Here is a 144,179-nt window from a genome sequence, read left to right as displayed (position 1 = left end):
AAGAATTTAGAAGCATAGGTATAGCCTTTGCAATTATCTACCTATAAAACTAACTTTTGATGGAATATTTATATACAGGATACGAATATTCGAATACGGGCTGCAATCCTCCTGAATACGGGAGGATTGCAGCCCGGCCTCCCTGGGGTTGCGTCCTCCAAACAACACTAACATACTGCGTGTAAAGGAAGAAATGTATGTTTATCTCTCAGAATATTCGGTAATATGTTTATTGTTTGTGATGTGTCTATATATGTATGAACACGTTGTACTGATCGGGGTGAGAATAGCTTGAGCTACCTCATCCCTTTGTGTGTATTTTTACCTCAATAAACGTATTTAAATTTCAATTTCCTCCAAACAAAGACCTAAAAGTGATTCCATCCACCCGCCACACCCCCTGTTTATGAATGAAAAACGGTTTACACACGACTCACAACTGATTTCGTACGAACACTTACGGAACAAGTGTTTCACTGACGAATTTTGTTCGAACCACAACGGAAGGAACAATACTTCACCCACGTACTAAAAATACAAATAAACACCGAAGGGGGGTAGAAATAGCCTAAGCTACTCAATCCCTTTGAGATGCTTTTCTTTCGTCTCAATAAACATACTTGAACTTGAACTGGATAATCACCAACAGAACCTAAACACCTAACCTAACCTATGCCTATATATGCACAATATGCTAATATATTATAATATTAATTTATAGTTAAGAAAATTCCCGTTTCAAATGAACAGCATGCAAAAGTTTATGAATGCGTCTGTGGGGTCGACCGCTGGATGTAATGGACTTGAGTCGAGGACGGGTTGATCGGGTGTCAATCCTTAACTGTAGCCTCTGTTCACCCAGCAGTGAATGGGTACCTGTTTGTTTAACGATTTGGCGGGTCAGGGAAAATTAGGATTAAAGACTTGCCAGACACGCTATGCGTGCTAGTGGCTGTACAAGAATGTAAGAACTCTTGTTTATATTAATGAATAATAAAAATATATAATAGTGCACCTTGTATGTATATATTATAATCAATGTATACATATTTTTATATGAATTAACATAGCGATGGATTATATGAATTAGATAGGAATGTCAGCTGAAAATTATATATGCTAGCTTTGATCTAGTTAAATATTTGTAAATAACATGATATATTGATTCATTGGTAGGGTAACTGCTTCAATTTGTTATTAGGAAGGCTCAGTAGTCCCCCAGAAAGTAAAAGAAATCTAAATTGCTCTACTATACATATGCTTAGAATAGCAGCATTTAACTCGTAGGCGCGGTGGTGGGAGTTACCGAGGGAGGCGGGAGAGGAGGGGAGAGAAAAGGGAGGGGGGGAAATGGAGTGGAAGTTGTTAGTGGGGTGAGGTAGAGAGGTGTGAGAGCCGAGGGGGTTTATATGGGTGGGAGGGGGTATGGGAGGGCTGCTGGGGAGGAGAGAGAAGAGGTATGGCGGTGCAAGATGGCGGCCGCTACACCTAGCAAGAGAGCTGCTTCTGACTCTACACCTTTACCGCCAGCGAAGAAGACTCACTGGTCACAGGGACTCCTGACTTCCATGAACGACCCCAATCTCCTCGTAGAATCAGACGATCGGATCGTTATCATCAAAGACAAGTATCCCAAGGTAAAATAAGTCTGGGCAAAAGAGCCCAGTGGTGTAGCGGTGGGTGATGGCCGACTGTGGTCTTTGTTGTGCCCTGTATACGGTCCGATTTGCTGTTGAGTTTAGTAGTGAGGACGGACGGATGTCCCTTGACACCTGCCTGTCCGGCCCACACGCCCTCTCCTCCTCCTCCTCCACACCTGCCTTTACCAAATGTACATGTTGATCTCTCACAATGTTTGGTAATATGTTTATTGTTTGTGATGTGTGTATATTTATGTATTGACACGATGTACTGAACGGGGTGAGAATAGCTTAAGTTACCTCATCCCTTTGTGTGTATTTTACCTCAGTAAACTTATTTCAATTTCAACTACTGTCTCAACTCTTCACTCGTCTGTTATAATATATGCTTTAAAAAAGAGCAGTTACAATGAAATTAACGAAACGTCGTAACTTTTCACATACACGTGAGAGAGAGTTGCAAAGCATGTATATATAGTTGATTTAGTATACAATCTACGTTCAAGTTATATACAGTATACTAAATTATTTGCCTAACATGCAATGATGTAACCATATTTTCATTTGAATACTAATACATAAACCTCAACAGACATTAATTAAATTTGTTTAATCTTATATTATTTGAAAAACATCGTAAGCGCGCCTTGACAAGTAGTAATGACCTACGTAGTGACATGTACACACATGTATATTTATGTACACACATGTATATTTATGTACACACATGTATATTTATGTACACACATGTATATTTATGTACACACATGTATATATATATATATATATATATGTCGTACCTAGTAGCCAGAACTCACTTCTCAGCCTACTATTCAAGGCCCGATTTGCCTAATAAGCCAAGTTTTCCTGAATTAATATATTTACTATAATTTTTTTCTTATGAAATGATAAAGCAACCCTTTTCTCTATGTATGAGGTCAATTTTTTTTTATTGGAGTTAAAATTAACGTAGATATATGACCGAACCTAACCAACCCTACCTAACCTAACCTAACCTATATTTATAGGTAAGGTTAGGTTAGGTAGCCAAAAAAAGCTAGGTTAGGTTAGGTTAGGTAGGTTAGGTAGACGAAAAAACATTAATTCATGAAAACTTGGCTTATTAGGCAAATCGGGCCTTGAATAGTAGGCTGAGAAGTGCGTTCTGGCTATTAGGTACGACATATATATATATATATATATATATATATATATGTCGTACCTAATAGCCAGAACGCACTTCTCAGCCTACTATTCAAGGCCCGATTTGCCTAATAAGCCAAGTTTTCATGAATTAATGTTTTTTCGTGTACCTAACCTACCTAACCTAACCTAACCTAGCTTTTTTTGGCTACCTAACCTAACCTTACCTATAAATATAGGTTAGGTTAGGTTAGGTAGGGTTGGTTAGGTTCGGTCATATATCTACGTTAATTTTAACTCCAATAAAAAAAAATTGACCTCATACATAGAGAAAAGGGTTGCTTTATCATTTCATAAGAAATAAATTATAGTAAATATATTAATTCAGGAAAACTTGGCTTATTAGGCAAATCGGGCCTTGAATAGTAGGCTGAGAAGTGAGTTCTGGCTACTAGGTACGACATATATATATATATATATATATATATATATATATGTCGTACCTAATAGCCAGAACGCACTTCTCAGCCTACTATTCAAGGCCCGATTTGCCTAATAAGCCAAGTTTTCATGAATTAATGTTTTTTCGTCTACCTAACCTACCTAACCTAACCTAACCTAGCTTTTTTGGCTACCTAACCTAACCTTACATATAAATATAGGTTAGGTTAGGTTAGGTAGGGTTGGTTAGGTTCGGTCATATATCTACGTTAATTTTAACTCCAATAATAAAAAATTGACCTCATACATAGTGAAAAGGGTTGCTTTATCATTTCATAAGAAAAAAATTATAGTAAATATATTAATTCAGGAAAACTTGGCTTATTAGGCAAATCGGGCCTTGAATAGTAGGCTGAGAAGTGAGTTCTGGCTACTAGGTACGACATATATATATATATATGTGTACACACATGCATATATATATATATATATGTACACACATGTATATATATATATTCATTCGCATATAGTCCCGTGGGACCATTCAGGCTTGTTCGCATATATATATAGATATATATATATATATATATATATATATATATATATATATATATATATATATATATATATATATATATATGTACACACATGTATATATATATGTACACACATGTGTATGTATATGTACACACATGTGTATGTATATGTACACACATGTGTATGTATATGTACACACATGTGTATGTATATGTACACACATGTGTATGTATATGTACACACATGTGTATGTATATGTACACACATGTGTATGTATATGTACACACATGTGTATGTATATGTACACACATGTGTATGTATATGTACACACATGTGTATGTATATGTACACACATGTGTATGTATATGTACACACATGTGTATGTATATGTACACATGTGTATGTATATGTACACACATGTGTATGTATATGTACACACATGTGTATGCATATGTACACACATGTGTGTGCATATGTACACACATGTGTGTGCATATGTAAACACGTGTGTGTATATGTACACACGTGTGTGTATATGTACACACGTGTGTGTATATGTACACACATGTGTGTATATGTACACACATGTGTATGTATATGTATACATACATATATGTATATGTACACATATATATGTATATGTACACATATATATGTATATGTACTCATGTATATGTACTCATATGTATGTATATGTACACATATGTATATGTACTCACATATGTATATGTACATATACCTTCACACATATGCATGTATATGTATACACATATACAGTACATACAAATGAAAATTGTAACCTATATTAATTCAGTTCATTGTTTTCAAATAAATCATGAAAATGTGCTGGTAAATGGCAGGAGTTACTTCAAAACTCTATGGAAAATACATTCAAGATTTCAGACATTAAAAATCACACAGCAGGCTGGGTTAGAGGTCAATATTTGTTAATATTGGCACTGGAGTTGGTCCCAACTGGTCTATGTCCATGCTGTACCCCAGACCATTCACCCTGCAAAGCTGGGTGAGGTTAGCCCCAAGCATCTGGCCTGAAACTTGGACAGACAAGCTTTTGTACTGTATTGTGCTTACACTACTGTACCGAATTTATTTAGATTGTATTCCCCCCCCCCCCCTCCCTTCCAGTCCACACCTGTCTGCTTAAGCACCTGAACAGCTGGTCACACAGTTGTTCAACTTGTTTAACACTAAAGTTAAGGATTGTCCTCATAATTATAACCCAACATTGGACTGCCTTCTTTTTTTTTTTAATGAAGTGATGGAGAAGACATATCTCAAAGCACCTGTGATTTGTCAAACATGTATGTTTCTATTGTAGATGAATATTATAGATACTCCAGCTCATCTATCAGGCCTACATACATTGCAATTTATGGTGTATGGGGAAGGGTCACAACATGTTCTAAATGCTTGGCAAAATCTATGTAAATTTGCTAATGTGGAATACTATACTAGTACTATCAAAGAGTGATGTCCTTTTTGTGTTTAAGCTCAATTTATAGTTGCCATAATATTTTCAAATCAAATCAAATCAAATGTTTATTCAGGTAAAAGTAGATACATAGAGGATTAGTTACAAACATAATGTTGGATTTATAGATAGAGCTAGTACATACAATACCTAAAGCCACTAGTACGCATAGCGTTTCGGGCAAGGTGAGGTGGGGAAAAACACTTAGACTAAAACTTAATAGTAATTGAGCTTAAAGTATAAATTGCATTGAAATAAAAAAAATAAAAGATTAAAAAGGGGAAAATATGGTAGAAAATATCCAATATATAAGTTGGTCAACAAACAGCATTGTTTAAAAATAGTAAGACATGGGTTGACATTTAGGGGTAAGGTAGGTTACATGGAGTTAATTAGGTTGTACTTAGTTTTCATCTTAAACTGGTTGAGAGAGGTACAGCCTTTGACATGATTGGGAAGGTCATTCCACATTCTGGGACCCTTGATTTGTAGAGCACTTCTAGTTTGATTAAGTCGTACTCTTGGAATATCAAATAGGTATTTGTTTCTGGTGTAGTGCCCATGGGTTCTGTTACAACCTTCTAAGAAGCTTTTAAGGTCAGGATTGACATTACAATTCAGAGTTTTAAATATATAGAGTACACATGAGAGGATGTGCAGTGACTTAATATTCAACATATTCAGATATTTGAGTAAGGGGCCAGAGTTTTTGATTTGAGTGCTGTCTGGAGCCAGAGTTAGATATGGTTCTAATAGAAGCTTTGTGTTGGATAATTAGATGACGTAAATGATTTTGGGTAGTGGAACCCCCAAGCACAAATACCATAGTTGAGATAAGGATAGATGAGAGGTTAATAGAGCATCACTAGGGCAGGGTGATCTAATATCTGATCTTAGAAAGAATGCCAACAGTTTTAGAAACTTATGTTGCTATATTTAGAATGTGTCCCTGGAAATTCAGGGAAATTTTGCCAGATTTTGCCTGGAAATTTTGCCTGATTTCCTCATCTACCACTCACATGTAGGTATCCATGACTAAAATAAGTTAACAAGAATAATAATAAAAGTAATGTATTACTGAATAAGCAATATCTTTGTGCAAATGCATGATGGTAGGTGCATATGGACCATGATCAATATGAAACAAATTCTTATTTTGAGAAAGATGTATTGTGGTAGATAAGAAATTGTCACAATGCCTGTGGTACAGCAGTAGCATGCTCATCCCACATTTCATCAGTGATAGTGTACTGGGTTTGGGCTCTTTAAATGGAGAGATGATTGGTCACTGATCCTTAGCTGTTCATCCAGCAATAATTGGGACTTGGTTGTAAGTTAAAGTTTTGAAAGCGCTTGTCCCAAGAAAGACAGGCAGAGCAAAGCTTGTGATAATCTGTTGGATGCAAAGCTCCAGGCCTGCTAACAGGAAATGGTCATCTCCTCTGCCCACCTGTGTAAAAAAAAATGTCACCAATGCCTGCTGAAGTTTTTCCGATACATTGGCACACCTTTAATTAAAAGACGTGGAAATATGTTTCTGAAGAAATGTCAAAACTTTATTAATTACCATTACCATGTATACAGTATAACCATATTTGCATACAAAAGGATTTGGCCCCAGAGCTGGATCCAGATTTATGAAGAGTCCTGCCAGTTTTGTCTGGGTTTTTTCTAAATTCATTTTATACTACAATAGCTCTGTCAAAAGGAAGTGCTTAATAGAGTTTTATAATAATGTAATAATGTTCTGTACAAGTATAACAGTGCTTCAATTAATGGAAGTGTTCAACCTTTTTCAGGCACGCTACCATTTTTTGGTAATACCCAAGTTAAATATTCCAAACTTAAAATCACTCAAGAGAGAGCAGAGTGAGTTACTGCGATATATGGAGGAACAGTGTCACCTATTAGCAGCAAAGTACCCACAGGTTGAATTTAGGTAAGATTTTTAAAATAATGAATGTTTAGTATGCTGTACAGTACTAATGAATTTGTTTTTAAATAATGATACTATATTTAGCTTTATTACTCAAACTTTTTCAGACCTATTTAAATACTGTATATATTGCACTCGCCTAGTAATTGTACCAATAGCAATATTGCACTGTGCATTTATTCTAGAAATTTCAACCAAAGTATTCCATGTGTTTGTTCTGTACTTGTACAGAATTTATAAAAATAATATTTATAATTACAATGCTATGTATACTTGTTAGGGTATCCTTGGCTAAACCATACCTTATGGTTTCTTTCTGTTATGTATTTAGTTTCTGTGCTATATTTTGATAATGCTTCTTCATACTGTACTGTCTTGAAACTTACCATACTTGCCCGGAGCATACCTAGAGAGGGTTCTGGGAGTTCTTCTACTCCAAGAGCCCGGCCTGTCGAGTTGTGATAACTTGGTCCAACAGGCTGTTGCTTGGAGCGGCCTGCAGGCCCACATATCCACAAATCCCTTATCATTTATTTTATTTATAGCTTAATTTTATTAAGCTGTACAAGCTTAATAAAACATTTAAAAAATATAAATGCACTGTTGTGAATAATATTTACAAATTAAAAAGCAATATTAGCAAAAGTAAGAAAAACAAATACGATTTAATAGAAATTCCTCTGCATTGAGACAATGATTAATATTTTGTTGCTTCCTTCTCTGAATTCCATTTTTGTTTAGAAATCTGAATTCCAGAGAGTAAAGCGGGTGGATTGATTTTGTCCACTGGTTAGAGGGATCTGCTACCGGGAGGTCCAGACTGGGAAGGTGCATTGTTCAGTATATCAGTTTGACTTATGTCATGATGTACAAAACAACAGATCAGTTACGTCTAAAATAAAAGCTTAAAATAGGTGTGAAGTGTGAATGTTGGATATTGAGGGAGGTATTCTTGGCATTTTTTAAAGCTACCTCAAGTCATGACTTTTTCTTATTTTTCCAAAAGATGGCAGCAACTACAGAGTTCAAAGTCCTGTTTTGAAGGCAAGATGTATGATTGAACATTACATGATGTAGAAACTGTCTAAGCATGTGGAATAAATGTTTATCATTATTTGTATGATTCTGACTTGTAGCAAAGTATTAAACTGATGGAAAATAGGACAAAATTACTTCAACGGAAGCTGGAAATGAGTCAAAGAAATGTAAGGAAACACTCTTGCTTTGTATGGGTGGTTAACAAGTGGAATGAATATCATGAGATTGAAAAAAATATCAGTACAAAAAAAACAGCATTGAATGTACCCAATGATGTTTGGAAGTACAGTATGCTGCTCTTGCAGCAGATTTTGCTAACATATCCTGGGCTGATATTTGGGCACAGGGTTTTGGCAGTCTAGCAGGGTTCTGGGGGTCTGGTATTTGGTTATTGTTCATGGGCCTTGTCATACCTGTGTGACCTTTGGTTGTCTCTCTTGGTCTGGAGTCTCATTTTTATTCTGACTGCCTGCAGTCGATTCTCATCCCTGGTGAGCTCCTTTCTTCTCTGCTGGTAGTTAGCTTCAGGAAGCCACACGAAGCTCCCACCAGAAACCTAGCATTGAATGTAATGTTATGCTTCTTTCTAGAGGAGACCTGGTTTCTCATTGAATTTCGCTAGCATTACCTCCCCCCCTCCACTAGTTGTGAAGGGGCCAGAAGCCTCTAGTGCCTATTGGGTTATGAAGCCAGTTCTAGAGCAGATGCGCAAATGAAAAAACTCCAACCGACAACTTGGAAGGAGGAAAAGGAATCGCAGAGCTCACCAAGAAAAGGGAATTTCATTACATTCAATGCTGGGTTTTTGGTGGGAGCACCTTGTGGCTTCCTGAAGCTAACTACCCACAGAGAAGAATGAGAGGAACTCAGTAGGGAGGAGGATAAACCCCAAACAGTCAGAATGAAGATGAGACTCCAGGTTGAGAGAGACAGCCCAAGGTGACACAAGCATGACGAGGTCTGTGAACATTAACCATATACCAGGCTCCAAGGACCCTGTTAAACTGCCAAAGCCCCTGTGCCTGAATATCAGTCCAGGATATGTTAGGAAAACCACTCCGAGAACAGGACACTTCTGAACATCACTGGCATGAAGGAAAGCAGGAGGCTGGGTAGACTTGATGACACTGCAGACAACCTCGGCAACATGAGCCTTAAAAGAAGGAACCAAGGAAACTGGATCACCCCAAAAAAGCATCCACTGAGGCAGAATTGGTGACATGAAGGTAGCGGGGGAGTACCATTACTGGACAAAAAACCAATGTTGAACGTAATGAAATGCCAATTTCTGGGTGAACCCCAGTGGCTCCCTGAAGCTACAATGCTGATACAGTGCCAAACTACTAGGTGCCATTAGTCATGGAGTTCCCTTAGGCCTACTGGGACCATGAGCCAGAACCTGGACCCTTCTAAAGAGGTGCAGAGAGCAGTAACACTATGATCAAATTGCCAGTGAATTGAATCATGTCTGCCATCACCAGGGAAGCGAGCTGGTCGGCCGAGCGGACAGCACGCTGGACTTGTGATCCTGTGGTCCCTGGTTCGATCCCGGGCGCCGGCGAGAAACAATGGGCAAAGTTTCTTTCACCCTATGCCCTTGTTACCTGGGAGTAAAATAGGTACCTGGGTGTTAGTCAGCTGTCACGGGCTGCTTCCTGGGGGTGGAGGCCTGGTCGAGGACCGGGCCGCGGGGACACTAAAGCCCCGAAATCATCTCAAGGTAACCTCAAGAATCTCAAGATAACCCACAAAGTCAGCAAGACAAAACAGACCACTGCTGGTTTAAGGAAATATCTCTACCTCAGACTCATCAAAAGAACTCCCCCAATAATATAAACAAATGATTGAAAAGCTATGAAACTAGTGCAAGCTCATTTGTCCCACCTTTCCCCTCCTTCGTTTGGGGGAATTAGGGAGGCAGATTGGGTTAGCCGGCTACTCCACCCTCAGTTCTATGATGATGGAAAGACCACCCCAGACTCTTTGGGTGAGGGAGGGTGTCAGGGAGCCACTAGAGCTCGCCCAGAAATTGGCATTTTATTATTTTCAGTACTGGTACTAGTTTTCTGGAGGATAGTCCTCCCTTGTGGCTATCCCCCAGAAAAGGAAGAAAACACCACGAGGCTAAAACATACGACCCAAAGCCATCCAAGGCCGACAAGGACCAGGATCATTAATGAGATACCCAGTTGCAGGGGACCTGCATGGCCACCATAACCCTGCAGCTAAAAATCAGCCCAAGACATATTGGCAAATACAGGCAAGAGTGGCAAACAGACGAATGGCATGGGCACGAGAGTAGACTGCAGGCTGGACACTGCAGCTCAAGAACACTGCGGACAACTTGGAAAACACAAGCCGTAGAACAGGGAACCAGGAAAATGGGATCAACTCACAACAAGTCCACTAAAGCAGAAGTGGGGGCATGAAGGTAGTGGCAGTGAGCTGTCGCCAGACAAAGAACGTGACACACTCCTGGTTGAACCGAGCAAGCATCAAATACCATCGGACCCCTATAGAAGCCAACCGACTTATCTTTCTCCATAAAAGAAGGACCCAGCTGCGGACGAACATACCGACCCCCAAGGCCAAAAGAACAAACACCCCAGCACTAAAGGAGAGCAAAGAGTTCTCCCATGTGATGTGCAACGGGTCCAAAGCGGTGCAGCAGCCATGGAAGTCTACCAGAGGCAGGGCCAATGAGGTTGACATCTAGTCTCAAATGAAGCCCGGTCAAGTCAAAACCCGGGCCAGAACCAAAGGGACTTCTGCCAATTCACTAGGAACCGGAGAAGAATCCTGAACCCTGGCCAGCAGACATGCAGACTGGCTGGGAGTCTACATCACCCAGTCATTGACGTAGGCCAGGACGATAACACCAAGAAAATAAAGATGGGCCACTATTATTTGAGCAAAACACGTAAAATGTGAGGAGCCAGAGGCCAAACGGAAGGACCCGAGAAGGGGAACCTGTCATTCCACAATAAAGTTAACCAATCCCCAAATCCCAGAAGTATTGGAGGATCCCAGGATGCGTCCAGAAGGTACAGGGCAATCAAAAAGTGCCCAATTTGAGTTTGATATGGGCCCAGAACAAGAGGGCCACCCAAAAGGAGGGGCAAGGAATGCACCGATTCAACCTGGATAGAGCAAGGAAGAATGTGAGACCTGGAGAAACCCGATTCTGGACTGGAAAAAAGGTGAGAAACCAACTTAATGCAGCTCCAGAGGCTCGAGAAGCAGACGACAGTGCCCAGGTGCAATGAGTGCAAAGGTCTACCGCACCAGTGTAACCGACCACTATGGATCTTCAACATGGAGCTGCATCCCAATGTCCTACAGGAGAGTGGGGCAAACAGACATGAAGAGGTGCAAGAAAATGCCCCTCTTTGACGGAAGAGTCGGATAGACCCTGAAACGAGTACTGTATAAGCAGACCAAGCTTACTGAAGTTTGAGAAGGCCTACCTTGGCATGCAGTGGTTAGATTGTACAAATCCCATTGTGCTCTGCCAACCAAAACTCGCTCCTGATCTGAGGAAAGACAGAAAATAAAAAACAAATGGACTTACGCAGGGCAAGGACCACCATAAGCAAGGAAGCCCTCTAAGGAAATGAACCCTGAACACTTTAGGGAAGAGGACCCTGGCAGTGCAAGAGCAGCTCTAGGGAGCACACAGGGAAGAAAATCCTCTGCACATATAGCTCCAAGCACTCTATACTCATGGATGTTTGCCTGTGATCAAAATACTGTACAGTATTTCTAATTTTGTGGATTTATTATTGTGCAAATAAGAATTGTAAAATAAACTAAGTACTTTTAACATTATATGAACTGTATTTAATACAATGCTTGGGTATGTATCCTGTTTTTCACATAGAATTCTCAATAATATGTATACAGTTGGCAACCACATGGCATTTCCAGGACCTCATTGCCATTTCAACTCAAAACAGTTACTCCTGTCATTACTGTAGTGTCTAGTCAGATTTATTAATATTGTATATGCTGTACTGCACATTAATACTTGCTTATTTCTAACAGGTATGGATACCATGCAATTCCTAGTATGTCTCAGTTGCACCTGCACATGATTAGTCAAGATTTTGACTCTCCATGCTTGAAGACAAAACGTCACTGGAACTCCTTCAACACACGCTACTTTCTGGATAGTGCAGGCTAGTTTTCACTCATTTTATTGGGTATAGTATTATAAATTTATTACAAAAATGTAATGTAACAGTCGAAATGCCTTCACTGTTATTCTAATAATTATCTTGATATGTAACAAAGTGTGCATGGCTATTAATCAGTAACTGGCATACCCCCATTCAGCACTTGGAATGTGTTTCTAGAAACAGAAGTGCAAACTAAATCAGTCATTTCTCCTCCATGTACCTTCCACCTGTCATTTATATATTTATTTATTTATTTACTTACAAGAGGGTACAATAGGTTTGTGAGATTACATAATATTGGTATTTTTACATTCTTGCAAATCCACTAACACGCATAGCGTTTCAGGCAATAAAGGGCAAAGGATTACTTTGGGCTTGGACCCCAAGTATAAGACGTTAGTTATGTATGTGTGTATGTATCTGTCAATCACTGTTTATCCAACCTGTCCTCTTACAAATAAAGTTGCTTTTTGCTCGTATGCACTATGGCCAAAAATTGTCATATTAGAAAACGGTAATTTATTTTCCAAATTAAATTGACCCAAAACAGCACATTTTGGGTCCTTTGGAAGGTTAGGAGAGCAGGAAGTTCTCCTAAGGTTTCAAAACATCATGAAGACTGTTAGTGTCCTCTCCTAACCTAGTAAACTAAGCCAGAGGACCCAAAACAGAAAAACGAGACAGTACGTCACTTTTGCGAGCTACTTCCATTTTCTAGTACTGCAATTTTTAGCCTTAGTTTGCATACGAGCGAAAAGAAATGTTATTTGTAAGAGGACGGGCTGGTTTCTATCTGCTTGTCATGCATCATGTAAGTTATATCGGTCTGTCTGTTACTGCCTCATTTAGCCAGTAACTGGGTTCTTTTCATTCAGACTTTCTATCCATTTTCTAGTACTGCAATTTTTAGCCTTAGTTTGCATACGAGCAAAAAGAAACGTTATTTGTAAGAGGACAGGCTGGTTTCTATCTGCTTGTCATGCACCATGTAAGTTATATCGGTCAGTCTGTTAGCCAGTAACTGGGTTCTTTTCATTCAAACTTTCTATGGGGCCTTAGTGCCTCTTCTTACCAGATCCAACCCTGAGTCACAGGTAAGTTATTAAAAACCGAGTAGTAATAGTCTGTCCAACGGGAATGGGGGTAAACAACACTAAACAAAACACCACATGTACTTCTTAACTATATACACTTATTACATATTTACAACACAACACCGCAGGTGTCACTTTCACGCAGGACACTACAAAAGAACTTCTGCGATCTTTTATCCCAGCGAGTTCACTTCTGTATTTTATCATACAACACTCAAGGTTCCTTTCCTGAATCTTTCTTTTTCAAATTCAAATTCAGATTCAAATGTTTATTTAAGCAAAGTACATACATACAAAGGGTGATACAGATTTTGATGAATTTATAGATAGAGCTAGTACATACAATGCCTAAAGCCACTATTACGCAAAGCGTTTCGGGCAGGAAAAATACTAAAGACTAAAACTTAATACTAATTGAGATTAAAGTATAAAATGTGTTGAGAAAAATAAAAAATAAAAAAGGGGGAACATGGCAGGAAAACAGCAAAAATATAATTTGGTCGACAAACAGCATTGTTTAAAAATAACAGACATGGATTGACATTATAGGGGTAAGGTAGGTTACAGAGAGTTAATTAGGTAGTGCTTAGTTTTTATCTTAAACTGGTTAAGAGAGGTACAGTCTTTAACATGATTGGGAAGGTCATTCCACATTCTGGGTCCCTTGATTTGTAGAGCATTTCTAGTTTGATTAAGTTGTACTCTTGGAATATCAAAAAGGTATTTGTTTCTGGTGTGGTGCTCATGGGTTCTGTTACAACCTTCAATGAAGCTTTTAAAGTCAGGATTGGCATTACAGTTCATCGTTTTATATATATATATATATATAATACACATGAGAGGGGCCTCGTAGCCTGGTGGATAGCGCGCAGGACTCGTAATTCTGTGGCGCGGGTTCGATTCCCGCACGAGGCAGAAACAAATGGGCAAAGTTTCTTTCACCCTGAATGCCCCTGTTACCTAGCAGTAAATAGGTACCTGGGAGTTAGTCAGCTGTCACGGGCTGCTTCCTGGGGGTGGAGGCCTGGTCTAGGACCGGGCCGCGGGGACACTAAAGCCCCGAAATCATCTTAAGATAACTTAAGATGGTATATGCTTTTATGGTACTCATGCTGGCAAGTCCACCTTTCTCAGTCCATCATTGGTCAGCCCTCTACAGTATCATCACAGTGTCTAAACACCACTTTTGACTCCAGCAACATGCTGGCTGGCTGGTTTCCCCTATAAAAAACATGAACTTAGAGAACAAACAGATATTAATTCTATCTAGTAACACAACTGGGTCATCCTGGGATATGTCGGTCCAATCACCAATACTTCACTGGGTATCACAGACAATTCACTGTCTCCACTGACTCGGCCCACTTGTTCCCACTGGAACAAGTCTTGAGTTCAGGACTGCCCTGGGTGAAGTCATTCTTATCGACCAAGATACCACCCACGTCACTTCTGAGGAGTAAAAATTGTATAGTAAGAAAGAAACTACACTGGTGTCGGTAAGATCACAGCCTTCCACCGGGAAACAGAAAATGGGGACAGGGGCGCTCAACAAATGGCGTTGACATTGTCATGGTTTTTTTTTTTTTTTTTTTTTTTTTTTTTTTTTTTTTTTTTTTTCTTCTCTCTCTCTCTCTCATATTCTTGACATAATACTGTACATACAAGCACCCCCATGCTGTTATAACATTTTGCAAGGAATAGTGTGTTTTCTTTATCATCACTTATTTAATCAGAAAGGACAGCTACCAGTTATATAAATCACAGACTTTGACTTATAAGAAATAAATAATAGAAATTATATAATGAAGCAAAGTTTGTTTACTGTAAACACAAATAGATTTATTTTGGTGTATAATATAGTACAGTATTCACCTTTTTTCACAGCGGTCAGTGCAGTTGGCTTACAACTGAAAGGTCCTGGCCTTTATTTCCTGAGAAAAGTCAGTTTTTGGCCTTGAGAGACCTCAATAAGCCAAATAGGCTTTCTTTCTTGAACAGTGGAAATCATATAAATCTTTTATTTTTAAGGAAGCACCAATGAAATGTTAATATAAAAATACTACAAGTTAAAAGTTAGATGCATGCTTTCAATGTAAATCACAGTAGCCTCTCACAAGTGCTTTAGTCATTTCATACACACAGCCACAAGGAGAGATTCCAGTAATATTAAATGGGCATTTCTCCAAGGTACTTTGTTACTAGACACTGCATGAACATTCTGCTCCAGTGCTTTTATAATCCTATTTTATAATCTTTAATGTTTTTGTTTTATTTATTAATTAATATACTGTGATAATACTTTGTCAGTGATATTCATAACACATTAGAAGTATTAAAGGAATTACTTTGATAACATATGCCCAATGATCCTGGATTAGAAACATTACTTTTTCAGGCAGTGTACCTGGCTTGTTTATCCACATAGAAGCACACACTGGTTGTGTGTTTTTGGTAGGCATTTCAAAATCATTGTTGGCTGCACATGAGAGATCACCATCATTTCATACGCATAATTTCAATGCTGGCTGAAGATCCCAAGCCGAGATTATTAGGAGTACTGTATGACCTAATAATGTACAGTAAGTGAATATTTATTCAATAACATATAGTAAAGATAGTGAACTTTTGTTATTGTCAGTATTAAATAAAGCCAAACCCACAACTAGAAAAGCACATTCAACTAATAACCCATGATCTTGTTCAAGCACGGCTTGGGCATTGCCACTCTAGTTTCTTGGCCATTAAAGGTTAGGGACGCATGCTCAATTTGGCTGCTAGTTGTGAATGCTCTTCCAATCAAACTGAGCACCTCATGTCCTTCTTGGAACCGAGTCTAATGGTTTTACGTGATGGCTCTCCTGAACACTAGTCATAACCAAGGAACCACTGTAGGCCTCCCTGTGGTGCTAGAGGGGCAGTACTGTGGCACTCCCCAGACATGTCCACAATGTGCAGTCAATGTGTTGTCAGAAGAGGTCTAATAGGGTCTGGCCATTTTGACAAATTCTCCCTCCAGTACCCTCTTACTTCAATTCTGTGAAATGAGGCTGGCTATTGGTTGTTTCTCTATTCATTTCTATTTCTATTTAGGGCAATGTGTCTGCATGTGATTAGGATATTGATAGTTCTATTTCTGGAAGTGGGAGCTTTAGTCAGATACCAAAGATGACAGGTCAGGCTAATATTAGAAGATGATAGCCTCGGTCATGCAAGCTAGCACAGTAAACATACTGTACCTCTTTACTGTGATGAGTGCAGGTGTAAAAAATTGCTCCTTCATAATTACTTCAACTTGTTGTGGCTACATTTATTTACTTGAACATGGAAAGTGAGCACAAAAATTATCAGAATTTTCCCAGTACAGTAGTTCCAATTAAAATTATCAATAATTAAAACACTTTTTTTTCCAGATGTTATTCGCTGTTTGGAGGAACGTGGGATGGTAGTAACAATGACTCCTATAGCAGGCGAAAAACTCTTGGATCAACCTCTCAAATGTCACAAATGCATATACTCTCCTCAAAATATGCCAAAGCTGAAGCAACATCTCTATAAACATATTAATAATTAAAAAACTTCTGATTACTGTATTACTTATTATATTAAATGACCTATTTTATGCAAACCTCCCACATAAATAATGAGGGTACTAATCCAAGACAGTGAATCTTAAATTATTGCTAGGTAAGAGATGGAAGAAGTAGAGGGCCACTAATGTGTTATTTTGTAAACAAAATAATCATCTAGAAGAATAGATACACAAAGTGGTGGCACCTTTTTTCTTGTTCAAAAGAATGCCGTTTCTCTTACTATAGGATGATGTAGATTAGGTGCTATCTTGTTCTCTATTTATCAGCTTCCAATAGCTGTGAAATGACCATGGATATCAAAATAGATTCCCTTGTATATATTCTGTTTATTGGAATTAATTTTTTTGTTTTGTGTAATGGGAAAACTGATTACATATGTTAAGTTTTCATTCACATAGTGAAAGCAAAATTGTTTTTTTTATTGCTTTTTTGGCCTTCCTGCTATTTTTGGAATACCACATTATAAGTTGACACTACATCTAGACTAGCTCACTCAAAAGTGTGATTGTGGGACCATCATCCTCCCTCCTCCTCCTACCCTAAAACTTTGCTGTGACTGAATTACTTCTCTTAGACCACTTTGCCTGAGATGACATCACCACAATGGGGGTTGGATGTATATCTTGATTTAAAGGGAAACTTCACTCGCACCATATTGTCATGATTCAAGATATTTTCCTGTTTACCCTCTGGGTGGATACTCAATATTTGCTATGCAAATGTGTACTAATAAAGTACTGATGTGCAGTAGTTGTAAGAAATCTGACAAATGCAATGATGATACTTATGTTTGCTATTTACAAACTCTCAAGAAATGTTGGTTGTTATTGAATATGTTCTTGTCCTCTGGTACCAAAAGCCCAAAAGCAGCACTTGAAATATTCATTGAATATTGTTGTAGGGTAACTTTGCTCCCACACAAGTGATCATTATTGATTTGCAATCAAATTTAATAATATACACACAGAGATCATACTAACGTGATGCATCAAATGAACAAATCCACAAGGGCCGTGACGAGGATTCGAATCTGCGTCCGGGAGTCGATTAAGGCAGTGTCTGGGATGCTCCCAGACGCAGGTTCGAATCCTCATCACGGCCCTTGTGGATTTGTTCATTTAATAATATAGTATACAGAGTAGAGAGAATGAATCATATCTTAAGCCCTGGCAATGTTGCAAGAAAGTGTAACAGTTGTGGGACTCGACATAAACTTTGTAAATAATAAATTATATGTCTTGAATTATGTAAATGATTAGCTACTATGAGTAAGAAATCATGTACCATTAAATGCAAGCTGCTTTCATGGCCTTCCTCCAAATCACCAAAATAGGAATTGGAAAATGTCTCTGGTTCAGCGATGTGTTGCCAATACAACATTAACTCTAATAATTAGTATAATGGAAACCTGCAAAAGTGCATTGTTTTGCTTAGCTACTCATTTCTTGGTGAATAGTCTTGATTTCCAGGATTACAAATTTGTATTACCTGTTGTTCCTACACTCAGTAAAATCCTCAGTGATTCGGCTTTTTTTTTTTTTTTTTCTTTTCTCCATGAACCATCTTATGTCTTTCTGCTCTCACTGACACCCTGAGTATATCAAGGAACTCTCAATGTTCTGTACTAATAGACAGCACTTTGTAACTATACTGGCTATGCACTTTTTTTTTGTACAACTTAGGTGTGAAATATTATTTAAATTATACTGTGAAGGGGTCAAGAAACAAAAGATAACTAAGAAAGTGGTGAAGAAGGAGGTTCCTTTGTATTTTCCTGAACATAAATAATTTATTATTGTACTGTATATACTGTATAGTAGTGCTAGAAAGCAAATACTTGCTGACAATTTAGATTTCATGTACGTAATATAATGTTTAGTGAATGCAGTTGAATGTACTAACTGCATACTGTATTTGTATTTATGATTTCCTATAGTACAGTAGTTCAATTTGTGGATAATTTACATTTTCGTAAATAGTGTTTTGCGAGCGCTTTGTCCTGGATTCGTATCCTGGTCAGGAAGGATTTACTGGGCGACAATGCTTAACTGTAGCCTCTGTTTATCCAAGTAAAATGGGTACCTGGTTGTTAAACAATTTGGCGGGGTCATATTCCGGGAACATAGGATTAAGGACTTGCCCGAAATGCTACGTGTGCTAGTGGTTGTACAAGAATGTAAAAACTCTTGTATATATAAATAAAAAATAAGAAAAATTTACTGAATCATTGTGAAACTTATTACTGTATATACTTTTCATATACTGTACAGTATTGATGACAAAATCCTTCACCTATAATTAGAATACAGTATATAAATTTACTAGATCACATTAATAATTCACAGAAGGATATTGTAGTGTATATTTGTGGAGACACACCAGCTCCAGCATGATGACTAGACTTTTTTTTTTTTTTTTTTTTTTAACCCTAGGAACCTTGAGAAGATCGCTGCTTATAAATTTCAGCTTCATGATCAGAACAGGTGAGACACTGAGCAGGATACTGGAGTGAGAGAACCTATTTACATTCTATAGTTAGAACATGCTTTCTGAACATTATGGGATTATGAAATGAGTTGTAGTTATTTTTTGCAACTTGTCACAATAAATATAGCAGTGCTGTCAAGAGTATTCATTCCTTTTTTCTTTTTCTGAAGTTCTTTATTTTTTTGACCAGTCAATCATATCCACAGAAATCACACACTCTTATTTTCATAAACTGTAAATCCATTGGGACATGCAATACTGTACCAACACCTACAGGCACCATATCCACATGATTATGAAAACTCAGGAACCTGCAAAGAAAGTTCAGTAACAATTGATACAACAAATTTAAATAGGCCTACATTTCTTTATGAGTTGGTCCATTTATAGGACGAGTTGCCACCACAGTGAACATAAAAGTGCACAAACAGGTGCAGAAAAATAAGAAAGGCAGAGTCAATAAAGAGCAAATGACTGTAGTCATTGCTGGCATGGCTAATCTGTATGAATAGAATGTCTACCTTCCGTTGGTCTGAATACCTGCTAGTACTCCCATGAGGCACCTAATTGGATAACTCAACTTACCTCATTTGTGTGTTAGGGTATTTCTATTGCAGACTGTACATACCATTTTGTTGGGGATTGTACAGTATAGTATAATGTATGTATATATTTTTTATTGCATATACGTACAGTAATTTGAGTAAAGACGCAATTCATTTTATGAAACTGTATTGTATACTAAATTTTTTTTAACATTAATAAATTCAGTTACTGTACCTGTAGAAAAGACAATATTTAGCTCTACAAGTTTATTTTTTTTTCATATTTATACTGTTTAGCTTTGTCAGATAAGTTTGACAGTCATCAATTTTATGACAATTACTAAAAGAAAAACTTTGATGCATGGTACTGGTATACAATGCTACTTGCCATATATATATGGCAGAGAAATTCAGTACTGACCACATATAGAAGTGCTGGGTATGTGGTAGATCTACCACATAATAGTGCTGGGGATATGCTAAATGAATACAGTACTTACCCAGCACTACTGTATGTGGTAGATGAATACAGTATTTACTACTTAGTAGTGCTGGTTATATTGTAGATGAATAGAGATGAACCACATATTAATATTCGATGGGGTACCCCAGCAGTGACTTGGGCTCTCTCTTTTTCTCTTAAAACATGCAGTATTATGATATAAACCTGGTTGATGGGGTTCTGGGAGTTCTTCTACTCCCCAAGCCTGGCTTGACTTGTTTATTGATAAACTCTGGAAAAAGAAAACCACCATTTCAAATTTCTTGAGTCACTGAGAGTTGCAATAGGAGATGATCCTTCTTCAAGGGTGGGTAATGGGCTGACTCCAACCTGCCTGTGATAGTCAGACACCCTTCCTGTCTCTTCTCACACCCTCTTTATCTCTCCCCTTCATGCATAACCACCTTATCTCCCCCCACACCCCCCATAGGCCCATAGGAAACTAGTGCATAAGCTGTAGATGCAGGCAGGAATAAAAAGAGAAGGTACTCCAATGGATAAGGGAGTACCTAAGCATCAGAAGACAAGAAGTCACTGTGAGAGGTTAGGTCTCAGAGTGGCAAGGCATCACTAATGAAGTCCCACAGGGTTCAGTCCTTGGACCTATCCTGTTTCTGTAACCCATCCTCATGTTTAGATAGTACCTATTGTGATAATTATTAATGGTCACGAATTCGTACCTACTTAGCTTTTAGCTAGTAGTATGCTGACTAGCAAGAAATTCTTCAAAAAATATAAAAGCTAAAAAAACACTTAAATATTTCTAAGCCTAGTATACCACAGAAATGTACTGTACTATATTATGCCTCAGATATCATGTATTAGATCTAGGAAGGTTAGGTTACTTTAGTTTGTCTATGCAACACAAGTAAAAATTAGGTATGTCCAACTCAATAGTGGCAATTTCTAATTTCATTGTACGTCGGTATATACTGTATACAGTACTATTGTCCTCATCATTACTATAAATAAGTACTTCCAAAACAGAAGGATGGGCTGGTTTCTGATATAGGTAAATGATCTGCCAGAGGAAATATTTAGTTCCTCTCAATATTTACTGACAATGCAAAAATTATGAGAATGATTAAAACTGAGGATGGTAGCAAAAGGCAACAAGATGACCTAGACAAACAAAAAATGGTCCAATAAATAGCTACTACAATTCAACTGGAATAAATGTAAAGTAATGAAGCTAGGTGGAGGGAACAGGAGCCAAGAACAAGGTACGAAAAGGACAGAAGTATCTAAGAGATATCACACTGAACTTGTCTCTTGAAGCCTACATCAAAAGGATATCATCAGTGGCATATGTGAGACTGATTACCATCAGAACTGCTTTTAGTAATTTGTGGAAGAAATCATTTAGAACCTTGTAATCACATATTTAAGACCAATCCTGGAGTATGCAGCTTCAGCACGGCGTCCATACATTGTCAAGCATAAGACGAAGCTGGAGAAGGTTCAAAGGTATACCACTAAATTAGTTCCAGAACTAAGAGGTATAAGTTTTGAGGAAAGGCTACGTGAATTGCAACTCATATCACTGGAAGACAGAAGAGTTTGGGGAGACATGATTACCACATACCAAATTCTCAAGAGGAAGTGATAGGGTAGATAAAGACTGATTATTTAACACAGGTGGAAGTAAGTAATTATCAAAAGAACGCACCAAACCAGAAAGGCTATGTATCACCATCAAATGTGCGGGATAATCAGAGGGCGCTAAATATCACCAAGGATGCCAATACGAGAACTGAAACGCATAAGGCAAACAATATCAAAAGTATCTGAGTCACCAAGAATACTATAGAGGGACGGTCGGAAAACAAGACATAAGCTCCTCCCGGAAGTCAGGACATTCAACAAGGATATGCACGACTCTAAGAGGGACAATGCAATTTGGACATAACACAGGTGGAAATTGAGTACCCAAATGATCTAGAGACATTAGAAAGAACTTCTAATTACTAATCTATCGCCATCTGTGAAAAAAGAGATCGGCTAAGCCTCACAAAGTACCGATTACAAATGTGTGTGTGTATACAAACACACCTAATTAAGGATAATTATCAAGCAGTATTTTCACTTCTTTAAATGCTGGCATTCTAAACAGTAATTATTTAGAGACTGTATGCATAATTGAACCATCTTGTAGTTATCTGGTCGGTATTTTCTGTGTTTAAATTATATTCATTCCTCTGCCCTGAATGGCTTCTAGCCTGTGCTTTGTTGCAATTGGAAATAAACAAAGTAGAATACTGTATGTATAAGCAAATAAATGATGGGAATGATTATCTAACAATTTGATCAAGCTTGCAAAAATATTTAAACAGGAATAAGGAGAGCAAAAACACATTAAGTGCAGATAGTAAGGTAAGCAAAGTTAAATCTCAAGAGAGTTCTTCCAGATATATCAAATAAGAAATTGAAGCATTGTAAATAGGTACTGTATTTGCTGGCATATTAGCTGCATCCCAATTTTACTAGCCTTATTATTTCTTTGTAACACATAACAACAATCATATGTGATCAGTTGTGCTAAAATGATACAGTATACAGTTCTGTACAAGAATCGCTACACAAACAAATAATTTCATCCTCATTTAAAAGTTACACAGCCAGCTGTTCACAGACCTTTCCCACAGCAAAAACCTACCTCCTAGCCACCTTTTCCTTCTCACACCACTAACAATGTTTCATTTTCCATACACATTTTTTTGTATTCTCACATACAGTATGTATATGTATTTCTTTAGTGCAGCAGCTCCTCTTTATTCAGCCCGTCCTCAGGCCAGGCTCGTTATAGCAGCAGCCCTTTCCCCCCCCCCCCCCCCCCCCCAAGAAGCATTCATAATTTTAACATATTGTGTATTAAAAATAGGTTTGCTTTCATACATAAGTAAATATTATTAAATATATATTAAATTTCTGTGTAAGGTTATGTGTTTAGGTTCTGTTGCTGATTATTTGTATTTGAAATACATGGGTGAAGCATTTACAGCATTGCAATTTAAGTGGAAGTTGTCAGTGAAGCACTATTTGAAAACTTTGAATGTCATCGGTTGTGCGTAAATTTTTTTTCATTCATAAATGGGGTTTTTCATTAATAAACAAGGATTAATGAACATTTGGTCTTTGTTTATAAGGACAGGCTGCTTTATTAATGCTTGGAATTGTTTAACAGCTTTGATAGGTTTATCTGGTGCAAATAGTTTTTGTATACACAAGTGTACAGTGTGATTTTTGATTATTCAAATTAATTGATACCTATAGATGTCCAGATAACTGAAAAAATTCATATAGTAATTGAATAATTGATAGACTAATTTTTTCATTTATTTTGGGACAATATTTAATAGATGTGCTAAAAATATCTATACAGTAATGTATGTTAATATTAATGTACCAATGTATATGTAGGAAACAAATGGAATTTGTGCTATTTATACTGAGTAGGTCATCTGCCACCAAGTCATGCAGACTTGCAGTAACCATAAAAATGGGGCTAATTCCCCCATTAACTGGACATGCTCAGGTTAATTAATGAAGGCTGAGAATTATCTGTCTGGATAATCAAGAATATGGATAAAGGGGGTTCTTCTGTATTGTATGCAGGATTATATTTTAAGGCAATTTTTGTTTAATAAATATGTCTTATAAAATGATAAATACAGTATAGTATTTGATCTTGGTTGTTTTTAGAGATAAACTTCTTAGTTCTAGCAATTCATTAAATTGCTAGAATTTATTAAATTTAATGAATTTATTGAGGAAGTTAGAACAACAAACAATAATTACCAAGAAAAAATCAGAATACAAATTAAAACTACTGTAATGGCAAACAGGTTCACAAGCCTCTACTAAATATTTTCCAGAGTCTAAACATAAACAGGGTAGATAACCCGTTTTAAACATTCAATTCATCACTGGATATGGCCACTGTTCAACAATTGTGCTGGTTTCCAAAAGTATGTAGGTCCAATTTTTAAGAAAGGAAATAGATGACTGACATTTACATAAACTATTATCTAATCAGTTTAACATAAATTGTGGGATATTTCAGTACTATACTTTCAAGAATTATTTAAAATTCAAAAGAGTGATAATTCAGTAACTTTTACAGTAGTTTTCTGAAAGGATGATCACGTTTGGCAAATTTACGCTCGTTCTTTCCAAGCATATTTGAAGCAGTTATCATTGGGAAAGATTATGATATACAGTAACAGACCTAGCAAGGCTTTTGATAAACCTATCCCCCCCCTTCCACATGCATTTACCTCCAGTACAAGTACACATCTCCCACTCTCCCTTTGAATGACACTCGGTAATAGTTTGACACTGATGAACTTGTACCACTTATCTTGCTAATAAACTAATGTATCTTGCCAGAAAATGTACTGTATTTTTTTATGCAAAGAATTTGAGTACACTTACAATATACACAGTATTTACAATTTTTTTTTATCGTATGTATTATGTTCGCAGTGAACCTTTAAATATGTTAGCCTAGGCAATAATTTACAATGTCAGAAACATAGCTCCATAGAGACAAACATAATGACTCCTTATAGTGCATACAATGACTCAATAACATGGCTGAATATGACCAAACCATGTATCAGAAAATGGAGAAACAAAGATGTTTCGTTGTATCCTGGACGAAAGCGTTGTCAATTCTCCATTTTCCGATGTGTGGTTTAGTCATCCTCCTTATAGTGCTGAATCAGCTAATGCTCCCATTTCTAGGAATGCATCCCCAGCATTAAATAGTATGCTGTGTATAGCTATGTAGCGTATATTGTATATTAAACTTAAAGCTTATTAATTCATTCTTATTATCTATTTATTTTTCTTGATGAGGAAAATTATAATTCAATGAATACAAATTTCATTTAATGTATCAATTACAAACCACTATCAAAGTCCTTTAGGTATTTATGGTACATGGATAGTAAACCTACTTTTTCACATTGTAGACTTTTAAAACCAATACTTTTTCTCAAGATTCATCAATACTATTTTAGAAAAAGTTTAAAATAATTCATATACAATTTAGTGACTAAGGCACATTAACCTCTTTGCTATGTCATACCATACCTGTGGAGTTCTTTAAAGTTATAACTTTAAATTTTTGGGGTCATATTTGATAAATAAAGATGCTTTTATTATTAAACATGCATGTTCAAAAACTATCTGTTATATGTTGTATATAGGTAATTTACAGTAGTTTCATACCTGTGAGAACATATGCAGGAATCCAGTAAATAAGGTGAAAGTGTTGACACCCCCCAGAAAAAGGAGGAAAATCCTGGTTGCTGAGGATTCTTGGGTACCTGGATGAGGATCTGAGAGATCTTTTACTCCCCAAGCCTGACTCAGTCAGGCTTGACTTGTGAGTGTGGTCCAACAGGCTGTTGCTTGTAATGACTCGCAGGCCCACATATCCACCACAGCCCGGTTGGTCCGGCACTTCCTGAAGAAAACTATCTAGTTTTCTCTTGAAGATGTCCATGCTTGTTCCAGCAATATTTCTTATACCTGCTGGTAGGATGTTGAAGAACCATGGACCTCTGATGTTTATACAAGGGGTGACATATGTAGACAGTCTTTTGTTTTAGGGATGTATATAATAGGATGTTTTCCTGCTGGGGCTGGTATAAGGACATAATGAACAGGCTGGACATTTTATTTGGCAAAGCAAAGAAGAATCCCCATACAACAAAATTACAGTACTAAACATGAGGAAGGAACTGAATACTCCATGTATAAGTAGAGTATTTATATGCATTGATTATTGAATTCAATGCTTTAATTGGTATCAAGGTGCTTAGGCAAACCCTACCCAACCACTGCACTGAAGCTCTCCAAGCCTTCTTTCTTGAAGGTCAGCATTCCTTCAAATGTATTACAAAAACTGCAACTGTACTCAGAATTTATAATGTTCATATGTCTACCAAGAGAGAAACCAATGGCACTTTCCTATCACATGGAAGATCACCCCTTTCCAAATTACTATGCCCAATTTCCCACCCAAGAAGCAGATTAAAAACAGCCCATGCTTTGCCAGGAAACACAGTACAATGTCTTAAGCCAAATTGATGTTTTTTTCAAGGAGCGTTCACTCTCCCAAATTATTTACATTGATGGCTGCATCAGTCCTATGTGCAGCCAGAAGTGCAGATGTTGTGACAGTAAGAGATGGTTCCAACTCCTGTGTTGGGGAGCTCATATAAATAACTAGGTCTCCACTTTTCAAACAGAAATGTTTGCCATAATCTTTGCCAAGTCGACATGTTAATTATAGGTGACTTCTTTTCATCCTTGACTGCACATCTCCCCAAGGCATAACTGTGACATGCTTGTATCTGAAGCTAGACACAGATAATGTACAATGAAATAACAATGGACTCAGGGTTTGTCTCCTGAGTATTCCTTCTCATATTGGTCTCTGAATAAAACTGATGAGTTAGCCAAAACATTGGCTATTAAAGCTGGAATTGATTACCATCTTAAATTATCTTTGGGCAGTCTGAGGGCAGTGCAGAGACCCCCCTTTTCTTCTCACACCACAGCTTAGACATCCACATCCATCCAGACAGGATTGCCCATATGGGTGACTCCTCCAGCAGGCAGTCAACAACCCAAACAGGTAAGTAAATAACCATCAAAGAAACTGTCAAGCCAGGTAGATCACGTAACACTAAGTCGTAAGGAATACAAAAGGAGCTCAATATCTTTCAAGATGCCAAAACGAGAACAGGAGGTGAACAATAACAAAGGTATTGGAATCACCACGGATGCAAATGAGACAACCGACCTCTATGGTCATCAGGAAAGCAAGACACTAGCATTTTGAAAATCTGTGCAATTGATAATGCAATCAATAGACTAAGTGGGGCAACATTAAACAAAATGGGGGCAGGATGCTGTTCCATTAAGTGACCACGAGTCAGGTGGGTGTGACCGATATGCACTACACCCTCTCCCAACGCCTATTACGGTGGCAGGAGGAAGGCAAAGGGAAAGGTCACACTTAAGAGCACTCAGTTTATTACCTGTAATGCCAGCCCAACGACACAGTTACGGATAGCGGCATGAATGACTGGATAGAAATCTGAATAGGGAACCCCTTTCTGGAAAATGATGCAAGTACAAATGACCTTCATAGCAGCAGTGTCAGCGAGTTCATTTGAGGGAATCCCAATATGGCTGGGAACCCAACAAAATTCAATTGTCTTATACTGTAACTCATAAAAATAAGAAACAGCCAGTACTGCATTTTGGTTACCACAGGATGCAAAGGGTTAACAAGACTCCACAGCCATGAGGGCACTCTTGAGTGTCAACTACAATGACAAAAGAGCAGTGACAGAATACAACTGATAAAGAGCATGTAAAATGGCATAAAGTTCTGCCGTAACACTGTCAGCAGACTTACACTCATCAGTGAACAAAAGAACAGAATCTGAGTGAGAAGAAAAATGTTCATAGAAAAAGCTTCTCAAAATTGCAGGTGCGTGGGGGACATTAAAAGCCTTTACCATGTGGGTTAAGGTCATACAAAATTTCACCAGTGGAACATTCCATGGAGAAAAGGAAAGAACAGGAGGGGGTGGGGCCCCCCCTGTGTTATTGCCAACTGAGACAATTATGTAAACATGCCACCCTCAGTAAAAAGGTGGTGAGGGGAAAGCATTGCCCTTGTGATAAATGGCATAAGCAAGAGAAGGGATGTTGGAAGGACCATGCAAGGTAAAGGAGGCAGTAGTAATCATGATGATTCTGTAGACAAGATGCCAATGTCAACAAACAAACTCCAGAAAGGGGATGAATGAAAGGCACCAGAGCTATGGGTGTGCATGGTGCAGATCAAGACAATGAATAGTTGAGGAAGAGGCAGAGGAATAAGCAAGCAGCTATAATTGAGTTTAAACAGAACATAAGAGGAGTGCAAACAAAGAAGTGTGAGCATAGCAGCCTACTAGGATGTATGGGACAAACCCTTAAGCAAGGTAAGGGCTTTAGAGCAGGCAACTCGGAGTGAGCAGCATGGAGCAACCAAGACAAATGGGTGTCAAAGATCAAACCTAAGAGTTCTGCAATTACCCGATAGGCAAAGAAACAACCATAGAGTGATAACTGGGGATGATAGAAGACATGCCTCCAGGTAAAAGTCATAGTACAAGTCTTGAATGCAGAAAACTATAAGCCATGATTGTTGGTCCAGGATGCTACATTATCAATCGCAAGTTGGAGCAGACGCTGGAGGGAAGAAGGGGTCATCTCCACAACAGCAGAGGGTGAGATTGACAACTTAAAGGGCTGAGAAAATGCCAGGGGGAAGTGAGGATGAAAGACCATTCAGGCCAACCAGAAATAAAGTAGTTCTCAGAACACTACCATGGGAGACACCTTTAAACAGTTGAAAAGAAAAGAGAAAAGAGTAAGCAGCACCAACCTTCACCTGGAATGAGCAATGAGAGAGAAAGCTTTAAAGGAAAAGTGGGAGATTGCCATAAAGGCCAGAGGAATGTAGCTGGGAAAGAATATTGTACCTCCAGGTGGTGTAATAAGCTTTTTCAAAGTTGAAAAAACTGCTACAACAGAGGAATTCACAGCAAAGGCAGTACAGATGCAGACCTCTACCAAAATATCCATCGTGCTGTGACATTTCAAAAACCCAAATTGAGAAGGAAAAAAGGCAGCCACGATGTTCCAGGAACCACATGAGACCAACAGTCATGCGCTGAAAGAGTTCACAAATGGAACTTATTAAGGCAATGAGATATAAATCTTTAGGGAAGGTCCTCCAATACCAGACTTCTTAATAGGAAGAACAACAGCATCAAGCCAGTCATCGGGGACAGAAGAAGAAGAAACTCAAACAGGTGCCCCCAAATCATCAGGTGTGTTTGCTTGTAAGACAGCACAGTAAACAGGTGAGGGAGCAGAAGCCACCCTCAACTGACTGAAAACAGTGCACAAGAGCCGTGGTGTCATTACCCATAATCGGAATAAAATAAAGTTCATCTTACCAGGATGTAAGACACCAGCATTCACAATGAGTGTCATCATGAATGATGGTGTCTTACATTTAGGAATTTGACTTCTCATTAAAAAAATATTACTGTTCATATTGATGGATCATTAACAAGAGCTTTAGACATATAATAAATGTAACTACCATAACCTGTCATGCTAGAAATGACAGACTGAGCATGGTTCAGTGATGAAATATATACCTTGAGGGAAAAAGGTAGTGGATGAGGGACTGGAGTTGGAGAACTTTTTATTTTTAAATTACTGTAGTAATTGTAATAATGTTCTAAACATTAAAGTAACCTTCAATAAATGCCTAAGCTAAAAGCTTAAACAAAAAAGTATTGTTATACCATAGGTATGGTACAGTGAAATAGCAAGAGGTTAAATAAATCAGTCAAATAAATTTAGTCCTTGAAAATAATTTGTTAAAGAATACATATGTATACAATATTTAATATATGTATAACTTGTTTTTGATGAAAAGTAATTAATTTTGTTTAACCTAAGACATAAAAAGCTCAAATTCATGAAATATTTATAAATGAAAATCCTTAATTTAAAAAGAGCATCCACATCATGGGACTCATAAGTATATCTTGAATAAAAAAATCTCTTATGAGATATATTTATAAAAAATAAACCTTAAAGCTTAGTTCATAACAAAAAGGGTGGTGAAACAACATAGAGTGACTAGTACTAGGACTTATGCTAGGTTTTCTTCTGTCTGACGAGAGATTCTAAGTCAGGGGTACAAACAAGCCGATGTCCGATGTGACCAAGAACAGTCATAGAACCAGTTTTATTTTCTTCATCAACTTCCACATTAACTACATCCTGAAAATATATATTAAAAACCCTTAAGTTGTACTGTACATTATATGTATTATGTAACATTCTTTAAGATATAAAGTAATTACTGTAGTAATTGTAATTACTGTTTCACTTAAATTAGTGTATCAGTGACATGTGTCATACAAGTGCACAAGTCTCTCTTCAACTTGTCCATAAATTACAAGAAATCTCATGTTTAATCCTAATTCCATACAAGTGCTTATAAACACTGAACCTTCTTGCTAACCTGAGCATACAAGAGGACTGAGTATAATTCCCTGTTACAGTACAGTACAGTACAGTATATCTATGATTTCATGTTAGGAAGAAATATTTTATAAGCAATATTTCCTTAAACTGATCTTCTCATAACAAATGCCCTTGAGAGAGGAAGTTTCCATTTAGAAATTAAAGAAATCCCACCAAGAGAGTTTGGCGGTAAAAGTAGTATTGTCAGATCTGAGTGGTTTAGTTGTAACCACTCAGTGGGAGAAATCTCAAATATGTCCAACCTCACTTGGTTTAACACTACCCCACTAGGTCGAGCACTCTCCCTGGAATGTTGGGATCTGCTACTGATGTGCGAGGTAGCATGATATGTCAGTAGGTTTTGATATTAATATTACTGATTTTGGTGATTGAGAACCAGCACCTCGGCCTCTGTGGCACAAGTTCATGGTCCCCGTCACTTGCTTCACAAAATAAACTTTTCTAGTGTTTTTCCACTTCTTATTCTGTAACAAAGATTCTAGTTCTGCTTAAAAAGGATGATCATAATTCAAACAAATCCTTTATATTTAAAGATAAATGACGTATTCTTTTTGCAAGAAACAGTTTCAGTATACAAAAGAAAGTATTTATTCAAAATGTTTCTATTTATTTTATTATTTTAACATGCAATGATAGTATACAATATTTGCAAATTATACAATAATAGCAAATTAGTATCTAGTATGAATGGATATTTACTTAAGGACTAAATAAAGTAACAAACACAATCATCCACTTACTTGTAAAAATCCTACTTGGGTCCCTTTATTTACAGTGAGCTTATGTTCACCAAGCCATAGTTCTACTTTCCCAGACTTGTAAACCTTTAAAGTTCCAATCTGCCCTTCAGGTAATGTTTTTAGTGTACAATATTGGTGATTGGATTTCTGGTCACCATCCTCATCTAGGTCCTATGGATATACAGAAATAGCAATTATGCTTCTGGAGATACAATTTTTTCTTTTATTAATTTATTATTACCAATAGATACTTATTATACCAGTATATAGTGACTTTATAAGTCAATATATACATTCAAGACAAACTTGTGTAAGTACTGTACTCATTATCACAAGACCTCCAAAAATTTAGTTGAATGTTAGTTTATAAAGATTTGTTGGATTATTCAGCAAGTATTTATATCTCTGACCAGCAAATTTCTCTGAAACATACTCTTGAGATGCTGGTCATGGTGGATAATCATTTCAGCCATCCTGCTTAAAAATGCTTAGTAATATACTAAACTCATTTTTGCTCTCTCCACACCTGAAAAAACCATGTGCTCCTATATACAGTACCTGCCTTCTCTAACTCCAATCCCTTATACTGTACCAAAATACATTATATTATCTTTGCAATTCAATTATCCATCACCTCCATATTTCTGAACAACATTGAAGTATTTTTCTTAATTCTCTCTGTGACTGTACACAATATCTGCCTTGGGTATTGCCCATCAATTACAGTTTACTTGAAATTTAATATTACACACAACTCTAATTCATCTCAAATGCTTGGATATACTTGCTCCATTCCATTCTTGATTTGATTCAGTGGTCCCTTTGCATTTCCTTAAATTCACAATTATGATTTTACCATACCTAAGAATTTAGGTAGCTATTTAGATTTAAGGCACTTGTCTTCAAAAGTTTACATTTTACTTGTTTCTCTTATAACATAATGTTTACAAAATAATGATCCCAAGTTCTTCATTTAAATTCCCAACCTTGTTCAAGACCTCATTACCATTAAGAAATTAAGCATTGAATGTAATGAAACACTCTTCTGTTGGGCCCCTCAGTAACTTCTAAGCTTATCTCTAGTACTATCAAGCCTTGGCCCAATACGCCAAGCCTCCGAGACCCATCTGTTGCCTACTGGGAGCCAGAACCATTGTTGGACTTACACCACAGGGTGAGGGGAGCAGGGGATAACAAAATAAACCATAAAAATTAGAGAATATGTACCAGAAAGTATAGGTGCAACAAAATAGGAACTGTTCAGTAGTAGCTATCTACTGAACACTACTAATACTACTACTAATAGCTATCTTGCCTGTGATAAGTTTTGCACCTTTTTAGTCTTAGAAGCATCAAGTAGTTGAGTCAGGAGCACTGAAGACGTTAAAGTGAGCAAGGGAGATAAGAACAAACTGCTTGCAATCATATTTTTCACTAGACTAATAACTGATACACAATCTGTATGCCACTGCATTTTATATATAAAACTATAAGATAAGTCAATTCAACAATAATACTTACTATATTAAAGAACAAATCCACAGAAGCCTTGATGAGAGTTCAAACCTATGCACTGAGTGTTCCCAGATGCGCTCTAGTCAACTGTATCATGACATAGTCAAAAGAATTGCAACCTGGAGTGCTACTGCACCCTTGAGGGTCCCGAGGCTTCCTCTGAAGCCTAACCAGGGTTTCACACAATTTCCCCGATGCACTCGGGCTCTGTCAACCAGTAGTACTACCTCTGATGCTCCTACTTCAATACACTCAGAAATCACATTAATGTGATATATCAAATCATGTTAACTTACTATGTAACTATACAACTTACTATATTCTTAGAAACTGTTTCCTTCTGCTGTTTAGCTTGAGTTTGTAATTGGGTACCAGTGGGTTCTTGTTTGACTTCTGGTGGATGACTTGGAAGAGAGTTTGGCAGCTAGAAAAAATAAACAAACATTATTCAGAACTGTAGTTTTAAATTAACATTAACACTGATGCTCCAGCCCATAAGTGTGTACCTGATCGTAAAAGGTCCAAGTATCTCGAGGTCCTGCAAGGTCTACAAGGTCCAAGGTCAACAACACCTAAACTGTTCATGCAATTTTTACATTTTCTGAGTTTTTGGTTTGTAACTGAAAATATTGTCAAAATGTTGTCAAAATTGTCAAAAACTAAAAAAAAATTTCAAAACGAATGTGCTTAAGTACTGATGTAAAATAAAATACATGTTTATAATAAATTGTGAATGATAGTACTAAATATACAAATGTTTATGAAAATTAACATTCCTTATTTATTTTTCAAAATAAATAACAATAAAAAAGGTGGAAATGTGCTAACATTGGTCTATATCACTGTAAAAAAAATACAACTAATACTTTTCTAGCAAGAAATTTGCAAGGCAGCAAAAATGTTTACAAGCAGAACAATTATCCCCATGAGTGATGGGTGGCTGGCCGAGATGATATCTGGATAGTCCCCTCAATACTAGGGAGACTATCCAGTTGGTTTCCTGATAAGCAATTCCCCAACTATGCCCCCCCCTACCCCCCCCCCAAAAAAATCAATTTTTGGACATTTTTAGATGAATGATGTGTTTCAGTGCAAATGGAACTCTAAATTGCTAAATTAAATAAGCAAAACCAAGAGAAGATACATACAAAATTATCACTTCAACTGAATTAAAGTACAATGCGTTAAAGCTGATATGCTTGAGATCAATGGTATTTTTGAGTCAATTTTTACAGGCCATGGAATACCTCCAAGCTTCCCCCATCTAAATAAAGCCTTCTCCTGTAGCTTATAAATGATTCAGTATTTATGCATCTTTAATACTGTATACTGAATGGGACAATGGGGCAGAAGGACAGAATCACACCAACAAAATATGCAGTTAATGAAAGGAATAACAGCCAAATGAGATAAATAGAGTACAGTATACAAATTAAATTAAAACTAAACATACTTTGATCATAGGTAATGAGGGAGGTGTCCTTGGTCCCCATGCCAAGCCTATCTCAATACAAACAATACAGTATTATGAAGAGCCTTAAAAAATATAAATGTCACCACCTCCCCCCCGTTGTACTTAACGCTTTCGCCCGGGCATGACGCAGCATTGCGTCATCCGTTTACTGGCGGTAATACCGGGGATGATGCAGCATTGCGTCATCCACTTTAAATAATCGCAAAAAATCAGTTTTTTTTTCGATTTTTTGGGGACTGGTTTTAAAATGTGCGCCGATGTCTTCCCATTTTCTTTGTTGAGCCTCGTGGCCCTCAGGCGGCTTGGCACACGCCGTGGGCCCATTGTCTTTGCTCCACTGTTGTGACCAATGTCGCCTCCCCTCGCATCTCAAACGTATGAACATTTCGGCTATTTTCCGTGGCTATATTTCTTACTGCGGCTTTAGAAACTATCTACGCTTACTCCACGATGGATAGTAATCATGAACAAGGCCCTTCCAGGAAGAAAATTGCGAAAGAAAGGCTTGAAAAGGGCGGGAATTGGGAGTGTAGCAGGAAGGCGTCTGAGCGCTCACTCACGGCTAACGCGTGGCCCGTCTTCAACTCGTCGGCGGTTGGAGCGTGACCAGGTTTTTTATTTTATATGCTAATGTTCCTCTAGAGAATTTTATTACAAACCCATTGAGACCAAAATGAAAGACTTAGGACAAAAATTGAGGTGACCAGAGTGAAAATAGTGAAAACATTTTATCCCGTTTGTGCGCTCCCGGGTAACTCGTTCGCACTTTCTCTGTTTGCTGCGGGTAATTAGCCGGGCTTTTGGAGTTTATATGCATTTAGTGCTGTAGAGAATTTTATTGCGAACACAATGACACCAAATTTAATCTCGTAGAAGGAGAATTGAGGTGACAAAGTTGAAGAGAGTATACACTTTTCAGAATTAACGCACGCTCCTGTGACACGCTGGGGCCCATATCGCACAGTTGAGGGGTGGCGCGCGGGGTGAGCGAAAGTGTTAATCTATTGCAGTAAAGTAAAAACATTTACTGCAATCAACACTCTTGTCAAAAGAACTATCACCATAGCAGGAACTTTCACTACACCAAGTAGTAATTGTGAAAAATGTTTGTAGTTGAAACATCTTTAAAGTTAATTAGTAATATCCTCTTATGCCTCTTGTCTATTATAGCCTCATACTATTCTCAAAATTGCTTGAAGGTAATGAAAAAAAAGGCTACAGTGGCAAAGGAAATGATAGCCAAGATTCTAATATTTGGGAACGTTAACACGGGAAAATAAACTGGGTAACAAAGAATGTCACACTTCATTGCATTTCATAACAGAAGCTATGAAATGTTGAGCAAAACTCTGGAAAAGAAGACAAACACTTCTTAAAGCAACATATTACAGAACCAACAAGAGGTAGTGAGGCTCACCAGCAACACTGCCTGGCATTTACCCAAAAGATAAAATATAAAATTCCTCATCCTCACAAAAAGTGGTGGATCAGGAACTGACCAAAAGCATCCAGAAGATATACAAAATAGAACCAGAGTAGAAAGAGAGGGGATGACAAGACAAAAATAATGCTGGGACAGCATTGTAGTCACTGAGGAGGATGAATGTTTTAAAAGGCAACATAAATTTATAAGAGAAAGTTCTATTTGACACACTAGATGGAGTACTATAATAAATCCACCATGATACAACAAGAGAAAGCTGGGGAGACAGCATCTTCCATGACTGTCAAAAAGCCTTTTATATGGTTCATTACAAAGAACTTACTTACCTATCAATGGTTATGGGGGGAGTGAGATCTAGCTCTTTATGCACACTTTATTTATACAGTAGAACCTCGAGTGACGACCACCTCAAATGGCGAGCAATTTGGGTAACGAGCGCCCTGATTGCCGACAATTCGTCTCATTAGGCGAGAGCTCATTTGAATAATGTCAACACCACATGGTGGGGTCGCACTGCTTCTCGCACATTCTCGGACACCTCCGACGATGCAAATAAATTATTTTTCTTTGATTAAAGATGCTATTGATACTGGGATGTTGCAAAGCATTGACTTCTTTTGTAGAAAAACAAAATGAAATTAAAAAAAGAACAAATGTCAAAAAGGTTCGTTTGGCATTTGTCCGGTAGGCTGCTCCATGTTTCTTCAAAAAAAAAAAAAAAAAAAAAAAAAAAACAGTTGAAACAATTTGAAAGACGTTTTAATGCCATATAGGCTCATTCAGTGTTTGTCGGGTAGGCTGCTTCATTATTGAGAAATAAATGAAAAATACAAAACAAATGGAACACATTTGAAACACAAAGATTGTCATAATGGAGCAGTCTACCCGACAAACACTGAATGAACCTATATGGCATTTGTTCGTTTTTCAAATTGTTTCAACTGTTTTTTTATTTTTATTTAAGAAACATGGAGCAGCCTACCTGACAAACACAGAACCAACCTTTTGCTGCTAAAAAAAAAAAAAAAAAAAAAAAAAAAAAAAAAAAATTGAAGAAAGAAAAATGTCATAAAGGTTCGTTCAGTGTATGTAAGGTAAGCTGCTCCATTATTTAAAACATTGAATATCACAATAATGTTTTTTGGTGGTCGAATGGATGAATTCGATTTACATTATTTTAAATGGGAAAATTGGTTTTGAATAACGTCAGTTTCACATGACGCGCACGGTGCCGGAACGGATTAAATTCATTATTCGAGGTTCCACTGTATTTATAAATATAAGCTATTTATACCCTGCATTTTCTGCATACAGTACCCTAATCTATCATTTTCAATCCCAGACATGACAACCAAGTGAGACCTGAGAGAAAATAATCATATGATCAGTGGTGACATTGCAACTGAATATGCTTATGTTTGTGATCAAGTCACTAATACCTCATCTTTGGACCAGACCCCCAAGGAACTGCAAAGCAGGTGACAAACTCAGGAGGACTGGTTAATGTAACTCAATCTAACAACTTTAGAGGAGAGAAGGACCAACACAGATATGATGACTATCTACAAAATCTTGAGGAGGAATAAATGAGATGGTCTGAGAGACAACAAATTTAAAGAATCCAGATCAAGAGGACACAGGTAAATGGAAATGCTACCTCCAGCTATAGCATCAAAAGCAAAAATGACAAAAAATAAAATACAATATCATTTTACCAGGTAAAAATACAGTAGGTAAGAGGCCCGGGGTCAAGAGTTAGATCTTGTTCTCCATAGACATGTATATGAGCAGTGGAGTTTGAGGCTCATGAAATACTGGAGAATAACATTTAATAAAGTATTTTGGAGCATATGAGATTGGTACTTAAAGAACTATAGCAGATATATGAAGGCTTTAAATCATGCATACAATGGAATATATCAGTCAAATTACTCATATGAGAGATTTGGAGTTTAATGAAAATATGATGGTTAAAAGAACAATAAACTACAATTTAAATTACTGTGGGTGATTAATTGACATAACAGAAAAAACACTACCCATCATAAATTATATAAAAAAAAACAGTATGAAGGAAATAGACCAGGGAAGGTACCATTGGAATGAAAGTACTTGTACCAGGGTAGGTTTGACATATAAATGAGTTTGGGTGGATATAAACAGGAGCTGCTTTAATGAGCCAATAGGGCTTCTGCAGTTTCCTTTATTCTGATTGCAATAGTCAACAAAGCATAGCACCACATGTCCTATGCCTTACCTGAAAGAACATGAAATCTTCATGTTTTCCTGCTAAAAGTTGAGCGACACTAGGTTCTGGAGCTTTTTCTCTAGCTGGTAAGCCACCCTTCACAGGCACTTTCTTATCTTCTACCTGCAATACAGAAAATGCTTAATGATAATAAAATCAGTCTTCAAGTAAGCATGAAAAATATATCAACTGTATTTGAAAAATGCTTGGTTGATAGCAGAAGATAAAGCTGAAGAAAGAAGATAGAAGCTGCCTTCCCAGGCAGCTTCTGGGAAGGACAAAGTGTGTTTCCTAGCTGTACAGGTTTCCGGTGCCGGGAACTTCACAGGTCGTATGGGACTACATGGTGCGTCTACATTAGCTGATACCTATCTACCTCATAGAACACCTGAGGGAGGCGGGGCGGTCACCTCCAGGGAGACCCAGAAAACTAACAAGTACAGGGACCTAAAACGTTGTTACAGGTTTGTGCTGATAGGCTCTGAGACCCTGGGAGCCTGGGGTAAATGTGCACTTAAGTTCCTAAAGGAGGTGGGTGAGGAACTCATTAGGAAAACTATAGACTCAACAGTGGCCAGTTTCCTGTTCCAGCATCTTATATATAATCTTATATACAGTGGAACCTCGATTAACGAATTTAATCAGTTCAGGCAACGAGCTCGTCATGTGAAATGCTCGTCTTTCAAAACGAATTTCCTCATTTTAAATAGTGGAAATAAAAATAATCTGTTCCACCACCGAAAAACATCAATATGATATTCAATTTTTTAAATAATGGAGCAGCCTACTCGACATACACTGAACAAACCTTTATGGCATTTGTCCTTTTTTTACATTTTATGATAGGCTTAAAACAACCCTGGTTGTGGTGTGCAGTGCAGGGGTTACAACTGCTACAGGCTACAACTGCATAACAAGGAAGATGCTCTGTAGAAAATAATTAGCAAGATGGGGTGATATTGTAATGTTACTGGTTATGCAGTTGGTGGTTACAGTTTTTTGATTCAGAAGGATAGGTTGAATTAGAAGTTAATGCATCTTCTCTTGGTAACCGGCGTGTTCAGTTAAACTATGGTTAGCGTGATCTCAAAGGATTGCCATAGGAGTATTTTATGAAAAGAATGAGGTACTATTCTCAGGGTGAAGCAAGACTGGAGTTCTTATAGTAACCAGATTTCATGTACTGTATTTATTTAGTACTGAATATGAAATAAGAGATTTCTTAGGTATTTATGGTATATATGCCTCTTAGAGGAGAAAGTGTGTTATAATGTGCATTACATACAAGGAAGGAAGGGGGGGAGACAGATTGTGTACGGTGTCTTTTGCGTGATGATTTATTAATGAATAATGCATCATTGTGAGTTCTCTATTATGAGATGACTAATTTATGGCAGTGATAAAAATGTACAAGTTTAATATTTTAAAATATACCTTAAATTAGGGTACAAAACATTATTACAACAATTCTAAATTTTTTCTTTATAATCAGGTTTTAGGTGTACAATATTCTAGTAGAAATAACATTTTAATTAACATATGGTAAAAACCATTAAACAAACATTTTGGGAACAATGGAACCTACCTTTGGAATTTTTTTGTCTAAAGACTCGAAAGCTTCATTGGATTCAACTGGCTCACTTTTAACTATAAAGAAAAGAAAATACACCCAAATTATTGTTCTGGTAACATCGAAAATTTAAACTACTAAACATTATGTATATGATTCATGTACTCATTAGTATCAATAGGACAAAGTGCATAAAATTATAAATATAAGATGTTAAACTAATTGGTTTCAATAGCACTCAATCCAGGTAAGTACATGTGGTCATAATACTGTATTAGGAAAATCATAAAATACAAATAATATTATGAATATTCTTAGACACAATGTTTAACTCTCTGTATATATATTTTGTAAAATATAAGGCAGGTTGGTGGGAGAAGTGGACAGGATGAAGGGGGGAGGGGGTTAGGTGGTTGGGGAAGAGGGGATGAAGATAGTGGGAGGGTTAGGGACAGGATGATGGGAAAGGGTTGCAAAAGGGAATGGGTGAAGGGAGGAGGAGGAGGTTATCTTGAGATGATTTCAGGGCTTTTAGTGTCCCCGCGGCCCAGTCCTCGCCCAGGCCTCCACCCCCAGGAAGCAGCCTGTGACAGCTGACTAACACCCAGGTACCTATTTTACTGCTAGGTAACAAGGGTATAGGGTGAAATAAACTCTGCCCATTGTTTCTCGCTGGCACCTGGGATCGACCCCGGGACCACAGGATCACAAGTCCAGCGTACTGTCCACTCGGCCGACTGGCTCCAGGAGGAATGTGATGTTTAACAGGTTGCATGTTTAGTACCTGATAGTTTCACTAACAACAAATTATGGCTTCACCCATACCACTTAATGAATAAGGCATCAAGTAGATGAATCTAACCTTCCCGAGCTAGGTACTCGGACACTCCCTTACACTATACAGTATACCCAGGCACATTTCAAACTCCAGCCTGGTCTCCTGTGCGACTTTCCATCCATCGATACAATGGGGATTTGCAACAGTATGAAAGGGCATATGCAGAAAAGTATAATAAGCATTTTAATACTCCTCTGTAATTGGACAATTCTGAATTACTGCACACAAGTTTGTAGTACTAGTAGTGCACAGGAATTTAAAGACGTAACATATCATCTTAAAACTGTCATTTTGCAAGAGTAAACAAAATGTTTACCTAACTTTGTACTGAGAATTAAACTTTGAAGATGAATTGAAAGAGGATCCTGATATACCTCTCAACCACAGGATCGTACCCGAGTTTTAGCTCATTGACCTTGAAAGTGAGGTTGCTTCATGTGTCTGCTGGTTGACCTGGAATGTGATAGGCCTTCTGGCCACATCCTGCCCATTGGCAGGTGTCTTTTGCTCCTTTTGATTTTAGTCAGAAAATATTTTATGAGAAGTTAAAGCTGCATAGAAACCCTCCAAGCTCCTTACTCTCCCCCAGTACAGGACATCTCCAAGATAATATCATCATAGCTGAGACACTGCCTTAAGTCAGCTTGCATCGGTATGCCACCTTCATCCACATACTCCATCTGAGTATTTCCTCCTGTCATAACACTATGTTCAGAGTCATCGTCATCTTCGTGTAAACCATTCGCTATATTTCCTCTATTTACCTCATCGGCATCTCTGAACACACTATCAATGCGGTTGTCAAACTCTTCAAAATCAAATCCAAACATTGTCACAATCACCACTAGTATACTGATTTACCTTCTATGCTCTCTCTCTCCACTGCTGTTGTTATCCATGCTTTGTCCAACTTGTAAATAACAACTATAATTATGTGTGGCACCTTGACTTACGATAATTTTGAGTTACGATATAAATTTGATAGAAAAATGCGACTCTATACGCTTATAAGAAATTTAATTTTTGTGGTGATTTTTTGCTTTTTGAACATAAAACTGATTATTATATATATATCATGCCATGGGTCCCAAGAAAGTCAGTGGTAAGGTTCAATGTATCAAAACACATGTAAGAATGACCATAGAGGAAAAACAAGAAATCCTTCGTAAACATGAAAATGGTACTCGTGTTGTTGAACTAGCTAGACAGTACAACAAATCTTCAGGGAAGGAGGAGGAGGTGGCAGCAGAGGATGTCTCTTCCTCATTAAATTAGAAAATGTGTGCAGTATGGGTAGAACTGCAAAGTTTTGCTGAAAAGAATCGCTCAGATAAAGCGGTAGCAGGCTATTGCATTGATCTCATTAATGACAATGTGATGCCTCACTACAGACAAGTGATGCAAAGAAGGGAAAAACAATCTTCAATGGAATAATTTCTAGTGAGAAAATCAAACAGTGAGCCAGAAGCAGGTCCTAGTGGTAAGCAGGTAAAACATGCCAGTGTGTGTACCCCAGAGAAATCCTCACTGCCTGATGTTATAATGGCAGGGGACTTCCCTTCCAAACAGTAACACCTCTCCTCCTCACCATCTTCCATACACCATCAAGAGTCCTCCATAAAGGTAAGATAAACATATGTACTGTATTGTAGTTAGAGAAAAAAATTGTATTCATTATAAAATGTATTTTTAAGTTAATATTTTTGAGGGTGTGGAATAGATTAATTCAATTCCCTTTATTTCTTATTGGAAAAAGCGTTTTGACTTATGATACGCCTCTGGGAACGGATTACCATCGTAAATCGAGGCCCCACTGTATAGGCATCTTCAAATATTTTCACATTTTTTGCTTTATTGTCTTTTTCTCCATTTACATCAACAACCAATACCTGCCCAGGCTGCTTCCTGCCTTGATTGCACCTGAATCGAATCATACTGTACTCAAACCACTTGTACTTATATCAACTATGTCACGAAACTGGAAAAAAGATTCTTAATACAATAGCACTGAAACCATCCAAGATGAAATCTGTTTAGTAACAAGGCAGTACATTGTCAATGAACCAAAATCAAATTTTGTTTTAAATTATTTAGTGCAAATACATTAAAGAAAAATTAATAATGCTATACTGTACTTCAATGCCCATTATTGATGTGAAATCATATTTATTGACAATAGTGTACAAGAATGCAGTAGTTATAATATTTATTAATAATTTTGAGCAAACTATGGTCATGAGGCAGCAAGACCAAGCAAGGACAGTGTGACGGGGGAGTGCATGACTGAGCAAGGACAGTGTGACGGGGGAGTGCATGACTGAGCAAGGACAGTGTGATGAGTGCATTGATTCGAATAACTTTCCCACAATAGACGTTAAGCTAATTGACCAATAGTTTGACAAGTGATCTATCTCCTTTCTTGAAAATTAGTAACACTAAAATTCTCTTAGTTTCCCTGTTCATGTTTTTATTAAATTGCCAAAAAACTCATAACACAGTTTTTCTATTATGTTGCTGCATAACATAGTAGAAGTAAGAGTCCTTGATTGTTTCAAACGTAGGTTAGACATATACTGCATATATACAGTATATGAATGAGATTGGGTGGATATAAATAGGAGCTGCTTTATTGGGCCAATAGGCCTTCTGCAGTTAACTTCATTCTTATGTTCATATGCTAGAATAATCTGCATAAATTTGTTAAGTTTTGTGGTGAATACAATTTCCACAAAATGGGAGTGAGGAAATGAAGGAGAAAGCCAGGACAGCTTGTCAAGTGACTGACATCATTTAAAAGGGGCTGAGATCTTGCTCTTGATTCCAAGTGGTATTTCCAAGGCAATACAGGTATAGACATTTAGAGCTGGAGCCACAACCACAACAAGCCTAATAAGCTGCTGGCTGGCACACAACTGCTCTTAAAGCACATATCACAATCATCAACCAACAGATTGCCATTCACACCTAGTGAGTAGGTTCACACCTAGTGAACCTACTACCCTAGTTGAGCCTACAGGAATCAAGATCCAGTTCTACACCCTAGTTGAGCCTACAGGAATCAAGATCCAGTTCTACACCCTAGTTGAGCCTACAGGAATCAAGATCCAGTTCTACACCCCTGAATCACAGTTTCTACCTGGTGCATTCACACCTCTCAACACTTCAATACTCTCATATTTCCTCTTAAAAAGCTGTGAATGTTGGTTGTTTCCACCATCTCAGGCTCAAGTTCATTCTACTTATATGTAGTGAGTAGTGAGTGATAAACAAGCGAGTCCTTGCATTTTTTGACTCGTCTGTACTGTATTTCGATCTTCAGGATGTGATTCCTTATTGTCATCCTTCACTTTGATAAAACTCTCTATCCATTTTATCTATGCCATTTAGTATCTTGTATATTGTGATCATATCACCTGTCATCCTTCTTTTAAATGTATTTAGATTATCTTAGCCAGTCCTCCTAAATCATTTCATTTATCTCAGGTGCGAATTTCCATGCTATAGCTGGCTGCTTAGCTATATGTATTATGTTATGTATATATATACTGTATATATATACTGTATATACATATATATAACATAACATACACTGGGAATAGTATTCTAAAGGATTCTTTGATTATGTTCCTGGAAGTCATTTTTATGTTTGCTAGCTAGCACATGATGCTCATGTTATGGTTAATGTGTCGTTAGTGTTAAAGCTCACATTACACACACTCATAGACACCTTTCCACTTATCATTCCAGCATAAACTGTCATGTCCAACTGATTTCTTTTCCCTTCCAACTCTTACTATACAGTAGTTCATTATTTTACATTTTTCCAGCGGTCATTCTTGGTCAAGGCATAGTATCATGCAGTCTTTTTTTTTTAATCTTTTTTGCTTTCTCTTAAGTTTAACATTGTCATGTATGATCCTACCTGCTCTGGAAGGTCATTTACATAAATCAGGAACAGAAGTGGTCCAAGTACCAAATCGAACCTTGTGGAATCACGCTTCCTGCTTCTCTCCATCCTGATTCTTCCTTTCTCACTACAACTCTGTTTCCTATTTGTTAGATACTCTCTAATCCAGTCCAGTATCTTCCCAGTTAGCCCAGACAGCTTTTCCAACCTGTGAATCAGATTTTTGTGGAGGACAGTGTCAAAGGCAATGCAAGAAGATGTAGTCAACAAAGCAGAAAGTTTTAAAACGTATTCAAAACAACCAACACCATCTTTACCCTGATTCCCACTTTCATGGGGTGGGGAAAGCATTTGGCCAAAAAAAGATAAATATATTCAAAGTAACGGGCCAAAATCACTCATGCATACACTTCACCAATTTTTGAGAGAAAAAAAGGACAAGAGGACACAAATGGAAGTTGAAAAACAAATTATTTGAAGAAATGAAAGGAAATATGAAATCCTGTACGAGTGGTCAACAAGTGGAATGCATAAATGGAAAAAGTTGTGGAAGCCACCTCATCCACAACTTTAAGGCAAGATTCAACAAAGAATTCAAATGTCAAAATAATTAAACTATAACACAATAAGTACAACAGGGCTAGTAGGCGAGGCATAAAGAGCTAGACCTCGCTTCCCCAAAGTCACTGATAAGCAAGTGCTATCATCACCTACATGCTCAACATAACTGCTCCATCACAGCAACACTCACCCTCACCCCCTTATGAATTGCTGTACTGACTTTTGCACTCAACATATTTCATCTTTGTAAAGTGAGCATTTATGCAGAGAGTAAGTCACAATCACATGCCTAAAAGTCAGACACCCAACCCACGCACATGAAAAGAAAATGATAAAACACCATAACTTTTCTTTGCGAGCCTTTATAAACCTGCTCTTTAATATTCAACATCATGCGTGAATTGACTACTTGGTCCGTTTGAACTTGTAATTTAGGATACTAATATTTACACAAAGGTAGCAAGTGAGGAAAATATTCTTTCCTAGCAAAATGATTAACGGACATAAAACATGGTCAAAAACACACACACACATTATACGTATATTATCACTACCCTTTTCTCGGGTTGGGAAAGCACCAGACCAGAGAGGGAAGGGAGGGAATTATCAGGAGAAAGTGCCAAGCGATTACGACTATATAGTACTTGAAAGGGGGTCAGGATAAGGATTTGGGATGGGGGGAACAGGAATAGTGTCCCACCACTTGGACGGTCAGGTATTGAATACCGACCTGCATGAAGCAAGACCATTACTCTATAACACCATGAATAGAATTATTTAACATTCACTGATACAAGTAGAGTCAGTTCACACAGGATATTGGCAGTGCCAGGCTGTTGGCCCTTAGCATTTCAAAAGTTACATCTTCAGTGTGTGTTAATGTTCACATGTCTAGCAGAGGCCAGGTTGGGTCAAGTGACCTTGTCTCTCTGCTAAGCTGATAACTGCAGACTGGTGGCTGTGTTCTTTCCATCAAACAAGCCACTGTCTAGGTGTGGTAGGAAGATAGCCAGAGGCTATCTCCTGGTAGGGGGAGTTTAGCTCCTGGTTTCCCCTTAAATACCTGAATTATTGTATATTTGAAGGAGACAGAGAGGAGTCCTGCTACACTAGAAGTGTTCTAGCAGTAGCAGGCCTGGTCGAGGACCGGGCCACGGGGACTCAAAGCACTGAAATCATCGCAAGATAGGCCAGGTCTACACAGGCCTGTCCTCAGCCCGGTGGTGGGACTGACTGTCAGCCATATCACTCCACTCCTCTCTAACCATCTTATACTCTGGGACTCTGGTGAGTTGAATTGAAAGGTTGCTGTATTTGGTGTTTCACGAAGTTGTGTGATGTGAGATTTTCAGGGGAAGTCATATGTGGTTGCTCTTAATCTCTTGTGTGATGACTCAAAATCTGAATTAATGTTTATATTTGAAAATCAAATGAAATGGTTAAATTATGATATACATATGATTGAATCTTAATGAATATATAATAATAAATTAATAATCACTTAACTTACTTTTAAATTGTCTTTAATTCTGATCCCTAGATCTTGGATTCATGTCTATGATAATGGAAGCTAGAATAGATGGTGGGCAGCCCTTCCTTTCTTCTATCTACCCCTTTCTATCCACTTCTGTTTCTATCTACATCTTATCTACTTTACCTACTCTAACCCATTTTCCTCATTCTAAACCTTCCCTTTCTCCTGATGACTCTTCCTTCCTTTCCACCTTCCCCCTCTCACTCATCCCTTCCATCTCACTACAGCATTTTATTTTATTATTTTTCTTTCTCTATTTCTGATACATTACAGCTCTACTATCCAGCCCAGAGATAAATGCAAATAATTTAGCAATGAAGAGATATAAAACATATCACTTATCCATTTATTATATAATCCATAACATATAGTACAGTACTGAGTCAGTCAAGCAGACACTTTCACATTCCAGCTGTCTTCTATAGCTTTGTAACACCAGATACATATGCACCCTACTTTTAATTTCCTCTTTGCTACTTACCATTTTCACATGCTGTCATTAACACTCATTTATCCATCAATAATGGTAAAACGTTAATACCAAATTTAATATAGCTATATACAAGACCACACTTGGAACGCAAAACATCAGTTATAATACTGGCAATAATGCACTGCCTTGCCATCTGTGAAAAAGTAAGTGACCTTGACATAGCAGTTCATTAATATTTAAGAGAAGCACAAGTGGGGTAACAATAAAATAAACTCTTTTAAATCATCAAACATACCTTCGAAAGTAAGGATAAGATGATCATTCGGGCATTACAATTCCTTGTTTGCCCCCACACCTTGCCTGCTGTACTCTAGCATGCAGACACCACCTACAGGGAGACATTACATCACTGGCAAAAGTTCAGAGCACTGTGACAACAATCATCCCAGAACAAAGCAACCTTCAATACCAAGACAGGTTGAAAGCCACAGAAGTGGAAACTCTTCAAACAAAACTTTGATAGGATGGATTTAAGACATATTTCAAATGTTAAGTTTGATAATTCAAACCCTAAGCCCTTTTTCAATATGACTTGTGTGACACACAAACCAGTGAAAAACAGACAAGAAATGTTTTTCCCTTAAGATTTTATTTCATAAAATAATGGGACCTTTCACAAGCCATACACTTCCTGTCTCCATTAGATTCAGGAGCCATGAGGTACTGTACTAGTATTTTGAGTTCAAAGAGCAAGTCGGTTTTGTATTTAATGTGTGGACTGTAATTCAGTATTCTTCCTTGATTGCCCCTCCTAGTAACACTCCACATACAGTTTCCTTTTGCAAACACAGTGGTAAATGGGTGGAACAAGTTAAGTGAGAAGGTGGAGGAGGCCAAAACCGTCAGTAGTTACAAAGCGTTATACGATAAAGAGTACTGGGAAGATGGGACACCACGAGCATAGCTCTCATCCTGTAACTACACTTAGATAATTACACACACACACACCAATGTTATATAATGGAACTGAACCCTTTTGAAGGTTTTTAACATTTTTACTAGTATACATGCACCAATATTCGAGGGAAAATTTAAACCGTGAGCCATTTCCATAGAAAAGAGCATGGACCACATTGAGTGTAGAAGAATGTAACACACTACTCTAAGCAACATTTCCAAAGCTTCCCTAAGCTTTGGTACCAGACCCATCCAAGACCCTGATAGCTTGCTAGACCCCAAGATATTTTGAACACCAGAAGGAAAAGCATGATGGAGATTTCAGCATGACTAAATCAGAACCCAAACAAGAGGTTTTTGACCTGTGATCTTGAACTCTGACCATTTGAACTGTTATAGATAATATACTCCTTTCATTAGGTCAAATTATTAGAGTAAAATTTTGTCAGGCCTTTTTCTTTTAGAGTTCATAAGCTAAAGACAAACATGTGATCCTGAGCAATCACTGGATCAAATCTGGAGGTAAGGATAAGTTAAATTATCCTCAAGATGACACTGCTCCCTCACCTTAACCTCTAGCTGTTTAAGTTCAAGCTGTAAGCATCATTGTGACATCTGAAAACAGTTTTTCAGTGTAGCACACTGTACTGTACAATACTTCCTACAATGGGTAGGAACATGAAAATCAAGAACTGCTTACAATATTTTTTTTTTTACATAAAGTAAGATGAATTCTTTTAAATATTTTATGAAAAGATCACAATTAAGAGATATTTAAAAATAAATACAAACCTGTAATGCCATCAACTATTAAATCGGCAGAGGCATCATGTTTAAATTCTTTTACATCTTTTCCCTCATCTTCTTCCTTAAACACTCTTCCCGTGTCTACCATTGGTAGTTGTACGGGAAAAAGATCACCATTACCATCTCGTCCAATAACATCATCTGGGTCATCAATAAAGTCATCTCGCAATATTTCTTTCAATTTTTGGTCTTCATGTTCCTGTAATATGAAAGCTCAATTAATGCCCGAGACAATGTATGCAATTTTGTTCTCTCACCATGAACATTATGCAATTAAAATTTTAGAAGAAGCTTCACATGATAAAGGCCTCAAAGGAAAGTGTCATCAATCACAACTGTGAGAATATTATTTAATGACTGGATACCAGTTTTCTGGAGGGACTGAACAGTGGCTCCCTGTAGCCAGTTGAATTGAGATAGCTTTACACTTGTAAGTCTCATCAGCACTTGCTTTGCTTGCTTCACTGAGCATGTGGCTTTTCATGATCATTGAAAATCAAACTTTATTACCAATATGTCAAATTCTTCAATAAGCACAAGGCTTTTTGCTAGTCATTTACCTGCCAATCTGATATGCAATATCAAGCTGTCTTGTTTCCACTATCGTCTGTGTTATCTCAGCCATAAATGTGACCTGCAGTCACCTTCTCCAGAAAGATACTACTGAAAATTGGTAATTAATAACCATCGTAGCAGATGGTATTTTTTCTTTTCCATAAATAGAGTACAGTTACCAGCATAGGCCTCTGGTACACCTCAGAAATGAGGTGTACCAGATCATTGAAGTTGATGTGCCACAACAAAGATGTTCCACATATACTTTCCCTGAGTTATGCTGGCACCAAATGAGTGGCTCTGAAATTCAGCCACAATGAAGATTACTCTTACAATTCATTCTAAAAGGAAGTCCTTTATAAGTTGTACAGTGGAGAACATCTATTGTTTGAATCTTTGCTAGTAATCCAGAGTGCCATACCTGATCAAAGGCACCTGCAATGTCTAGTGCAACAACACAGCTGATCTTGAACTCATCCAGTGATTGATGCCACTTAGTGAAGAGATTTAACAAGGGATCAGCAACAAAACAACTTTCTAAAACCATACTGTTGACCAAATGGTAGCCAATGATGGTAAATGTTATTTACCAAGAGAATAATGTATCAAGAACTTTATCAATAATCAAAAGCAGTGACACTGGTCTCTAGTTACTAACCCCTGAAAGACTTCTTTTTGTGTACTGGAACTACATCTGCCTTCTTACATAGGAAGAGAATAATTCCTTGAGATAAGAGAAGTTAGTAGAGGCTTGTGAGAAGTGGAACCACACAACTATGTAGAAGTCAAGGGCTGACCTGATTCGGCCTCACTGCCTTGCCTATGTCAAGTATTTTAAGGAGATGGTGATCGTCAAACTCTTGAATGAACACTTCAGACAATTCTGTTCCAGATACTGAACAAAGATCTGGAGGATCAGGGACTTACATCTTGGCAGCAAAATGATTTTCCTGATTGCTGGTAGCACCAGACTCGCCTTCCCCTCTCTCATCCTCCCTCTCTATGTAAACCCCTATTGTGTCTGGAAGGGAACTCCCTGCTTCCTACACCCCAGCCATGGTGAGTGGAGCGGGCTGGAGGTTGGGGTGGGCCACATGTTGAATTGTTAACTCACCAAATCTCTCACACCCTCCACCAGCCAACACACAACTGTTACAGCTAATTACAGCCAAAGTATTACAGAATTATTAGTGTGTGTAATTTTTACAATATTATATATACAGTGGAACCCCCGGGTTACGAGCGACCCTGTTTATGAGGTTTTTGGGTTACGAGCCCGATTTGTTCGGAAAATTTGCATCGGGATACGAGCATTGCATCAGGCAACGAGTTTGTCAATACGCATATGGGCCGACCTAGCACGTGGTGGCATGGCAATCGCCCCTCAGTTTACTAGTGCCTCGCGCCCAGTGACTATCCCGCCTGAATTCTTCACATGGATCTTCTTGAGGTTATCTTGAGATGATTTCGGGGCTTTAGTGTCCCCACGGCCCGGTCCTCGACCAGGCCTCCACCCCTAGGAAGCAGCCCGTGATAGCTGACTAACACCCAGGTACCTATTTTACTGCTAGGTAACAGGGGCATAGGGTGAAAGAAACTCTGCCCATTGTTTCTCGCCGGCGCCTGGGATCGAACCCAGGACCACAGGATCACAAGTCCAGCGTGCTGTCCGCTCGGCCGACCGGCTCCCTATTTACAGTTTTGTATTTACAGTGTTTTGTATTTACAGTGTTTTGTCGGATATTTGGCCATTTGAGCATAAAAGTTGTTATATATCTCACAATGGGTCCCAAGAAAACCAGTGGTAAGGTTCAAGGCAAGATATCGCATGTGAGGATGACAATAGAGGAAAAACAAGAGATCATTCGGAAGCATGAAAATGGTACTCATGTTGTTGAACTTTGTAGGCAGTACAATAAATCCACGTCAATGATATGCACTATACTTGCCAAGAAAAAGGACATTATAAGGGCTAAAGTGGCAAAAGGCGTATCAACAATCACGAAACAAAGACCACAAATACTTGAGGATTTGGAAAAGTTGTTATTACTGTAATTTGGATACACAACAAGGAGTTAGTGGGTGATAGTGTTTCAGAAGCCATAATTTGTGTGAAAGCCAGGGTAGTGCCCGAAGACCTTATAATGAAAAGCCCTGGAATGAGTGCAGATGCAATAGCAGGCAAGCAGGGGGATGGTTTGACAAATTTAAAAAAATGGAGTGGTATTCATAGTGTTGTGAGGCATGGGGAGGCTGCCAGCTCAAGACAAACCTGCGGCTGAAAGATTTATTGAAGAATTTAAAGAGTTTGTAGAGGCTGAGGGATACCTACCACAACAAGTGTTTAATTGTGATGCAGGTGATGAGTCACAATAACGTGGCTGAAGTATGTTGACCAGGCCACACATTAGAAGGTGAAGGGACGGCGACGTTTCAGTCCGTCCTGGACCATTCTCAAGTCAATTGTGATGAGGGAAGGAGATGAAGGCAATAAATAGGCAAGAGAGAGGTGAGGAGCAAGGCAAAAGGTATGAAAGGTAAGGTGTAGTAGAGGGGATAGTAGTAGGAATAAGAACTGCAGAAGGCCCACTGGCCCATACGAGGCAGCTCCTATTTATAACCACCGAATGAGAAGGGGATAGTAGTAGGAATAAGAAGAGGATAGCAAGGAAATGTAAGAGAAAACAATGGACAGAAAAAATAGAAAAAAGTTAAGATAAATGGAAGGGTAAGCTTATGTTAGGTCACGTTTGTTAGAAAAATTGTCCTGTCTCCTTAATTGTGATGAGAGAGGACTGTTCTGGAAAAGATTGCCTAAGAGGACATACATTACCAAGGAGGAAAAAATCATTGCCCGGACACAAGCCTATGAAAGATAGGTTTACGCTTTTGCTGTGGAAATGCAAGTGGCGATTTGAAAATTAAACCCTTGCTTGTGTATCATTCAGAAAATCCAAGGGTTTTCAAAAAGTATGGTGTGCAGAAAAAACAAATGTGTGTGATGTGAAGGGCTAATAATTAGGCATGGGTGACTAGGATTTTATTTACGGAGTGGGTGAATGATGTGGTGTGACCTGCCATACAAAAATATCTGCAGGGGAAAAATTTGCTACTCAAGGCCCTGCTTCTCCTCGACAATGCTCCTGCTCATCCTCCAGACTTGCAAGATGGATTGTTAAACAGATACAGCAATTTTCTCACAATAAAGTTCCTTCCTCCTAACACCACTCCTCTAATTCAGCCTATGGACCAGAAAATCATAGCGAATTTTAAGAAACTTTATGAAAGGGCACTTTTCTGAAAATGTTTTGTAGTAACTGAAGCCACAAACCTCACCCTCAAAGAGTTCTGGAAACACAATTTTAACATTTGTAGTGCTTTAAAACTCATTGACAAAGCATGGCAAGAAGTGACTCAAAGAACCCTGATCTCAGACTGGAGAAAATTGTGGCCTGAATGTGTGCCAAAACTAGACTTTGAGGGATTTGAGCCTGTAAATGATGTACCTATTGTTGAGGAAATTGTTACTCTGGGCCGGAACATGGGCTTGGAATTGGATGGTGCTGATGTGGAGGAGTTGGTGGAAGAACACAACGAAGAACTGACCACCGAAAAACTCAAAGCCCTTCAAAAGGAGCAGCAAGAAGAGGCAGCTGAGGATATTTCTCCAGTGGAGGAGGATGAGGCAGAAGAGGATGACCCTTCTGCAACCATTAGGAAGTGGTGTCAGATGTGGGAAGAAATGCAAACTTATATTGAAACAACTCACCCAGAGAAAGCTGTAATAGGCCGTTGCATTAGTTTTTTCAATGACAATGTGATGCCTCACTACAGACAAATGTTGCGAAGAAGGGAAAAAAATCTTCAATGGATCGTTTTGTTGTGAGAAATTCAAGCAGTAAGCCACAACCAGGACCAAGTGGTATGCAGGCAAAATGTGCCAGTGTGTGCACACCAGAAAAATCTTTACTGCCTGATGTTATAATGGAAGGGGGACTCCCCTTCCAAACAGTAAACCTCTCCTCACCATCTTCCATACGCCAAAAGCAGTCATCAGCAAGGGGTAAGTAACAGCATGAACATACTTTTGCAGTGTAGATTTGGATGAATTAGGTATAAAATTTAGTTAGAAGTGAGGTTTTTGGGTAGTCAGGAATGGATTAATTCCTTTCCTATTATTTCTTATAGGAAAATTAGCTTTGGTTTACAAGTTTTCGGGTTACGAGCCATCTCCAGGAACGGATTATACACACATATATGTATGTTGTTAAATCGTTAAATATAACTGAAAAGGTAAGATAAATAATTCTAACATAAATTTTCTCAATATTTCTTATGTTTCTTTTCACTGTCGATGGTAATTCAAAAATCAATTCTCCAAAATTTATTTTTATTTCTAGTCTGACACGACGCCTGAACACGTTTCGTAATAACTTATTACATTTTCAAAGACTTTAGTTTACACACACAACTGTAACCTGTAAACACACATCCATACTTCCATGGTTGTTCAACATACTCCCAGTGAGTATAAGAAATATTGCTGGAACAACCGTGGACATTTTCAAGAGAAAACTACATAGTTTTCTTCAAGAATTGCCAGACCAACCGGGCTGTGGTGGATATGTAGGCCTGCCGGCCACTCCAAGCAACAGCCTGTTGGACCAAGTTCTCAAGTCAAGCCTGGCCTCAGGCCAAGCTTAGTGAGAAGAGGAGCTCCCAGAACCCATCAAGCAGGTACCACCTTGGGACTCTCTGGTCTTTCTGTCTATTTTGTGTGGTAGTATTTATTAAAGAGTTTCTGGAACTACTGTATGGTAAAGATTTCAATTCATATACTGAACTGTAAATGTTTTCTTGTTCATTCATATACTCAATACAACATTACAGTACACAAAACATGAGTAAATCCTGATTAAATGTCATCCTAAATCCTTATGGACTACCGTATTAAAATATATATTACATTACCGTGTCAATATTGTTGACTGTGTCCAGATTAAGAACAGGTTTATGTATGAAGCCAGGTTCTCCAGCTTTTCCAGTACCACCACCACCACCTGCACCACCTCCTCCAACACCATATCCTCCCACTGCTCCTCGCTTTTGGGGAGCAGCAGCAATCCCTGAAATAAGGTGTTATATCAACCTTTAATTTTTTTTTATATAAATAAGTATATGTAAGTACTGTACCAGTAAATAAATAAATATATATACAGTATTTTTTATATGCCAATCAAAATGCTGTCTTAAAACACATTTGCTGCCAAAGGCAAGACAAAATTTTGGAAAGGACAAGAATTTAAGAATCTGGTTAAAGACCACAACAGCTCAGGAGTAGCACGAGAAGAAAAAACACCCGAGCTAACTTATTAATTTAATAACTGACAATTAATTTGTTTGTATAAAGAAGGGAGATGGGCTTAGCAAAAGCTAAATGGTAGGAGAACAGTATATGGCATGAGACAGTGATGGTAGAACTAAGTCGAGAGATATGACAACAGGAATTGAAACCCAAGAAACCTAACGAAGGGCAAAAAAATGACTGATTGCCTCTAAGTCACCTGTTACTACAGATGAGATGAATGTTGCAAATGAGACACTGTCATATCTTCCACCTGCCTCTTTTACAAAAGACTACAGCTAATTTAAAAAAAAGGCCTAAATTTCAACATTAAAACAGTTTGATATATGCTATACCTTCACCAAATAGAGAGCCTGTAGTTTGAATATACTCTCTTCCACGCCCTCGTCCTCTACCCCCTTCTTTTTTATCCCGTTCACGATTACGTTTTGGTGCCTTATCCGAGCGAGAATCTCTGAAATAGATTTTTCCAGAATACTGTACTGTACTGTATAAATTAAAACATCTAAACCCTAAATACATTAGCATCATGATATACAGTACAGTATTGTTAATAAAGTTAAATTTCATTACAGACATGTTCACTTGTTAGTTGTCTATCATATTATAGGTTGAAATTAAAATTTCGCTAAGTGAAATTAACCAAAGTGGGCATGGGAAATGCGTCCTGGAGACATCTCTGGTTGCAACCAAACGCTTACTGCAATGAATTGGGGTTGGGCCCAATTCGTTGAATCAATGTTGAGCTAGGCTTTGGGCTGAGATCTAAGGAGATAATAACTGAAGGAATATCATGAAGAAATATTTAATTTTAGGAACTGGCACTTTTTGATCTTGCAACCTTAAACAGAATGTATAAAGCTACCTTTGGTAAGGTTAATGAAAAAAACAATTTGGATGAAAAGTGTTAAAATAAGTAATAAAAATTACCTGATTCAAGTTTTGTTGTTGGGCTTAATTGAACAAATGTACATGAGCTGAAACTTGTTATCAATTGATTTTCTTGAGAATGGATCAATTTTGATGCTTCATACCCACAATATCTGATTTACTATTATAAACCATGAGAAATCATAAGGTAACTAAACAACCCTGCAATAACATCCCCGGCCCGGAGGGCACAAGGGCGTAAGCAGGGTCAAAAAGAGCCCAAGCGTGCCATGTGGACTCCCTCCCCCCCAACAAAGACCCCAGGGTGGAGCCCTAATCCCGCCCTCTACCCCTGAAGAAAAGGCGGAGTCCAAGGGAAAGGCCTCGAAGAAGGAAGTCTGCTGGATTGACACACAAGCCTTGGCAGGAAAATTGGGCTCAACCACCTTTGTGCCCGCATTGGAGGCAGCAGCCCCCGAAGCCACCTGAACCTCATCCCGTGCTAAATGCCCCCCCCCCCCCCCCGACTCTGAAACCCTCAGACGTTTGGGAGCCAAAAGCAAGGAGAGGGGAGCAGGGCGAACCATGCCCACCTGGGAAGGAAGAGGGGAGCAGGGCGATCCATGCCCACCTGGGAAGGAAGAGGGGAGCACGGACAGAACCAAGGTCGAAGTGATCATTGCCCCAAAATGTGAGTCCCTAAATCCTAAGCAGGACAGCTCCAGGGCCTCCAACTGAGCAACCAACCTGGCTTATTACAAGAGTGAGAATCGAGCATGCAACACAACCATCACCTGATACCCGAGATCATCAGATAAAGGATGAAAAAATTTAAATATGAGCAGGGAACAAGTCCCGCAAGACTCTGGGTTGTGGGTGTCACTGACCCAACAAGGCAGCATGGTGGAGGCAATATGAATAATCATCACCCAGAGGGTCAATGAATGAAGCAACGAACAACCTGAAACAAATGCTAGTTTGCTTTCTTTCTTGGGGGAGTTTCTTTGCTCTTTTTGGACGTAGGTAGCAATTTTCACCAGACTATCGCTTGTTTTTTTCCGCCTATCTTTCTGAGTGTTTTATGCCCTGGTCAATGGCATAACATGACATACAGTATTTTAAATGTATATTGCTCATAGGTAATTGCTCCCTGCGCCTCTCTGAGGGGACTAGGTTCTGGTTTGTGGTTTCCGGTAGGCAAAGGACTCCTGTGACTGATGACCCCCAAACTAATAAATCACTATCAGTTTGGATAGCTTTGGAGAGCCGACGGGACTTCCCACAGAAAAATTTAAGAATTCTGAAATCCATGAGACACAGTGGGATAATCACAAACATTGCATTTTCTTTTAAAGAAAAATACAATCTCAATCAAATTTACTCACATGATTTCAGTTTTCCCTCTCCTAACAGGAATATTTGGAGAAAATGTTTTCCGAGTTCTGGACATGAGGGATGGCTTCACAGGAGTTGCAGAGGATGAAGCTGACAGTGTCAAGTCACGTGGTCCTCGAAAAGAAGGTAGGCGAGCAGATATGTTACTGCTTGAGCCAGATGCTGTGCTAGAACCAATAACATTCATCCCACTACCTTTGGTCATACCTTGACCTTTTAAAAAAGGATTTCTCACATCCCCATTCTGCTCTGCCATCTGCCAAGAAAACAAGGAATATTAACTAATGTCTGGATACAAACCAAGGCATTTTAATAAGTGAATGGAATGGCATAATTCATAGTTGACAATTCCTAACATAGAATGATAAAATGGATTGCCTATTGCTGGAGAAATAAGGAAAAGATGAGATGGGGAGGGGTGGGAGGGAAAGAAAACAATATATTTCTGTTCATTTGCAAAAGATGAAATCTGTATTGTGAAATATGACATTAAAAGGCTCTTACCTAACTTGACAATGAACATCATGGAATTGGCATGAGGGCATGGAGAGATCACCCAGTAAGGCCATACCTAAATTCATTTGCTTGTAAATGCAGTATAATAAGATCATATTTGAGGTCATATTTGATTCTGTATGATACAATTATGTAATACAAGCATACCTCATTTAGATACTGTACCCCATACAGTGCTGATTTGTTATACAATGTCAGTACTGTATTGCAATAATGTTTGATTTCAAATTCTTTTCTGGGAGTAAGGGAATAAAATCATTACGATACGGGGGGGGGGGGGGGGCTCCGAGTTATAAACCTCTGGACTTTCCTCAATATATAGTGTAACCTTCGATTAATGATGTTTTGATTTACATTCAATAGACATTATGACCATATTTTGTTTTAAAAAACTTTACCCTCAAAGTGCAGTTATTGTCATGTTGATTCATGGGAGTAACGCAGTTAACATATGTTGATTCAAACTACAGTATAGATATAATACCTCTATATAGATGTAGTGTTTATCTTGGCGCATGAAAATAATGCTGCAGTCACTTCATGACTGCTTACTATTCAAATGTGGTTATCAGCAAAAATGTTACTATGCCCATGTGGTACCCATCATGGTATAAAATTTCATTACAATTATATGGAAAATATATACAAGATTTCTTACATGCTTGTAAAGCCACTAACATGTGCAGCATTTTGGGCAGGTCCTTAATCTTTATTTTTCCAGGCATACAAGCTACCAAATCATTTAACAACCAGATATCTTTGCCAGATAACGCTTTGCGTAATATGCCCGAAACGCTTTGCGTAATAGTGGCTTTAGGCATTGTATGTACTAGCTCTACCTATAAGTCAACCAATCTTGGTAAAAATTTCTTGTATGTATGTACCTTACCTAAATAAACATTTATTTATTTATTTATTTATTTATATCCATTCACTGCTGGGTGCACAGAGGCATACAGTTAAGGATTAGTGCCTAGTCAATCCTCCCTGGCCAGGATATGAACCCAGGTCAAACTGCTGGTGAAGCGCATGGCAAGTGTGTTTTATATATGGCCTTCTACATGAGGCCAACAGTAATGGAAACCCACACAAAGGACTACCATGATGGTGACTTATGGATCTCAAAGTATACAATCTTTTCAGAAGTGACAGGAAACAGGCTACGATCGTGGGATCGGATGCGCACCGGGAGCCAGTCGGCCGAGCGGAATGCACACTGGACTTGTGATCCTGTGGTCCCGGGTTCAATCCCGGGCGCCAGCGAGAAACAATGGGCAGAGTTTCTTTCACCCTATGCCCCTGTTACCTAGCAGTAAAATAGGTACCTGGGTGTTAGTCAACCGTCACGGGCTGCATCCTGTGGGTGGAGGCCTGGTCGAGGACCGGGCCGCAGGGACACTAAAGCCACGAAATTACCTCAAGATAACCTCAAGGCTGCCCGATACCGGGAAATAGCATAGGGATGGAGTTATCTTGAGATGATTTCAGGGCTTTTTAGTGTCCCTGCGGCCCAGTCCTCGACCAGGCCTCCAACCCCAGGAAGCGGCCCGTGACAGCTGACTAACACCAAAGTACCTATTTTACTGCTAGGTAACAGGAGCATAGGGTGAAAGAAACTCTGCCCATTGTTTCTCGCTGGCGCCTGGGATCGAACCTAGGACCACAGGTTCACAAGTCCAGCGTGCTGTCCGCTCGGCCGACTGGGTCCCTAAACCGGGTCCCTACAGTCTTTTCAGGCCACAGACCTACAATCTCCTCAGGCAACATACTTTACAGTCTCTTCTGGCCACGGACATGACGGGTGAAGTGGAATATATGGCGAAGGATGTTTGGCCTGAGAGGGTTGACCAAGTGCCAATCCTTAACTGAAGTCTCTGTTCACCCAGCAGTGAATGGGTACCCGTTTGTTAAACTATTTGGTGGGTCATATTCTGGGGGAAATATTAGGATTAAGGACCTGGCCAAAACGCTATGTGTGCTAGTGGTTTTACAAGAATGTATGAACTCTTGTATATATATATAAAATATAAAAACATATAACAAGGCTAGTACGTAAGTAGCACTGTGCTACAGGACAGACCTTGTGTAGCGAGTTGGGGTCAACAGGGGGACAATAGGGGCCAGTAGTCAGCCGGGGCCAGCAGTTAACCGGAACCAGCAAGGTCAGCTGTAGGGGGTAGAGCCAGCAGGAGCCAGCAGGGGCCGGCGAGGGCCAGCAGGTGGAGCAGGGACCCCGGTCGACCAGGCGAGTGTTTATGTCTCAGACCCTGTTGGAATATAACCAGTCTGTCAATCGGGTCAACCCAAGTGTTGCGTTTCCAAAAGGGTTGCCCATGTTGGAATCGGTGAACGCCCTAGTAATATTGTTGAAAACATCTTAATAACTTATTAAACCAAAGGTCTTTTTATGTCAGAAGAACGGCAGAAATTGGATCTATATATGAAAACTCTTTCAGGACAAAATTTAAAGTAAAACTAAAGATATTTGTAGTTGTATAAAAGTTGCATTTTTCATCGGTCGTAGAGCTGGAAATCCGCAATATTCATCTCAGAACAATGCTTATTTCACGCAGAATCGTTAATAAACGTAAGAGTTTTATACGTCTCAAGAAAAATAGAAACATAATCTTCATTTTAAATGCCTTACCATGGGCATATTTGTATTTAAATAACGTGTATTTTTATAATCGGCGAGCTCCGATCCCGCACAGATCGAGCAACGGAGTAACTCTCTCTCAGAACAATGCTTATTTCACGTAAATTCGTTAATAAACACAAATGTTTTACATGTCTGATGCAAGATAGAAATATAAGTTTCATTTTAACTACTTTACCATAGAAATATATAAAGTTCTAATGAAGATACATGTGTTTTAATAATCGCCGAGTTCCGACCCCGCACAAACGGGTCCGTCTAATTACCACAAGCTACCACAAGCTACACAAGCTTCAGAAAGCTTCCTGGCAATACGTTAGTAATGAATAAATATGATATGTTAAGTTCTGCACTCCATGACCGACAAGCTACTGAATGCCACTATAAAAACGTATGTATCTTCACTTGAGCTTTATTTATGTCTATGGTAAAGTATTTAAAATGAAGCTTATATTTCTATCTTTCTTAAGACATAAAACATATGTGTTTATTAACGAATTTATGTGAAATAAGCATTGTTCTGAGAGAGTTTCTCTGTCGATCAGTTTGTGCGGGGTCGGAACTCGGCGATTATTAAAACACATGTATCTTCATTAGAACTTTATATATTTCTATGGTAAAGTAGTTAAAATGAAGCTTATATTTCTATCTTGCATCAGACATGTAAAACATTTGTGTTTATTAACGAATTTACGTGAAATAAGCATTGTTCTGAGAGAGAGTTACTCCGTTGCTCGATCTGTGCGGGATCGGAGCTCGCCGATTATAAAAATACACGTATCTTCGCTTTAAATACAAATATGCCCATGGTAAGGCATTTAAAATGAAGATTATGTTTCTATCTTTCTTGAGACGTATAAAACTCTTACGTTTATTAACGATTCTGCGTGAAATAAGCATTGTTCTGAGATGAATATTGCGGATTTCCAGCTCTACGACCGATGAAAAATGCAACTTTTATACAACTACAAATATCTTTAGTTTTACTTTAAATTTTGTCCTGAAAGAGTTTTCATATATAAATCCAGTTTCTGCCGTTCTTCTGACATAAAAAGACCTTTGGTTTAATAAGTTATTTAGATGTTTTCAACAATATTACTAGGGCGTTCACCGATTCTAACATGGGCAACCCTTTTGGAAACGCAACACATGGGTTGACCTGATTGATATATGGGTCAGATTCGGAACATTTACATCCTCGCCACACACCTCTAAACTAGCGACATCTCGAAAATATTCATAAAAATCACTTTATGCAACTATTTAAAACATTTAACGCTTTATAAAAAAAGGAGTATTTAATATTTCGATCTGAGTTATATATTATATCATTTTTACTTATTTATTTATATACTAATAACTTTTATTCGACTAATAAACCATATTGAGCATAGATATCATTCAATTTTATTTATAAGAAAATCATATAGAAAATATATTTTATTAGAAGTAGTAGAGGAGGTTTATGCGAGCCGTGGGTGGAGAGGGAGCCAGGAGAGCCGGCTGATGCCTAGTAAGATGATGGCTGCAACAACCCGGGTCGCTCTCCTGGTTAGTGCCTTCTGTTACCATATATGTCTTCCTATATGTATATTCCTCCACTATTTTTGACCTTAGATTACCATTGTGTATACAAGGATCTCTGGGTATAATTTAGCCTGCTGTACTGTGAATGTTGGTGACATGTTCCGTGCATCTCAGTCGACTCCTATACTTAATATTCAGTTCACAAAAAGATGGTCCATTATGCGCCAAATAACCTGTCATCCCTACCATAATATAGCCTACGTAGGTGCCCGACTTGGTGCCCTCTTGATAATAACTAGTCTTAAATGTAACATAGTTTAGTTCATTTATTATGCACCCCATACCCATCCTGTGGGCGGTAGTGGAAAGGGTTACAGAGGCACATAATGGGCTCAGGGACTGAACCCTATAATTCGTTTAGCTAAGCAAGTTATAGTCTTGATGAGCTGGTTACAAAATTCAATACACATCGTCATTAACATTGGGTTCGAGATCGCTCACAAGTACTGTATAGTTTCTAAATTAGACATATGTGGAGAGCTAGTGTCACAATTTATATGTTTGTCCTGCACACCGCCCCCCATCCAGTGGGCAGCGGTGGATAGGTTACAATCACTTAGTTACTACCAACAGTTAGCAAACTGGGGATATTTGGCTAAAATTTCTGGTAGCAGATAATTTTGAATGAAATATTTACACATCTTTAGAACATTCATTATAGAATTGTCTCTGAATTCACGTATTTTTTTGCACTGCATCACATAGTGACGGAGGGTGTGTGAATAATTTTGACAGTTTACATTTGGTCAGGTCTACATCAGGAGATAATGAGAATTCCCAGAGATACTTGTAACCGAGTCTAAGCCGAGCAGTCATAACACCTAGAAGTCTGCCAATTTTATTGGATGATGCATAAGTATGCGACTTTTCTTGCATGATAGTATGATGATAGATGGAATTACTAGTTTAAATTTCACTTTGCCTCAGAAGTTCTTGGTGTATTTCAACAAAACCTTGTAGATCTGAGGCAAAGTGAAATCCACACTAGTAATTCCATCTATCATAATAGTATCGTGCAAGAACAACTACGCATGGGATCAAATTTTTTTTATTTTATTAAGCTGCTACCTTATTCTATATGAAAGATTATAGTGCAGATCATAAGCTGGCTATAACTTCATTTAATATCCCCATCTCACGGGATGGTTAGTAATACATGGAATTAGGAGAGAACATGAAATACCAGGCTAATCTGTTAGCCTCCACTAGCAAAATCTGGAAAAAGCACAAGAATATCTTCCAGTGTTCATGAGTGTATGAAGGACTTTACAGTAGTTTGAGAGTTCAAAGTATACCTCATACCATTTGGTCTGAAATCATTGATTACAGGGCAATCACAGCTACAGTATAGTGTTGGAGAGTATGTCCAAGCTCTTGTTCACATACAGTACTTTATAGTTGGAATGTTCACCATTAGGGGGATTCATTACCTGCAGCCACCTGCCATAGATATCGATATCCCAGTTCAATTCTGTCAATTACAATGTCACACTGTCTAGTAGAAGTTTTGTGCTGCCTGTACATATTGTTCTCGGTTCTAAATGCAGTATGTCATAACTCTTTATACTTGTGCTTTCTATTGATAAAGAAGAATTCTTGAAACCTGAAAATTAAAAAAAAGAGGTTATAGATTTAAGCTAAATAAATAAAGCAGCTGAAAAAATTAGAAAAATCACTTTTATAAATAGTGGTAGATAGCTGGAACAATTTAAGTGAGGTGGTGGTGGAGACCAAAACTGTCAGTAGTTTCAAAGGATCATGTGACAGAATATACTGTATACTGGGAAGTTGGGACACCACGAGCATAACTCTTATCCAGTAGAAACACTTGGGTAATTACATACACCATACCCTAACAGTGGGCTCCCATAATTTGCCCAGCTTTTGAAGCTACATATGATTAGGTTTGTCTGGATTAGGTTGTACATTTTTAATTTAATTTTAGTTAGCTCAAAATAGGTTTTAATTACTTTTTTCTTCGCTGGCAAACCTGGTTTACAAACAAAATAACTTATCTTCCACAGTATCCCTTACCCTAGCATTAAAATTGATATAATACCGCCACACATTCACTCCCTACATAAAGATCAGGATTGGCTTATATGTAGCATTTTGCCTTTTTTTCTTTATAGATAAGTATTTTGTGCTTATTTTGGGCCATTTTATATAAACGTTAAATTGTTGTGATATCTAAGTTTAGTTTATCTGAGAGCCACGATGAGCCATGGCCTCAATGAGGACAGGAAGCCGGTGGCTTGTCGATGGTCCCCCATTTGCCTTGATGATCTTTTTTGGCTGTACTATAAATGTTAACAGAGTTTTGGCAGTTACAGCTTCAGCGGGTAGACAGTTCCATGGGTTTATAACCCTTTGGGTGAAGAAGCATCTCCTGTTCTCAGTCCTACATTGTGGCTTGAGTTTGAAACTGTTGCTCCTTGTTTTGTGTTACATCTGCCCTTTTGACAAAATTTTACAGATCAACATCCTCCAAATTGTTCAGTATTTTAAGTTTCAATAAGATCTGCCCCGTCATGTCTGGTTTGCAGTGTTAGCCCTGTGGCCCTCAACCATTCCTCATATGTGAGTTGACTTGGCTCTGGAATGATTTTTGATGCCCCGTGCTGCACTTTTTCCAGAGCAGCTATATATTCACCAAGTTGTGCTTGCGGGGGTTGAGCTCTGCTCTTTTGGCCCGCCTCTCAACTGTCAATCAACTGTTACTAACTACAGTACTATTTTTTTTCTCTCTCGCCACACCACACACAAAACCCCCTCCCCCCCCCCCCCCCCCAGGAAGCAGCCTGTTACAGCTGGCCAATTCCCAGGTACCTATTTACTGCTAGGTAACAGGGGCATCAGGGTGAAAGAAACTCTGCCCATTGTTTCTCGCCGGCGCCGGGAATCGAACCCAGAACCACAGGATCACGCGTCCAACCGGCTGACTGGACAGCATGCTGGACAGCCAGTCAGCCGCCACCGGCTGACTGGCTGTCCTTCAGCTGTCCTTCTGAAGATGAGGTCTCCATGCTTGGATACAGTAGTCCAAATTGGGACACACCAGAGATTTATGTAATTGACTCACTACCTTCATTCCTTATACGGATGCCAAATATTTTAGCAAGTACTGTACTGTATTAGTGAAACTCTTATTTCACGTTGAGAAAAATGGCAGTGGCTAGTCAACCAGCTGCCCAGTACAATCAAATCATGTACAGGCATTTTGAACTTGGCTTATTTCCTAATTGTTAAAACTACAGTACAATGGAGCCTCGACTTACGATGCTAATCCGTTCCCAGAGATGGATTGTAAGTCGAAGCGATTTTTCCCATAAGAAATAAAGGGAATTGAATTAATCCATTCCCCACCCTCCAAAATATTAACATATAAATACATTTTATACTGAATACAATGTTTTTTTCTAACTACAATACAGTACCAAAGTTTCTCTTACCTTTATGGAGGGCTCTTGATGCGTATGGAAGATGGTGATGAGGGGGGAGGAGGAGAGTTGTTACTGTTTGGAACAACTCTGGGGTACTCTCTCTCCTACGTTTTGCCTGGATACCACTAGGACCTGGGTGTGGTTCAGTGCTTGTCTCGCTACAAATTTGTCAAGAGACATTTGTTTTTCCCTTCGTTTTAACATTTGTCTGTAATGATGCATCACAGTGTCATTGAATAGGTTAAGGCAACAACCTACTGCAGCTTGATTTGGGTGGGTCGTTTCAGCAAAGGTTTGCAATTCTTCCCATGCGGCACACATTTTCTTAATTACAGTATTGAGGAAGAGACATTCTGTACTCTGTTTTTGCTCTATGGTCATCCTTACATGGGTTTTCATATGTTGAGCCTTACCACTGACTTTCCCGAGACTCGTGGCGTGATATATAATAATTACTTTAATGTTCAAAATGCAAAAAACCACCACAGAAGCGGAATTTCTTATAGGCGCGATCGTCACTAAGCGGGCAGCTGTAGTAAACTGAGGCAGGTCGGCTGCGTGACCGGGAACCATGCGCTCGATCGACCCGAACGTGTACCAACAAATATCGGAAGTCGACGACACCATCGGATGTCGAGTCGCATTTTTCGATGAAATTTACATCGTAACTCGAAATTATTGTAAGTAGGGGCAATCGTATGTCGAGGTGCCACTGTACATTATATGGTTTTTAAATTGTCTGGGAGATAGGAAATCTGTTAAGTGTATTGAGAATTCCCAAGGCCACCTTCCGAGCGTCCCCAGAATGTAACCTACAACAGTTGTATAACACCCAGGTGCCTATTTACTGTTAGATATAAGGTATATTGCTCTGTTAGATGAACAGAAGCACGAGCTGAAAGAAAACTTGCCCAAATGTCTGCCCTCTGCTGCTAGAATTTAACCTGGGACCTTGTGGTTGTGAACTGACTACACTACAGGCTGGATTAGACTCTACTGTACTAGGTTAGGTTGGGTTGGATTATGTAGGTTTTAATACAACAAAAAAAGGAATTTGTTCAAGGCACACTATGCAGGACTACTGCTAACCAATTCTACACATGTCCCAGAAGTGAAATGAAAAGGCATTTGTTATATGGCACTGTAAACAAATTTTGAAAGTACAACGTATTGGTTTGTGGCAACTACTGTAGTAAGTACTGTACAGAAAGTTTATATAATATTATTTAATGCAGCTTTAAAAATGGTCCTGCTTGGAATATTTTGATTATTAGTTAATATGCCCTAACTTAACCAAACTTAACCAAAGAATTATGAATATGTTGACACAGATCTAGGCTGTGATGAACTACTGTACTTGGATTAAGGTTAAAATGAATATCACTTCCCTGTCTTAAATCCTGTTATGTGATCAGAGTTACATCATCTTGTATTCAAATACTACAGTGCCATGCTCAATGGTAATGTATCTAAATTTTTAATAAAATGTATATGCAAGCTTGTGTAACCAATATTATAAAACACAATCTAATATTGGAACTTCTTCACAGGCAAGGTCCTTCTCCACCTCGGGGGCAACCAAGCAGTTGGTGCAGGTTAGTGTTTTGGTTTACTCCCTCCTTTCTTTCCCTCAACCTTGCTTTTCCCCCCCCCCCCCCCACATCACTGTCTTTCCCCCCCCCCCTTCCACTCTGCTTTTCCAATAAGACTTGCTTTCTCTGCCCCACTCTGCATTTTACCCTGGTGTCCTGCTTCCTCTCCATAGTGACCCAGCTGCTACCCTGCATTTTGTCCCCCTCAACCCTGCTTTTTGCCCCTTCCATCCTGCTTTCCAATTCTCTTGTACAATTTTTCTTAATGCTGGTCAATGATTGTATTCTGAACCACAAAATATAATTACTTTTTTTTCCAGCCCCCAATACAGGTGTTTGGCTTAGAGGGTCGTTATGCCACTGCTCTCTACTCGGCAGCCTCAAAAAAGAAGGCACTAGATGCTGTTGATAAGGATATGAAAACATTTTCTGTAAGTTGAAAATAATAGAGCTCTTTATTTTTTAGTCTTGGTAAATTTGCCTTTAACTGAGGAATAAATTACAGTATCACTGTGTCTGTGTCCTTGTACACAATTTCCCAGAATTTCTCGCTATGATTTCTCTCTCTCTCTAACCTTGCCAGTGCATTATGTTTATTGACATTTGAATATATCATCCAGAATTTACATTGTAACCTTGAATAATACTCTGTTTTTTGGGAGATCTGCTTCCTTTTATTACTATTGCTCTGCAGGAACTTTTGAAGGTAGATTCCCAGCTTAAGGAGTTCCTTATAAATCCCCTTCTCAGCAAGGAGCTCAAGAAGAGTGCCATTGATTCAGTGTTGGCTAAGAAGAGTGCCAATCCACTTACAGTAAACCTGTTTGGTAAGTCAAATTCTGGTTTGTTAATTTGTAGAGAGTGAACAGTTTTGAATTGTGTTCTAGCATGAGGAATGAGAGTGAAGCACAGGAGAAGCAAAATGAAAAAATGTTTTGTTAATTATGGTATGGTGTATCTATTTCCAAAAGTGACAAAAGACTTTATGAGAATTCAAGTTGATGTTAGTGATTTTGAATCATCTTTGTGGCATATGATGTGATAGTGAATTATTCAGTGAGTTTAGGTTTTACATATGTGAGGTAAAAGACTGGTTTGTGATTGATGTTCCATTTAACTTTCATTGCAGCCTCTCAGATGCTGCCTTATTTCCTTCCCATCTTGGGTCATTATGCTGCTAAAATAAAAAATTGATTTGCATGTTTTATTAAATTTCTTGTATGAGAATTACCTATTTCCAGGTATGCCATACACAAAAAAAAGTAATTTTCTAATAGAAAGAAAATATGGTCCAAGTAACTAAAGATATATTATCATTATAAATGCAGCCAATAAGCATAATTGGTAAAGAAATATTTGTCAATTTTATTACAGTACAGTACTGTTCATGTATAAAAAGAAAAAGAGGCCTTTATATATGCAATAAAATTAAAAAAAATTGATATTACAAATGCATAATAGCATATATATATAAAAAAATAAATTAGAATAGGTATTTGATTAGTAGTTACAAGGGGTGTTGAATGTAATACAGTATACAGTATTGCTCACACTTTTATAGCAAGTTGGCCCCCCTCTGTGGTGGCTTCAGTTTACTACTGTCTCCCTTCCCCAAATTTTCGTGACTCGCCCATTTGCACAGATCTTCGTTATGGGTGGAGGAGGGGGTAATGTAATTATTAGGAGAAAGTGCTAAGCCACTATGACTATAGAGATGAGTGATGAAGGCCAACTAAAGCCTTGTGAGGTACAGGAATCCTGCATGAACCTTAATGGCTCTGGCTCATAGAGCATCTGCTCAGCCTGAAGATGCTAAGGGAGATCATAAAAGGGCTGTTTGTACCTGGCCATTTACTGTTTTTATGCTCGGTTGAGTGCACCATTAACTAGCTGTGGTGATTGTGGGTTTCAATAAGTGTGGAGAACTTTAGGAACTTCCAGATTGTTAAAGCCATAAAGTAGAGTACACTTTATAGGTAATCCTGCTGAGTGAGGGGTTTTCTTCCTGTTAAGTGGAATATTTCATTTAGTCAAGGAGGCTGGCTACAGCTTTAGTGTTAGTGATTTTCTAATTATATTTTTCTTATTTATAATTTTGCCTGTTAGTATTCAAGTAATTTTGTTAGTACTATTTTGAACTTTTTTTTTCCCCCAAATTTGTGTTCTTGTAATTTATTTTATATAGTCGACAATGCTTTTGTATGTATTTTATTGTATGTTGTACCAGTGGTACTAAAGGTGTTTTATTAAATCACTTATTGTCTATTTTCTTTACATTTGCCTTGTATTTAATCTTTCTTATTTTAACAGGTGTGCTTGCAGAAAATGGGCGTATGTCCAATATAGAAGCCGTCATTAATGCATTTGCAATCATCATGGCTGCAGTTCGAGGTGAAATAGTGTGTGAAGTCACTACTGCTAAGGTTAGTCTGAATGATGCTTTGTTATGAGTATAAGTGTTGTAAGATAATCAGCATCTGGAAGCTGTACTTATCTCTACCTAATCCCTAAGGTACTTCATATTTTTTAATAAATTTTAAGACACTTCATGATGCTTATGGTTGCTTGTTGTTATATCCATCTACTGCTGATGATTTTGTAACGGGGGGTGGTGGAAATGGCTCTATCTTGTCCATTATTCCACCCCCCAGTTAACTAACGAGGCCGGGGGAAACAGCTCTCTCTAGTCCGTTATCCCGTCCCCAGTTAGCTAACTATTCTAGAGCACTCCCAGAGTTCCTAAGGCAGCCTCTCTCGTTCAACACCTTGTAACCTAGGTATTCGACTACCTAGGTGCTAAGACTACAAGGCGCCGTCACTTGATCAGCTACCCGAAACTCTAGAGAGAACTCTAGAATACAGAATCATTGCCACAAACGTAAAAGAGAAAACGAAAGGAAAGAAATGAATAGTGAAGTAATTAGTGAGGGTTTGGGGTGAGAGGGAGAGAGGTGGGAGGGGCGAGGAGGGTCATTAGTTGAAAGTGAGAGTTTAGAGAGGGGTGGAGGGAGAGGAATAGATAGGTAGTAGTAGAAGAGTAGATAGTAGAAGACGAAATGCTGCCACCATCCATTCATGATCATTACATACAAGACAAGGAATGGAACTTGCCTGTATCACAAAATTCACCAAAGATGTTATCATGAGTTCATTATTAGTAGTTCCCATCTTTATCATGTACTCATTCTAAACCATGAAACCAGTAACTACAGAGGCTTTCTCACCTCAACTCAAAATCTCTAGGGAACAAAGTTAAACACAATTTAAATAATAAATTCATAATTATATTTCACATGAAGTATCATAATTTAGCAATTCAATTAAAATGTTCCAGTTTAATATGCAAAGTGAGTCATCATCCAAGAATTCGAGAACCCTACAACTTGACTGCCCCTGATCATCACACAACATATGTAAACACGACCAAGTCACCTTACTGCTCAACTCACCAAGTGTCTCTGCCTATAGCTGGATAGAGAGGGGGGGGGGGTCTGTAGTTGACAGAGACTCCCGCCCTGCCGGCCGACAGCCTCCCTGCTCTGCTCGTCTGCTGTTCTCTTGATTAATGCTCCTTTCTGGATAGCTCTCCGAGTTTATATTGGGGAACCTAGTAGCTAACTCCGCCCACAAGTAGATAGCCTCCGGCACTACCAAGCCACTCCTTAAACGTCGGCTTGTTTGAAGGCTACCAGCCTACAATTAAGAGCTTAGCGGAAGCAAGGTGAAATTCTCATGATCTGACCTCAGGTCACTTGAGGTCATTAACGCTTTGAGGTGTGAGATCTCAGGCAGACAACTGGCGCCTTTCCAAATCCCTGTCTGTGACTCATATTCTATATATATTTTAAATAAACTAACCCAAACACTTTTACAGTGTTACATCTCCCCTTCTCCCCGAAATAAAGTTTTTGCAACACTGCTAAAGCAAGCTAGCTGTGTGCAACAACTTTATTAACGAAAAAAAAAATACATCCTAGCTAAACAAATATACATCATCCTACTCTAAAAAATGAAATATGTAGACAGACGTCCATTGTCTCTGGCTGGGCGACGTCACTGCTTGGTCTTGTAGATAATCCTGTACCACATTTCTTCAACACAACTGCCTCCGTCGCTTCTCCGTCGTTAACGCACAACAACACTTGGTCAACCCGAAAGCCGTTACTACTTGAACTGAGCACAGGACCGTGGAATTCGGTTGTCCCAGCTGATCTGTAATTGGCCCTACGTCAGTCACCATGAGAGACGTATATTGGGGTTCTTCACAGCTATAGGGACTACAAGTTTCGAGACCTTCATATAGTTGCCAACAGTAGAAATCCCATCCTACTCTTCTTCCTCCCTGTTGCTCCAGCACGCCTCCTTCAGAGAGCTACTTCTGACAGCCACATCAAGTCCGCATGACACAGGAAGAATCACTCAACAGAGCAACATGCTTGTAGGAGGGGCGGCCAGTCAAGGCAAACGATCCTGTCTTGCAATTACGCTCCATGCAATAATGCTGACACCAGCAAGGGACACTAGGTATCGTGTCTCAGCTTGGCTTATCTTCTTCTTTCTTCTCTCTTCTTTCTTCTCTCTTCTTTCTTCTCTCTTCTTTCTTCTTTCTTCTCTCTTCCTCCTCCCATGGGTCTTTGACAAGCGACCTGGGGTCCATTGGGGTCCGTCCGTCCTGGGGTCCATCCTGGGTAGACCGATGTTGGTGGGACAGACTGGAGTCGTTGTTGCTCCTCTTCCATCATTACTGGGTCGTCTGGGGTCGTCTGCAGAACGACCTGGGGTCCACTGGGTAGACCAATGTTGACCGACCGAGAGGGCTGCGTCTTGGGGTCCCCTGGGGTGGTGGTGGTGGTGGAGCCATGACCTCCAGGTAGTGGGCTGGTCGTGGTGGTGGTGATAAACGCCCCTGAGTGTGGTACACAGCAGCCGTCTCCCTCTTCTGTATATGCGTCGCGCCTCTCCTCTGGCTCCCACCTGTGAATTGAACATAAAGGCGACAATACCCGTGTTCCATGCTGTTGTGTGACCCTGTAGTTTGTATAGGGTTACACAGTTATATCATAACGCTCTCCTCCTGGCAACAACTACACTTCAATTTTTTTTTTTTTAATAATCCAATTAACTCTGAATGATACTGACTTGGTGGAACATAAGACAGTAACAGAGGAAAGTTAGAGAAGAGAGAATAAGGTCATCACTACCTTTAACTTGTCACAAAAAAAAAATCAACACTAATAGACAAAACACTAGCCTAAACTTAACTGTACCGTTCCTAATCTTAAGTACATAATTAACCATTACTCCCACCCTTAACCTACAGCCACCTACGTGACCCAGAGTGTCTCCCTAGCATCTCCGCCGTTCAACAACTCCAAACTGTTGCCACCCCTGTGACCAGACTATCTAACGTCGAGCGTCCCCAACGTGAAGTCTACTGACATACTAAGGCTCCCCCTAGCATGCTGTACAAGACCAGTACACCTCGGGTTATTGCGTTCAAATGGAGTAAAACAGTCGATCGCAATAATCTGAGCAGAACCACTAAAAACTACTTAAAATCTATTTAAGAACTACACCTGCCACTCCCCACTGACCTGGAGACCAGCGGTGGCTGGGTGTCCCCGTGGGACATGCGAGGTCACCTGTCACACTCAGCTGACCTGCACTACCAACACCGCTAAGTTCCCAAATCGCCAAATATTATTACTAACATAAATCACTACACACGCAAGTTCTGGTGAACATTCCCTGAACACCACAAAACTCACAAAATCACTAAACCACAACACTAGAGAATCACTATCTCCTAGCCTGAAAAAAAGTTCGCTAACTCGCGAATAATAAACACCTGTCAAGATCTCCCTGATAGCGCCTGAGCGGCAAAAAGACACGTGGGACTGAACAATGTTAAAAGAACACCAACTACCTACAACATTGTTCAACACCGCTGCCAACATTGTAACGGGGGGTGGTGGAAATGGCTCTATCTTGTCCATTATTCCACCCCCCAGTTAACTAACGAGGCCGGGGGAAACAGCTCTCTCTAGTCCGTTATCCCGTCCCCAGTTAGCTAACTATTCTAGAGCACTCCCAGAGTTCCTAAGGCAGCCTCTCTCGTTCAACACCTTGTAACCTAGGTATTCGACTACCTAGGTGCTAAGACTACAAGGCGCCGTCACTTGATCAGCTACCCGAAACTCTAGAGAGAACTCTAGAATACAGAATCATTGCCACAAACGTAAAAGAGAAAACGAAAGGAAAGAAATGAATAGTGAAGTAATTAGTGAGGGTTTGGGGTGAGAGGGAGAGAGGTGGGAGGGGCGAGGAGGGTCATTAGTTGAAAGTGAGAGTTTAGAGAGGGGTGGAGGGAGAGGAATAGATAGGTAGTAGTAGAAGAGTAGATAGTAGAAGACGAAATGCTGCCACCATCCATTCATGATCATTACATACAAGACAAGGAATGGAACTTGCCTGTATCACAAAATTCACCAAAGATGTTATCATGAGTTCATTATTAGTAGTTCCCATCTTTATCATGTACTCATTCTAAACCATGAAACCAGTAACTACAGAGGCTTTCTCACCTCAACTCAAAATCTCTAGGGAACAAAGTTAAACACAATTTAAATAATAAATTCATAATTATATTTCACATGAAGTATCATAATTTAGCAATTCAATTAAAATGTTCCAGTTTAATATGCAAAGTGAGTCATCATCCAAGAATTCGAGAACCCTACAACTTGACTGCCCCTGATCATCACACAACATATGTAAACACGACCAAGTCACCTTACTGCTCAACTCACCAAGTGTCTCTGCCTATAGCTGGATAGAGAGGGGGGGGGGGTCTGTAGTTGACAGAGACTCCCGCCCTGCCGGCCGACAGCCTCCCTGCTCTGCTCGTCTGCTGTTCTCTTGATTAATGCTCCTTTCTGGATAGCTCTCCGAGTTTATATTGGGGAACCTAGTAGCTAACTCCGCCCACAAGTAGATAGCCTCCGGCACTACCAAGCCACTCCTTAAACGTCGGCTTGTTTGAAGGCTACCAGCCTACAATTAAGAGCTTAGCGGAAGCAAGATGAAATTCTCATGATCTGACCTCAGGTCACTTGAGGTCATTAACGCTTTGAGGTGTGAGATCTCAGGCAGACAACTGGCGCCTTTCCAAATCCCTGTCTGTGACTCATATTCTATATATATTTTAAATAAACTAACCCAAACACTTTTACAGTGTTACAATTTGTACCCCATTCAAGTAAAGCCTTTCATGTTGGTCTATCTTTACCTTTTAGCCTGTTCATTATCCCTTATAGACTTATACATTTTTTACATTATTATTTTTATTATTTTTTAAATTTTACAACCACCACTGCTGCCACCACTAGAACTACTACAATCACCATAACTACTATACCAACCATTATGATCACCATAACTGCTATACCAATCACTGCAATCACCATAACTGCTATACCAATCACTGCAATTACCATAACTGCTGTAATGCTATACCAACCACTGCAATCATCATATCTGCTATAGCGCTATATTAAGTGTGATCACCATAACTGCTATACTAACTACTGTAATCACCGTAACTGCTATACTATAACTGCTATACTATAACTATACTACACTGCAATCACTATAACTGTGCGAGGAGCATATGTGACACTTTCCAACTTCAGACTTGCTTTTAATTAATTACATGGATGGTGAAATACTAAAGAAACTGTTTATGACATTTATGAGACCAAAATTGGAATATGCAGCAGTTGTATGGTGCCCATATCTCAAGACGTACATCAATAAACCGGAAAAGGTGCAAAGGCATGCTACAAAATGGCTTCTGGAACTGAAAAATAAGAGTTACCAGGAGAGGCTAGTGGCATTAAATATGCCAAAGTTAGAAGATACAAGAAATTGAGGTGGTATGATCACCACTTACAAAATAATAACAGTAGTCAACCAAATTGACAAAGAGGAATTCCTGAAACCAGCAACTTCAAGAACAAGAGGACACAGATTCAAGCTAAGGAAACAAAAGGGGCCAAAAAAAATATCAAAATTTTCTTTTACAAACAGAGTAGTGAGGTGGTGGTGGAGGCCAAAACTATCAGTAGTTGCAAAGCGTTATTTGACGGAGTACAGTATTGGGAAGACTGGACACTACAAGCATAGCTCCTATCCTGTAATTATGCTTCACCAACCACTTCACTCGCCATAATTTACAAACCTCAAGGTATAATTGTTAATAAAATAGTCTTAATCTGAAAAATTTTGTGTCAGTACCATCTTCCTTGGAGACTTCACTCTACCCAGTTTATGATGCAGGATAACAAACAATAATATTGTATCAGGGAATCTAGCTGGAATTAGCTAAACTCGGGTCATAGATAATTTTTGACTTGGTTACAAATTTATGTTCACTCAACAGATAAGAGGCAACTGGAAATAATAATACTCTTGATTTGAGCTTCAGAAATAATGAAGAAATAATTTGGGATATTGTTATAACAGATGCTACATACTCAATGGCAAACTTATATAAGTTCAACCTAACATTAATACATAATACGATCAAGTACAATAAACAACAAGATAGGCTGGTAAATTATATCCAACCAATGAAGGTCAAGGAGGCCTGGTCAAGGACCGTGCCGCATGAACGCTAAGCCCCAAAATCATCTCTCAAGGTAAGGTATTGACTTAGAAAAGCTTAACAGACATACATCCCACACAGTCTGTTAATAATTCAGTTATTCAGTTAATAAAATAAGTAAATTATTCTGTGTGGATTTTCTGTAGCTTTGGTAAAATTAAGACAAAATATGGTGGTTGTATTACATTTCATGAATTGTTACCCAAAATTTACAGGTGTTAAATCATAACATGCTAAATGCATGCCCATCATATGTTCCAATTCCTTATCAGAAGTCCAGTCTTCAATGTGGATTCCCAAATTCCTGGTTTCATGCCTATAATTTCTATACTTTTGAAGAAATAAAGCTTCAAAAGTATTCTAATCTAAAGGTGCAACACATTCAATATATACAGTACAGTATATACAAATGTTAATCACCATCATCTACATATACTGTCATATGAATTAACCAAGTTGAAAACTTCAAGAATTATTTAAATACTGTATTATATACATTTTAATTTTCAGCCCTTGGATGCTGCTGCCAAGAAAGAACTAGAGTCATCACTTAAAGCATTCCTGCAGCCAGGACAGAGCCTTCAGCTGAATTTGAAGGTTGATCCATCAATCATTGGTGGCATGTTGGTTTCAATTGGTGATAAGTACATAGACATGTCGATGGCTTCCAAGATCAACAAGTTTACTTCACTTCTCAGTCAAGCTGTCTAGACTTGTATTTATAAAAGATGTATAGTTATCCTCAAGCCTGTAAAAGTTGTGGTATGTGTGGTTATAATGGAGAGAGATCATTCATTATTAAACTTCTGTGAATGTTCCCACTAAATTAGTGGTTTTCATTATTAAACATAGTTTATATAAAGTGAACTGAGGAATGTATATGTAAATTAAAATATTAATGTAATGAAGTCTTTACTTAACATTTTACAACAATATTCTTGTATTTATGAATAAAAACTTTGATAATATAGCAAATGCATTATATTGAATTTCTTCTTGCCATATTTATTTTTCATAAACATTTTAATTTTGAATATTGTATGAAACGAGTGGTGCTAAAAAGTACCAAGCTTGGCACTTTCTTTTGATACTTAACCATATTATGAATAGTGATTAGCATACCTTGGATTTCAAGGTTTTGAGTCTTAGTCAATGCCATTGTAGGGAGAGACCACATTTCATTCTATTGAGTTCCTAGGTCATTGTAGTAATAGTGCCACCTACCTTGTGGTTATCTTGTTATTGTTCTGAGGGTTACAGCACTCGTAGCCCCGTCTGACCAGACCACCTAGTTGGTGTGATCAGCCAGACTTGTGGTGCTTGCAGGTTGGGCCAATAGACCTTCTGCAGTTACCTTTGTTCTTATGTTCATCCTGCTACTAACCTTCAGAAGCAGCAACCTTCTGCCAAACTGAACTGGAATTTTTTACTTCCCTTGACTACTACTGAAGCTCAGAGGCGTTAGTGATCCACGCCCACGTCATATAATTGTCATCCACACTTCCGTGGAAATAAACATTCCATTTACCTCTGGAAGACTCGATCCTGGGCATGGATAACTAATTCCTCAGCTCCAGTAGTAGTCAGTGGAAGTCGAAAATTAGTTTGGCAGCAGGATGCTGCTTCTGGAATCTTTCCTTATTAATAAGAGTACTCAATAGCTGCTAATTCGATTGATTGATTGATGAAGATTAGATAGAGATAGCACAGGCATGAGCAAGTGGTAGATTTTTTCTTTTTAGTAAATGGGATCTTGGGTCGTAAAAGGATATACAGTACTGCGTGCTGTGCTCACATTTAAATCGTTTGTCCTTACTGATTATTTGATTCAGGCGATGAGTCACAATAACGTGGCTGAAGTATGTTGACCAGACCACACACTAGAAGTTGAAGGGACGACGACGTTTCGGTCCGTCCTAGACCATTCTCAAGTCGATTGTGAAGAGGAGGTATGTTGTTGTTGTTATAGATTCAGCTACTCTGAACAAGTTCCAAGTAGCACGGGCTATGGTGAGCCCGTAACTTACCTGGCACAGGAGCGGGGCAAGTAGCACGGGCTATGGTGAGCCCGTAACTTACCTGGCACAGGAGCGGGGCAAGTAGCATGGGCTATGGTGAGCCCGTAGTGGACTTACCTGGCACAGGAGCGGTGATGAGAGAGGAGGTAGAGACAGGTAATAAATAGGCAAGAGAGAGCTGAGGAGAAAAGTAAGGTGTAGGGGATAGTAGTAATAATGAGAACTGCAGAGGGCTTATTGGCCCATACGAGGCAGCTCCTATTATAAGCCCCGAATGAGGAGATAGTAATAGGAATAAGAGGAGGATAGCAAGGGAGCGTAGGAGAAGACAATGAACAGAAAAAGGGGAGAAGATGAAAAGGAAAGAGAAAGAAGGATAAATGGAAGGGGTAAGCTTATGTTGTCACGTTTGTTGGAAAGATTAGAGCATTTGAGTATATACTGTGAAAGAGAAGTCCACAGCAACAAAGCCAGGACTCAAGTTCATGTTGGGTACATTGTGTATCAGAACCGATTCTACAAGACGGCGTCTGTGAAGAGTAGAGGCAGGAAAGATTATTTTGGAGGAAGATCAATCAATGGGAGGATTAGAATCCCTCACATGGCAGAAGAGAGCATTGTTAGTGTCTGCAGACTTAACACTTCTCTTGTGTTCTTTAAGTCTGTCGTCTGTCATTCAGTGTACGGCCAGTTTCGCCTAAGTATTGGAGAGGACAAGATGAACAAGAAATAGAGTAGACACCAGCAGCATTGTAAGCAGGAGGAGCAGTGTGAACTAGATTGCTACGAAGTGTGCTAGTTTGTCGAAAGGTGAGTTTAATGTCAAAAGGACGAAAGGTATTGGTAAAAGTTTTGAGTTCAGATATGAAGGGAAGGCATAGTACAGTGCTACTAGTGTTGGAAGGAGGTTTAGGATGAAAGAAATTTCGTTTAGCTTGAGAGTAAGCACAGTTAATGAAATGCAAAGGATAACCAAGGCGAGAGAATGATTTGTAGATAAAGGACAAATTCTGGGATTTGTAGATAATCTGTAGGTGTCTGTTTACTTTGCTCCTCAGCTCTCTCTTGCCTATTTATTGCCTGTCTCTACCTCCTCTTCACAGGAAGGGATGCGGCGCGCCTTGCACCCAAATGCTTAGACTGCATAAGTAAAGAGGCAAAACAGATTGGGGTCAAACTCAACCCCTCAAAGTCAAAGGCCATGCCCATAAAAATAGCGAAGCCCAACATCCAACTCACAGTACAGGGTCAACCAATTGAATGGGTCGACACCTATCAGTATCATCCTGGACACACACATGAATTTTAATACTGAGGTCACTTACTTGAGAGAGCGAATTGCGGCCCGGACGGCAATCCTCAGGTCGCTAACCTCCCTTTCTGGAGTAGCCAATCTGCAAGTCCTTCGCACATACTATGTACAGGCAGTCAGATCAGTGATCGATTATGCCGCACCTGCACTCACAAATCTATCACACCAACAGTAGAAAAAGCTTGAAGTTGCCCAAAACAATGCTATGAGAGCCGCACTGGGAGCCCCCATGTAGACCAGGCTTGAAACTTAAACTGGAGACGGGTTTGCCCTCTCTACAAGAAAGAATATCACAAGGGACAGCTACAATTGTCAGTAAGATAATTATTTCTTCTGATCCAATCCCAGTACGGCAGGCCTTGGTGGTTGGACTAGGCCAAAACAATGGAAACTCTTGGGCTGCAAGAGCAGGAAAAGTCATAAACAGACTACATTTAAAAAGCATGATTCGTGATAGAGAGGGTGATCATCCACACCCAAATTACACTCCTTCCGCACCGTGGGAAGAGCCTACTTTCAAAATAGTAATAGAAAGTCTCCCAATGAAAAAGGCGGCCTATGATCCAACAATCCTAATTAGGTGCATAATAGAAGAGCAAATGTATAGCATAGCAGCAGCAGGAGCCACCCACATCTTCACAGACGGATCGGTGGACACAGAATATGAGTGCTGGCGCTGCTCTTTGCTGGGCCAGCGTACAGGCATATTGGAGACTGGGAGGACTAGTATCATCAACTCAAACTGAGCTGTTTGCCATACAACAGGCATTCGCATATGTGATTGCACAAAACACTCAAAATGCAATCATACACACAGACTCAAAAGCTGCACTTCAAATACTAGGACAAAAACAGTGGAAAGATAATGTGGAAATAATTACCACCATTTTGTATCTTGGAGCAGTCGCTAAAGGCAAAGGACTCAACATAACCTTAAACTGGATCCCATCCCATATTGGAATCCCATTAAATGAAAAAGCTGGTGAAATTGCTAAATTGGCAACTCGTCATCCAGTGATACATAAAACAATTCAACCCAGCCTAGAGAACATAAAAAACATCATCACCAAAAAACTCACATCTCAACGAAGCCTACCTACACCAGAGAATAGCTGAAGGTTCGCCATTTGCAACATGGTATCTTCAGGCAACCAAATTAGAAAGGTTAAATATCCCAAAATGAATCCACAGGGAAATAGCAGTTAAGTTATATAGACTACGTCTAGGTTACAGATGCAACTGGGAGATTGGTGAACCCCGACAGAGAGAGTGCATCTTCTGCCAAACTGTCACAGAAAAGCCATTACTTCACTATCTTCTGGAATGTGAAGCAACCAATGACCTTAGAAGAGCTTTTAGAGTTCCTGAATCATGCAGTGGCCACCCTGAAGCCATCAACACAGCCACTCTCCTGGTCAACAAAGGTCTCCAGCAGCTGGACACCCTCATAAAGACTGTGAAGCAGTATATCCTCCCCCGCGATAACAGCTTGATGGTTAAATGTAACCTCAAAAAACTGAGAAAAAAAAATTGTACCAGTTACGGGCTATTCATGCCCGTGCCACCTCTTGGGTGGCTTAATCTTCATCAATCAATCAATCTCCTCTTCACAATCGACTTGAGAATGGTCTAGGACGGACCGAAACGTCGTCGTCCTTTCAACTTCTAGTGTGTGGTCTGGTCAACATTTGATTGATTAATTGATGAAGATTAAGCTACCCAAGTGGTAGCACGGGCATGAATAGCCCGAAAGTGGTAGATTTTTTGTTTAGTAAATGTATACTGTGTGCTGAGGTCATATTTAATCGTGAGGCTGCTATCGTGGGGAAGGATACTGCTTGACAGTTTATGAGGGTGTCCAGCTGCTGGATACCTTTTTTGACCAGAAGACTGAGAAGAGTGGCAGTGTTGATGGCTTCCGGGTGGTTACCGCAAAATTCAGGGTCTCCTAAAGTTCTTCTTAAGGTCGTTGAACATAAGAATAAAGGTAACCGCAGAAGGCCTATTGGCCCATACGAGGCAGCTCCTATCTATAACCACCCAATCCCACTCATTTTTTTTTTTTTTTTTTTTTAGATATATACAAGAGTTATTACATTCTTGTCCGCTAAATTTTGGTATGTTTTAAGTTAAAAAAAACGAAGCCTGGCTAAATGAAATATTGTAGTGTGAGGAAAGAAAACGGAGATGGCGGTCGGAGGAGAAGCGAGGCGGCGCGGCCCCGTGGGTGCCAGATTGGGCTACAAGTAGCGAATTGGGCTACTTTTGAGAGCCCTACGCTCCCAAATTTTTAATTTCGCTACTTGCTACTTTTTGGGCTAATTTAAAAGCAAGTTGGGCTATTAATGTTAAGCAACTCAATGATGATTATTTATGGTCAGATGCAACACAAACAAGCACCCCGCGATAGCAGCCATAGACTGACAATTTAAATTCGAGCACAGCACGCAGTATATTATTTTTACGACCAAAGATCACATTCACTCCAAAAAAATCTTCCACTTACGGGCTATTCATGTCCTTGCCACCTCTTGGGTAGCTTAATCTTCATCAATCTCAAACAAGGAACAACGATTTAAAGTTCAACAAGCCACTACTTAGGACAGAAAACAGGAGAATTTTTTTTTTCACCCACGTGGGGCATAACAATGCACAACTATCAAATCATCAACATTATCTGGGAGTCAGAATCCACCAATCACTGATAGTTGTACAACAAGTGGAAGCTGCAGTTATAAAAGCAAACCAAATCCTTTGGAATAGTCAAACGAAATTTTGACGAAGGAAAAGGTAGTTATATATACAACTCTGGTGTACTTCCACTTGATAAATCCACGCATTGAGAACTCATCTTCAGAAAGACATATCTGTTTTGGAGAAAGTTCAACACCGGGTGACTAAAATAATTTCCAAACTAAGTCGACTTTCATACCAGGGACGGTTGAGGGTCACAGGGACCAGACATGACAGGGCTGCTCTCAGCAAAACTTTTAAATTACTGAACAATTTGGAAGATATTGACCCAGAACACTTCTTCAAAAGGCTAGATGTAAGACGAACAAGGAGCAACGGGTTCGAGCTCAACAAGCCACACTGAAGGATGGAAAATATTTGTTTTCTCCTATAGAATTATACAGTTGTGGAAACGCATACCCGCCGAAGCCGTAAATGCTAAAACATTGGCATTTGTTTGGCCCCAAAACATATGGGAGGGGCCTTCGACAAGCCAGACAACCTTCCTGTCCTCGTCGAGACCACTAGAGAGAGTACCTGAATTTGCCCGAGGGGCCACCCTCGACTAAATTCAGCAAAACCATGGAACCACCTTCCCGACGAAACCGTAAATGATAAAACATTGTTCGATAAAATCACCAGGGCAAATAGGGGACATTTGACAAGCCGCCGGCTTCCTATCCTCACTGAGAGATAGTGACCCTCTGATAAATTCTGGTAAATCTTACCTAATTAAATAATCCTGAAAAGTTTGCATATTGAAGGCAGTGCTGTGTTAGCAGCATTATACCCTGAGCAAAGCAATGCACTGTTGCCCTCCAACCCAGATGGTGCATGGGCACTATGGGACCCATGTCTGTGGATCTATACTTACAACCACATTCTCGTCTGTGGACCCTCCCTACTTTGGTAGGGCTCTCAGTGTGCTTGGCAGAGTTAGGAGGGTGTTTGTCTGGTTAGGTGAGGTGTTTGTTGACCAAACCACACACTAGAAAGTGAAGGGACGACGACGTTTCGTTCTGGACCATTCTCAAGTCGATTGTGAGAATGCACAATTGTCCCTTCACTTTCTAGTGTGTGGTTTGGTTAACGTATTTCAGCCACGTTATTGAGACTCCTCGTCTGCAGGTGTTTGTTTGCTAGGTCTGTAGGTACACAACTGGTCGGGTTCTGGTTACACTCGGACACGAGACGATTCGGCTAAACTCATTTTCTGTTTTAAATCCAGATGTATTGTTATGCTAGGTTGTATTAGGTTATGTTATTAAGGTTAGGCTGCATTGGGCTCGGTTGGATTAGATTGGTTTGATTTGGGTTACGTTAGGTTGGGTTCAGCTAGGTTAGTCATGTTTCAAAATTCCACAACGCCACGGAGCAGTCTCTGTGGCGCAGTGCTAAAGCACGCTCCCGGCTCTTCGCCAGCCCTTTGACCTGGGTTCGTGTCCTGGCCGGGTTTAAGTTCAAGTATGTTTATTGAGATAAGAAAGAAATACATCTCAAAGGGATAGAGTAGCTTAGGCTATTTCTACCCCCCTTTCCTGGCCGGGAAGGAGTGACCGGGCGCCAATCCTTAACTGTTCACCAAGCAGAGAATAGGTTGTTAAACGATTTGGCGGGTCATACCCCAGGGAAAAAAATTAGGATTAAGGACCTGCCCGTCGAAACGCTATGCGTGCTAGTGGTTTTACAAGAATTTAAAATCTTTTTTATATATAAATAAAAAAAAAAATAAAAAACAATCCGCCGACGAATCTTCTTGTGTGCGATGAGACTTGTATCTGGCATAATTAAAATCTTAACTTAAATAATTCGTTTGTTAGACAATATATGATATTCAGATCTATAAATTACTTTAGAAAGGCCTATAATGCATATAAATAATAATTTATACATTCCTGACACCACATTATATGGGTAGGATATTATGTAGAATTCACTTCCCCATTTTTAAACTACCCCGTCGTCAGGCTAGGCTCGTTAACGCGGCGGTCGTCTCCCCCCCACATCCCAAGACGCATTTATTATCGGCTTTCATGTACTGTATATTAAAAATAGTTTTTATCGAGTATAAATTAATTTTATATTCTATAATTAATCAGGCGTATAGTAGGTTCGGTATTTAGGTTCTGTTGGCAATTATTTTCACTTGCAGTATGTGGAGGGAGAAGCATTTACAGTTGCCTGTCCTCAGGCCAGGCTTGCCTACGTGGCCGCCCAACCCAAAGCCGCATTCATTAATTTTATCGCTGTGTATTCAGAATTATTCTCGCGTATAAGGTAATATTATTTCATCAAGTTAATAGTTAACAACTAAGTTTAGTGACAAGCGACAGTCCAATATACAAATACTGCAATAGTTTAGTTTAGTTCATTTATTATGCACCCCATACCCATCTTGTGGATGGTAGTGGAAAGGGTTACAGAGGCACATAATGGGCTGAGGGACTGAACCCCACAATTCATTTAGCTAAGCAAGTTACAATCTTGATACACAGTTTACATTTGGTCAGGTCTACATCAGCAGATAATGAGAATTCCCAGAGATACTTGTAACCGAGTCTAAGCCGAGCAGTAGTAACATCTAGAAGTCTGCTGATATTATTGGATGAACCATAGATGTGTGGCTTCTCTTGCATGATAGTATGATACTGCAATAGATGAACAACTTCCCAACAGGAAGGAGCAGGGACACCCCTCCTGGAACTGAATTTACCTGAGGGCCACTAACACTAGTGGCCTCGATGAGGGCAGTAAGCCGGCGGCTTGTCAAAGGTTCCCCCATTTGTTCTAATGATCTTTTACAGCTGAATTTTAAAACCCAGCAGAGTTTTGGCGTTTATGGCTTCGGCGGGTAGGCGGTTCCACGGGTTTACAACCCCTATGGGTGAAAAAGCATCTCCTGTTTCCTATCCAACATTCTGGCTTGTTGAGTTTGAACCCGTTGCTCCTTGTTCGTGTAACATCTGACCTTTTGAAGACATTGGCCTGATCGACATCCTCTAAATTGTTTAGTATTTTAAAGGGTTCTATGAAGTCCGCCCTGTCATGCCTGGTTTGTGATGTTGTTAACCCTGTGGCACTCAACCGTTCCTGATACGAGAGATGACTAAGCTCTGGTATGACTTTTGTCGTAACACATAGCTCCATAGCTCTGGTAAGACATGGCTCCAGAGCAGCTATGTACGTATTTCTGAAGATAAGGTCTCCATGCCTGGATGCAATAATTTACGTGGGGGCGCACCAGCTACAGTCTAAGTAGACCTAGGCGTGCGGTTACACAACTGGTTGGGCTCCGGTTACACAACTGGTCGGGGTCCGGTTACACAACTGGTTGGGCTCCGGTTACACAACTGGTCGGGGTCCGGTTACACAACTGGCCGGGGTCTGGTTACACAACTGGTCGGGGTCCGGTTACACAACTTGCTGGGCTCCGGTTACACAACTGGTCGGGCTCCAGTTACACAACTGGTCGGGCTCTGGTTACGCAACTGGTCGGGCTCTGGTTACGCAACTGGTCGGGCTCTGGTTACACAACTGGTCGGGCTCCGGTTACACAACTGGTCGGGCTCCGGTTACACAACTGGTCGGTCTCCGGTTACACAACTTGTCGGGTCCGGTTACATAACTCCGGGGGTGTGATTTGTTGAGCTTTGGGTTGTGCATGGTTGTGCTCCGGTTCGTACATGGTTGTGCTCTAGCGGTTGTTTGTGTACTAGTGCTCCAGCTGGTTTGTTTGCTAAGGCTCTGTTTATATGTTTGCTAGAACTCCGGGTTTCTTTTTTTGTATATAGTTCAATTGTTTGCTATGGCTCAAGAGTTGGTGCCAAGGGCAAGTGGAAGGTTTTAGGTAGGGCTAAGGAGATTTTTGTTTGGTCGAGCTAGGAATGAAGTTTGGTTGTGCTCTGGCTGGGACTGTTTAGCTTTGTGGGGGTTGGATGAGATGTATACTTGCTAGGCTTACGGTTACACAACTGGTCGGGGTCCAGTTACACAACTGGTCAGGCTCCGGTTACACAACTGGTCGAGCTCCGGTTACACAACTATAATAATAATAATAATAATAATAATAATTTTATTTAGGTAAGGTACATACATACAATAAATTTTTACAAAGATTGGTTGACTTATAGGTAGAGCTAGTACATACAATGCCTAAAGCCACTATTACGCAAAGCGTTTCGGGCATGATAAACTTAAATGACAAGCTTAATACTAATTGAGCATAATGAGTAGAATGAAAACAAGAAATGAAAACATAGATGAAAAAGCAGCACAAATACAATTATGTTGACAAACAGCGCTCTTTAAAGAAAAACAGACATTGGTTGACAATAGAAGGGTAAGGTAGGTTACAGGGAATTTATTAGGTATAGCTTCGTTTTTAACTTAAACTGGTTGAGAGAGGTACAGTCTTTAACATGGTTGGGAAGGTCATTCCACATTCTGGGCCCCTTGATTTGCAGAGCATTTCTAGTTTGATTAAGTCGTACTCTAGGAATATCAAAACTGTTTTTATTTCTGGTGTGGTGCTCATGGGTTCTGTTACAACCTTCTATGAAGCTTTTGAGTTCAGGATTGGCATTATAGTTTAGCGTTTTATATATGTATAATACACATGAGAGAATGTGCAGTGACTTAATGTCTAACATATTCAGAGATTTGAGTAGGGGTACCGAGTGATGTCTGGGGCCAGAATTGGATATTGTCCTAATAGCAGCTTTGTGTTGAGTAATTAGAGGACGTAAGTGATTTTGGGTAGTAGAGCCCCAAGCACAAATACCATAGTTGAGATATGGATAGATAAGGGAGTAATAGAGAGTCACCAGGGCAGGGCGTGGTACATAATATCTGATCTTAGAAAGAATGCCCACAGTTTTTGAAACTTTTTTTGATATGTTTAGTATGTGTCCCTGGAAATTCAGCTTGTGGTCAATGAGAATGCCAAGGAATTTGCCATCTAATTTGTTACAAATTTGGGTATTGTTTATTTTGAGATTTATTTGATTAGAGGATTTATTGCCAAACAGAATATAGAAAGTTTTGTCAATGTTAAGGGTGAGTTTGTTGGCAGTTAGCCACAGATGGACTTTATTTAGCTCAGTATATACTGTGGCATTTAGAGCAAGGGGGTCAGGGCTGGAGTAAATGAAGGTTGTGTCGTCAGCAAATAGAATTGGTTTGAGGTGTTGGGAGGCATTTGGAAGGTCATTAATGTAGATGAGAAAGAGGAGAGGGCCAAGTATGCTGCCCTGGGGAACACCAATGTTGATGGGTAGGGTGGGAGAAATTGTATTAATCACATATACAAATTGGAGCCTGTCAGTAAGGTAGGATTTGAGGTATTGTAGGGAGTGTCCTCTGACTCCATAATGATGTAATTTAAGAAGAAGGTTTTGGTGGTTGACAGTATCAAAAGCTTTACGCAGGTCCACAAATAACCCAACAGGGAACTCATTTTTATCAAGAGCTGTATGAATCGAGTTAAGCATACTAATAAGTGCATCGTTAGTGCTTTTTTTGGGCCTGAAGCCATATTGGCAAGGGCTAAGTATATTAGTTTGGCTAGATATGAGTAAAGCTGCTTATAGATTAGTTTTTCAAAAAATTTTGACAAGTTTGGCAGGATTGATATAGGTCTGTAGTTGTTAACATCTGTGAGATCACCACATTTGTGGACAGGCGTTACTCTCGCTTTTTTTAGAATATCTGGAAAGGTTTGGAGTTCAAGTGACTTGTTGAAGAGCAAAGCAATAGCAGGGGCTAAAGAGCTGGAGGCTTTTTTGTAAATTAAAGTGGGTATCTCCTCAAGGGCACCAGACTTGGTTTTAAGGGAAAGGATTATCTCATTGACGTCAGTGGAATTAATAGGCTTTAGGTACAGAGACTGTGGATAGTTACCTGTAAGATAGTCCTTAATGTCAGTACTGGAAGATGGAATATCATTTGCAAGGGATGAACCAATGGAAGAGAAGAACCTATTGAACTCAATAGCAGAATCAGAGGCTGAAAGCTGACCATCGTTATTAGACAGGAGAGTCGGTTTGTTATTTAAAGACTTCTTTGATCCCAATATTTGTGAAATTGTTCTCCAAGTTTGTTTAATGTTGCTCTTTATTTGGGTAAATTTATCTTCGTAGTATTTAGTTTTGGCTCGTCTAATTATCTTAGATAGCAATAATGAGTAATTCTTTGAGAATTCTTTGGAGACAATTCCTAACCTATACTTCTTCTCAAGGTCATGTTTTTTATTAATAGATTTAAGTATTCCCTTTGTAAGCCAGGGATTGTTAAGCCTTTTGGTTGTGACTTGTTTTGTAAGCGTAAGCATGTAACTGGTTGCAAACACTCAAACGACAAGGCCGACGGGTACTTATCAACTGGGTGCCAAGTCATGTGGGAATAATAGGAAATGACATTGCAGACGAAGCTGCAAAACTTGCAACTAAGAGAAGAAATGTAGACATTTACATACCACAGAGTCTATCACAGATTAAGAAAGTAATTAGAAACAGAGCAATGCAAAAGATGTACAGTGACCACAACACAGCAGTTGCAACATCAGGATCTGCGGGTTGGTACAAGAATTCAACCAACTACGAACCACTTAGTTTGATGAAAGGGAACAGTAAAGCAACAGAAGTACACTTACATCGCATCAGGCTTGGATACCCATGTGCATGGGAAATAGGCTTATAGGTTCCGGAAGATGAGAGGAAATGTCAACACTGTAGAGAAATACCCGACAGACCACTGGAAAATTATCTAACACAGTGCACAGTTACAAACCCATTAAGATTTCAACTTAGATTCAACAGAGCAGAAGTTGTTAAACACATATGGCAAAATCTTACTGAAGCGACCATACAAGTAATAAATACTCATACTCCGCCCAAGTAAAACAGAAACAAGCAACACTTAGTGAGCCAGCCAGAGGCTTAGGGCCCGTGCAGGAATATCCCTGAAAAAAAATCTGGTAGGGCTCTGGGGGTGTCACTTGGGCTTCAGGTTGTGCATTACCCTCTTTGTGTAATGAAATTTTAAAATAAAGTTAGATATATATACACACATACTAAAAGAATAGGGGTGGTAGGAGAAGAAAACATCAGTGTTCAGTGAGATCCACAAGGTCTGGGTACTCTTTATTTTCTTCTCCGAGGCTATGGGTCCCTACACTTGCACCAGAGGTGGTACCCCTTCTAGGCATTAAAAAAAAAATGTGTGTGTGTGTGTTTGCAGAAATAATTTTAATAAAACAATTAACATCGTGTAGTGTACTCCATGTATCAAAATATATTACTTTGAAACCCGTATCAGTCACTAAACAAAAAATTGGGCTACTCTTATTACAATTTCGCTAGTTTTAGACCGTCAGCTCGCTAGTTTCAGCAATTTGGATGTAGCAGCCCTGCGGCCGGACCACAACCGCTGCCGCCCGCCAGTCTCCCACGCACTCCCACCCATCACCTTCAGGAGAGAATTAAACATGTTTTCTCACTTCAGAATTGTTCCGAACGTTTGTTATGGTTTGAGAAATGTATTTAAGTCGAAAACAAAGAGAGGAACGACAACAGTTATGAGATTGTTGGGTAAGTTACCTGGACACACTAGTAACAAAAGTAGTTGCTCATAAATGGTTTATATGAATTTTAACCTTTTAAGATTCCCTATAAAATTCAGACAGTGAGAGGAAAGTTTTGGTAATTAGACCGGGTTGAGGTGCAGGAAAGGATATTATGGGTGTAGACCATATGCCCAATTTTCTTTTTCCGGACTAATTACGTTGTTGCTAAGTGTAAACAATTGGGTGTAAATCATGGTGCTACATAGCCTTTCCGGTTTGGTGCCTTGTTTTGATAATTACTTACTAGATGTAAATCAGACTTGTTCTACTTAGATGCAGCTTACATTGTACATGACCAACTAAATATCAGGCTATGCTCATCTAGGCTAATCTAACTTCTAACCTCAAAAACATTTGGGTTCGTTCTCGACTCAAAATCGGTAATATCGGGTTCGAATCTCAGGCAGAACAAATGGGTGGGTACATTTTCTATCATCTAATGTTCCTGTTCACCTAGCAGTAAATAGGTACCCCAGGAGTTAGGTTAGCTTGTAGGGTTGCATCCTGGGGAGGGTCAATAATACGACCTGGAGGGGCGGGGGTACCTCGATATAAGCCTAACATGTACTGTGTATAAACTGGCTGCCTGTCCCCTGACACGATGAATTATCATCATCTCATTGAGACGTTGAAAATACCGAACAATTTGTAGGATGGTGCTCTGGACAATTTCTCCAAAATGTCAGATGTAACCCATGGAACCACCTACCTGCCGAAGTTGTAAATTCCAAAATTGTGTTTAACTTTAAAATCCAGCATGAAAAAATCATGATAAATAGGAATGGGGGGAATGTTTGACAAGTTGCTAGCATCCTGTTCTCATTGTGGCCACTTGTGTGTTAGTGGTCCCTCAAGTAAATTCAGGTAAATATCCAATGACTGGCTGCCCCCCCCCCCAATACAATGAATTACAGTACAGTTCTACTATTATTTAAAATGAAGTGTAACCAAAAACTATGTTTTCTAGAATTTAAATTAGTATTATTAATATATATTATAAGTGTGTATAGTTAGGTGTAAGATAGGTTAGTTTAGGTGTTTTTGTTCTGTTTGCAATTACAGTACAGTGCTGTACTTGTAATTATAGGACAAGTTTTCTTATTCAAGATCATCTTTGATCCTAATATTTGGGAAATAGTGCTCCATGTTGCCCTTAATTTGATGGAATTTATTTTCATAGTATTTTATATTGGCTTTTCAAATTATTCGCATATATTATTATATTTTCAAATTATTATTTTCAAATTCACGCAGCTCTTGATAAAAAGGAGTTCCCTGTTGGGTTATTTGTGGACCTGCATAAAGCTTTTGACACTCAGCCACCAAAACCTTCTTCTTAAATTACATCATTATGGAGTCAGAGGACACTCCCTGCAATACCTCAAATCTTATCTTACTGACAGGCTCCAGTATGTTTCTGTGAATAATACAATTTCTCCCACCCTACCCATCAACATTGGTGTTCCTCAGGGCAGCATACTTGGCCCTCTCCTCTTTCTCATCTACATTAATGACCTTCCAAATGCCTCCCAACACCTCAAACCAATTCTATTTGCTGACGACACAACCTTCATTTACTCCAGTCCTGACCCCCTTGCTCTAAATGCCACAGTAAATACTGAGCTAGAGAAAGTCCATCTTTGGCTAACTGCCAACAAACTCACCCTTTACATTGACAAAACGTTTTATATTCTGTTTGGCAAAAAATCCTCTAATCAAATAAATCTCAAAATAAACAACACCCAAATTTGTAACAAATTAGATGGCAAATTCCTTGGCGTTCTCATCGACCACAAGCTGAATTTCCAGGGACACATTCTAAATATATCAAAAAAAGTTTCAAAAACTGTTGGCATTCTTTCTAAGATCAGATATTATGTACCTCGCCCTGCCCTGGTTACTCTCTATTACTCCCTCATCTATCCATACCTCAACTATGGTATTTGTGCTTGGGGTTCTACTTCCCAAAATCATTTACGTCCTCTAATTACTCAACACAAAGCTGCTTTTAGGACAATATCCAACTCTGGCCCCAGACATCACTCGGTGCCCTTACTCAAATCTCTGAATATGTTAGATATTAAGTCACTGCACATTCTCTCTTGTGTATTATACATATATAAAACGCTGAACTGTAATGCCAATCCTAACCTCAAAAGCTTCATTGAAGGTTGTAACAGAACCCATGAGCACCGCACCAGAAATAAATACAGTTTTGATATTCCTAGAGTACGACTTAATCAAACTAGAAATGCTCTACAAATCAAGGGACCCAGAATGTGGAATGACCTTCCCAACCATGTAAAAGACTGTACCTCTCTCAACCAGTTTAAGATAAAAACTAAACACTACCTAATAAATTCCCTGTAACCTATCTCACTCCTCTATTGTCAACCCATGTCTGTTATTTTATTTTTTAATCAACACTGTTTGTCAACCTATTGTATTTGTGCTGCTTTTTCAGTCATGTTCCCCCCTTTTTTTTATCTTTATTTGTATTTGTTCTCAACACTTTTTATTGTTTATGCTCAATTAGTATTAAGTTCTAGATATTAATGTTTTTCTTGCCCGAAACGCATTGCGTAATAGTGGCTTTAGGCATTGTATGTACTAGCTCTATCTTTATATCGATCCATTAATGTAACATCACTTGTATGTATGTACCTTACCTGAATAAACATATTTATTTATTTATTTATTTATTTATATATTTATTTTGGACAGCATTCATGAATATCTCCTTGAAACTTCTTTGGAGATGACCCCTAACCTATACTACTTCTCATGGTCATGTTTTTTATTAATAGATTTAAGTACTGTATACCCTTGAACAAATCCACAAGGGCCGTGATGAGGGTTCGAACCTTCGTCCGAGAGGATCCCAGACGCTGCCTTAATCGACTGAGCTACGACATAGTAAAAGAATTGCAACTGGAAAATCGTCCTGATTTACCAATGGATATGCCTATTGACATATCTCGGGTGCATGGGGGAATTGCGTAAAACCCTGGTTTGTGTCTCGGAGAGATTGCAGGATCCGTTGGTAAATCGAGATGATTTCCCCGTTGCAATTCTTTTACCATGTTGTAGCTCAGTTGATTAAGGCAGCGTTTGGGATCCTCTCGGACGTAGGTTCAAACCCTTGTCACGGCCCTTATGGATTTGTTCATTTGATGCATCACGCTAGTGTGATTTCTGTGTGTAAAGTATACCCTTAGTAAGCCATGGATTGTTTAACCTTTTAGTTGTGACTTGTTTAGTTAGCATTGGACAGTGGGTATTATAGAGGCTAAAGAGTTTTGTGAAGAAATGTTTGCACTGCTAGGTTGATGTTCACTGTTACCTATTTCAATCTCCCAGTTGATATTAGCAGCAGCAGCAATAAAGTGGATCATAGAAGTTTCATTGTGCAGCCTAAAGCTTATCATCATTGTATCTAGAGGTGGTTTATTAATGTTGGTTAGAAGAAATCTGGGGTAATGATATGTGGTCCTATCAGTGATTATCCCTGAAGTAAGTGGAGAGGTTATGTTAGTCCAGATGTGGTCAAGAGTAGAGAATTTCAGTACAGTACTTCTAGTAGGTTTAGAAATTAAGGGTATTAGCAAGCAGGAATTCATACAGTTGAGGAAACTAGCAACTTGAGGGTTATCAGCCTTGCAGAGGTCAATATTAAAATCCCCTGATATTATTGTTGGGATTTGTTAAGTTTGTTTGTTAGTATTAGATTTCTAAGCAACATCAGTGTTAGGAATTCTGTAAACTGCTCCCACAGTCAAATCAGCTTTGGCACCCTTGACTCTGAAATGGGCAAAGATATACTCGCCACAGGTGTGTGTCTAGTTTACACCGCAAACTACACATGTTGGTTGATATTAAAACTTAAAATATGGAACAAATTTGTGGATTCCTGAGGGTGAAGCTGTTGCCCCTTCTGTGTTTCATTTGACCTTTTAAAGAGGTGGTCTGAATTAATATCCTCTGATTTGTTCAATATTTTAGAGGTTTCCTCGTTTATAGTGTTGTTAGCTATCAATTGTTCCTGGTATAAGAGTTGATTTAGTTCTGGGAAGAATTTTGTGGCTGTGTTGAACTTTCACTAAGGCAGATATACAGTACAGTATTGTATCCTTTTGAAGGAGAGGTCTTCATGCTTGGATACAGCAGTCCAGGTGGAGAGCACACCAGAGATTTGTATTGTTGAATAACCATTTTCATTTCCTTGAAGCCAAAGGTTCTTTTGACTACTGTATTCCTAATGTCTGTCCGAATATTCCTGTATTTTCCCAAAATGTTCCTGTATTATGCATGTTAGTGGCTTTGCAAGAATTTAAAAATATTGTACCAATATTATGTAATCTCACAAACCCATTGTACCTTCTTATAAATAAATTATTATTATTATTATTATTATTATTATTATTATTATTATTATTATTATTATTATTATAATAAGGTTTGCTTAACTTTTTTTTTCTTTTTACTGCAACTCCCACTTGTGCAACTTTCAATTACTGGTGTATCCTAACTTCGAGGTTTTTTCTTCATCAATCTGGTGCATGGTAGTATTGTTGATATGATACTTGCAAATTGCATTGCTATGTCCTTCAAGCAAAGTCTTTTATTTATCAAGAGTATGGAAAAGCATTTGCCAGTCTTCTGACCATTTGTGGAGTATATGTAGCTCTCATTGTAGGGCCTCAATATTATTTCTACTTCTTACTTTACCATAGATCTTGATGTTCTCTACAAACTTGAGGATGTGGCTTGTAATATTCTCACCTGTCATTGATGTATAAGACAAAAATTATTGGCCTCAATACAGAACTTTGCGGCACTCCACTCGCCACATTTTTGCAGCCAGATTTATTTCTATTTAAGATGACATTCTGCTTCCTTTGCTTTAACCATTATTTTATCGATTCTAATAGTTTACATGTTATTCTATGAGCTTATAATTTCCTTGTTTACTTTAATACTTTCATATACAGTATATCTATAATTTATACACATGTATTTTAGGTTCGTCTTCTGTCCAAAATGCAGCAGCCGAGCCACAAGATAACACTCCAAATTCTTGGCCGCTGTATCTCGATGCCCAGGCTACCACCCCATTAGATCCACGGGTGCTTGATGCTATGCTTCCATACCTCATCCATCAATATGGCAACCCTCATTCACGAACACATGCCTATGGATGGGAAAGTGAGAAGGCCATGGAGAAAGCTAGACAGGTGAGAAAAGATATTTTACACCATGAATGTACTGTAATTTTATGAGCTAGAGTTTAATGTTGTTTAAATATTTTGCTGGCACTGTATTTGCTATTATTAATTAGACCAGAAAGCATGATAGAATATGCAAATTAGCCTTACTGAAAAGTAGTGGCATCTAACAGCTTGGTTGACCAGTTCATTAACCAGGAAGCTGTAGGGACATTGATCTTGAAAATCACATAAAGGTAGGGTACACAGTAAGGATACCTTATGTTTTCATAGGATTATCATCACAGTATTGATACTTTAATTTCCATTAATATTTGAACAAAATATTCATGTGTTGGTTTGAAACTTTCAACTCGTGCATTATAGTCCATGAGATTCTTTGCATATTGTGAACAAGAGCCCTTGTAATTTCCCCTTGACCCCTCTGTGAAAGGAATTGCATGTGAAATTGTGATTAACCCAATAATATACTGAAGCAAACTGCTGTAAATGTGATTAAAAGAGGCCCACAACACACCCAAACTTCACTGAAAAATGTTTTGGAAGACTGCATTATCAAAACAAAGCTGACAATTACTGTACTGTACTAAAGTTATCTCCACACCACCAGGTGGCAGTCAAGCCACTGACAGTCCAGGTGACTTGCCCACCCTTGCACTCTGCCACTGATTTAACAATGTATCGGTGTCCACAGTGACAAGAGTACCATACTGTTAAAACTAAGTGGTCAGATTTCCCTGGAACATTGGATCCTCTGTAGATTATATATGCTATTAATATTTAATGAGGATGTACAGTACTGTATATGGTTCACATTTCATGTTTCCTGTTACCACTAACTGCCTCGGCTTGGTTTTTTTGGACCTTACCTGGTGCTGTCTACAAAGACTGTTGTATTTATACTCAGATAACAAAGAAATTAGTAAAATCCTGAGAGAACAGTATGAAATTCTGTTTAACACCCAGATAAACAACATCAAGGCTGAAGATTCAGACAGCTTCTTCATGGACGATATGCATAATTAAGATAATTTAATAGATAGACACAAATTATTAACACAAACACAACAGATGGAAAAAACTGACAACATGCAAATGGATTAGACTCCAAATCCTAACTCCTGGAACTTATTTTACCTCGCATCTTTTCTCGTTGGGTTGCGATGGATCCCCCCTGCTTAGTTCTGATCCTAATTGTGTGTTCATCTTCTTAGTGTGTTTCATTATGGTCTTTGCTACTAGCAGATGCCTTTGTTACATACCCCACTCCACTTGCTGCAATCAGTATACTGTAATAAGTACAGTACTTCCAGCCCTGGAGGCTTTTAATTATACATCCTGTTTTATTAATATGACCACTGTAAGATGATCCTAAATTCTGTCATAATATTACTGTTTTATTATTATTATTATTATTATTATTATTATAGGCATAGCCATCAAATTGATATATAGATTTATACATATGTAAACTACATATCAATATGTGTGGCTGCACTTGAGCTGATGAGGTAACCAAGAATGTCTCAATCCACTTGGGCTCCTTGAGATATTCCATCCCATTTGGCAATTTAATTTTGTAGATTAGTACAGGAGCTTTGGTGTCCTAACAGCAATTTTGGAAGGCTGCAGTTTTGTCCAACAGACTGAGGGTGATTTGTCCCTGGTCACATCTCAGGATGCTGCATCAGTGAGTGTGAAATTTGATAGTAGCACTTTGGCTGAGCTGGTTCTGGCCCAGCATGCTACCTCAAGGTCACCTTAGCATGCGTGCACCACCCAGCAAAGGTTGAAGTTGACCGGGCATTTCCCGTGAACACTCCGTCACACTTCAATGTTTAAACTCTTTCCAGTTTTTTTATCTTATTTTTTGTGCTAAGTTGTTCATTTTAGTATCATATTGTTGGCAATAGAAGAGCATGCATTGTAAAGCAATTCCCATAACAATAGGATTATAAAAGGATTTTTGAAAAAAAAAATTATTTCGATAATGGCGGTAACATGATCCGCCAGCACCGCCACACTCAAATGTTTATACTTTACAGTTTTCTGACCTTCTATTTTGTGCTATGTTGTTCATTTTAGTATCAAGTTGTTGGCAATATAATAGCACACATTTTAAAACAAGTAAATCCCATAATAATGGGACTATAAATGGAATTTTTACAAATATATTAAATTTAGACGACATTAACATCTTGCCGCAAACCACGTGTATTGATTTAAGGACTGCGATAATGTCCTCACAAAGCTGAAGTGGTAGTGTTTGCCAATAGAGAAATTTATACTAAATACCAGCTTGTGCTGTGGAGTGAAGTTACATTCATGGCGAGTGGAACGTTCCCTGTCCTCAAAGTTTCCTTCTGCATTTTTAGTATTATTTGTTTTAATCACATTAAGTAATTATTCTTAAAATGTTTTAGTTAATTTTATTAGAACTGCGGGCAATACCAGTATTAACATAAACAGTATTTCCCAACCTGACTTGAAGTTAAAAAAAAGGAGTGTTTTTATAATGCACCATATGGTGCTAGTAATCTTGCCATTATGTATTTATTTTCTTTTTAATTGTTTTGGTCATAGATTGAGATATTTTAAAATATTTTCTTAATTTTAGTGTAATATTATATTATGAGTATTTGTACTTTGCTGTATAATGCTGTACTGTATTTATTCAGCAATAATGGCCTTGTTGGTACTGTGACATATATTTAATAAATTTATTAATAAATTAATGCTGCAGATAATCAAAATTTGTACAAGATTTGTATAAATCTTAACAGTACAGTATGTTTCAAACTTATTTATGAATAAAAATACCCATTTTTCTTTTAAAATAGCAAGTTGCAGACCTCATTGGTGCAGACAAAAAGGAGATTATTTTTACATCGGGTGCCACAGAGAGTAACAACATTAGTGTGAAAGGAGTTGCACGATTCTACAAATCAAAGAAACGGCATATAATTACAACTCAAACGGTATGTAAAGAAGAATGTGTAATGATATACATATAAGGTAGTAAATATGCAATTAGTTTTTAATTAATTTACATTTAATAAGGGAGCTGCCTGTTTTGGTATATAAATTAGTTTCTGTATGTACTTTGCTGTTCCTGCAGTGACTCATCCAGTGCTAGCAAGAGCTAGTGATGCCTAATCTGACTTATAGAGACATAATCATAACTGTGCAACATTATTGGACAACTACTTCAGCCCTTAAGTGTGTGTTCCATGTTAGCACTTTCGCGTGCGACGCGGGTGCACTGCAGACTTTGACGTCATGCTCCCGGCAGTGTGGGCAAGCGTGCGGCGACACCGAAATGTGTGTATCTGTTTCAGTTTTCTCAACCTTAACCTTGTGTGGCGCTGGGCAGCATTTGTCACCCACATGTGCATACCAAAAAAAAAAAAAAAATGATTTTTTCTTCTAAACCTGTTAATTTGTGTTCTCTGATCAGGGAAAAAAATAATAACAAAAATCGTAAGTGGCATATATTGCCCTCTATAGGGTGGGGAATTCTGGCAAAAAACAGGCGCTAACTCAGCCTGCGTCCCAGACGGTCTATTGCTCGCCAGCTGTCAGGCCAGAGTTGCCACAAAGAGATAATTACCTAATTATTTCAATGTCTGATTGATTTGAAGTAGTTTTTTCGCTGTAATATTATTCAATAGTGTGTGGTATGATATATTTATATAATAAAATGAGTGAATCATCGCTGTACTCAAAAATATGGTGTGCATATTGTTGATTCAATTATGTTCATCAAGCAGTGAACAAATACTTTGTCGGCTATTACACTATATACACAGGTTATATATAAGTATCTGCATGTTTTGTTCACCATAACGAACCACTAAGTTGGTATTATGAGTCAAAAAGCAACGAGGAGTGACCACTACACACCAGCCAGCCACTCGCTGCCACTCACTCCCTCAACACCTCACTCGCCCACATTCTCCTCCCACCATACTGTTTTTGCTTTTATTCACAATATACAGACGTTATATATAAGTATCTACAGTACATTCGTGTTCACCATAACGAACCACTAAGTTGGCATGCTCACTGGCAGTGGCAGCCAGTGGCAGCCCGCCACTGGCTGCCACTTCCTCCCTCCCTCACCTCACCTGACTCACCCACATTCTCCTCCCACCATACTGTTTTTGCTTTTATTCACTATATACAGACGTTACATATAAGTATCTGCATGTTTTGTTCACAACTGTACAACTAAGTTGATATAGTTAGTTCAGGGACTAAGAGACGTCGCTACACACAGTCAGTTGGCGGCTGCCTCCCTCACACATTCAAGGTTCAGACCCACTAAAATTTCACCCCCAACAATACTGTTTGTGGTGTTATTACCCTATATACAGATGTTATATATAAGTATCTACATGTTTTGTTCACCATAACTGTTCAACTAAACCGGTATAATGCCCAAAGAGCATAGTGGCCACCCCTACCAACATGACAAATCATGCAGATGTTGCCATACCTATCACCAAAATGGCTTCTCCCCCACACTCCTTTTGCTGTTATTACACTGTATATACACGTTATATATAAGTATCTACATTCGTGTTCACCATAACGAACCACTAAGTTGGTATGCTGAGTGGCAGTGGCAGCCCGCTACTGGCTGCCACTCCCTCCCTCACCTCACCTGACTCGCCACCATTCTCCTCCCACCATACTGTTTTTGCTTTTATATACAGAAGTTATATATAAGTATCTGCATGTTTTGTTTACCATAGCGAACAACTAAGCTGGTATAGTGAGTCCAGACAGTAAAAGGTGGTCACACAGAGTCAACAGACAATGCTACCTCCTTCCCCACCAAGATTACTTCTCCCACTACAGCACTAATTATCACAACAATCCTACTATTATCAGAATCCTGGTCATTTTTATCACAGTCAGGGGTCTTCTGTAATAATATCATTGCTAAATAATAGTATCCAAATGTATATTATGGCATTCTTAGGCGATGCTGTGGTCACAAGCTGAACAGCAGTGCTGTTGAGCTCCTGCTGCGTGCGTCAGGCTTGATAGCTCACTCAATACTGAGGCCCCTCACACCCGGGAATTTGGCCCACGATTTAAAAAAAAAATGGCGTCTGTTTACAAGAGCCCTGATGAAGGTGTGGTGAACCCCTCGTATTTGCGGTCCGTTTAAATCTTGCGTAGTACTCCAATACATCATATGATGTGGAGCGCAAGTTACTGCAAGTCACTGAAAACATCATATGATGTGTTGCACACTTAAGGGTTAATTCTCGTGCTATGTCGCTCGTTTTGGTATCATTGTGTTCACAATTCCCTACAGGGGTATATGCATATAAGGTCCAAAAGCCCAGCTTGACACCCCACAGCAAAGCTTAAATCATCAAAAGTTACTCCGTGGGTGCACAAAACCAGTAAAATGTGTTTACTCGTTTCAGTTTTCTCACCTTAATTCTTGTGCTACGTTGTTCGTTTTGGTATCAATGTGCTCGCAATTAAATTCCCTATAGGGGTATATGCATATAAGGTCCAAAAGCCCAGCGTGGCAACTTGCAGCAAAGCCTAAATTCAGCCAACCGTTACCCATGAACGAGCACCAACTGGCACACCCGCAACCTAATGTGTATACTCGTTCAGTTTAAAACACAAATTTTCATGTTACATCTTTCATTTTGGTATCAAATTATTCGCAATATAAAGGCACACATTTTAAAACTAGTCCCATAATAATAGCACAATAAATGGAATTTTAACAAATATTTTTAAATTTGGACCACAAAAGTATTTATAATCTTTCAAGTGTTCTGGCCTCAATTGTCAGGCTACATTGTCATTATTGTATCAAAAGAGAGAGAGAGAGAGATAGAGATAGATAGATAGATAATTAGCTAAATGCTAGTTGATTTACGGATCTGGTGAAATGGGAATAAATGAAAGAAAAGCTATAGTGGCAAAGACAAAGATATTCCTTGTAAAAATGTAAATGGTGAAGAGCTAGAAATTGTTAAGACTAGAGACATAACAGTAGCCCACACTTGGCATGTTATTCAAAAATTTGAGACTAGGATCTGGAGACCTTCAAGGGACTGAAGCATGAAAAGAATCCAGTGGAAATCTCCAAAGAGGCCCCCGGAGCATGCAATAGGCAATCCCGGTAGAAACTGTTCGTCCATTCCTGCCATTTGTGGCCCAGAGGATACACCATTCATGTGAAAGTCTTTTTCAAGACTCAGTTTTTTTCCAAGACACACTCCTGGCATTGGAGGGGGTATTCCTCCATGAACAAGGTGATGATGTGAACCTTGCTGGAAATGGTTCTAGAGAAGGGATAGGAAAGTAGCCCCTGGTATCTCAAACCATTCCCAACCAAAGAAGGCATTGTGAAGGGATGTGGCTAACCATACACCCTTCCATACCTTTCCCCGTTCTCACCCTCATGCTGTATGAATGTCCATATTATATAATACTGTATATGTTCAGAGAGATGGTTGGAGGTAGTGAAGGGGGATTTCTTATTATAGGATATTACATCATAATGTTGGGATCAAAGATGGCCGATTTGTGTTTTTCAAGAATTTATAAATTTTAATATGTATTGAGATATGCTCTGAATAGATGCATGGGGATACTATTCTTGATAAAACAGCATTACAAACAAATTTAATTATGCACATATTTATACAGGGGTGCCTGGTGGCTGAGTGGACAGCACTCAGGACTTGTAATCCTGGGGAGCGGGGTTCGATCCCTAGTGATGGCAGAGACAAATGGGCAGAGTTTGTTTCACCCTGATGCCCCTGTTACTTAGCAATAAATAGGTACTTGGGAGTTAGACAGCTGTTACGGACCGCTTCGTGGGGGGGGGGGGATGATTGTTGATTAATTGACAGTTGAGAGGCGGGCTGAAAGAGCAGAGCTCAACCCCTGCAAGCACAACTAGGTGAATACATAATTTTTATCATCAACATCCAATTTCAGGAGCACAAGTGTGTCCTCGATTCGTGTCGTGCCTTGGAAAATGAGGGTTGGGAGGTGACATATTTACCAGTCCAGACATCTGGCATCCTCTCATTGGCAGCTTTGGAGGCAGCCATACGTCCAGACACTGCACTGGTGTCAGTAATGATGATCAACAATGAAATTGGAGTTATTCAGCCAATCAAGTGAGTCTTGTAAGAAAGGTCAGATTTGTTATCAATCACTGCAATATTTTCCAGATACTGTACAGTATACACTGCATTATGCAGCCCATCCTCCTGTTTTGGTAGTACTTATAGTAATGATAAGGGTCATAGTACATATACAGATGTACAACGAAATTAGAAAGTAGAAATTAGCATTATTCAGTTGGACAAACCAGGAAAACTATTTTTTACTTGTGTTGCAAAGACAAACTAAACTAACCCAGTCTTCCTAGGCCTAATAGACAAATATCTGAGGCCTAATATAGTACATATGTGTGCTATACTAGGAATATTTAACTTTTTTTTTAAGAACTCCTTACTAGTCAGTATACTACTATCTAAAAGCTAAGTACAGTATATATGAATTTGTGACTATTGATGATCATTACAATAGGTACTATCTAAAGAGGAGGATGGGTTGGCATCATGATATACAGTATCAATCCTTAGTTAGAACCAGTCAAGCAGCCCTTGATTTTTTGTGGTGCAGTATTGAAGAGTGCTGGCTCCATGTTATGTGGGTAAGCACTTAAATACCAAGTTTTGAGGTGAATCTTGATATTGTCAGTTTAGCACATTAACATGATTGATGGATGATTCCAGCACCACTCATTCTCTGGCCATGTATCAGATTCCCATACACAAGATAAACTTGTGTTTTATAAACTTTCTGGGGGGAGCCCCTTCGGCTCCCCGGAGCTTACTAGGCTGATATGCTAATGTCAGAATTTGGCATCAGTCTTGTGTATGGAGTTCTGTGGGCCTACCGGGGACCACGAGCCAAAACCTCGCCCCCTCAGAGAGGCATGGGGAGCAATGGCCTATAGAAACCCCCGTGTGGTTGGAAGCATTCTATGTCTGCTATCGACCGGGTCAGGCACCCAGAAAGGTAAGCATCCCAAAACAAACCCCTATTCTGGTAAAAGTATTGCTACCCGTCAGTTCTAAGGCTGATGCTAAAGGCTGAGGTCATGTGCTCTGACTCCGGTGGTTGTTTCAGCACTGTACCTTGGTGGTTGTTGTGGTGTGGTGATTGTCTTCTTGGTGGTGCGTGAGCTGGGAGTGATTCTCCAGTACTTGGGCTGCATGCGCCTAGGGTTTCCTTCCCTAGGTGCCCTGTAAGTACTGCCCTTGGGGCTTGGGGTTGCCTTCCACAAGTTCCTTGGCCCCTGCCATGCAGTTTACTGCTTGGTTTTTGGCTGCCCTTTGTGTGCTTGGGTGTTCTGTCTCCCTTCTTCGCCTTGGGGTAGGGGACAGTTTGCACTGGTAGGGGAGCAGGGTACTGTGCAACTTGTTTTCACCAATCTCAGTGGCCGACTCTGTTCCGCCTGGGTACGTTGTCCTCTTGCGGGGTTTTCTTTTTCTTTTTGTTAGTCTGCCTGGTGGGGGAGTCTGCCTTAGTTCTTTCCCCGTGTCTGGGTACTCTTCCTTCTTTCGGTGGTTCCCCCTGCTAGGTCCCTGTGAGTGTACATGTCCCGGGGGTTCAGTTCTTAGAATGTTGTTTGGTATTTGTGGGCGTCGGAAAGCAGTACCCTGCCTGGGATTACCTGGGCATGAGTCCCTGTAGGTAAATGCTCAGGACCCTGGAAAACCCCTAGGGGGCGTGTGGATCCGATGGATGTGGCCCCGGAGTCCCCCCCTTGCTTTGAGCGAGTTCGAGGGTTGCTCTGTCCCCTTGTCTCGGGGTGACTCTCATTGTTTTGCCTCTGTCTGCTGCCTGTGGGGTCGGTGGCACCTTCGGCCCGGAGACCTGCGGGTTTTGTTGCTTGTTTGTGGCTCGATTACACAGTCTTATGCTGAGTATGGGGGTGCAGGCAGCACGGGCGTTGCAAGTTTCGATGGTGCAACGCGCTAGGTCATTTGCTCCCCGGGAGCCCTGGGGCTGCCCTGTTTTGGTTGGTATGATGTGGCTTGGGGGTGTTGGATGCTTCGGTTTTGTTCCTTCCGTGCCCCCTTGTCTTCCCCCTTCCAAAGTAGCGACGGGGGCATTCGAGCCTGTTCCTCCAGGCGTGTTGTATGAGTTTGCCAGTGGGCTCCCTTCCTTAGTATTCGTCCGGTTGCCCTAGCTTTTTCTTGTAAGGCTGGGGCTTTAGGGAAACAGCTCGGCCCCGGGTCCTGCTTTGTGGGTTCCCGAGGCTAGTAAGAGGCTGACGTCTGGACCCCTCCTGGGATTTTCTACCGTACATATTTTTGGGAGTTTTACGGGAAGGTTTTGTTTCTTCCCGTATTCTTGGAACGTCTGTCGTCTTCCGGTACTTTCTGGGGCTTGCTGGTCCTTCTCCAAGCTTTTCGTTTTTCGGTCCTGTTTCGTTCTTTCGTGTCTGTCTCTCTCCGTGCAGTGCTTGCACTGTCTTGTGCTGCACAGGGTTGCCAGATTGCGCTCCTTGTACTCCAGTTTTGCTCTTTGTAGCCCAATTGGGAAGCTTTGCTATGTTTCTTTTTGCTCCTTCCTGCTCTTTTCGACTACGGATGGCGGCTGCCCTTTGTACTCTCATATGGGATTCAGTCATTACCAACACTGTTTTGTCTCTTTTCTAGTCACATTCGTGGTTTCTTTCTTCAGCTCGCGACTTCTGGCGACCCATGTCTGGCATCCCTGCTGCGCATGCGCTGCTGTTGTTCATTTTGATACGGGCGGTGTGCACATGTGCTGGTGTTTTGCGTCCCTTTTCTCTCGGGTGCTTCACCTCTCGCTCTTCTCCATTCTCCAGTCTACGCCCGGTTGCTCCCGGGAGTGTTCTGGATTGCTGCTATGGGGCGGACGCGGGATTTTCCCTGCGTTTGTGTGTGGGGCTCCTCCGTCTCCTTTACCCTCTTCTGCATATGAGGCTCTGCCTTCTTCCACTGGCAGTGCTCCCGGAATCTTCTTGGCTATGTTGTGTCGTGACACGTTCAAGAAGCACGCAGGTGTCCCACCTGCGTGCTTCTTCTTGGCGGCAGTGTGGGGTTTTTGGCGGTCCTTCCTTTTCCTTCTGTCCATTCTTCGGTAGCTGCGTTTGTTGGCGTGGCCTTGTCCTTTTCTTGTGGAGGTTTACTGTTGCCTCGTATTGTGCAGCAATGGCCGAACCTCTTCGGCTTGCTTTCGGTTTTGATGTTAATTCTGCGCCGTTTCACAAGCTGTCTCGTGCATTGTTTTACCTCTGGCCTGCTCTTGCGCCGCCTGAGCCATTCTGGTAATTGGACAGAGTGCTCTTTTCTTTCTTCTTGGTTTGTTGTGGCCCCTTTGGTTTAGGTTTGTTCTCCAAGGCTCCTTTTCTGTTGGCATTGGCCTCTTGGGGTCGGGTTGGGGGAGTTTCATGCTCTCTTCCCACGCAGGGGTTTCTGCTCTTTTAGTCTTCTTGATAGTTTTGTTCGTCTGCAGCCGTCTCCTCCTTTTCTGGCAAAGATTGAGACTGCTGCTTTCCGGAGGGGTCCCTGGGTTGTTGATGGTTGGTTGGGCCGGGGATGCATCATGTTCTGTTAGGTGGCGGCTCTTCGCCGTTACTTGCGCACCTCGGCCTCTGTGTCCCGGGGACGTGCTTTGGGTTGATCCGGTTTCCATTTCTTCCCTGTTCACGGGTGCGGGTCTCCCAGGGTGTCCGCAGAGTTCTTACGACTAGCCAGCCTGCGTTCTATCACTGTGCCAATGACGTTCATGTGTTCACTGCATTTGCTGCTGTCTTTGGCACCATGTCCTGGGCAAACATTCGGGCACGGGGCTTTTTGGCGGTCGTACTGGGTCGTGGCTGCTCGTTACCTCGTGCATGTCCCTAGGCTTAGTCGGGCCTGTGTCGTTTTGGGTCGGCGGTTGCAGCCGGTTGTCTCGACTTTTGAGTTGTGGAGTGCCTCCGGGTAAGTCCCTATGTTCTTCCTCTGAGGGTAGTTAGCTCCGGAGAGCCAAAGAGGCTTCCCCCAGAAAACAACACCATTTTCTGGGTGAGACCCGGAGGCTACCCGGCATCCCTCCCTCTCCCTGGTCGGCGTTTTTTTTTTTTTTTTTTTTTTTTTTTTGCGTGTTTTGACATCCAGCCTCAGAACTGACCGGTGGATAGCCGGCGTGAGGGGTCTGGGGCTTCCCCCTTGTCCCCGCTGCACAGACAGCGGCGCGGCGACGTGTGACGTCATGATCATTTGCTCGTTTCTTTAGGGGAGTTCTATCCACTTGTTCGGTTTTTGGTAGCAATAATTTCACCAGAATAGGGGTTTGTTTTGGGATTTGGCACCTTTCTGGGTGCCTGATTCGGTCGATGGCAGACATAGAATGCTTCCAACGAAAAGGGGGGTTTCTATAGGCCATTGTTCCCCATGCCTTTCTGAGGGGACCAGGTTCTGGCTCGTGGTCCCCGGTAGGCCCACAGAACTCCATACACATGACTGATGCCAAAGTCTGATATTAGCACATCAGCCTAGTAATCTCCGGGGAGCCTCCGGGTCTCACCCAGAAAATGGCGATTCATTACATTCAACGCTGTTTTTTTTGACTTGCCAGGATCATTTAGAGCATGCTTGACATTTACAAAGTTCACTGTGGCACTGGTGCTCATGTGTCATCTTGCCCAACTGTGTATGATCCTGTCCAAGGACACAGTAGGATCTCTCCTTAGGGAGCAGCAAAATGATCTATTCAGAAAGCTGCTTATTCACTGTCTTTTTTTTTATATATAAATGTTTTTGTTTCAGAGAAATTGGAGCACTTTGTCATGCTCGAAAGGTATTTTTGCATACTGATGCTGCCCAAGCTGTTGGTAAAATTCCCATCAATGTTCAAGATCTAAATGTTGACCTCATGTCCATCAGGTAAGAAGTGTGTGTTAAAATAAATTTAATCACTATGTATTGCCATACTGTACTATATTTAATTGGCCCTGTGTAAATGCTGTTTTGTGACCTCTGCTGTAAATAATTTACTGTACTTTGCTTTGTAGATGCATAAAATTGAGTCTGTTTCTGTACTCATGATTGGCCTGAGTGAGCCTGAGTATTAGGGAGCCGGTTGGCCGAGCAGACAGCACACTGGACTTGTGATACCGGGTTCGATCCTGGGCGCTGGCGAGAAACAATGGGCAGAGTTTCTTTCACCCTATGCCCCTGTTACCTAGCAGTAAAATAGGTACCTGGGTGTTAGTCAGCTGTCACGGGCTGCTCCTGGGGGTGGAGGCCTGGTCGAGGACCGGGCGGCGGGGACACTAAAGCCCCGAAATAATCTCAAGATAACCTCAAGATCTCAAGAGAGTGTGTTTGCTATGAGTTCATTAATTTTACATGCAGTTTGTCAACAGTAGAAAGGATATCACTTTTACTTTGAAAAGTTCCTCCTAGGTGTTACATTTATATTACCAATTTTTATGTTGTTAACTCTAGCAAGTTAGCTGTGCAGTTCTTGTTCCCAGGTACTGTAATATTATTTTTTTATGTTTGCCATAACATCAAGTTTAGGAATTTTGATTGAGACCATAATTATGAATTTATTTTAGCCAAGCTTTTTTTGTGTACATACGGTATTTAATTTTAAATGATATAATCAATACTTATACAATTAGGGGAGAATGGGCTATCATATTTGCCTATACATATGAATGAGTCTTTATTCAATTTTTGTATATAGCCAACTGTACTCAGTAGTGGTTTGCCCAATGAGTATTGTCATTCTTTCACAGTCCGCTTTTAAAATTAGTGCATAAGTAATTGGTGGCAAGTGTTTTATGCACTTGCATAAAGTATGCTTTGTCATTGTATGTGTGTGTTTGTGAGAGCTGTGAGGTTGGCCACCAGGTCACAACCTGGCTCAGTTTCAGGGGTTCTCTCACTGTTTGTTGCTAGGAACAAGACAATTAGGTAAGGGGAAAAGCCGATAGCTTTTACCTCGGTATCTGGAACTTTGCTTCTAAATTTAGATGGGCTGCAAATCTGGTGACCTATTATTGGCCTGCGTGTGAATTTGTACGGTTTCAAGTGTTAGAGAGTATGGCACTACACTTTGGGAATCCACAACTTGATGTTAATGGATCATGGAGAGCCATCTAGAATGGTATGATCCTGATGGCCATCCTTTTTGTGCCCTACAATTTCACTTTTGGATTTTAAACTGTTTGTTGGACCCTTATACTTGACTGACTGATTACACAATGGGAACCAAGTATATACTTACTAGTGACTGTGGCGATGTGAGATCTAGCTTTTTATGCTCTCCTGCCTACTGCCTAGCCTTTTGTACCTGGCATGTTTTATTTAAACCTATTGATGTTCAAATTGTTACACCTATTGTTGAAGTTGTGGGCAGAAGTGGCTTTCACAACCTCTTCTTTCAATGCATTTTGCTTGCAGACGACCTGAACAGGGCACAAGAATTCTTTGCATTTCCACAACCTGGATGCATTCCAGTATCCATTAATGACTTTGTATATTAGTATTTTTTTTCTAAAGAGGCTGGCTTTGTCCATCTTGTCAATTCCTCTCATTATCTTGTATGTTGAGTTATGGTATCAGGTTTCTGCTTCTAGCTATGGTATCTGGTTTTTGCTCCTTCTAGCTGTGCTATCTAGTCTTTGCTTCCTTCTAGGTCTGGCATCAGATCTTTACTCCTCCAAGCTGTGGTATCAAGTCTTCTTCCTGGTTGTGGTACAGGTATTGCATCCCATCCTCCTGTTTTGGTAGTACTTATAGTAAGGATGAAGACCATAGTATATATTCCAATGAACAGTGAAATTAGAAAGTAGAAATCTGAACTATTGAGTTGGACAAACTGGAAAACTATTTTTTACTTGTTGCTTTGACAAACTAAACTAACCTAACCTCCCTGGGCCTAATACACGATATTTGAGGCCTAATATAGTACAGTACATATGTGTGCATGTTGGCTTTATCCTGGCTGTGGTATCATGGCTGTGGTACAGTATCACATCTTTGCTTTATCCTGGCTGTGGTATCATGGCTGTGGTACAGTATCACATCTTTGCTTTATCCTGGCTTTGGTATCACATCTTTGCTTTATCATGGCTGTGGTATCATATCTTTGCTTTATCATGGCTGTGGTATCACATTTTTGCTTTATCCTGGCTGTGGTATCTGGTACTTAAAGTACTTCCTTCTCGATTTTCTTTGAGAAAGGGCAGTTGATTTGTTAGTCTCCATTTATCAAGTGGAAGGAAATTGTCTGTCTTCAGTCTGCCCTTGGCAGGGAAACATTTCAACTTTTTCAATCTAGCCTTCTGTGAGCCTGTATTGTTTCAAGCGATGGTCTACCATCAACAGCCTGTCCAGGCTCCTCTTTTTACTGAAGCATTAATTTGCTGAGATTTTTAACAATGAACGAACTGTCCCTAGGGCAGTTCGTTGTTGCCTTCAACCTCGTTCTGACAGTTCCTGCGATGGCGCTGGAACAATCATATTGGCATTTGCCTTTCCTTTTGTGATTTTCGGCACCATGGCTTTGCGCCCTGGAGAGGTGTCTCCGGACCGACAACCAGAGCGCAACTCCATAGTCTCCCGAGACTGATGGATGCCCACTACTACTAATTTGCTGAGATTTTTAAAGTTTGCTCTTGGCTTGTCAGTATTCTCAAACTTTTGGTATGCTGAAAGATCTTGGAGGGAGTTAGCTGGAATGGTTGGGTGGAGTGAGATTTTTTCTTTCACTTCAGCAATTATCAAGGCTATGAGTCACAAAAACGTGGCTAAAGTATTTTGACCAGACCACACACTAGAAGGTGAAGGGACGACGACGTTTCGGTCCGTCCTGGACCATTCTCAAGTCGATTGTCTCTGCGCGAGGTTTCTGTCCACGCTGAGCTGGCCTTAGGACACCTGCATTATCATTTGACAAATGTACCGCCCCAGTCAAACTCCCCACCTGATAATGTCCTCAGAGCGGATCGACAATCGACTTGAGAATGGTCCAGGACGGACCGAAACGTCGTCGTCCCTTCACCTTCTAGTGTGTGGTCTGGTCAACAATTATCAAGGCTTTGACAGAGCCGTTTGCACGGGTTTTGTGTGACTTGTTGACCGATTTCTCCACACATTTGGCCTGCACGTGTGCAGTGTTGAGCTAGTTACAAGTTTGGGTGGATAGTGGAGCTGCTTTTATCCATACTTCTAAACTCTCCTCACCTATAATGAGATATTAAGGTGTAAGACAAGGGCTCACCAAGCTCATCTTTACATTTTGTAATGACCATGATAAAACCTAAGGCATAGCAAAGGTTGAATATATTTATCTACACACATTCATCCATATATTCAGTAACATAAGTAAATGTTATATTTAATACTTTTTAAAACATTTTGAAAAAAATGATCTATATTTGTAAAAGAAAATATAGGTAGATTTCATTTTGAAAATAGTATTAGTCACTGCATTATTGATTTGCTTTTATAGTGGTCACAAGCTTTATGGTCCAAAAGGGGTTGGCTGCCTGTATATCCGCCGTCGACCTAGAGTACGTGTGGAAGCCTTGATGAGTGGAGGAGGACAAGAAAGAGGAATAAGGTAGGTCATCTTGAATATTATGCTTTTTGTTTTTAAATCAGTAGGGGCCATGAGGAGGATTCGGACCCATTCATTAGGTACAGTGGTACCTCGGAATGCGATTGTCCCTGTATGCGAGGTTTTCGGAAGGCGAGGTGTATTTACTCCAAAAATTTGTCTCGGAAGGCGATGGTTACTTCGGGAGGCGAGTTTGGACGCGAGTTTGTTGATACGCGTACAGCCGACCTAGCGCGTGGTGGTTCGGCGATCGTCGCCCCTCCGCCCCGCCGCCCCTCCGCCCCGCCGCCCCTCAGTTTATTATTGTCTCGCGCTCAGTGACTACCCCCACATCAATTCTTCTCGCGGATTTTCAGTGTTTTGTTGGATTTTTGGTGATTTGTCTATACAATTTGTTATTATATATCTCACCATGGGTCCCAAGAAAGCCAGTGGTAAGGATAAAGGCCAGAAAGCTCATGTGAGGATGACAATAGAGGAGAAACAAGAGATCATTCGGAAGCATGAGAACGGTACACGTGTTGTTGAACTTTGTAGGCAGTACAACAAAGCCACATCAACAATATGCACTATACTTAAGAAGAAAAATAAGATTATGGGTGCTAAAGTGGCAAAAGGAGTAAGAACATTAACGGCACAAAGACCACAAATACTTGAAGAAGTGGAAAAGTTGTTATTAATTTGGATACACGACAAGGAGTTGAGGGGTGATAGTGTTTCGGAGGCCATTATTTGTGAGAAAGCCAGGGTGTTGCACGAAGACCTTCTAAAGAATACCCCTGCAACGAGTGATGCAGATAAGAAAGAGTTTAAGGCAAGCAGGGGCTGGTTTGAAAAATTTAGAAAGAGAAGTGGTATCCATAGTGTTACAAGGCATGGGGTTATGTGATGTGATTATGGAAGGGGACTCCCCTTCCAAACAGTAACTCCTCTCCTCCTCCCCCCTCCTCACCATCTTCCATACGCCTACAGCACTCGACAGCAAGGTAAGTAATAACTGGAACACAGTTTTGTAGGTTTATTTAGATGAATTAGGTAAATTAGGTATAAAAATTTAGTTTGATGTGGGGTTTTTGGGGTAGTCAGGAACGGATTAATTCATTTCCCTTTATTTCTTATGGGGAAATTAACTTCGGAATGCGAGTTTTCGGAAGGCGAGGCGTCTCCAGGAACGGATTAAACTCTTATTCTGAGGTATGCCTGTACTCCCAAGCTAATGCCCTGGACCACTACACCATGAATGGTCAAAAGCAATGCAACATGGGATTCCACTGAATCCTCAAGGGGTTCTGAGGTTTCCAGTTGAAGTTTAATCAGAGTTTCACGCATTGCCACCATGCACTCTGGCTTTATCGTTTAGATACTTTTGACCATAGCATGGTGTTGTGTTCTAGGGCATTAGCTTGGGAGCACCAAGTGAGTGGGTTCGAATCCTCCTCGTGGCTCCTAATGATTTTCTCGTTGATACATCACGTTAATGGGATTTGTTTTTTGCATTGTGTTTTGTGCATTTTTTTTTTTTGCACCCATGTTAATATGACCATGTCATGCTAGGTGACTCCTGCATCGCTAAGAAACTAGGCAAGGGCAGTTGGCAGAACTGAGAGAAGGAAAATCAAATTTTGTAGTTCGAGAAACAAAAAAGAAATTTGAGACAGTTTGCAGCTTGATTAGTACTAGAATTGAGAGGGCTCAGTCATGAGGACAGATTCAGGGAACTCACCCTCACAACCTTTAAGGAGAGAAGAAACAAGATGGAATATGATCTCTACGTAAGATACTGAGGAGTAGACAATATGGACAAAGACTTTAAATTAAAAGGAGGCAGAACAATGGGACATTTGTGGAAGCTGGACACAATTAAGTTATAGAGATTGAAGAAAGAGTATTAAAGAGTATCAATCTGATTCTCACTCCCCACAGACACTGATTGATAGGTACTTGAGCACAGTGGCTACAGAAAAGGCAAAGAGGCACTGAAAGAGCTTTATATAACAGACTGTACAATCAGGTATAATTTGACCATAAACACTTGAGGGAGGGACTGGAGTCTGTATATGACACTTATCCATTGAAGATCTATGATTCATTACTGGTAAGAAGGTGAAAACTCAGGCATGTTTAAAATGGACAGTTGACCCAATATTCAGAATGGAGAAATGGTTGGAAATTATATATAAGCTCTAAACTACACTCCAGTATCATTACAAATCAACAGAATGTTAATTGATTGCACTCTCAAAAATATTCATCATGTTGGCTTTATAAATTAACTATGGCGAGATTGTGACAATTCCAACTCGGTAAATTCCTGTTACATTTTTAGAGGCTCCTACAGTGTTTGTCAGAAGACATTTTGGTGGAAAGCTTAAATTGCCTTAAAACATGACCAATTTGAAATTTTTGAACCAATCCGTGAGATAATTAGTTTTTCCTGTGTGGAATGCCTTGACCTTATCCTTTATCATTTGCAAGATGATTAGAAAACTATTTCTCTTGGGATGACTTGGGATGACTAAGTGAATCCATCAATTCACTTAGGCTATGGAATGTTATTTTACATTTAAAAAAACTTTTTACAATTATTTAGCAATTAGTTTTTTATCAACTTGGATTTACTGTTCATACTTACTATTCTGTTTCCAGAGCAACATTCTTGAGTCAGTTCATTAACACACTCATCCTTTGAGCTCTTCCACTGCACACTTTATATGCCAGTCCACCCTCCATTGCAGAATTGTTAAAATAAAAAGTTCTTATAAATTTATGGACAGTTAATGTGGCAAGTTCAAGAAAAATTAGCAAAACAATTGAAGGTATTAATACTTTGTGATAAGTCGATGAAGGGATATTTAATCTAGAGTACTCAGACAAAATGTTTTTAATGTTTATAATTAAATTATGTTCCTAGATATTAAAAAAGAGGGGGGATTATGATAAAGTGAAACAATTATTTGTCATAGTTTGGGTGTGGAAGCTGAAAAATGGGGTTGGGGGGTCTACCCCCCCTGGAACTCACGTATAGTTAACACACCAATTATAAATCATACAAAGTACAGTGACACCTCGATTAACGAGCGGCTCTATCTACAAGCATTTCGAGTAATGAGTACTTCGCAGCAAATTTGTCTATTGATGAGCTTCACCTCTATTAACGAGCAAAACCACATGGTGCTTCTTAGCATCTCTCTGGTTCTCGCAAATTCTCGGACGCCTCCGATGCCAGTGTTGTTGTTGTATCGCGTACGACAAACATCCCTCTGCATTTATTTGCACTTTTTTTTTTTTTTGTGGTTTTGTGACGCACGATGTCGCCAAAGAAGCTACTTGTGTTGTCAAGAGGACAATGCAACGCATTCTTGATAGTGTTGTTAAGAGGAAGAAAGAGACAATTACTGTGGATTTAAAGAAGGAAATTATAGCAAAGCATGAGCGTGGTGTCCATGTGACTGATCTCACAAGGGAGTATGGCAGGGCCTCATCAACAATTTGTACCATTAGTAAGGGGATGAGGAGGTAAGGGAGGATGCTGCCTCTTCCAGTGAGATCAGGGAAGTGTTGAATGTTTGAAAAGGTGACTGCATTCTTGGAAAAGCATCACCCTGATAAAGTAGTGACAACTCGGTGTGTGAACATGTTTAATGACAATTTGCTGTCTCATTTTAGGGACATCCTAAAACAAAAAAAAAGCAATTGTCAATAGACTCGTTCTTTGCAAAAGTAAAGACCAGCAAGTGATAGTGAACCACAACCCAGGTCCCAGTAGGGTGAAATTCCCAAGAAGAGAGAGGCCGCCTGATTCAGAGGTGGATTCTCCTTCCACACTATAACCCTTCTCCTCTTTTCCACCTCCCCATCGTCTCCCTCAAGCCAGCAATGACTCTTCATAAGGTAAAGTAAACATGAAAACAGTACAACAAAACATTAAAATTACATGTGCAGTATTATATTTACATTACAAAATGTCATACACGTATGGATGTTTTTGGGAGTGAAACGGATTAAATTTATTTCCTTTATTTTAACTGGGGAAATTTGTTTCTTAAGACGAGTTTTCCACATAACGAGCTCGGTGCCAGAATGGATTAAACTCGTTAATCGAGGTGCCACTGTACATGACTTACAGCTAATGACAATTGAGCTTTTCTCAAAAATAGTTTTTCATTTTAAATGTTGAAAATGCACTTCTAATAATTCATTTCTGACATCTATGTTAAATATGAAACTAATCGGGCGTTATCTGCCATGACAATCGGGGAAATGACAGCTGCATACAATTGATTTGGGCCATTTGTTTTCATGATGGGCTGCAAACAGAACTGCTGCTAATCACTGCTCAGTGATTCTAAAATATAATAAAACGTAATATGTGTTGACCAAATTTTGAACTGCCACATTAGTTTCCATTTTTCGAGGCTTGACTATCGGCTTAACTACTTCATATATTTTGGCTATTAATTGCATATTAAAATCTTTCAGGTCAGGAACTGTACCCACTCCTTTGGTGGTGGGCCTGGGTGCAGCCTGTGACATTGCCAAGCGTGAAATGCAATATGATCATGACTGGATAACCAAGTTGTCAAACATGTTAGTAGAATCCCTCACATCAAGATTGACAAATATTGTTAGGAATGGTGACCCTGAACACAGTTACCCTGGATGTGTTAACCTCTCCTTTGCTTTTGTTGAAGGTGAGCATTCATTTTTTGAATGTCTTTTTATTGTAATTCCTTTTAAAAAACCCATTGAGATTATTGCTACAGCATTCTTTAAAACTATTTTTATTGCAACAGGTGAAAGTTTGTTGATGGCCTTGAAGGATGTGGCTTTGTCATCAGGCTCTGCATGTACTAGTGCCTCACTTGAACCTTCCTATGTGTTGCGTGCCATAGGTGCAGAGGAAGATTTGGCTCATTCCTCCATCCGTTTTGGCATTGGTAGATTTACTACAGAGGAAGAAGTCAAGTACACAGCTAATAAATGTGTGGAGCATGTTAATCGCTTGAGAGAAATGAGGTAAGGTAAAATTATCAGTTGTTTCATACATTGTTTGACTGAATGTATTGACCTTTGTTAAAAACACATTTTTCTTGGTAGAAACTTATTACTATAAGTCATTGTACTGGGATGACTGCCTTACATTGTTCAATTAGTATCACTTTCTGCTTGTCATTACCTAAGTGTAGTTACAGGATGAGAGCTATGCTTGTGGTGTCCCATCTTTCCAGCACTCTTGTCATATAATGCTTTTAAATTACTGACGGTTTTGCCCTTCATCACCTTCTCACCTAACTTGTTCCAACCGTCTACCACTCTGTTTACAAAACTGATTTTTTTTTTAATTCTCTGGCAGCTTTGTTTCATTAGTTTAAATCTATGACCTCTTGTTCTTGAGGTTCCAGGTCTCGGGAATTCTTCCCTATCAATTTTATCGATTCCTGTTACTATTTTGTACGTAGTGATCATACTGCCTCTTTTACTTCTATCTTCTAGTTTTTGCATATTTAATGCCTCTAACCTCTCCTCGTAGCTCTGTGTGACCACCTTTTACTGTCTGGACTCACTATACCAGCTTAGTTGTTCGCTATGGTAAACAAAACATGCAGATACTTATATATAACTTCTGTATATAAAAGCAAAAACAGTATGGTGGGAGGAGAATGGTGGCGAGTCAGGTGAGGTGAGGGAGGGAGTGGCAGCCAGTAGCGGGCTGCCACTGCCACTCAGCATACCAACTTAGTGGTTCGTTATGGTGAACACGAATGTAGATACTTATATATAACGTGTATATACAGTGTAATAACAGCAAAAGGAGTGTGGGGGAGAAGCCATTTTGGTGATGGGTATGGCAACATCTGCATGATTTGTCATGTTGGTAGGGGTGGCCACTATGCTCTTTGGGCATTATACCGGTTTAGTTGAACAGTTATGGTGAACAAAACATGTAGATACTTATATATAACATCTGTATATAGGGTAATAACACCACAAACAGTATTGTTGGGGGTGAAATTTTAGTGGGTCTGAACCTTGAATGTGTGAGGGAGGCAGCCGCCAACTGACTGTGTGTAGCGACGTCTCTTAGTCCCTGAACTAACTATATCAACTTAGTTGTACAGTTGTGAACAAAACATGCAGATACTTATATGTAACGTCTGTATATAGTGAATAAAAGCAAAAACAGTATGGTGGGAGGAGAATGTGGGTGAGTCAGGTGAGGTGAGGGAGGGAGGAAGTGGCAGCCAGTGGCGGGCTGCCACTGGCTGCCACTGCCAGTGAGCATGCCAACTTAGTGATTCGTTATGGTGAACACGAATGTAGATACTTATATATAACGTCTGTATATTGTGAATATAAGCAAAAACAGTATGGTGGGAGGAGAATGTGGGCGAGTGAGGTGTTGAGGGAGTGAGTGGCAGCGAGTGGCTGGCTGGTGTGTAGTGGTCACTCCTCGTTGCTTTTTGACTCGTAATACCAACTTGCTGGTTTGTTATGGTGAACAAAACATGCAGATACTTATATATATAACCTGTGTATATAGTGTAATAACCGACAAATAATTTGTTCACTGCTTGATGAACATCATGATTGAATCAACAATATGCACACCATATTTTTGAGTACAGCGATGATTCACTCATTTTATTATATAAATATATCACACTACACACTATTGAATAATATTACAGCAAAAAAACTATTTAAAATCAATCAGAGACATTGAAATAATTAGGTAATTATCTCTTTGTGGCAACTCCGGTCTGACAGCTTGCGAGCAACAGACCGTCTGGGACGCACGCTGAGTCATCGCCTGTTTTTTGCCAGAATTCCCCACCCTATAGCGGGCAATATATGCCACTTACGATTTTTTTATTATTTTCCCGTGATCAGAGAACACAAATTAACAGGTTTAGAAGAAAATAATTTTTTTTTTTTTTGGTATGCGCCTGTGGGTGACAAATGCCCGGCGCCACACAAGGGTTAAAATATTTGTAAAAAATTCAATTTTTATCCAATCAACTTTTGGGTGGTTTCAAAATGAGCGCCTTTGGATTGCGCACAATTTGATACCAAAATGAAAGATGTAACACGAAAATGGATGTCAGAAAAATGGAAAGATATAAATAATTTTGTGGTGACGAGCGACAGTGTCCAAAAGTTAAAATATATGTTAAAATTCCATATATTTTTCTATTATTATGGGACTAGTTTTAAAATACCCACCTCTATATTGCGAACAATTTGATATCAAAATGAAGGACGTGAAGCAAAAATTGATATCAGAAAGATAAATACTTTTGTGGTTCAAATTTTAAAATATTTGCTAAATTCCATTTATTGTTCTATTACTATGGGACTAGTTTTAAAATACGTGCCTTTATTTTGCGAACAATTTAATACCAAGATGAAACGCGTAACACAATTTTTTTTTTTATCAAACTGAACGAGTATATACATTAGTCTGTAGGTGTGCCAGTTGGTGCTTGTTCACGGGTAACTTGGCCAACTTTAGGCTTTGCTGTGGGAAGTCACGGCGGGCTCTTGGCTTTTGGACCTTATATGCATATACCCCTGTAGGGAATTCTATTGCCAAAGATACCAAAATGAACAATGTAGCAAGAGAATTAAAGTGAATTAAACGAGAATTAATACTGAAACGAGTATACACTTTTTGGTGTCGCCGCATGCTTGCCCGCACCCAACGGCACATGACGTCGTTTCTGCAGTGCGCACGAACTTTTTTTTTTTTTTATCTAGAACCACCCCTTGATCAGAGTTCTTTAAAGATTTACAACATACACACTCAACAATGTGTAGCTACCACCAACACTTTCCTGCCATTATTATAGGAACAATATTATATATGTATAGTTAACATTGTACCATATGAGAATGCACTCCTAGAACATTTTTTAATCAGACATCTTTGACTAGTACTGTATTTACATTACTTTATTAGTACATTACTGTACTTGTATTTAATGTCTCCCTCATCCACCAGACAAATGCTAAGGCATGTCACTAGTTATAATATGAATACAAATATTTTACATATGTACATAACCAAAAACAGGATGCGAGGGGACGACAATCTCATTGCGTGTTTGGTGGGCGAGACCAGACTACTGTACTTGGTCTCCGTGAGGCCTCGAGCAGTTTTTCTTTGATACCCATTGTGTTGAAAGGGGGGGAGGGTTACTGAAATCACTACATATACCTTACCATTACACATTTTCTCACTTTTCATGGGATGTTGAAGCATCAACCTGGAAAAGAAACAATGAATAATATAGGAAAAGAAATTTATAGGTATTAAATAATATAATGCAGTATTACTGTACAAATATCACGCCCATTTGTTATATGCATCCTCAATATGTAGCATAAAACTAGTATCTAAACACACTAGCAATTATAACCTTATGGGTAAAAATATATTAATTCTGTGACTAAGAATGTCACGTGGAAAAAATAGCTTATTTTAGGAATATTTAATAATATAGATGTTATATGATATCCTGGCATGGAAGATTGGTAATAAGTTCTCAATGACCCTCATCTCATTAAACCATACTGATTACTGTATTTATAAATTACAATACTGTATGTAGCTTTTTTGTTTTTCAGCCCTCTGTGGGAAATGGTGCAAGAAGGAATAGATCTGAAAAGTATCCAGTGGTCACAGCATTAAAACTTACCTAAAAATTATTTCTGTAGGATTGTAATAATACAGCTTTATTGATCCTGAAATATTTTTCAATTCGTGATTTGTTGTTTTAATTTTAACTTGAAAGTCTATTATATATTTTGGGGGGGGAGGGAGGGAGGGATGGGGGGGGGAGAGAGAGAGGGGGGGAAGAGAGAGAGAGAGAGAGCGGGGGGGAAGAGAGAGAGAGAGAGAGAGAGAGAGGGAGGGGGGGGAAGAGAACGAAAGAGGGGGGGAAAGAAAAAGAGAGGGGGGGGGGGGAAGAGAGAGAGAGAGATCGAGATCATTGTAATTACCATATTTATTTAAGTATAAGTTGTAAATAATTTGTCACTATTTAAAAACATTACTTCTGTGGACAAATACAATCAGTATTGTAGTTGGCCTGAGCATTGGAAGTTTTAAGTATGTTAAATTTTTTAATACATTTGGATCTTGCTCAAATTGATTGTGTTTGACTGGAACTGATTGGTGGGCTGCACTGAACTGGCCAATGGTCAAAATCTTGATGAACCAAAATATGGTATCCACTTTACCCAGCAGTGTTGGTAGACTGGCCCAACTCATCTGCCCAAATACCAATCATACAGTTGTTTACTATATTTCATATTTGTCAATGTATTCACTATTCTCAGGATTATTTTAGTAGTACATTAAATACTAATAAAAATATTTAATTTTTACAAAGTGTTTCTTTATTTGATTCTTTACTAATTTTTTTGTAATAGTGTGTGACTTTGTGGTGATTGTAACCCTATTGTAACCTGAATTTTCCCTGGACATGCTTTTTGTCCTGTGATCGTGTGGCAGAACCTTTCGGTATTCAGTGGTTTCTTACCTATATTTCTTTATTTTTTCATTATTTGTGAGTTTAAAAGATATCTGTCAGCAGGAGTAGTGAGGCTAAACTAGGATTGGGAAGAGGAGGTATCTTAATATAAAAGAAAAGGCTAAATAATTTCAGAAAAGTGATCTTTGAGTGGCAGTGGTTTATAGTGAAAGATGCTGTAGAAGTCAAAAGTATAAGGCATTAGGTAAGATTACTTACAAATGGTTCCTGCATCAACAGCATAATGTGGTGTTTTGTCCATCAATCACTAAAAGTTGCACAAGTGGGAGTAGTTGTAAAAAAAAAACTAATCATCCCCTAGGAATAATCAAGTATACCTTTGTCTTTTAAGGTCAATTTATTTTATTATTAAATTATAAATCTCTGGCGCACCCCCACTTGGATTATTTTATCCAAGCATAGAGGCCTCATCTTCAGAAAGACACAGCTTCATTGGAGAAAGCTTAACACTGGGCAACAAAAATCATTCCAGAACTAAGTCACCTTTTATACCAGAAACAGTTGAGAGCAACGGGCTAACAAGAATGCAAACAATGCAGGACAGCAAATCATTGCAACTTTAAATATGTACTGAACAAGTTGGAGGATATTGATCTGGACAATTTCTCTGAAAGATCAGATGTAACAAACAAGGAACAATGGTTTTAAGCTCAACAAGCCACAAATGTAGGGCTGAAAAAAGGAGATGCAATTACACCCACAGGGTAATATGGAACTGCCACCTGCAAAAGCTGTAAATGGCAAAAAACTGTTGAATTTTAAAATCCTTCCAGAAAAAATTTATCTGGACAAATGTGGAACCATTGACAAGTTGCCGGTTTCCTGTCCTTGTCATGGCTCTCGGTTAAGTTCGGGTTAATAACCTACCTACCTACCTATCTTGGCAAATCATTGTGCTCAAAATCTTCCACACTATCAGAGAGCAGGACAGACTATTTAACATAGATGGTACTGTACTACTTATGAACATGTGAATACTACTGAACACAGGTGCAAACTGAATACGGAAGCAATGAGCCAAGGAGAGATTAGAAAGGTCGCTTCAGTATTATAATAAATAAATGTATAGTGTCCATCCTCAGACCATTGAGGATGGGCACTATACCATGAGAAACCACACTTTCCCCCCTCAAATCACCTGGAGAGTTATATAGATATTTGTGATAGTCTGAAAGCATATTATGGTTCCAGTAATAGTCTACATGCAAACTGGGAAATGAACCTTTGTCATAAACAGATTATTCTCAAGTTATAACTTTGTTGTATTATAAATTGTTGGTTCAAAATATAAAGCGTGCATGCTGAGAACATTTTCTTTTAAGAATTTGGTTTTATGAAAACAGAATTCTCAGGTACACTGAAACATTCTTAAATTTCATATTACACATTATTGTCAATAATACACCATATTAACGTAACCAAACCTAACCTATCCATGGATTGAGAGTAAATAATGGCACTAATTATGTAAGTGTTCTCAATCCATTTCCTTGAGCATGTTTCCTCCCTGAGGACATTGTAACACCATAAAGGTGTTTTGTATTTAATATGTATATACAACATGAGTTAGCTAGACAAGAGTTTGAGAGGTGACAGTCTGTCAGCCTGTAACCATTAAAAGTGTCACACCTCCAGAGTCTTAATGACAACGACCTGACCATGGGGACAAACTGACCCATGGTCAGGTCGTGTGATTTGACCTGGAATCTGCTAAGCTGATAATCGTAGCCAGGTAGCAGGGTGTATCCTTCAAACAAGCCGCTGTTTAAGGTGTGGTAGTAGATGTCCGGGGGCTATCTACTTGTGGGCGGAGTTTAGCTCCTAGGTTCACAATAAATACCCGGGGAACTGGACAAGAGAGAGCTATTTCCCCCATCCCCCGTTACAACATGCTGATAAGCATTAAGGTGGTGGAGGCAGACTTTACACACATGAGCACCCCAAACTGTTCAAAGATATTAAAACATGAATAATGAACCTATCCTAAAGCCATATTCAGCCCGTCCTGTAAACCAAAGGCCAAAAGTGATTCCATGCACCTAATAAACCCCCTGTTTATAAATGAAAGATGGTTTACACGACTCACAACTGATGAAGTTTGAACACTTCTGCAAATACACGCAGCCCCGCTCTTGTGCCAGGTAAGTCCACTACGGGTTCACCATAGCTCGTGCTACTCGGAACGTTTTGTTCTCAGTAGCTGAATCTTAAACAACTACTACAAATAATTGCCAACAGAACCTAAACACCTAACCTAACCAATGCCTAAATATGCACAATATGGTAATACTGTATATAATAATATTAATTTGAGAAAATTTCTGTTTTGAATGGACAGGAATATTAAAATTGATGACTGTGTCTAGGGTCGACCGCTGGATGGAATGGACTTGGTCTGAGGACGGGTTGGCCATATTACTATCACCATTGCTATGTAGCGACAGTTGGTATTGGCGTCGACAGTGCGTCGTAAGCGCCCAACTGAGCCAGAGCCGTTGGCTAAAATTATTTGAACGCCATATTGAAATTTCCAGCATAAAGCTCTAGGTGTGTGTAAATTTATATTTACATGCATTACAGGGTTTTAAAAGGTACTTTAGGATTACGAATATTAACAATTGTCTAAGAAAGGAATTATTTATTATTTTGATCATACATATTAAATGGTCTTTTTTTTTTTAGTTTAGTTAATTTATTATGCACCCCATACCCATCTTATGGGCGGTAGTGGAAAAGGACTAAACCCCACAATTCATTTAGCTAAGCAAGTTACAATCTTGATGAGCTAGTTACAAAATTCAGTGGGCCAGCCAGAGGCTTAAGGCCCGCGCAGGAATATCCCTGCAAAAAAAAAAAAAAGTAGAAGTCGTCACATCAACAATGGGTTCGAAATCGAGCTCCAGTACAGTTTCTAAATTAAGCAAGTGACATAAGTGGAGAGCTAATGGCACAATCCTTTACACCACCTCCCACGGGATGGGTATGGGGTGCATAATAAAGAAAAATTGAATTAGTGTCACAATTGATATGTTTGTCCTGCACACCGCCCCCCGATAGGTTACAACCACTTAGTTACTACCTACAGTTAGCTAACTGGGGATATTTGGCTAAAATTTCTCGTAGCAGATCATTTTGAATGAAATATTTCATTCAAAATGAATGAAATATTAGTTGTTTTTTTACCCAGAAGGGAATTCGATTTTAGCTAATAATTTTTAATTATGATAAATTTCAGATGGAAATAGTGTGAATTTCATTTTATAATACATATTTGCTAAGAAGACTTTCTTTCATAAAAAATGCTGCTACATAAGTTCATCTAATATTCCCATCTCACAGGATGGTTAGTCATACTAACTCGGGGGAGAAAATACCTGCCTCAATACAAAAACAAATCAATTAAGAAGATTTTAGCAGTTAATAGCATTATATTGGGGTTTTAATATTGACCAATAATTTGTTTACGGAACATACAAGTTCTGTTTTGGGGGGGGGGGGGGGGATGGTACAAATATAAGTGTACGATGCGCAGCGTGTACGAGGTGACGCGTGTGTGCCAGCCGAGGGTAACCATGACAACGGGTGTGTGTTTAGTAAACACGGCCAGCCGGGCCTGGCCTGGTCACAGTTGACAGTGTACCACAACTGTGTCAGGTGTGTACTGGCTCCCACTTACTTTCTTTCTGCCCCTTGTGTCTTTGCATATATTACATACAATAATGTATATTATTCCAGTTTGTCTGCTGTATGTCAAACGCTTCTTAAAATAATATTGTGACTCATTCATCGGGAGAAATGTGGGGACCTTTGACAAGTCGCCAGCTTCCTGTCCTCGTTAAGGCCACTAGTGTTAGTGGCCCTCGGGTAAATTTTCGGGTGTTTCTCACCCCCACCCGTGGAACTGTAGGATGGGGTGCAGGGGAGTGTCATAGACAAATACAAACAAACTAAATATAGTAGTTCAATCCAAATTTTTTGGATTAAAGAACACTGGGGTACAGTTTTAGCTAAACCCATTTTGCGACAACTTTCTGCCACATCCACAGGATATTTACCTAATTGTACCGGAGGGTCATTAATGCACTGTGGCAGTGATGTGGTGGAGGCTGACTCCATACACAGTTTGATATGTAAATATGATGGAGCCCAGTAGGCTCGGGAATCTGTACACCAGTTGATTGACGGTTGATGGGCGGGACCAAAGAGCCAGAGCTCAACCCATGCAAGCACAACTAGTCAACTAGGTGAGAATACTAGTAGCCTTGACGAGCACAGGAATCCGGTGGCTTGTCAAAGATCCCCCATTTGCCCTGATAATTTTTTCCAGTTGGATTTTAAAATTTAACAGTTTTGGCATTTTCAGCTTCGGCAGGTAGGCGGTTCCATGGGTTTATAACCCTGTGGGTGAAAAAGCATCACCTTTTCTCAGTCCTACATTGTGGCTTGTTGGGCTTGAAACCATTGCTCCTTGTTTGTGTTACATCTGACCTTTTGAAGAAATTATCTAGATAAACATCCTCCATACTGTTCAGTATTTTAAAGGTTTTGATGAGATCAGCCCTGTCATGCTTGGCTTAGTGTTGTTAGCCCTGAGGCCTCGATCATTTTTGGTATGAAAGGTGACAGTTCTGGAATGATTTTTGTTGCCTGGTGTTGAACTATCTCTAAAGAAGTTATGTCTTTCTGAAGATAAGGTCTCCATGCTTGGATACAATAATCTAAGTGAGGATGGCACCAGAGATTTATGCAGCTGAATTACTACCTTCTTTTGCTTAAAGTCAGAGGTATGCCTGATTACTTTTAGGGTTTGGTTATCTTCTTTTTGCTTCAGCTACCTGCTGTACAATTTTCAGTGAATGGTGGATTTTGACTGCAAGGTACTTTTTATTCATATCACTGCTGCAAGGTAATGTTATCGCCTGCCCAAAAAGCTGTGCAAGCTAGTGACTTTACAAGAATGCAAGTACTCTTGTATATAGTATATAAATAAAATAAAAACTAAAATAAAAATTAATTTTGTAGTTGTGATGCATTTGTATGTATTAAAAAGCATTTGCCAGTCTTCTGAACATTTGTGGCGTTCAAGTGGATCTCTTTGTAAGGCTTCAATATTATTTTAATTTTACACTTTACGGTAAAGCTGGTAAAGATGTGTACAGTGGAACCTCGATTAACGAATTTAATCCGTTCTGGCACCGAGCTCGTCATGTGAAATGCTCGTCTTTCAAAACGAATTCCCCCATTTAAAATACAGTATTGGAAATAAAAATAATTTGTTCCACCACTGAAACACATAAATATGATATTCGATTTTTTAAATAATGGAGCAGCCTACCTGACATATGTGGGGTTTTCTATTTTGCTTTCCTGACTGCAATGCGTACGTCACCAATGTACATGTGACAGACGCTTCATGAAGCTGTCAGAATCAGCAGAGAAAATATGAGAGCAACCGTACAGGGACTGGGAGCAAGGTCGAGTTAGAGTCCTTGAGGGTCTCTTCTCAGACTAGTCTCACTTGGGCCTGGTCCACGTTGATTGTTGGAATCTCCTCAATGCTTGAAACACTTTAAGGGACTTCTAGGGTCCTCATCACATTTATAGATTTGTGAATAATAGGCAACTCGGTGTTGAAGACACCTTGAGCTGAAGGCTTGAGTAAATAGTTGGCAGTATTCAGAAGTGGTTCAACGGAAACACCGCATAAAGCTTAACAGTAGTTTATTTACTAACTTAACCACTAATACAAAGGGTGCTTGATTTACTTTAAATTGGCATCAGAAAGGCTATGGTTGCATTAGCGAGACTCTTGACGTCTGGCTAATCGATTCAGATTCACTCGTGGAGAAACACCTAACTTAACACAGTTGACAGCCAATCATTAACACGGCAAACCTAACTAGCCAGTGTGCAAAGGGATTACAAGAGTTCCAACCGGATACTCGGGTAATGATGATATGCAATAGGTGAGGCAGGGTGGGTGGTGGCTTGAGGCTCTAGCTACATGCTCTGGACCGAGTGGCGGCTGATTATATGATACCATGCAGGTACACTGTGGTAAAAGTCACACACAGATTACTTAGGCAGCGGCACTCTTTAGTTCCCTCTAGGTCACTCACAACGATCTCCAGTTGTCACCAGGGGTTACCTGATATCAGTCTGTTTCGCTCTGGTGACTTGTCACTAGGCTTCTAAACAATATAGTCACGATCGCGATTCTGGGCGAGCGTTGGTATATCAAAAAGACGCTGAGTTTAACTTGATGGTGAGGAATAGACGGTGTTCTTCTGTCTATTGGCCGATAGACAGAACAGGACACGTCCTCTATGCACGAACTCCCTCAAGTGAATGCTCTTGCCAGCGGCTGTAGGGCATCTCATGAGACACACACAAGGGGATTACAATTGACCAATGGCATTGCAGCAAAAGAGCGGGAATCAATCATATTGATCGTTCCCTGATCAGTAGCAGAGGTGACGTCATGAACACGTCGAGACCACGTTATAGTTGTTATTCTCCATCATGCCGGTTGAGGCTGACCCCAGAGGTCAGTCTGTCGCCTTGCTGGCTTCCTCTCTCCCTCTCTCACGCCTGGCACCTCCTGTGTACTCACTGACTCTAGTGGCAAGTATGCTTAACTTGCCTGTATCTACTTCCTGCCTGGACATACGGCAGCCTCCGTATTATAAACGTATTCCTGGTTTAGTGGGCATCCTGGAGATACCCAACATGGCAGTTTACTATCTAGGGTTAACAGAGATAGGGCTTGTGCACGACATCGGTGCACTGTGCACTGCAATGAGCCATTCAAGTCAGCTGTAGGATAATCGTGAGAGACCATACTCTCACAACATACACTGAACGAACCTTTATGACATTTGTCCTTTTTTCAAATTTATTCAATTTTTTTTTTTTTTTTTTTTTTTAAGAAACATGGAACATCCTACCTGACATACACTGATACGTAAATTGAGGCGCTCGTCACTTGAGGTTCCACTGTATATAGTATAGTTGGGTTTGTTCTCGACTCATAATCGGGAATTCTGGGTTCGAATCCCAGATGGTACAGAAATGGTTTTGTGTGCTTCCTATCACCCTATTCCTCTGTTCACCTAGCTGTAAATAGGTACCCCAGATGTTAGCCAGCTTGTGCAGTAGCATCCTGGGAAGGGTCAGTAGGTCGACCTGGGGGGGAACCTTTATGATATTTGTTCATTTTTCAACTTTGTTCCCTTTTTTTTATTTTTTCATTTTTTATAGCAAAAGGCTCATTCAGAGTATGTCAGGTAGGCTGCTTCATGTTTCTTAAAATCAAAATAAAAAAAAATTGAACAAATTTGAAAAAAGGACAAATGTCATAATGGTTATAATGGTTCGTTCAGTGTTTGTCAGGTAGGATGCTCCATTATGACACTTTCTTTTTTTTCAAATGTGTTCAGTTTGTTTTGTATTTTTCATTTATTTATTAATAATGGAGCAACCTACCTGACATACTCTGAACAAACCTTTATGACATTTGTTCTTTTTTCAAATTTGTTAATTGTTTTCATTTTTTTTTTTTAAAGAAACATGGAGCAGCCTACCTGACATACATTGAATGAACCTTTTTGACATTTGTTCTTTTTTCATTTTTTTCAATTTTTTTTTTTTTGTTTATTCTACAAAAAAATTCAATGCTTTGCAACATTACAGCAGTCACCTCTTTACATCCCAGCATCATTAGCATCTTTCAGCAAACAAAATAATTTATTTGCATAATCGGAGGCGTCCGAGAATGTGCGAGAAGCGGTGGGAACGCACCATGTGGTTTTCTCGTTAATCAAACGAGCACTCGCCAATTGAGACAAATTGTTGGCGATCGGCGAGCTCGTTATTCAAAATGCTCGTAAATTGAGGCGCTCGTCACTTGAGGTTCCACTGTATATAGTATAGTTGGGTTTGTTCTCGACTCATAATCGGGAATTCTGGGTTCGAATCCCAGATGGTACAGAAATGGTTTTGTGTGCTTCCTATCACCCTATGCCTCTGTTCACCTAGCTGTAAATAGGTACCCCAGATGTTAGCCAGCTTGTGCAGTAGCATCCTGGGAAGGGTCAGTAGGTCGACCTGGGGGGGTACCTCATCATAAGCTTAACATGTATTGATACTCTGACTGCCTGTCCCCTGACACAATAAATTAGTATTATTATAATCTAGAATTATAATCTAAATAATACAGTGTAAGGAACGAAAGTCAATTTCCAGCCAGCATGCAATGGTATAGTGCAGTGGCTGATGAGTAACTTGATCGGTCAGATTAAGTTCCATTGTGTTTAGCCAACACTATATAGATACCAAGGGAATAGTGTCACCCTTCAGTAGAGGGGAGCTCATGTAGCCTAATAGACATCCTGTCCATAGCAGTGGTGTACCAATATAATATGCGTGCAAGTGGCCTTGCTGCTACACATACTGACCGACATTTGTACTCGTTGACGTATTATTCACAAGCTTATTAATATAAATACTTAGTGTAACTTAATTTATTCATTTGTAACAATTTAACAAATAAGATGCTGATTATATGGCTACTGAGACAGTAATTGTAAGGCTAAATGCTTTATCCATTGCTCTGTTTCGCTTTACAGTCATTTTCTGCTGTAAGAGAAAAATAGCGGCTGTTATCAGGTATCACCACTGCCAAACCTAACAAAAGCTGGCCTAATAAACTTTATCTTATGCTATCCTATCCTTTCCTTTTTTAAGGACCCCTGTAGAAGTGTTGTTCTTAAACTGTTCTCAGATTTATATTTTGTTAATATTTACCTATTCTAACATAATTAAACCCAGCAAATGAAAAATTAACAAATTATTTTTTTTTGTAACCTGATATAATGCATTGTATATGCAAGAAAAAATATTGAAAAGTCAAATGTTATTATCACTGGAAATGACAGAATAATTGCTATAAATTGAAGTTATACCACTGTGTCTTAATACTGTAACAAAAATTGATTACTATTTAATTATAATTGGTAACAAATTGAATCACATTTAAAAATAAATTTGTTTTTTAAATTCTTAAGCATAAGTAAAGCCTGCTTGTTTGTGTATTGTGTGAAAATGTTATCAAAATGAGATTAAAACTAAGCAAGATATTTAAGTGCCCAAAACTGAAGTTTTATAATTGAAATTTCATAAATCCTGAGCAACATTCCTTTTACTTATACAGTATAACTTACTCTATGTACACTTTCCAGTTACTTGTATTTGCATAATTTTATTATGTTTTGTTTTCATAGCAAAAAACTATAGTTTGGCAACTCCCAGTATTGCTAATGTTCTTTGCGGTCATTGGCAACTTAAAAATTTTAATAATATACTGTACTTGGAATTGTCTTATTTTGGTCAAATAAAGATCAGTGTAACTAAAGAAATGAGTGTTCTTATGGTAACAAAAAACTGGAGAATGTTGATCCAAACGATGTCTTCTGAAGGTCAGATGTAACACAAACAAGGAGCAACAGTTTTAAGCTCAACAATCCACAGGTGTAGGACTGAAAACAAGAGATAATTTTTCACCCACAGGGTAATAAACCCATGGAACCGCCTATCTGCCAAAGTCGTAAATGCCAAACTCTGTTGAACTTTAAAATCCAGCTTGAAAAAGATCTCAGGACAAATGGGTGGTCCTTTGATAAACTGCCATCTTCCTGTCATCACTGAGGCCACTAGTGTGTTAGTAGCCTTCAGGTAAAAGGTTTGAATTACCTCTTAACAGACTTACATAGTTTCTTTCCTAACATACTGATGGGGTTTTTATATCTTCCTTTGGAAATAGAGGTTTAATTTGGGGGAAAATGCAAAGTTTCTAGCCATCAGTCACTTAAGTTACAGTTGATTGAACCAAAGTTTGATTCCCAGGCTATGCAACACATTTGTGACAGTGCAGCAAGCCTCAGGAACGTTAAAGAATTCAATTAAATCCCAGGTTGCAATGCTTTTGGCCATGTTGTGGTGTAGTGATATAAGGCATTTGTTTGGGATTACCCAAAACATACGTTTTAATCCTCCTCATGGCTCCTACTGATTTTCTCATAATAATATTAATAGCTGGTGTTGTTGATCTTTTGGTGTAAGCATTCTGTGCTAACTATTTTCTTAGCAGCAGTATTAAGAAGAACAATCAAATTACTAAAGTGTATGGTAAAAAACCTACTGTAGTAATTATTGAAAGGTTTATTTTCTTCGACATTTTGTTGTTCTATGGAACATCTTCAGGTAAACAATAAATACGTGAGGTATAATTTTGAGATAAATGCACATATGAAAGAATATAGGGTGAGGTGATGGGGGGGCACTCACACATAGGGTAAGGGGATAAGGCCTGTCAAACATAGGGTAAGGAGATAGGACCAAACAAACATAGGAAAAGGGGGGGGGGGGAGAGGGTCAATCAAACATAAGGAAGGGGAGGTAGGGCTAATAAAATATTGGATAAGGCATTAGGTCAAGTACCCTGGTACTCTCACTGAGCATGGAGACCTTGGTAGAAATGTCATTATCCAGGGATGTTTGGTAAGATCTGGGTCTGAGTGTTGGCAAGGAAGCAGAATTGTTAGTCTATATATTTTAGGTGGGTAATTTTTCTCTTATATGTATGGCTTCCCAGATTTGCAGTCTTCTTCTTTGGTCAGATGTAGATTCCAGGATTTTTGTATTATCTACTAGCATGTTTCTAGTGAATGTCACTTTATATTCACTTTGTACATAGTTTCTGGGGGCACCAGCTTTTAGATGGGAAGTCATTTTTTTCGAAAGCTTTGTGGTGGTCATACCAACTTAAGTAGAAGCAAAGGTGACATCCTTCATTGGGGCATGTAAATTGGTATACAGTACCATGTTTGCTCTTTGGAGAGGGTTGTGTTGTTTATTGGGGCTGTTCTTGAGTATTAAATCATCAGTTTGGTACTAGATGATAAAGTCCAATTATAAAGTCATCTGGAGTCTATTTATATAGTCTATCTCATTCTTCCTCCTGGTGTTATATTCTAGATCTACTTCTGTGGGGTCCATTACCTGCTTCACACTTTCAGCTAAGCAAGTCTAGACTAAACTGGAATAACAGTTATTCCAGTGACTATTGCTTTGTTTAATTTCACTGATGCATCACTATTGTGTTGAATGTCAACCGTAATGTGTGTGCTCTAGCATTCTATTTTGCTCTTAACTGTTGCCACAGTTACCTTTCTTGGAGTTGACCTGTGTTTTCCTGTACCCTGCCAGAAACATGTTTTGAGGGGGGGTTGTTGTCTACCTCCTCTACAACCTAACTCCTCTTGAATCACCTTGCTTCCAAGCCGCATATGAGACTGTTCTTCCTTGTGGGGCCTGTTGATGGGAAGAGACATCAGATTGTATGTTTCTACACACTAAAGACCTGCCTATTATGCTCGGTTCTGCTGCTGGTGAGTATTGGGGCTTTGCACTTTAGAGGGCATGCTTTGGTCACATAAGTGATGTTTATAACCCAAACCTGCTGATGTCCTCCATAACCAAATGGTCTAAGTTGGAGATCAGTGTTTGTTACAGCGAGATGCTTTTCCCTGTGCCTGGCACATTGTGCTGAGAGACAATCTGGGCAGCTGGTATCCTTCATTTGTGGAGTTTATTTGTCTTGTATGCAATTTTGGTTGGATAATTAAGGTTTCCCTATGTGATTCCATACCTGACTTAGTGCTAAAAATTGACTTTCAATGCAAACACTGTTGACAATATAAGAAAGTCTATTAAAATTTTGGTCTGGACAGGCTGATAGATGGGTTGGTGGATGGATGGATGGATGATGGATTGAAAGTTGATTTGAAATATTCATAGTACTGTACAGTATTTTTCAATAAATTTTATTACAGCTGGTACCTAAAATTAACTCACAATGGGCTCCTTTCATCACTCAACAAATCTACCACTGGGTTTTCATCCGCTTCCAATGCATTTAAGGGCCCCGGTAGTACAGTCGGGTTCGTTCTCGACACACAATCGAGAATTCTGAGTTCGAATCTCGGGCGGGACAGAAATGATTGGGCACTTTTCCTTTCACCTAACGCCTCTGTTCACCTAATAGTGAGTAGGCCCCTGTACTCAGGAGTTAGTCAACTTGTTGTGGGGTTGCATCTTGGATAAAGTCAGTAATTTGCCCTGGGGGGGGGGGGACCTTAATACTGTACATGTATAAGTCTACCGTGTAAGAATACTGTACACTACGGCTTCCTGTCTCCCCTGACACAAATGAATTATTAAATTATTATTTTAAATTCTTGTGTCATTCACAAAGAAAAAACTTAAAAATAAAAATATATACTTTAACATTCCTTACATACTATGCTGTACTGAAAATTAAGAAAAATATATTACCACATAATAAAATATGAAGCATGTATTGCCGATGACAGTAAAGATAGCTGCTACTTTTGTTAAGACACTAATGCCATCAATCATACATATTGATTGATTTTTAGGGCACAATTGTTTTCTCGGCTCATTGCATCAGCTTTAGTTTAACACACAAGATTGTGGCATTTTTTATTTCATAATTATATTAATGAAGGGATTTTTTTAACTTGATTTTTTAAAATATAATGACACTTTAAAAGTGAAGTCATTGACAGTTTAATTTGAACTTTAAAAGGACCTTGGAGTGAAAATCCACGACTCAATGAAAGCTGCACAACAGGTGGGTACAGCAGTCAAAAAAGCTAACCAGACCTGGTCAAGGACCGGGCCGCGGGGACACTAAAGCCTCGAAATCATCTTAGGATAACCTCAAGATAACCCAAATCAAGAAGACCCTTGGAATAATCAAGTGTACCTTTGACTTTAAGGAAAACAAGGTAATGATTCAATTGTTTAAGTCTCTGGTGTACCCCCATTTGGATTATTGTATTCATTCATGGAGCCCTCATCTTCAGAAGGACATAGCTGCTCTGGAGTAAGTGCAACACCGGACAAAAAAAATCATTCTAGAGCCAAGTCAACTCACGTACGAGGAATGGTTGAGGGCCACAGGGCTAACAACACTGCAAACCAGGCATGAGAGGGCAGATCTCATTGAAACTTAAAATACTGAACAATTTGGAGGATGTTGATCTAGAAAATTTCTTCTTAAGGTCAGATATAACACAAACAAGGAGCAATGGTTTCAAGCTCAACAAGCCACAATGCAGGAATGAAAACAGGAGATACTTTTTCACCCACAAGGTTATAAATCCATGGAACCACTGGAAAAGGAAGAAATTTTATGCATAATTATTTATGTTGTGATGTATGTGTGCTTCATTTTTTTGTCTTCAGTGTATAAATCATGCTATCATAAATATATCATTACCTTAGTCAAAATAATAATAATAATACAGTAATAATAAAAAGTTTCCCTCCCACTGTTCACGTACATATCAATATTTGGCGCACGTTAGGGTTGGTGTACCTAACTGCTAGTCAATAGTTAGTTGCCAAGTAACAACTATGGTGCAAATGGTGCTTGTGATCCAGAGTGCACTATTCATATTAACAGTTGCTAGTACTGTACCTGACTTAGGTGTCTGTGTTATGTCCCTCATGTTGCAACTAGGCAAAGAATGACAATTGGGTACTGTACTAGTATTGGGATGAGGTAATAAATGTTTTGGCAATCAGTTCCTGTCATTGCAGATCCACGATCACTAGTAAGCTGCATACTTCACAGCTGAGCTGAGCCTCTTGAGTACAGTATTTGGTTTTTATACATCAACCATCTTTTTTATTCCCATACTTTAATTTATTTTAATATATTATGGACACACGTGCTTGAATAGATAAATTTGTTTGAAATACTGTACAGTAAGCCATCATTACTAGTAATTTTGCATTGGAAATCAATAGACATAGGCTAGTGAAGTGTACTGACCAAAACACAATATGTTTCTCACTTGCCTACCAGCTTGTATGTACAGTACCTGGGAGAGTGAGTTGGACTTACATTTGTAGATCACTGAGATCCATTACCAGTGGAGGATGACTAATAATGATCTAGGTGGTTCTATGCTTATTCTTTTACCGGAGCATCTCGACCCAAACCGAAAGGTAAAGATAGATTTCTCTTGTGTACTGTAATTTGTTAATGTGCAGTAATTTGTATTTCATCAAAAGTAAAATACAGCTGTAAAATGTACTTCTTTGCTGTCAATGTTTATTATAATATATGTTTTATTCAGCCAGTAATACCGTATTATATGCACTGTTTGTTTCTCTTGGATATTCTTAACTGATGTTGCTTGCCTAAGAACATTTCTAACAATTTTAAAGCTTTTTAATGTATGTCAGATTTGATCCATAAAGCCTTATTATGTTATCCTTATCTCCACATATACTGACATATAAGACCAAGTACGTATACAAGATTTTAATCAGAACTGTGACAACATAAATAGATTTTGTGGAAATTAAATTACTTCACATGCATTCTTGTTTAATGATTTGCTATACAGTATCTCTATTACTTATGTTTCTATAAAATCACATAAAGTCACGCAAGCTCTGTGTCAGAACATGAATGGTAAGTTTGATTATGTATTGTGCACAACTGATCACTGTATTTAAGAAGAGACTTGCACTAAGGAATTTTAAAGTTGACCCCAGAGAAATTTTCAAGTACTGTATTTGTTATTCATGCAAGGAATCATAAAAAAAAATACCTTAGAGTAATGAATTGAATATAGATCCAGAATCTTATTTTTCATTTTTATATATACTGTACTCGATCTCTCGGTGTTTACGCACCACAATCGCACTCTCTGCTTATGCATTGGTTTTACTCTTTATATTGAATTTTCATACAAGAAATGTTATAGCATAAGTTATGTAACTTCAACAAGGTATTTCATTATACAGGTACTGTAAATTATTATGAAATTTCAGATTATTGAATTTATTTATTTATTTTTTTTTTTTTTTGAGAGAGAGATATATACAAGAGTTGTTACATTCTTGTACAGCCACTAGTACGCGTAGCGTTTCAGGCAGGTCCCTGGAATACGATCCCTTGCTGCGAAGAATCGTTTTTTCATCCAAGTAAACATTTTACTGTTGCGTTAAACAGAGGCTACAGTTAAGGAATTGCGCCCAGTAAATCCTCCCCGGCCAAGATACGAACCCATGACATAGCGCTCGTGGAACGCCAGGCGAGTGTCTTACCACTACACCACGGAGACTGTTTATGTAAACATAAAGTAGATTGCTGATGTTAACCTACAGTAATTTAAATACCAAAGTACAGTACAGTGGAACCTTTAAAATCTAGATCTCCATATAGTGGAAATCTAAATAATGGATCAAATCCATCTCCTGGATCACTCTTCTAAAATTTGGGTATCGGAGAAAAATATAGTAAGGGCTGCGGTGAATCTTGTATTTTCACATAAAGTCATTTTTAGCAGACCATATTTTTTCCCTAATTTTGCTATTCTTGTTCTTTTAATAGTACTGTAAATATTATTACAAATACAATACAGTACAGTACTGTATTTGCAATAGGTATCCAGGAGTTTGGCAACTGTTGTGGGTTGCATCAAGTGAAAAGTCAGTTGTTAGCCTCAACAAATCTAACTGGCTTCCTCTCCTCAACAATGGGGATCAAAAGAGGTGACTGAGTATCATGCACTGTTAGGAGGATGTTCTGTTATTTTCCAGTGTAATCAGTCTTCAAATCTCATTGATCATAATGGATTCCTTTCAATGCAATGATTATTCTCATGGACCAGATTCTTTTAGTGGATTCTTTAGTCTTTTAGATTCTTTAGATTTTTTGTATGTTTTACTGAGTAAACCTTAGGTAAATATTTACCCCATGCTCATATACTGTATTAGTATTTAATATCTCATTCTTGCAGTAAACCTTGCCAACCCTTTCAGTGTATTAACATTTCTGAGTAATGTGCAAATTTCTGTTTGGTACAGTAGATGAATTATATAAAGATTGCTCTTCTGCTACCTTTTTTATTGGAAGCCATCAAAATTAAGTGCAGCTACTTTATGTATGTATTTGGTAGAACCATGTCTTTATGTTTTCAGATAAGGTTGAATCATAAAACTTGCAGTGACCAATAATTAAATAAAAGATTATTCCTAGAAAACCCATGCTAAATTTCAAACCAAGCCTCAAGGCTTTGGTGTCTTAATTGAACAAGTGCAGTACAGTGTTTAGAAAGAAAATAATTTATCAAACCACTTCTACTAGTGACTTTTCCATTTACAGTGATCAGTTCGACCCATTTCCCCTCATCATCTTGCTAGTCACATTCTATAATTCTGGTGTATTCTTCACTCAACTAGTTCACAGTGTATATACTCTACATTACAACTAGCTGTGTAACAGTGTAACATGTACAAACAATTGTTCACACATGACAACAAAGGCATGCTAAAGCTTGTATTGAATTATTTCCTGAGGGGAGCCCCTACGGCTTCCTGGAGATATCGGGCTGATATATAATATATTAGACCGAGGCATCAGTTAGTGGAGTTCAGCCTACCGGGGACCACCAGCCAGAACCTGGCCCCCTCAGAGAGGCAAAGGGAACAATGGCCTATAGAAACCCCCATGTGGTTGGGGGCATTCCAGTTTGCCATCGACCGGGGTTGGCACCTAGAAAGGTAGGCATAACAAAACAAACCCCACTTGGTAAGAAAAAGCAACGAAAACCGAACAGGGAGGCAGAACTCCCCATACAACTTAAGAAAACAAGCTAACAAGCAAACATCACACCTCACTGCCACGTTACCTGTCCATGCAGCTTCCCCTTTCCCTGGGAGGTGGAGGGGAAGCCCTGGTCCCCCCCTCCCTGTGCACCGGCTACCCAAGCTATCCAGTTCGAAGACCAGTCCATGGTGAACTTTGTCCATGGCTATCCAGTCCATGGCGGACTTTGATGCTGGTCTCAAAGTTCTGTGCAGTTATGTGCCTTGTGGTGTGTTTCTGCTGTGTGTGTGAGTCATGTTGGCCAGGTGTACTTTGATTAGTACTGGGACTGCATGTGCTCAGGGTTCTCTTCCCTGGTCACCTTATAAGTACTACCCTTGGGTTCAAGAATTCCCTTCCATAGAACTTTCGGGATCCACTTCAGTAGAGCTCTTTGCCACTCGGCTCTTACCCCGCCCTTGGGGCCAGCTGGGGTTTTGTGCCCTTTATTTGGCCTTGGGTAGGAAGTACTGTAGTATCGTTTGCTGGTAGGGACACAAGGTACAGCGCAGCTTGCCTACCAACGCAGCGGCCAGTTTGGCCGCTGCATTGGCTGTTGCCTTGTTTGGCTGTAGGTCCACTTTTGTTGTTTGGGTGGCCCTTCTCTAGGCCCCCATGATTGTACACATTGCAGGGGTTCAGCTTGTAGCAGTTTCTCTTGTTAGTTTGGGACCAGCCAGTTTTGCTGTGCTTTGCCTGGGCTTCCCATAGCAGTCAGCCTGTGGGCCCTGGAAAACCCCATTGGGGCTCATTAGACCTATGGATGCATCTTCCGAGTTTCACCTCGCCATGTGTGAGTTTGAAGGTTGCTGTGTGCCCTTGTCTCAGGGTAACAGTCCGTTATGCTGCCTGTTGGATCACTGACACCTTTGACCTGGAGTCTTAAAAGTCATGCTCTCTGCTTGTTCTCCAATTTACCCATTCTGATGATATTGCTATTCAGGTACAGGCAGCATCCGCATTGCATGCCAGGTTTAGGGTGTTGCAACATGCTAGGTTTTGGCTGCCCACCCTGAGGCGAGGTCCAGGGGCTCCTCCTCTCCCGGGACCTCACCTCAGGGTGGGCAGAGGGGGAGAGGGGAGGGCCTCGGACCTCACCGCGCTGGCTGCATAACACTCTAGTTCGTAAGCTAATGTCAACCGGGACAGACGCTTCTCTGGCCTCAGTTTCCTAGGCGGTGTTTGCCTTCGTGCCGCTCACTGCCATGTTTTGTGTTGTGCGGTGGCCAGGTGTTCCTCATCAGTACAAGGACTGCATGCGCTTAGGGGCTTCCTTCCCTAAGCGCCCTGTGATTACTGCCCCTGCGTGACAGGGTTATCTTCCCTGGGGCGTTCAGGAACCATTCCTGTAGAGGTCTTTTTCTTGTCTTTTTCTTTTCTTTCTTTATTTTTATTTTTATTTTCATGTGTAAGTATACATGTTTAAGTATAAGTATATCTGTTTATGCATTTTGGGTATGTATATATATGTGTGTGTGTATATGTATACAGTATATACATTTTTCCATCGGAAGGGGCTCCGTTCCCTTCACCGTTGACGGGGTGCTGGGGGAGCAGCTTGCTCTGTTGCCTCTCTCTTGGTCCTGCAGTTCGTGGGTGTTTTTGGTTGTCTTCCGAACTCTGGTGGCGTTGGGCAGTTCCTCCCCCTTTGGGGGGTTCGGGGCTGGTGCGGTTGTCTTCTTCCCCCTGTGCTTTGTCATGTCATCTTAGTGTGAGTGCGTTTTTATATGATCGATCCGCCCCATCCTTCCGGGATTCTTTGCCCCTCTTCAGATGACTGTTGTCTCCGGTCTGGCTTCTGTTGGGGCTGGGTGCCTGGATGATGTCCCTGGACCTCCGGGTCACTTCTAGGCACGTTCTTCTCCAGGGCTCCGGGACTGGCACAGTTGGTGGTGGGGCTTCAGGTTTGCCGTTTTTGTCGCCTTCCCTAGTTTCTAATTGGCATTTAGTATTTACACATCCTTACCGGATCTTGGTGACCTGTCTGCGTCTCCTCGGGATTCGGTTTCTGGCCTACCTCGACGACTGGCTGGTGTGGGCTCCCAGTCGGTCCATTTGTCTGCTTGCCAGGGGTGTGGTCCTTTCCAAATTGCTGGTTTTGAGTTCCTAGTGAACTGGAAGACATTCTATCTGGTTTCGTCCCAGGTTCGGACCTGGCTGGGTCTTGTTTAGGACTCTTGGACCGCCTCTTTCTCTTCCTCCAGAGGTGTTGCTGCGGCTGCGGTCCCGCCTTTGGCTGTTTCTGAGGGGGTCCTGGGCCACTCAGGGGTTGCTCGAGTGGTTCTGCGGGAGTCTGAACCTCGCCGTGCTGGTCTACCCGCCGGGTCAGGTTTGGATTCGGCGTTTGTTTTGGTTCCTTTGGGGATTGTCCCTTCCGCCTCTCTCGCAATCGTTGGGTTTGTCCTCCAGGGACCTTGTGTTGGTGCTGTGTTGCCGGCTTCCTCTTCAGGGTTTTTGGGGTTCCGTGCCTTGGTGCCTCCCCAAGCCTTCACTCGATGTGTTCACGGACGGGTCATCTCTCGACTGGGGCTTTGTGACCAGTGCTCACCAGGCCGACCGGGGACGATGGGGTCCGTCCTTCCGTCAGGCTCACAGCACGGTTCGGGAGTTCGCGGCTGTCTGGTTTGCGCTTCGGACGGTTCGGGTCACTCGGGGCTCTACCATCTGGCTACATTCGGACTGTTCTCCAGTGATTCATTGCTGGAACCACAGGGGTTGTCTTTGGTCCTTGCCTCTTTGGAGTTGGTCCCTTCGAGTGGTTTGTCTGCTGGATTCTCGGGGTTTTACTCTCTGTGCGGTTCATGTCCCGGGGTGTCCAACGTCCTGGTGGACGGTCTGTCTCGATTCCTTCCTCTGTTCACAGATTGGCCAGTTGTCGCCGACTCGTTTCTTTGGCTCTGCCAAACATACGGACTCCCGGACATGGACATCTATGCGTCGGCGTGGTCTCGGTGTCTCCCATCCTATGTGGCGCCCTTCCCCACCTAGGAGGCGTTCGCTGTGGATGCGTTTCAACAGGACTGGTCGATGTGGAGTTACCTGTACCTCTTCTCCTGGTCCAGCTGTTGCTTCTGGTTCTGGCTCAGTTGAAGTCCTTCCCAGGTAGAGTAGTCCTCATGGCCCCCTGGTTCCCGGCCCAGCTTTGTTTTCAGACGCTGCTTGATCGGTGTCTGAACCCGGGGCGAATCCTGCGGCTCCGCCTCTTTCAGCAGGTCGGACCGGTCCGGTACGTGGCTGGTTCGGCCTTCTCCTCAGCTCTTCGTGACTGGTCTTTTGATGCGGGTGTATCACCATCTCTATGGTGATGGTGATACCATCTCACCATCTCGCCGGCTCCTCGCTGATTGGCTGCGGGTCCAGCTGCAACTGCACTCTACCCACCATACTACTTGATGTCTGGGGCCGCCACGACCTCAGTCTTCAGAATATCCCGTGCTTTCGACAAGTTAACACGTCTCGTTGGTAGACTAAGCCCCAGGCTTACGTGTACTAAGAGAGGTGATAGCTTGAAGCCAATATTCCGGCACCTATTTACCATCTACCATCACCATCTCTATGTATCACCATCTCTATGGTGATCAGGTGGCTTCGTTGATGGTGTCCCACCTGCGAGCTTTGTCTCGGCAGCCATATGAAGTTTCCTGGCGTTTCTTTTCACCATTTTTTTGCTCTTTGTAGGTTGTCTTGTCTTTTCTTGGTTTTTCAGGACCGTCATTTGATGTTTCTTCTGTCGCCTCATATCGTGCGGCGCTGGCGGGGCCGCTCCAGCTTGAGTTCTGGGTGGACGTCACATCCGCCCCGTTCCGTACGCTTTCTCGTGCTTTGTTTCACCTCCGGCCTGCTCGTGCGTCTCCTGAGCCTTCCTGGTCCTTGGTCAAGGTGCTCTCTTATCTTTCCTCTCCTCGTTTTGTGGTAACCCCTTCGGTTTAAGATTGTTTTTCACAGGCCCTATTTTTGTTGGCATTGGCCTCTGGGGGTTGGATCGGGGAGCCTCTGGGGGTTGGATCGGGGAGCCTCTGGGGGTTGGATCGGGGAGCCTCTGGGGGTTGGATCGGGGAGCCTCTGGCTCTCCTCTGATACAGGGGTTTCTGCTCTTTTGGTACTGGTGGTAGGTTTGTACATTTACAGCCTTCTCCGTCTCCATCAATAACCCAAGGGGTCCTTGGGTTATTGATGCTTGGTTGGTTCGGCCGGGGGTGCATCATGTGTTGTGACCGGTTGTGGCTCTTCGCCGTTACCTGCATGTCATGGCTGAGGATGCTCTTTGAGTTAATCCGGTTTCCCTCGTTCCCTGTTCCAGGGCTTGGGTCTTCAAGGTTGTCCATAGGGTTATTAAGTCTGCCAGCCTGCGGTCTATCCCTGCGCCCGTGCCGTTCGGACTTTTGTTGCTTTCACTGCCATGTTTGGTTACGTGTTTTGGGCTCACTTCGGGCGCGGAGATTTGGAGGTCACACAGGTTCCTGGCCGCCCGTTATTTTGTAAGCCTGTCTGCTCCTGGACATTCTTGTGTTGCTTTGGGTCGCAGGTTGCAGCCTGTTGTCCCGACTTCGCGTTGCAGAGTTTGTGGTGGCCACCTCCCGGGTCAGCCCTTTCTTTTCCTTCTCTTGGGTATGTAGCTCCAGGGAGCTGTAGGGGCTTCCCTCAGAAAACTAGCGTTGAATGTAATGAAACGCCATTTTCTGGGTGAGCCCCTGAGACTCCCTGGCAACCCTCCCTCCCACCGGTCGGTGTTTTTTTTTGCATTTGTTGAAGCTTGGCTTCCAAACTGGAGTGCTATGAAGCCGGCGCGGTGAGGTCCAGGGCTCCCCCGGACCTCACAGCGCCAGTGAGGGAGGGCTGCACGGACGAACAGCGCGGCAGTAGTGTGTTGCATTTGCTTGTTTGCTTGTTTCCATGGGAATGTAGGGAGTTCTACCTTTCTGTTCGGTTTTTGTTAGTTTCTTACCATGTGGGGTTTGTTTTGTTATGCCTACCTTTCTAGGTGCCTAACCCCGGTCGATGGCAGATAAGGAAAAACCCCAATCACAGGGGGGGGGGGGGTTTCCAGGGCCATTGCTCCCTGCAACCTCTTTGAATGGCCAGGTTCTGGCTCATGGTCCCTGGTAGGTCTGAACTCCATAGCTAATGTCCTGGTCTAATGTAACATACATTAGCCCGATAAGCTCCAGGGAGCCTCCGGGGCTCACCCAGAAAATGGCATTTCATTACATTCAATGCTGGTTTTTTGTTTATCCTCTGAAAAGCAGACTCTTGACAGCTGGCTTTGATTTATTTCTTGTCACATTTTATTTTCTCTTGGCTGGGCTTTACTATTTTTAGTACTCTAGTTAGTTATCTGTTGTATGCTTATGCTTGTAATTTATACTGTATATGTTATTACAAATTTACATATTGATTCACTGTGGCTGTGATGTTCATTTATTTATGTGTGATCAAGAATAGCATCATTTGTACGTGACTGGGAAGAGTGTCGTTTGTGTGTGACAGAGAAGATCATTGTTTGTGTGTGAACAAAAAGAGCAGCAGTTGTGTATGTGTTGGAGAAGAGCATCATTAGTAGGTGACTGAGTGACATACATCATTCAATGTATGTATGTGATGTAGATGATAGCACATACACATTGCTGTGTATGAGATGTAGAAGACGTACTGAAATGTGGATATACATTTGGTTGAGTGGATAGGGTGAGGAATGAATAGGTTACAGGAAAACAAAGTATTATAAGGGTATTTAAAAACAGAAATAGTGTGAGCACTTAGTTGTAATGAACATGTAGCCAATGAATGTTTAAATAAGTAATTACCTAAGTGTAATTACTAAAGTGTAGTTAAAGGATGAGAGCTACGCTCGTGGTGTCCCGTCTTCCCAGCACTCTTTGTCATACAGTATCCACTCAATTTAACGGCCTCTTTTATACCGATCTGCCGGTATTAACGACCGGTTTGGGAGACCGGTATCTGGAGCCTGCTATACCGGTCTGCGGTCGATATTACTGACGGTCGGTATTGGGTTTGTTGTGGCATCAGCGTCCCCTCACATGGCGACCAGGCCACCGACCTGGATCGTCCAGAGTCATATATTACATCTTAATTTTCTTTTAAAATGATTCACTTTAATGAAGAAAATTGTAAATTATTATTAATAAAATATTTTGAAACAGTTTTTATTAAGCAAAAGTCTTTGTTTTCTTATTAAATACCTTTTATAGTATAGGCACTAGGTATTTTTTTTCCCACGGACCTAGAATGTACTCCGCCGGGCCATGTGTTCCCAGTGTTTACTGTGAACTCGCGCGGCTAGCTTCAATTGTGAAGGATATTACTGTACTGTAATTGTGATCTTTTTAATTTACAAAATGCCAAAAGTTACCCAAAGGAAGCGCCTGACGGTTGCACAGAAGCTGGAGTTAATTAAGAAACTTGATAAAGGACGAGCAGCAGTACACGAGCAGCAGCAGCAGAGTTTAACATTGGGAAATGTACAGTAAGTGACATCAAGAAACAGAAGGATACTCTATTAAAATATGCCTGAAAATAAGTGTACATACAGTATGTACCCTGTATATAATATAAACAATATAAAACAAGCGCTGCAGAGGATGACGTAATCTTCACAGCTTCGTAATCTTCAGCTTCATTAAAAGTAAGTCAATTTACCAATTTTATTATAGTATTAAAAGATATTAATTGTTTTTTTTCAACAAAAGCTACATATTAGTCTCTGCAAATGTATATTCTATCGTCAGCAGAGAATAGGTGAGCTCAAAATATTTCGTCTTGGCTAGCTCTCAGTGACAAGGCTCGATCGCCATTGTTATGGCATGGCCGCCACAGCGTGTGTTGTAACATTAAAAATACATTACCTGCACTGTTCAGGGTAAATCAAAACACATCTCTAAAATATTATTGAGAAAATATTAACTTGCTGATTAATACATGAAATATTTTGCAATACAAAGGAATGAATCAATTTTTTCCCACCCATCTGGGCTTGATCAGACCGTGTTCACACATCATCCATGCAGCAGCCAACAACTGGCTTAATCGTCGGTGTGGCACTAAATTGGAATGCAATTACACAATGAACTTTATTTAATTTTAGTTATACAGTATAAAATATATCCTACCTGAATGTTACTTGAAAAATTACCTGACCCGACTTAACTTCGGAAATAACGGAGCTCCGGAAATAACGACTAGGGTACAGCCCCATATAGGCCGTTAAATTGAGTGGATACTGTATAACGCTTTGAAATTACTGACGGTTTTGGCCTCCACCACCTTCTCACCTAACTTGTTCCAACCATCTACCACTCTGTTTACAAAAATGAATTTTCTTATATTTCTCCAGCAGTTTTGTTTCGTTAGTTTAAATCTATGACTTCTTGTTCTTGAAGTTCCAGGTCTCAGGAATTCTTGCCTATCAATTTTATCGATTCCTGTTACTACTGTATTTTGTACGTAGTGATAATATCTCCTCTTTTTCTTCTATTTTCTAGTTTTTGCATATTTAATGCCTCTGACCTTCCCTCGTAGCTCTTGTTCTTCAGTTCTGGGAGCCATATAGTGGCATGTCTTTGCACCTTTTCCAGTTTGTAGATGTGCTTCTTAAGACATGGGCACCATACAACCGCTGCATATTCTAGCTTTGGTTTAACAAAAGTTGTGAACAATTTCTTTAGTATTTCTCCATCCATGTATTTAAAAGCAATTCTTAAGTTAGAAAGTGTAGCATAGGCTCCTCGCACAATGTTCTTAATGTGGTCCTCAGGTGAGTTTTCTATCTAGAACTCTTTGTCAGAATTTTTTAAAGATTTCTCACATAATTTATAGGTTGTGTGGGGTCTATGTTCTCCAGTTCCACATTCCAT

At 39.7% G+C, this 144,179-nt stretch overlaps 5 protein-coding genes across 11 annotated transcripts in view; 4 read left to right on the top strand and 1 right to left on the bottom strand.

Moving 5' to 3' along the window:
* Window positions 1-1,424: 1,424 nt before the first annotated feature.
* On the top strand, window positions 1,425-19,710 carry Aptx (aprataxin). The gene is made up of 4 exons (XM_045738803.2): window positions 1,425-1,637; window positions 7,053-7,192; window positions 12,272-12,405; window positions 16,910-19,710. Exons 1-4 carry the CDS (start codon window positions 1,473-1,475, stop codon window positions 17,068-17,070), a joined length of 600 nt encoding a protein of 199 aa, XP_045594759.1. The 5' UTR covers window positions 1,425-1,472; the 3' UTR covers window positions 17,071-19,710.
* A 5,789-nt stretch (window positions 19,711-25,499) lies between these two features.
* Polr3D (RNA polymerase III subunit C53) lies at window positions 25,500-60,345 on the bottom strand. 2 transcript variants are annotated; one of them, XM_069300125.1, is made up of 11 exons: window positions 60,330-60,345; window positions 59,576-59,762; window positions 56,970-57,235; window positions 55,050-55,168; window positions 54,321-54,475; window positions 48,780-48,993; window positions 39,773-39,834; window positions 38,197-38,310; window positions 33,338-33,445; window positions 31,507-31,677; window positions 25,500-30,499 (listed from the first exon to the last, which is right to left on the bottom strand). In XM_069300125.1, the coding sequence occupies exons 3-11, from the start codon at window positions 57,233-57,235 to the stop codon at window positions 30,374-30,376; spliced, it is 1,335 nt and encodes a 444-aa protein (XP_069156226.1). In that variant the 5' UTR covers window positions 59,576-59,762; window positions 60,330-60,345; the 3' UTR covers window positions 25,500-30,373. The 2 variants fall into 2 exon arrangements, with proteins under 2 accessions (XP_069156226.1, XP_045594761.1); XM_045738805.2 differs by lacking the exon at window positions 60,330-60,345 and having other exon boundaries at window positions 59,576-59,820.
* Window positions 60,346-61,589: 1,244 nt separating this feature from the next.
* ATPsynO (ATP synthase subunit O, mitochondrial) lies at window positions 61,590-76,342 on the top strand. Its single transcript, XM_045738806.2, has 6 exons — window positions 61,590-61,702; window positions 66,732-66,776; window positions 67,094-67,204; window positions 67,468-67,600; window positions 69,084-69,196; window positions 75,949-76,342. The coding sequence occupies exons 1-6, from the start codon at window positions 61,658-61,660 to the stop codon at window positions 76,147-76,149; spliced, it is 648 nt and encodes a 215-aa protein (XP_045594762.1). The 5' UTR covers window positions 61,590-61,657; the 3' UTR covers window positions 76,150-76,342.
* Window positions 76,343-88,896: 12,554 nt separating this feature from the next.
* On the top strand, window positions 88,897-118,811 carry LOC123755883 (Nfs1 cysteine desulfurase). Its single transcript, XM_045738807.2, has 9 exons — window positions 88,897-89,087; window positions 94,145-94,356; window positions 97,188-97,325; window positions 101,332-101,516; window positions 106,197-106,313; window positions 109,894-110,004; window positions 114,481-114,692; window positions 114,795-115,017; window positions 118,630-118,811. Exons 1-9 carry the CDS (start codon window positions 88,985-88,987, stop codon window positions 118,691-118,693), a joined length of 1,365 nt encoding a protein of 454 aa, XP_045594763.1. The 5' UTR covers window positions 88,897-88,984; the 3' UTR covers window positions 118,694-118,811.
* Window positions 118,812-123,094: 4,283 nt separating this feature from the next.
* The window catches only part of LOC123755884 (BBSome complex member BBS4), a 56,683-nt gene continuing 35,598 nt past the window's right edge, over window positions 123,095-144,179 (top strand). Inside the window, exons 1-3 of one of the 6 annotated variants that reach the window (XM_069300123.1) lie at window positions 123,126-123,212; window positions 133,245-133,258; window positions 133,513-133,655. In XM_069300123.1, coding sequence (XP_069156224.1) covers window positions 133,587-133,655 — 69 coding nt within the window. In that variant the 5' untranslated portion in view covers window positions 123,126-123,212; window positions 133,245-133,258; window positions 133,513-133,586. Of the gene's footprint in view, window positions 123,213-130,823; window positions 131,006-133,244; window positions 133,297-133,512; window positions 133,656-144,179 lie in introns of those variants that run through there. The other 5 variants (XM_069300122.1, XM_045738811.2, XM_069300121.1 and 2 more) reach the window with 5 other exon arrangements.

This window comes from Procambarus clarkii, chromosome 43 (assembly GCF_040958095.1).
Source record: "Procambarus clarkii isolate CNS0578487 chromosome 43, FALCON_Pclarkii_2.0, whole genome shotgun sequence".
Lineage (NCBI taxonomy): Eukaryota > Metazoa > Arthropoda > Malacostraca > Decapoda > Cambaridae > Procambarus > Procambarus clarkii.
This window is presented reverse-complemented; position numbering and strand designations above follow the sequence as displayed.

Coding starts and splice junctions, on each gene's coding strand:
- Aptx (XM_045738803.2), top strand. CDS start 1,473: ATGGCGGCCGCTACACCTAGCAAGAGAGCTGCTTCTGACTCTACACCT. Junction 7,193..12,271: donor TACCCACAGGTTGAATTTAG/GTAAGATTTTTA, acceptor TATTTCTAACAG/GTATGGATACCATGCAATTC. Junction 12,406..16,909: donor CTACTTTCTGGATAGTGCAG/GCTAGTTTTCAC, acceptor TTTTTTTTCCAG/ATGTTATTCGCTGTTTGGAG.
- Polr3D (XM_069300125.1), bottom strand. CDS start 57,235: ATGGCAGAGCAGAATGGGGATGTGAGAAATCCTTTTTTAAAAGGTCAA. Junction 48,994..54,320: donor CAGTCAACAATATTGACACG/GTAATGTAATAT, acceptor TTCATATTACAG/GAACATGAAGACCAAAAATT. Junction 39,835..48,779: donor AATAGTTGATGGCATTACAG/GTTTGTATTTAT, acceptor TTTTCTTTATAG/TTAAAAGTGAGCCAGTTGAA.
- ATPsynO (XM_045738806.2), top strand. CDS start 61,658: ATGCCTAGTAAGATGATGGCTGCAACAACCCGGGTCGCTCTCCTG. Junction 66,777..67,093: donor CAACCAAGCAGTTGGTGCAG/GTTAGTGTTTTG, acceptor TTTTTTTTCCAG/CCCCCAATACAGGTGTTTGG. Junction 67,601..69,083: donor ACTTACAGTAAACCTGTTTG/GTAAGTCAAATT, acceptor TTATTTTAACAG/GTGTGCTTGCAGAAAATGGG.
- LOC123755883 (XM_045738807.2), top strand. CDS start 88,985: ATGTTTTCTCACTTCAGAATTGTTCCGAACGTTTGTTATGGTTTGAGA. Junction 101,517..106,196: donor GGAGTTATTCAGCCAATCAA/GTGAGTCTTGTA, acceptor TTTTTGTTTCAG/AGAAATTGGAGCACTTTGTC. Junction 106,314..109,893: donor GTTGACCTCATGTCCATCAG/GTAAGAAGTGTG, acceptor TTGCTTTTATAG/TGGTCACAAGCTTTATGGTC.